The sequence below is a fragment of the Durio zibethinus genome, chromosome 19 (genome assembly GCF_047325235.1).
Source record: "Durio zibethinus cultivar Kanyao isolate XHJ-2024 chromosome 19, ASM4732523v1, whole genome shotgun sequence".
Taxonomy (NCBI): Eukaryota; Viridiplantae; Streptophyta; class Magnoliopsida; order Malvales; family Malvaceae; genus Durio; species Durio zibethinus.
This window is the reverse complement of record NC_143180.1, coordinates 7,320,603-7,464,781: the sequence shown is the minus strand read 5'-3', so window position 1 is coordinate 7,464,781 and position 144,179 is coordinate 7,320,603. Positions and strand designations below refer to the sequence as shown.

The 144,179-nt window shown below is 30.3% G+C and overlaps 11 protein-coding genes and 3 pseudogenes across 29 annotated transcripts in view; 9 read left to right on the top strand and 5 right to left on the bottom strand.

The window, feature by feature from the left end:
• Window positions 1-3,436, bottom strand: part of FU (kinase family with ARM repeat domain-containing protein) — a 19,117-nt gene extending 15,681 nt beyond the window's left edge. The window contains exons 1-13 of one of the 2 annotated variants that reach the window (XM_022909758.2): window positions 3,315-3,436; window positions 2,835-2,969; window positions 2,669-2,743; window positions 2,474-2,566; window positions 2,309-2,383; window positions 2,111-2,203; window positions 1,805-1,868; window positions 1,596-1,680; window positions 1,386-1,458; window positions 1,171-1,239; window positions 991-1,071; window positions 706-787; window positions 459-611 (exon numbers count right to left, since the gene is read on the bottom strand). In XM_022909758.2, the coding sequence (XP_022765493.2) occupies window positions 459-611; window positions 706-787; window positions 991-1,071; window positions 1,171-1,239; window positions 1,386-1,458; window positions 1,596-1,680; window positions 1,805-1,868; window positions 2,111-2,203; window positions 2,309-2,383; window positions 2,474-2,566; window positions 2,669-2,743; window positions 2,835-2,924 (1,033 nt within the window). In that variant the 5' untranslated portion in view covers window positions 2,925-2,969; window positions 3,315-3,436. Of the gene's footprint in view, window positions 1-458; window positions 612-705; window positions 788-990; window positions 1,072-1,170; window positions 1,240-1,385; window positions 1,459-1,595; window positions 1,681-1,804; window positions 1,869-2,110; window positions 2,204-2,308; window positions 2,384-2,473; window positions 2,567-2,668; window positions 2,744-2,834; window positions 2,970-3,113 lie in introns of both variants that reach the window. The other variant, XM_022909759.2, reaches the window with a different exon arrangement.
• A 4,289-nt stretch (window positions 3,437-7,725) lies between these two features.
• Window positions 7,726-14,976, top strand: LOC111310365 (acyl-CoA-binding domain-containing protein 4-like). Of its 5 annotated transcripts, none has more exons than XM_089748523.1 (14): window positions 7,726-8,145; window positions 10,547-10,668; window positions 10,908-10,985; window positions 11,063-11,182; window positions 11,304-11,370; window positions 11,509-11,570; window positions 11,783-11,922; window positions 12,006-12,132; window positions 12,823-12,937; window positions 13,014-13,102; window positions 13,612-13,695; window positions 13,814-14,134; window positions 14,220-14,279; window positions 14,381-14,976. In XM_089748523.1, the coding sequence occupies exons 2-14, from the start codon at window positions 10,552-10,554 to the stop codon at window positions 14,546-14,548; spliced, it is 1,548 nt and encodes a 515-aa protein (XP_089604649.1). In that variant the 5' UTR covers window positions 7,726-8,145; window positions 10,547-10,551; the 3' UTR covers window positions 14,549-14,976. The 5 variants fall into 5 exon arrangements, with proteins under 5 accessions (XP_089604649.1, XP_089604648.1, XP_089604650.1 ...); XM_089748522.1 differs by having other exon boundaries at window positions 7,786-8,145; window positions 10,562-10,668; XM_089748524.1 differs by having other exon boundaries at window positions 7,787-8,018.
• An 8,287-nt stretch (window positions 14,977-23,263) lies between these two features.
• LOC111309875 (beta-phenylalanine coenzyme A ligase-like) lies at window positions 23,264-25,910 on the bottom strand. The gene is made up of 4 exons (XM_022908871.2): window positions 24,422-25,910; window positions 24,148-24,215; window positions 23,963-24,065; window positions 23,264-23,608 (listed from the first exon to the last, which is right to left on the bottom strand). Exons 1-4 carry the CDS (start codon window positions 25,829-25,831, stop codon window positions 23,483-23,485), a joined length of 1,707 nt encoding a protein of 568 aa, XP_022764606.2. The 5' UTR covers window positions 25,832-25,910; the 3' UTR covers window positions 23,264-23,482.
• Window positions 25,911-38,449: 12,539 nt separating this feature from the next.
• Window positions 38,450-43,355, top strand: LOC111310364 (lactate/malate dehydrogenase family protein). 2 transcript variants are annotated; one of them, XM_022909753.2, is made up of 14 exons: window positions 38,450-38,845; window positions 38,964-39,057; window positions 39,619-39,705; window positions 40,394-40,478; window positions 40,789-40,970; window positions 41,075-41,145; window positions 41,286-41,376; window positions 41,489-41,563; window positions 41,646-41,747; window positions 41,862-41,984; window positions 42,395-42,463; window positions 42,570-42,638; window positions 42,768-42,821; window positions 42,914-43,355. In XM_022909753.2, exons 1-14 carry the CDS (start codon window positions 38,676-38,678, stop codon window positions 42,965-42,967), a joined length of 1,326 nt encoding a protein of 441 aa, XP_022765488.2. In that variant the 5' UTR covers window positions 38,450-38,675; the 3' UTR covers window positions 42,968-43,355. The 2 variants fall into 2 exon arrangements, 1 of the variants encoding a protein (XP_022765488.2); XR_016330364.1 differs by lacking the exons at window positions 42,768-42,821; window positions 42,914-43,355 and adding an exon at window positions 42,060-42,208.
• Window positions 43,356-45,527: 2,172 nt separating this feature from the next.
• LOC111310363 (NAC domain-containing protein 78-like) lies at window positions 45,528-49,723 on the bottom strand. 3 transcript variants are annotated; one of them, XM_089748521.1, is made up of 7 exons: window positions 49,394-49,596; window positions 48,679-48,756; window positions 48,316-48,593; window positions 48,034-48,228; window positions 46,599-47,210; window positions 46,399-46,513; window positions 45,528-46,295 (listed from the first exon to the last, which is right to left on the bottom strand). In XM_089748521.1, exons 3-7 carry the CDS (start codon window positions 48,430-48,432, stop codon window positions 45,886-45,888), a joined length of 1,449 nt encoding a protein of 482 aa, XP_089604647.1. In that variant the 5' UTR covers window positions 48,433-48,593; window positions 48,679-48,756; window positions 49,394-49,596; the 3' UTR covers window positions 45,528-45,885. The 3 variants fall into 3 exon arrangements, with proteins under 3 accessions (XP_089604647.1, XP_022765487.2, XP_022765486.2); XM_022909752.2 differs by lacking the exon at window positions 48,679-48,756 and having other exon boundaries at window positions 48,316-48,609; window positions 49,394-49,723; XM_022909751.2 differs by lacking the exon at window positions 48,679-48,756 and having other exon boundaries at window positions 49,394-49,723.
• A 5,392-nt stretch (window positions 49,724-55,115) lies between these two features.
• Window positions 55,116-59,237, bottom strand: LOC111310362 (NAC domain-containing protein 78-like). Of its 2 annotated transcripts, XM_022909749.2 has the most exons (6): window positions 58,907-59,237; window positions 57,871-58,148; window positions 57,590-57,784; window positions 56,178-56,789; window positions 55,978-56,092; window positions 55,116-55,874 (listed from the first exon to the last, which is right to left on the bottom strand). In XM_022909749.2, exons 1-6 carry the CDS (start codon window positions 59,067-59,069, stop codon window positions 55,465-55,467), a joined length of 1,773 nt encoding a protein of 590 aa, XP_022765484.2. In that variant the 5' UTR covers window positions 59,070-59,237; the 3' UTR covers window positions 55,116-55,464. The 2 variants fall into 2 exon arrangements, with proteins under 2 accessions (XP_022765484.2, XP_022765485.2); XM_022909750.2 differs by lacking the exon at window positions 57,590-57,784.
• A 9,130-nt stretch (window positions 59,238-68,367) lies between these two features.
• On the bottom strand, window positions 68,368-73,109 carry LOC111310360 (eukaryotic translation initiation factor 6-2). 2 transcript variants are annotated; one of them, XM_022909748.2, is made up of 8 exons: window positions 72,973-73,109; window positions 71,668-71,726; window positions 71,419-71,515; window positions 71,260-71,345; window positions 71,124-71,168; window positions 69,568-69,698; window positions 68,922-69,032; window positions 68,368-68,832 (listed from the first exon to the last, which is right to left on the bottom strand). In XM_022909748.2, exons 2-8 carry the CDS (start codon window positions 71,675-71,677, stop codon window positions 68,575-68,577), a joined length of 738 nt encoding a protein of 245 aa, XP_022765483.2. In that variant the 5' UTR covers window positions 71,678-71,726; window positions 72,973-73,109; the 3' UTR covers window positions 68,368-68,574. The 2 variants fall into 2 exon arrangements, with proteins under 2 accessions (XP_022765483.2, XP_089604646.1); XM_089748520.1 differs by lacking the exon at window positions 72,973-73,109 and adding an exon at window positions 72,824-72,886.
• Window positions 73,110-73,732: 623 nt separating this feature from the next.
• Window positions 73,733-76,100, top strand: LOC111310357 (bZIP transcription factor 60-like). The gene is made up of 3 exons (XM_022909742.2): window positions 73,733-74,284; window positions 74,435-74,658; window positions 75,686-76,100. Exons 1-3 carry the CDS (start codon window positions 73,935-73,937, stop codon window positions 75,925-75,927), a joined length of 816 nt encoding a protein of 271 aa, XP_022765477.2. The 5' UTR covers window positions 73,733-73,934; the 3' UTR covers window positions 75,928-76,100.
• A 5,431-nt stretch (window positions 76,101-81,531) lies between these two features.
• Window positions 81,532-90,970, top strand: LOC111310361 (uncharacterized). Of its 5 annotated transcripts, XM_089748518.1 has the most exons (8): window positions 81,532-81,648; window positions 86,712-87,099; window positions 87,521-87,566; window positions 87,639-87,719; window positions 89,032-89,336; window positions 89,479-89,600; window positions 89,679-89,738; window positions 90,641-90,970. In XM_089748518.1, exons 1-4 carry the CDS (start codon window positions 81,646-81,648, stop codon window positions 87,655-87,657), a joined length of 456 nt encoding a protein of 151 aa, XP_089604644.1. In that variant the 5' UTR covers window positions 81,532-81,645; the 3' UTR covers window positions 87,658-87,719; window positions 89,032-89,336; window positions 89,479-89,600; window positions 89,679-89,738; window positions 90,641-90,970. The 5 variants fall into 5 exon arrangements, with proteins under 5 accessions (XP_089604644.1, XP_089604643.1, XP_089604641.1 ...); XM_089748517.1 differs by lacking the exon at window positions 87,639-87,719 and having other exon boundaries at window positions 89,701-89,738; window positions 90,782-90,970; XM_089748515.1 differs by lacking the exon at window positions 87,639-87,719 and having other exon boundaries at window positions 89,701-89,738.
• A 2,574-nt stretch (window positions 90,971-93,544) lies between these two features.
• LOC111310359 (ras-related protein RABC2a-like) lies at window positions 93,545-99,148 on the top strand. 4 transcript variants are annotated; one of them, XM_022909747.2, is made up of 6 exons: window positions 93,557-93,909; window positions 94,744-94,812; window positions 96,915-96,980; window positions 97,969-98,090; window positions 98,292-98,420; window positions 98,631-99,148. In XM_022909747.2, the coding sequence occupies exons 1-6, from the start codon at window positions 93,759-93,761 to the stop codon at window positions 98,643-98,645; spliced, it is 552 nt and encodes a 183-aa protein (XP_022765482.1). In that variant the 5' UTR covers window positions 93,557-93,758; the 3' UTR covers window positions 98,646-99,148. The 4 variants fall into 4 exon arrangements, with proteins under 4 accessions (XP_089604639.1, XP_022765482.1, XP_022765481.2 ...); XM_022909745.2 differs by having other exon boundaries at window positions 93,579-93,909; window positions 98,638-99,148; XM_089748513.1 differs by lacking the exon at window positions 98,292-98,420 and having other exon boundaries at window positions 93,545-93,909; window positions 98,638-99,148.
• A 4,880-nt stretch (window positions 99,149-104,028) lies between these two features.
• LOC149513410 (ABC transporter C family member 9 pseudogene) lies at window positions 104,029-106,018 on the top strand (annotated as a pseudogene).
• Window positions 106,019-108,139: 2,121 nt separating this feature from the next.
• Window positions 108,140-111,893, top strand: LOC111309553 (putative ABC transporter C family member 15; annotated as a pseudogene).
• A 960-nt stretch (window positions 111,894-112,853) lies between these two features.
• LOC111294939 (uncharacterized) lies at window positions 112,854-113,369 on the top strand. Its single transcript, XM_022888241.2, has one exon. It carries the CDS (start codon window positions 112,854-112,856, stop codon window positions 113,367-113,369), a length of 516 nt encoding a protein of 171 aa, XP_022743976.2.
• Window positions 113,370-113,912: 543 nt separating this feature from the next.
• Window positions 113,913-117,362, top strand: LOC111309873 (monocopper oxidase-like protein SKU5; annotated as a pseudogene). Its single transcript, XR_016330516.1, has 5 exons — window positions 113,913-115,365; window positions 115,491-116,225; window positions 116,318-116,485; window positions 116,580-116,658; window positions 117,061-117,362. The product of XR_016330516.1 is annotated as a monocopper oxidase-like protein SKU5 (transcript).
• Window positions 117,363-144,179: the final 26,817 nt, after the last annotated feature.

The window sequence follows — 144,179 nt, the reverse complement described above, 5'->3', positions numbered from 1 at the left end:
TAGTTAGCTGTATTTAAGCTTATGGTGTTTGTATGATTCAACAAACAAGCTTTTCTATATACTCTCAAGTTTTCCGCAATTGGTTTTTACTATTTCAGCTATATTATATTAAATTAGTGTTTTCCTTATCATCCAAGTGTTAGGGAATTAGGGTTATATTTGTGTTTTCCACCTATATCAGGTTTAGGTTTTAGGAATAGGTACCTATGTTTTTAGTTTCTAGGTGGTTTTGGATAATCAATTCTTGAGATTGTGAAATATTGACCTTGAGATTATTTTCTCTATTGATCCTCTCTGATCTTTTTCTCCCCAACCCACCCAATTTTTCTGATTCTTGCGAACTTCTTTTACTATCCCTTATTTTGATTCTGATTTTTAATATTGTTCTCTTTCCCTCTCTTGTTCTACAACACTAATGCACAAATAGGAACTGAAAACAACATCTTAACATTGTCTACCTGTCTGTTTAACATCATTGGGATTTGAAAATCCAGGAAACTCCTCATTAAGTACTGAATTTCCCTGGACAGTATTAGGATTATGTTGTTGAGCATCACTCTGAAGGCTTGGAGCATTACAAGTCTCTGAAGCAGCAGGAGAATTGCCTTTACCTATGACATAGTAGTTCATGATGGTCAAAAAACAGTAAAAGCTATATAGTTAATAAAAGCAGTGAACGCAATGCTCTCAAAAGGGACAATATACCATTTGGTGTTTGGATATTGTTTCCCTCACCCCTCAATGAAAAATCAGATTGCCTGGCTGTAGTGATTGTAGCACGCACCTCCTTGAATGTTTCACTAAAATTAGACTTCCATATTCTATTTATTTAGAAAAGAAAAAAGGGACAAGCTTCTCTTCTATGGAAGATAAGGTCACAATTGTCTTGCAAGGAGTATAAAGTTTAGCTGCTTTAGAGTAAACAAAAGTTTCTAATTGCTTTTCTGTTTAATGGAAGTATAATACTTTTGCAGACATCAGGTACATTACCCTGGCCTCCACTTCATCGAAGGTTTCTTTAACAAATGGATGTTCAAGGAGTTCCGGCCATGTCAACCGATTTTGAGGTACCTGTTTCAAATGATATTAGAAACGAAATCAAGATTTTGACTTGAATGCAAAGTTCAAGCTAATTAACATATAAATTTTGGATTTAGCTAACAGAAAAACCTTATTAAGCAATCCCTTCAGAAAGCTTTTGAAACTTGCACTCATTTCATCGGGGTATTTGACTGGATCCTGAAATGTTGCTTTTAAATTAGTGTTCCCTTGGCACACCATAATTTAATGTTGTATTTTAACAAAAAAATATTTTCAGTAATTGTGCCTTAATAATGGGCAGAATGATAATTTTTTTTTTTTGAAAGAAGATTCCTAATGTGTACCTTTACTATGTGCCGGATGAGTGCATATACTGAATTTGTATAAAAGGGAGGCTGTCCAACAAATAATTCATACCTGCGGGATTTATGGCTAGTGTTCAATTCAATGTGAAGAACAGAACAAGGAAATGATGGCACATCTAATTCTTCTAGCAAAAAACAAATTAAACAAAGAGTTTCCTCACTATAAAATTAGGGAAAATGTGTGCATACAATATAACTCCAAGAGACCAGAGGTCTACGGTGTGGGTGTAGGGCTGTTCTCTCACGAGCTCTGGGGCCATGTACAAAGGCGTGCCTGAAAAACATTTGTAAAGCATTATTGAGCGAGCATAAATGAAGGAAAACCAACCGGATACTCTCTAAAGTGGTTGCATAAGAGAAAAGTTAAAAAGCCATATAGATACTAATATTAGGCAAACCTTTTATGGATCGTAAAACAACAGTATTTGTGGACATTGCACGTGCAAACCCAAAATCACAAAGCTGCAATAAGTGAAAGACTGCACAAGTTACAAACAAAAGATGTTCTTTGAAGAAAAATTAGAATAAAGTAAAGAGGCCATACCATAGAGTGGGACATGAATATGAAAGGTGCACAATTAGCATAATGATAAAAAGAAAATACTACCAACTCCTTACTCAATAATCAGAACATGACAACTCTAAACAGGCACAATGTTAAACTCAATATATAAAACCACATGCATATCATCTAACTGACCAACCTTAACAACAGAGCCAGCACCAATGAGAATGTTTTGTGGCTTCATGTCACGGTGGATGATCCGATTGGAATGTAAGTAATGCAATGCTCTCACCTACCCAATAACATCAGATAAAGGGGATTCCTTGTTAAACTAGTGAGATTGAAGGCAGATATCAAACAATTCACTTCAACAGCAACATTTGTAATATGAAAGTACCAATTGCTTAGCAATTGCTTGAACTTGTTCCTCAGGAAGGCACTTATCATCCTCTAGAATCTGAAACAGATCACCCTACATAGCAAGAAATTCCATCAACTTCTCATATTTTCAAATTAATCAGTTGTGCTGTGCGCATTATATATATAGAAAGGTGGTCATTACTTGCGCGAATTCAGTGACAACACAGAATTCTTGTTGGCTTTCGAATGAATCAACCATTTCAATGATATTTTCATGCTTCAACTTTCGCAGAATCTGCAATAAGTAAGAATTTAAATCTCAAATCACAAAAATATATATAAAGATTAAACAGCATAGTCATTGACAAATCTTACAAGAAAATCCATTAGATAATACCTCGATTTCCTGTCTTAAATTATGGATGTCCTTCTCAGTCTTCCCATGCTTCATTATAAACTTCATTGCTACAGTCTGATATTGTAAAACATAATAAAATTACAAAAATTAACTCAAAAAAATTAAATTTTATATTAAAAAAAGAAATGGAAAATGGAGTAATTACCTGGCCAGTGTATTTTCGCCTTCCTTTGTATACTTTACCAAAAGAACCTTCACCTACTAGCTCTATTACATGGTACTCCTCTATTCCCATCCTTTTAATTCCGCAGTTTTTACTTATACGCTTCCTCTTTTCAAGCTAAGCAACAAAAATATATATATATATATAAATAAAGTAAGTAATTTGAATCTAAAATCACTTTATATTATAATTAATTTCAATATTTCAAGATGAACAGATAACATAAACCCTAAATCTACTAAAGATTTCAAAATTGAGCACCGTTTTGGAGATGAGAAAGTGAAGGAAATTTCAAAATGGCTAATTGCTCAAGGTTTTTGAATTTTTTTCATTTGACTTCCGTTTTTCCTGCTCTTAGTCGGCAATCAAAAGTAGCATCGGGGAGGGAAAAGAAGAGTAAAATTAAAAAATCAAATGAAATAGAAGAAAAATAAATTCGAAGAATAGAGAAGGAGAAAGTACTCGTGAGTTTGAATCGCGTGAACAAAGCAAATCTAGAGAAAGTTTCTTGAGAGAGAAATAACTTTTTTTTAAAACAGAAAAATTTTGAAAAAGAAAATGTGAAAGTGAGAGAAAAGAAACTCCCGCTCATAATATTTGAAGTATATAAGAAAATAAATATTTATTTACTGTTTTACGAGGGTCAGTTTATTTGTAGGACGTGATCCGGCCTACTCGGCTATCGTTTATGTGGGTCAAGTCCGGTTCGAGCCCAATCTTCCTTTCAAAGCCCAACTATACCTGTTTATTACTGTATTTATTTATTATTAAAATACTAAAATAATATTTATTAATATTTCAATATTTTTAAATAAAATTTTACCAACGAGTGACTTTAGGCACTTTACACTTTTTAATATTAGTTAATATACTATTTATAGTAATAATTTTATATTAAGTATAATAATTAATAATTGTATTCATGATTTTTAATGTGTTAGGTGATAAAATTAATAATTTATATAATATATAATAAAAAAATTGCTTTGAGAACATTGTTACAAATTTCTTTAAAATATATATTTAAAATTAAAAATATATAACTTACTAATACAATAATCAAATTGAATCAAAACATTATCTAAAGCATGTAGTTCAATGGACTTTTTTTACTGTTAAAAGATTAAAATATAAATATGTAATTATATTTTTTATTTAACAGTTTAGATAACTCCAATAAGCGATATTAAATTTATCTGAAAGATTGAACTTAGCTATCACATTTGGTATGTATGAAAAAAATTATGATTTATATGTGTTTATAACTTTATGTCATCAAAAGGTAAAAATATAAATTTGTAGTTATATTTTTATTTTAATAGTTTGAATAGCTCCAATACATGCTATTAACCTTATTCGAATTGTTAAACTTGATTGCCACTTTTGATATACATGAATAAGTTGTGATTTATGTGTGTTTAATATGTATTTTTATATAGATAATGGAATGATAAAAAAATTGGACATATGAAACTTTTTCAAATAATCCATATGAAAAAATATGAATTTTACATGAATATTGAAGTTCAAGAAAATTGTGGTAATTTCTTGAAATTGTTTTATACAAACAATAAATTTACTATTGTAAATATATTATAAATTAATTATTAAATTTAATAATTTTATTTGATTAATTTATAAGATAAAACCCAAAAAAAAAATCACTGAGATTGAAGTAACATTCTTGTTTAGTCAACATTCAAGATTTGAAAGATCGAATATTTATAGAATTCGCAAGAAAAAAAAAGACATTAATGGTTCCAAGGTCTCAGTTTAGGTCTAACACGATCTAATTATTATAAACGTAACTCTCAAACATTATATTTTCAATAAATCAATCTTTACGAGACATATATATATTAAGAAAGGGTTGGCAAACTATGCATTTATGTGTCAAGCAAATGGAAACAGAAAGATAAGTAGAGCGTGCTAGACTAGAAGAAGAGTGTGCTAGAATTTACAAAGAGTATGCTAAAATGGATTAGAAGCATATAAAATATCAGCATTTGCATGAACAATTCGATACTTTTATAAATTTTGTGTAACAACAAATTTCAAAAACCAATATAGGTAATCAACCAACTCAGGTATTCAATTTAGTAATTATTTATATTTTTTAATATCATAAATAGATTATTATTATATGTAAAAATTTATTTACTTTATTCACTAGATTTTTTAGCACATTAGTGATCATGGTGAAAAAATTCTTTTATCAAATTGCAGTGCTCCAACTGTCGACAGCCATAAATTTCATGCTTTTTAAATTTTTACTTAATTTATGTAATTGGAAAACAATTTGAATTTTATTGTAATAAACTTTTTAATGTAGTGAAACAAATTATATGTTTAAATATATAAAAAATTGTAATATTTAATTTATAAATTTAAAAATTTATAATAAGTTTTATTTTTAATATTTTTTGTTATAATTATAGTATAAATATTGAAAAGAAATAAAAATTTTAATATAATAACTTCCTGAATTTATAAGTGTTTATAGTAAAAAAAATGTTGTTAAATGTAAGATTTCAAAAACACCGTTAAAGAACAAAAATAATCACTAAATTTAAAGATATTTATCACAAAAACGTCATTAAATTTGAAAGGATTTATCACAAAATTACTATTAATTTATAGGCGTTTGTCGCAAAAACATCACTAAATTTTATTACACAAGTATAATCGATATTTTTAATAGTATTTTTGTCAAAGTGTCATTAAATGTTTAGCGGCGTTTGTTAAAGGAGCAAATAAACATCGCTAAAAACCTATTTTTCTATAGTGAAAATATATGGATTTCAAGTTGCATAGAGTGGCACGTAATGTACAAATTAGAAATGGCCATGGTTGGCCATTTGCCTTTGATAAATCTTGACTAAGGTTTGTCTTGGCCTAAAATTTTTTAAATATATATAAAAACATTAATATTTAAAATATATTTTATAATTAAAATTAAATAAAATTTATTTTTTATTAATTTAACAATTAGGGTTTCAAAAATTATGTCCAAAGTCAGACTTAAATTTTATCAAACCTACCAAGCAAAGTGGATAGCTTGGTCAATGGACATGTTTAGTACAAAATAATGTCATATTGAATTAAACTTAGATGATTTGCCTATAAATCCCAAGTTATGAAAAAATTTTAAATTATCAGCTAAATGATAAAAACAAGATTCAAATAGCTTATTTACAAAAATATGTATATCAAACTCGTAAAAATAAATTTTCTCGAATTAGAAAATTTGGGAAAATATTACTTACATATAAAAGACATACACCATTTTGCAAGTAAATTTAAATTCAAAATCTCAAAAAATAAAAATATTTTCAATATTAAAATTATTATAAGAATACTGTAAGAAGACTAAATCCACATTTTATCTAAGGCTCCGTTTAGTGGCTTAAAATCAGCTTCCGGAAGTAAAATATTTTCCATGAAACACGTTTTTCAGAAAACATAATATTCTCGATTGTTTGGAGACTAAAGGAAAATATTTTTCTATGTTTGAATGATAATAATCGAAAATATTTTCTACCAACATTCATAAGTGTCTTTCATCAAAGTTTTCTATAATTTTAACAAAAACAGATTCATCAATATTTATAATATACATACAAATGTGGGTAGAGCTTGGTTGAAGGATTTTCATCAAATTCATCTAGCTTCAAATGTTTTTCTAAGTTTTGGAGGCATAAAAAGTTTGGGTTCCCTTTACAACTTGAAAAAGAAGTGTGAAAAGAAAAAAAAATTGCTTAAATCATTACATATAGTGGTTGATGATGGAAAATGATGATGAAGATAGAAGGAAATGAAAGAGATGAAGGAGGATTGAAGATGGCGGAAGATTGAAGAACAATTGGCGAACGATTGAAGAACAAAAAGAAAGATGGAGAATAATGGTACGTCTGTGAGTTTTATGATGGTTGTGAACAAAATAGAATAGAAGGAAGGCAAAAGAATTAGGGGAGAAAGGATAAAGATTTAGAGCTTACAGTGGGTTTTTTTTAGGGAGATGGAAACAAGAATAAGTTTTTTCTTCAAGGAAATTGTCTTTCGCTAGAAGACAATTTCGCGTTTTCCCCCTTGGTTTTGCCATTAACCCGAAATTGTTTTTAGTTGATCAAGTTATTTTGTTCCTTTCAAATATAAGAAAATGTGGAAAATAGTTTTCGAAAACCACTTTCATGGCTTTCAAACGAAGGACTATGTCACTGTTATCAATATCTAATTACTAATAAACAAATTGACAAAAATTCAGAATTTAATTTAACTAATTTATATAATTATTTTTAAGAAATCATATATAAAAAATTTAAAAATTTAAATCATAATACTTATATCTTTTTTAATCTCAAATTATAATATATTTTATTAAATAAGATAAATTATAAAAGAATATCATGTGTTTTAGGACGAATTAAAAATGTCCACTAAGAATTAAAATTTGTTATTTAATTATCTTATAATTTTATTTATTATTTTTTTGTTCAAAACTGTTTTTTTTTTCTTTTCTTCAACCTTCCACTCATTTTTCTCTCTCGAAAATCTTAAAAATGGGTAAAATTTATTATGCAAAAAACTAACACAACTATGTTTGAATTGCAATAAAACCCATAACCATGCTCCTCATCATACTTCGAAACACCCTCTGTTATTTTCGTTAAGCAAAATTTTGGTCCACACATAGAGTAAAGTACATCTGAATGTATCTTCGTGCACCCAGCTTTTCCAATGTCATGCACAAGATTTGGCAATTAAATTAACCATAGATATGAAAAGTGAAAACTATGAAAAGGATTAGAAGGATGGAGAAATTACTAATTATATAAAAACTTATAAAATAAATAATTTTATTTTTGTGAATACCAATCTCACCCTTAACTAATCTTAACCTAACACCCCCAATTATGCCTTTCTCACAATTATCATCTCATCTTTCGGCTCACTTTTCTCAATTCCATCAATATTTTCACATGATACGGCAGCCAGCCAACCGCCAGTCCACCACCTCTTCTCTTTTAGTCTGACATCTCTTCTCTTTTCTTTTCTTTTCCATCAATGCTGTGCACCTTTTCCTCTCTAACCCAAGCCAACGATCTTTGTCGTGGGGCTTACTTCCCATTGATTTTGAGTGCTATCAAGTGGGTGTGGGTTGATTAGGTACTTTATTGTTGGGTGATGTGTTGATTTTGATATATGCAAGCTGAATGAGTTGAAATTCATTCCAATATCATCCTTTCCATCCAAGGTTCTTGTTTGTTATTTGAGTAAAAGTTAATAAATTATTGTAAGTATGACTATAAACTTTTGATAATATACCTATTTTTGTAATTTTGTTGAAGTTTCATATGTGATTTTTAACACATTGATATATATTAAATATTAAATAATTTAGTGTCACTTTTTAGATTTGCATTTTCTATTTGCCTCAAATCGCAAAATATTTTTACCTAATATTGATATTGATAAAATATGGGTGATACTTAAAAAAATCTAAAAACAGACACACGGATAGCATCGCTAGTGTCAGAGTGTATATGGTAATTGGTTAGAAACAGCCTGAGAGGCTTTTGAGGGACGACTTTGCGCTTTGCGGTTTCTTTTGTCTGCACTAAAGTACACGTACACACCACCAAAAAAAAAAAGGATTCACCAAAGACTGAGAGATTTGGATCTCAACGGCTGGTGTTGTATTCTTCGTCCAATCGGAAAATCGATACCCTCTGATCTTACCTAGCATTGCCCTGCTTCTCCGATCCCCGTTTCTTTAAACAAATTCTCAGATCTTGTTCTCCAAAATCAATGGCTCTGAATTCTTTTCCCCATAATTTTGCATAATTCAGGTTTAATCCTTTTACTTTAGATTTTAATTCTAATTTGTATCTTAAAGTTTTAGATCTCCGTTGGAATGTTGAATTTGTAGTGTTCTGTTTGGTTGCTGAGAAAAATGGGAGTAAACGAAAGGAAATTGAATTCGTTGTTTCAAGAAAATGGAAGTGTGTTGACCTCAAACAACATTTATCTGGTTAATTTAAGTGGAGAGTTACGAATTACTGTTATTTCTTGATCTCCTGCATTTTCTTTGCAACTAAACAGGGGATATATAACATTGAATCATCAGATAGTAGCTAATTATAAAGGAGTATGTGATTTGCTTTGAATTTAGAGCTAGCTATTGTTTTTGCATTTTATTAGTGTTTGCTTACAACAATTTTATGATTTTTTTTGTCTTTGAAAACTTTAGGTTGGTTGAGTTTGAATAGTATGGCAAAATTTGCAAGGTGATCGATAGAATCGTAGAGTAATTTGTAGTTGAATTGAAGAATTCAGAAGAAATGTTTCGATCAAGTTCCTTTTGAACAAACATAATAATCATATTATAGTATTTTCTGTATTAGATTGGTGTTTGGAAGTGGATTATCGTAGCTAGAATTCTGCCTAAAGCCCAAAACATTATTATCAAGTTAAGATTGACAAGTTTATTAGCCTGCTAAAATGTTTTTCGTATGTTAATAAGTAGATATTGTTAGATATATTTATAAGCCGCCTATGAAATTGGTATCTTTATGGTAGTTAGGGCTGTAAATGAACCAAACATGAACGAACGAACACATGTATGTGGTTTATTCGTTTATTTTTAGAGGTGTTTGTGTTTGGTTCGTGTTCTTTAAGAAAATTGCTCTGTTCGTTCATGTTCGTTCATTTAAATAATAGGTTGTTCGCATTCGGTTCATATTCGTTCAATTAAGTTAAACAAGCTTGTTCATGAATATTAAACAAACATGTTCACGAACATATATAAACAAATATATTCATGAACAATAAACAAATCATAACCAAACAAATTTAAACAAACCTTAAATGAACATAAACGAACCCAAACAAACATAAACGAACCTTAAAATAGGATTAAGGTGAAGGATAAAAATGTAATTTTATTAGTATTATTATAAACGAATAGCAAACGAATAACAAACGAACAATAAATGAATGAGTTTTAAACGAACTTTAAATGAGCTTGTTCACGAACATAAATGAAACAAACTAACCTCTGTTCGTGTTCAGTTCGTTTAATAAACGAACATAAAAATGTTGTTCAAGATTGTTTGTTATTAATAAACAAACATAAGCGAACAGAAACCAAACATGTTCACGAACAATTTGTCGAAAGCTTTGTTTGTTTACACCCTTAATGTTAATGGAAAATTGTTTTTAATATCTTTTAGTTTGGTTTATTGGGTCTCTTTTGAGTGACTTGCCCTTAATTTAGCCGGTATACTCTGGTCATATTCATGGCACATGCTTCCTCTAGCCTTTCCACGAAGCCATTCATTTATTGTTCAATTACGGATGATACCACTATCATTTGTAATAAGTTTTACCATATTCAATTTTTTTTTGGATCAAATGATGATGTGTATGATTTTTAAAAACTCTGCTAAGTCTTAAGATTGAGGTCTTGTTTGGAAGCGATTTTTCTAAAAATTGCTCTAGAAATTTGTTTCCTCTCCATTTTTCCACTGACACCAGAATTTATATACAGGATTATAAAATTCTACCATGTTCCACAATCCATTTTCCACTTCACTCCCTTTTTCTAGAAACTTATGAGTTATGAGTTTAGTTTCCCTTTGATTAAGCGATCATTTACATTTTGCCATTGAAGAACTTGACTGACATACAAACAGCTGTTATGCAAGCAGAAGAGATTAAAAAAGACATGGATATCAGTAGTTGGCCTTCAGATTTGGCTTATGAGCAGTGGGTAGCACTCCCAGTTTCTGGTGCACGGCCCTCTGCTCGGTACAAGGTATTTTGCTTTAAATTGTAAAGCATGAACAAGATCATATTGGTTGCGTCGTTTTATATCTTCTCTCTCTTTTGGGCTGTTGGATCATGTTTGTTAACCATTAATAAGGTTGCTATACTATTTATTTTCTTTCAAGCTCTTACCTTTAACTTTTTCTGCTTTCCTTTACCTATTTCTTTTTTTTCTATTATTCTATAGCTAGATGCTTATGATGATATTTTTTGGCTTTTTCACTGTAGCATGCTGCAGCAGTGGTTGATGAGAAGTTATATATCACTGGAGGCAGTCGTAATGGTCGATACCTGTCTGACATTCAGGTTTTAGTACAAGACCTCAGTTTATGCACATTGAAATACTTTCTTGTTTGTAATGTGCTCTTTGGTTACTTTTGCAGGTATTTGATCTTAGAAGTTTGACATGGTCTAGTCTGAAACTGAAGATTGAACCTAATGCTGATAAATCAGAGGACACTAGCTTATGGGAAGTTCTTCCAGGCACTTCAGATCACAGTGTGGTATGACTTCAGATACACCATCCCAATAGACATATTCTTTTTTGCCTAATTGAACTCCATACATTTATGAAGCAACTTAATAGAACTTTGATTAAGTATTTAATATTGTATATATTTTCAGATTAAGTGGGAAAATAAACTTCTTCTTCTTGGTGGACATTCGAAGAAATCTTCTGAAGCCATGATTGGTTTGTATTTCTGAGGGTCATTTTGGTATAATTACAGCTGTAGAAGTTAGCAAATCTAGTGTTCTATTTAATGGTTGGTGGCATATGAAATTTTGTACATTGTTTGGAATCTAATGATGGTTAATGGACTTCTTGTAGTACATTTCATGAATCTAGAGACACGTGTTTGTGGAGTCTTGGAGACCTCAGGAAAAATTCCGGTAACTCACTTTATTACTCCTTTTTTTTTAAGAAAAAAGAAAAAAAATAAATTTGCCATTTCCTCTATGCTTTGCCTATTTGTTTTATTGTGTCCTCCTTTGAATTTTTATTTTCAGTTGTTATATTTTCTTTAAGAGGGGTATAATTCATTCTTTCCTATTGTGGCAGTCTTCACTCATGGGAATTTGGTTTGTTGTGCTATATGTTCCAGGTAGCACGTGGGGGTCATTCTGTGACACTGGTAGGTTCTAAATTGCTAGTGTTTGGTGGAGAAGACAGGAGCAGGAAATTGCTGAATGATGTACATGTTCTCGATCTAGAGACAATGACTTGGAGTATGGTGGAGGCAATGTAAGCATCTTTTCTGCTTGTTATTGTTAGTTATTCTTCACAATTGTAGAAGTAGTCTGCATCACTTTCTTGTAATTTGATAGGCAGACACCCCCAGCTCCAAGATTTGATCACTCAGCTACAGTGCATGCTGAGCGCTACCTTTTGATTTTTGGTGGCTGCTCTCATTCAATATTCTTCAATGATCTTCATTTATTGGACTTGCAGACTGTAAGTGTTGGAATTAATTTTTTGATTATGGGTTTTATTTTCTATTTTATTTTTGGTATGAGTTGAATGCCATTAATAGTCAACTTTTTCTTTCTTGAGTAAGTGCTCACATTTTTCCATGATGAATAATGTGTACAATGCTTATCAAACACGTTTGTAACTACCATGTCCTCCTGAGATCATCTGAGTGCCATTTTGGCATAGCTGAAAAGTTTAAATGTGTGCTCATGTGTGCCTGTTGAAGTGGGAGAAATATATTCTGCAAGGCACAAAGAACTCTTCCAATATATCCCCAACCTTCTACCAGACTACATAAATTGCACAACAGATGCTGATACATTTTCATACAAGTACCATTACCTTTATCTTGACCTTAATGATAGTATCTTTGTTTTGTCTCAAAAGAAAAAGGTCTGGATCCTATTCTGGAGATCTTCTTACCATTATATTTGATTCAATATATTTAAGCAATTCTGCTGAGTATAGTATCTTCCTTGGCAATTAGTACCAGTTCTATGATTTGATTAGTCTTTCCATCTTAGAGAAATATGAACTGCAGCATGTGAAGCAAACTTCTTAATGATAATAAGCTATAGATATTGTTATTCTGGTATCATAATTAACTTATGGTTCTGCTTAAGTACTCTGAATGGTTTGATTGACTGAAGTTGAACCTGGATTGCCATGCAGATGGAGTGGTCCCAACCACAAATTCAGGGTGATTTGGTGAGTCCTAGGGCAGGTCATGCTGGTATTTCCATTGATGAAATGTGGTATATTGTTGGTGGTGGAGATAACAGCAAAGGTACGTTTGATGTAATCTTTCATGTAATCTTATTTATGTTGGAATCTCATGTGCTAATTCACTTTTATCTTTACAGGTTGCCTGGAGACTCTTGCCTTAAATATGTCTAAGTTAGTTTGGTCTACCTTGACAACTTTGAAGGAAAGGCATCCACTTGCTAGTGAGGTTACTACTCTGTGCCTTTGAACTGAATATTTGTGATTTCTAGCTGAATTTTTACTTAGACAAATATTTGGAATGTGGCTGTAGATTGAGTTTTTTCCTTTAAAATAACTTTGGTGATAGCCCATATGCTGTCTGAAAGCTGAGGAAAGTTGAATCTCCATTTCTAAATGTGGTATTTCCACTGTTGGGTATTCAACGCTCCCAAACAGTAAATTTTGTAGTTTTTATCTTGTCTAGTTCATTTTGTTTTTAATTCCTGTTTCGTGATCCCATTAACAGGCTTATTTTTCAAGAATCTTTATCAGACTAAAATATCATCTAACTATAGTTTTCACGATTGTTGTCGAAGAAGTATATGTGTGCTAGTTATCTAACATTTTTATGTCGTATGCTTCAATTTCTTATATAAACAATTTAACTTTGGGTATGAATGAATTTCTTTGGGGAACCTTTTAGACTTTTGAGTTTTGCGCATATGTGATCTAATCTAATTGTCAATTAAAATGCAGGGACTAAGTGTTTGCTCTGCAATAATTGATGGAGAGAAGCATTTGGTTGCCTTTGGTGGATACAATGGCAAATACAATAACGAGGTATATTGCTTAAAAACAGTTTATTTAAAATCATTTTTATGTAGAATCAATGCTGAATCTATGCTAATATGCATCATTTTACTTTTTCCCTGATATTTTTGTGGCTGTCTGTTAATAGGTTTTTGTTATGAAACTCAAACCAAGAAAATCATCTCGTCCCAAGATTTTCCAGTCACCAGCTGCAGCTGCAGCAGCAGCTTCTGTTACTGCTGCATATGCCTTGGCAAAGTCTGAAAAGTTGGATTTCCCACAAATAATAGATCTGAATTTTAATGGAGTTGAAAACAATGTTCCTAAAAAGGATATAAATGTTGAAATTGATGCAATTAAAGAAGAGAAAAAGACCTTGGAGTTATCAATTGAGGAAGTCAGGGCAGAAAACTCAGGGCTGCGGGAGAAGATTGATGAATTAAATAGTAATCATACTGAATTATCCAAGGTATGCTCTTGAAGTGACTCATAAAAGTGATCGTCACCAATCAGTTTAAAGTTTTTGTTATATTTAATTTGCTGCTGTCTGGCAGGAACTTCAATCTGTCCAAGGTCAGCTGATATCGGAGAGATCAAGATGCTTTAAACTCGAGGTTTTCCAACTTTCATATCTTTTCACTTCATTCTACCCTTTTTAACTTATTCCTTTTTTATCTTTACTGACTCAAGATCTAACACGAGTTGATTTGTCTAGGCTCAAATTGCAGAACTACAGAAGATGCTGGAATCGTTACAGTCCATAGAAAAAGAAGTGGAAATACTTAGGAGACAAAAGTCAGCACTGGAACAGGAGATGGAGCTCTCAGCTGCCCAGAGGCAAGGTTCTGGTGGTGTTTGGCAGTGGATAGCTGGAGGCACATAGAAGTTGCATATCAATTGAAACGAAAGATCATGCCACTATTGGTTTCTCTAGTATCTCTGAAGCAACGGACTAGATATGATCCAACCCAGCAAATATCGTAGCAATCTACTTGAATAATGTTTAGATTGTGTATGCAGCTTAGATGCGTTAGATACCTAGGTTACGGTTCTTAATAAGTGTTCGTGGGCTTTCAGGTTTCGCCATTGCAAAATTTTCTTGATGAGATAGATTCTGAACTGGTTACAAGAATATAGTCTTTAAGAAATTGTTATATTTCTAGCTAGGTTGAGTGGGCAATTTATTTATTTATTGATTCAATGCTAGCTGTTCTGTCTCCTTTAAACTGTGCAAGTTTTGTACTCTTGATTTTATTTGTTTTTTGCCTGAACCATTTATCCAATTATGTTGAATCTTGAGATTTTCCTGTATGTGAAGTACATGTTCTTGTAATTTCTATGGTCCCGATGTAATTTGCCGAGAAGCAATTCTATAATGCATAATTTCTGAGCATTTATAGCATGTATTGCTATTCTGTAAGAAAAATGATAGTTTAAAATAAATAAACAAAATTTTTTTTAATTTCTTAAAAAATAATATCATTTGGTTCATTAACAGCATATAAATTTTATATATTATTTATTAAATATAATTTTTATTAAATAAATTTATATTTGATGTATTTTTAATGTATAAATTTCATATATTATTAATTAATTAGATGATATTATTTAATTAATGATTAAATAGAAGTTTTTATAAGCCTTTAAAATAAATAAACAATTTTTTATTAAAAAATTTAATTAATAAAATAATATTATTTTATTTATTCATAATTTATAAAATTTATATATTAATAATATATCAACTATAAATTTTAATTAAATAAATTTATATTTGATGTATTATTAATTTATAAATTTTATATAATATCACATCTCGATTGATTCACAGAATAAAAAAACAGGAGAGAATGTAATGGTTATTCAAAAAAAAAAATGTAATAGTTGTTCTGTGGAAATAAAAGAAAGTAAAAAAAATGTAATAGTTGTTCTGTGGAAATAAAAAAAAGTAGTAATAGCCGTTATGATGTTCGTTTCATTGGAATGGAATATAATAGGAATTAGTATTAATATATTTGGTTAGATAAAAAATTGTAGCTAAAATAAGTTCAAAAAACTATTTGATCCTTTTATTAAATTAATTATAAAAAATATTTTTTATGACTTCCTTCCTACCAAAAAAAATTATTGTCTTGTAATAACATTTTCTTATTTTATTATGTTTTATTTGGGTAAATAACATCAATAATCAGTCAAATATATGAATCTTTTTAAAATGGTCACCAAATTATTAAACGTTTTGATTTAGTCACTATCTTTCGAGTAAGTGCTTTTTTTTTTTGTTACCCTGCCATTAATATCTAATGGAATGCTCACCGGATATACCACACCAACTGTTAGCTATCACATTAGCTAACCATGGTCCATGTATAAAAAAGTCATTTTGTTTTTCCACTTTTTTCTTTTTCCTTCTCACTCCTCCCCATTCTCACTGTCTTTTCTTTAGTTTTTCTCTCTAAAACCCAACAATAATCATTGGAGCAATTTGGAAAAAACAGTCCCCAAGTGAAGCAAATTCAATCTTCAATCATACAGCAAAGAGCCTCAACACAAACGAAGCTACAATCAATTGAAACTAAATAAACCATTCAAATACACAATTTCTATCAATAATAGACAGAAAAAGGCAAGCATCAACAACAAATTTTGGGCATAAACTATCAATTGACCCAAAAAATCTAAGCACAATCATATACAGAAACGAGACCTAATTACACAATAGAGCCATAATAAACAACAATCCAGACACAATTTTTAGCAATCCAACGCCATTCACAACAAAATTCACAAAAAAATTTAGCATCCAATATACATAAAAAAGGGAATCTAAGGGTTTTTTTTTATTAGTTTTTCTTGAGAATTTTTGGTATCTGTGGTTTTGGGCTTTTTAAGTAACAGAAAATAATGGAGTTGTGAGAGGGATTTTGTAATCTTAGCTTAATTGTTTGAGATTTCTTGTTAAGGTTTCTAGATCGAAAAAAGAAAGTAGAAGAAGGAAGGGAATTTGGGCATTCCGCAAGGTGATGGTGGCTTTGGCAATAGGGAATCTTTTGCTTTTGATCTAGATCTAAGATATTTTGAGAGGATTTTAAAAAATCTAAGCTTACTGAAGTCTCGGAGAGGTGCAGAGGAATTGAAAAAGAAACTTTATGGGTTTTCTAACTGCAGGTTAACGGCGATGATCAATGATGGAAGGTGACGCTAGCAATGGGTAGTCACCAGATTCTGGAAAAAATGTTGGTTGCCGATTAAAAGATTAGAGAGAGAGAAGAGAAAGAAGTAAGGTTTTTAGAGTGAGAAACAAAAATAGAAATTGAAGGTAATGAAAATTTTGGTTTTTATTGTTTATATAAAATAATGAGTTTTAGCAAAAAAAAAAAAAAAGAAGAAAAATAGGAAAGAAGGAAATGAAAAAAGGATAAGGAGAAAAGAATCGGATTGGTTAACGTGGCACCTAACTACTACGTTGCAATGTCATGTCAGCAGCCCTTAATTATTAACGTTAAGCGATAAAAAAATATTTATTTAAATTTAAGTAATTAAATTAAAAAAATTAATATTTAAGTGATTATTTTAAAAAGACCTTTAAAATTGTGTAACTATTTATGTATTCTAATTTTTTTTTTTTTTCATTCTAGGCTTCCAAACATGATTGGATAAAATATGTTTGCCATCAGTAGGAAATCGTCGTCCAAATGTCATCTAGGTCGGTTTTGACCATGCCAGCGACTTGGGTTAGTGGTCAGAGCACCGCTATTGATCGTCAGGATCTGGCTGTTGATGTGTTTATTCAGCATTGCGAGATCTGGCGAGAAATTATTCGCCGATGATAGGTGGTTGCTTCAGACAAGATTTGTATCTATGGGCGCCAACTTAGCGCATTGATGTCCAGCTGTAGCTTTTGGGAGGTCATACTAGTGCTCCATAGATCAAAATCCAACCTCTTCATGTCTGAATCTATATATTTCGTTTAAAGAAAGTTCATCGAGAACTTGTCTGAAAGTTTGCCGGAGTGATGTGGTTAGGTACTTGCTATCAAATGGCTCAAGGTTAAGTTGTGATCTCATTAACTGTTAAACTGTGTTTGGAAAAAAAAATATTTTGGCTATTCCTTATGTCTACAGAGTAGTCATTCTTAGACGGAGTCCCGGGTAGAAGCTAGTCAGGCCTTTCGAGGAAAATGATTTGGATAGCTTTTCGATGGAATTGATAATAGGTGAAGCAAATGACCGAAATAGCCTTTCTTCATGGAATAGATCAGTAAAGGAGTGACTTTCTATACCAACCAAAGACGCGGTCAATGAATCAAAATATGTCATTTTATCAATGATTAAATATAAATTTTTATGAGTCTTTAAAATTAAAATAAAAAGAATTTTATTTATTTATTTTTCATGAGATGATATTATTTAATTTATTAATAATATATAAAATTTATATATTAATAATATATTAAATATAAATTTATTTAGTGAATCAAATATAAACTTTAATTAAATAAATTTATATTTAATATACTGTCAGTTATACATTGTCAATGATTAGATGATATAACTTCATCAATAATTAAATATAAATTTTTATAAGCTCTTAAAAAATAAATAAAATTAAAAAAAAAATTTATTAATAAGATGATATTATCTGATTCAATGACAGTGTATGAAATCTTTCATTGATAGTGCAATAAATATTAACAAGTTTATATTTGATGTACTATCAGTGTATAAATTTCATATACTATCAATGAATTATATAATGTCACTTCATCAATGATTAAACATATATTTTATAAACCATTAAAATAAATAAAGAAAAACTTTTCATTTTTATTAATAAGGTGACATCATCTTATTTCTATGATAGTATATAAAAACAATATATTGAGAATGCATCAAATATAAATTTTAATTAAATGAGTTTATATTGGATGCACAATCAGTGTATAGATTTTATATACTATTAATGAATTAGATGATATCACTTTATCAATTATTAAACATAAATTTTTACAAGTTCTTAAAACAAAAAAACATATGCATAGATAACATAATTGTGTAAAGGAAAAAGAGTAAAAAAAGTCTTTGAATAAAAATTAAATAATCATTTAAGTTCTTAACTTTTTATTACAATCAATTAAATTCTAAATTTTTTATTTTAGATCAATTAAACCTTTAAACATCTATTTTCACTCAATTGAATCCTTAAACATTTTATTTTCACTTCAATTGAGCTCTCGATTAGACAAAAATAAGTGTTGGTGATTATTTAATTTTTGTCTAATAAAAATTCAATTTATGAAAATAGATATTTAAAAGCTTAATTGATTATAATAAAATAATAAATAACTAAATAATTATTAAATTTTTATTCGAGAATTTTTTTTAACCTTATAACTTTGTTCCATTTATTCTTTTCCAAATACATAGATATCATAATTCTTTAAAATAGTGTTTGGCATGTGGTTGTTAGCTTTTTAAGTGAAATGGTAATCCAAGATGGAGTGAATTGGATCTGTCCAAATTCTTTTCTAAAATTATATTTCAATATAATTGAATGAAAATTAAAATCAATATTAAAATATGATACAAATAATAATAAATTGATAAACTAGAAGCAAATATAAATTATAATAAAAATAAAGAGATAGAGATAAAGAAATCAAACACAAATATTTATATACGTTCGGTCCTTCTCCTTAAAGTACCTATATCATTTCTTTTGGTTGTCCACATAAAAGCTTCAATCCACTAATCTTGAATTGAAAATATAACCTTATCTTTTTTCTTCCTAAGGCTTAAAATAAAACCCTCTACCCATACATAATCAAGAGGATACTTCACCTTTTACTTACAAGATAATCCAAATGATTTTTGCAAACTAAAATACTTTTCAAGGTTGAGTGTTTGTCTAATGAAGTACAAAAAAAATGATGAATGAAACATAACAATATTTTGGATACAAGAAATACAAAGAGTATTGAATTTAAGCTCTCAAACTCTTAATTTTTTTGAAAGAATAAAAATGTAACTTATTTGATCTTACTCTCTTGATTCATCAATCTTCTTGGTGTGTTGGAATGCCCAATATATAGAAAATTGAGGAACTAGCCATTTGGGGATGGTTTGGAGTTGAAAATAGCCATTGAAACTTAAAAAACTAGCTGTTAGAATGTTTATGGACGTAGGGAATCGATCCCCTCTGGGAAGGGATCGATTGGTTCATATATTTCACTTCATTTTATTACAACTGAGGGGATCGATTGGTTTTGGTAGGAGATCGACCCGGTGCATTAAGGGATTGATTGGTTCTTGTTGGGTTTTGGATTTTGGATGAATAGTATCGTTGCTTGTCTCATATTTTGCACTTTATTCATTACTTTGATCATATCTTGAGTTATATAACTCCAAATAAAAAATCGTTTGAAGATTTAGAAACTAGACTTAAAAGATTTTATATCCATATAAAATTCATCATATAATTCATTGTATGAGAATTATAGTGAATTTTTAAAATCTCTTGTGCAGTTTTTAGAGAATTACAAAGTGTCTAGTAAAAATTCAAAATCTTTTCTTAAAAAAATTAGATTTTAATTTTGTTTAATTCATTAGAAAGTAGACTAAAAAAGCTTTCCAACCATATAAAATTTACATATTAAAACTTTGTGAATTAATACAAAAAAAAAGACAAATTCAATGTTGGAAAATTTTATGTTTATAAAACAACTTTCTTAAGTAAAGCTATTTCTCAAAACCAACATTATCAAAATTGTATTCAGTCTAAAATGAATAAGTTCACTTTAAAATCAACAATTGGACTTTCATTTAAAATCAAACAAATAATGTTTAAAGACACTTTTGATTTGAGAAATAAGAACACATAAAGAAAGGTTTGTTTAAACTTTGAAAATCATATTATTTATTTAGTACCAAAATAATAAAACTTAAGAATTTTATTAAACAAATCTTTTTTAAAATCTTAATCAAGCTTATTTAGCTTAATATTTGTTATTTCAAAATAAAAATCAATTCAAGACTAATATGGGTGATCCATTTAAAAATCATAGTGATCTACATTCAATAATCACATCATCTTTTTTGGTAGTAATTTAAAAATCCTACGTGACAATGATCTTTAATCACTAAGGTGATAAGATCATTACCTTAGGGAGTGATATGATTTTCAACTTAAAGGATGAGAAAGTTTTATCACCATGAAAAAGTAATTTTCAATATTATGTTTTGATTAATTTACTATCACGAAAAATATAGTTAACACCCCAAGAAGCTAGCCATTAAAAATAAAAAAAAAAATTGATTTTTTAATCACTTATTCTAAAAAGGTTTTATGTTATAAATTTATATTGATTATAAAAATATAATGAATTTATTTAATAATTTTTTAGAAATTATTTTTATCAAAATTATTTATATTTTTTAGTTTTTTTATAAAATAACATTTAACTATTTTATAAATTATCGATTCAATAAGTATTAAATATTTAACTTTTTTACAAGGTTATTTTTTATATTTTGTATTATATGATTTATTTATTTTTATATAATACCAAACAAAGTGATTTGAAAGTACTAGTGATTTATAATATTGTATCAAACATGACAATCTAAGATCATGGTGATTAATTCACCATGGTGATTTTATTATTATGGTAATTAGATCATTGCGATAATTTTAAAAATGATACCAAATATTACCTAAAAGTGAAATAATGGATTTATCCTTTCAAAATGTAAGAGGTACCTTTATAACAAATTATATCGGTTAAAATTTAATTGTCAGCTTCAGCTTCAATTGTTGAAGAATCTAGCTTAAACAAGCTAAAACTAAAATGAATGGATGCTTTGATCAAGTCATTTCGACATAGAATATAACTATTATTATTCATTAGATAAAAAATAAAAAATTTTTTTAAAGGAATTTAATGATCTTATAATTGAAATAATGGTAAGATGGTCAATTTTTATATCGAGTCCTTAAATTGTGGGTTTGTTATGATTTAAGATAATCCTCAGTGTCATGGGCCGAGAGTCAAACTCTAGGCTTACGTGGCTCTAGGACATGGGAATTGACTCTTTCGCGTCATAAATCAAGCTAACATAAGAAACTATGTACAGACACTCGAGACTATGGGGCTTGGCCGCCTAGAACGTTGCAAAATGAAAGGCATAGCAAGTGCTTGAAGATAGGCTAACAAGAATAACAAAAAGTTTAAGGCAAGAGTAAGGTTGGCAACCTAATTTGTCCCCGATGGGTTCCGACCTGACTTGACCCCCTAGAGTCTTTTTTTTTTTTTTTGAAAATCAGGTTTTAGGTCGAGTCAGGTTGGGTTCAAGTTTTAGGCAAACCCAACCCGATATTTATATAAATTTAATTTTTTAATTAATTATTTAATTTTTTTATTTATATATATATTTATATAATTATATATTTAAATATTTATATTTAAAAAAATATTTTATTAATTTCAGATAGGATATGGGTTATACAATGTCGGGTTAGGTTGAGATCGGGTATGAAAAAAATAAAAAAAATTTTGGGTCAGGACGAGCAAAACCCGCCCTGACCCAACCCATTGTCAACTCTGGACAAGAGTCAAGGTTTTATTACTCAATGGTTCTGGTGTGTACATTAAGGGTGGGGGACTCTCTATTTACAACTGAGTCCATCATACAATTAGTGCTTGAGATACATTTCTAAACTCTAGAGATTATACTTATTTAAATCTCTTGATTTTAGGAGATAAGTTATAATCCCTGATTATAAGGGATTTGGTCTTTTAGCACAATTTTTGACTTGCTGGAATTATGTTGAACATTGGGCCTTATAAAAGCTCCCAAATCTAATTCTCCCAAGACTGTGTTCAGGGTTGCCTGCACCTAAGTTTGACTGCATGCTTGGACCTTAACCATCACTACTCTTATCTAGGTTCGACTGTGTGCCTGCACATCGCTCACCAGTGCCCACCTTTAGGCCTAGTTCAATCCTATTGAACTTGAACACCTTACTTGAGCTTCTGGAATCTTGATTATTGCCCACACCACTATTCTAGCTAATTCCTCATGACTTGGATCTCCAATGTGCCTTAGGGTGGTCTCTTTAGCTGTTAGATTCTGTCTTGCTAAAATTGGAATTGTCACTTGACTCAAAGAGAACCCCTGAACCTTAACCAACTTACGAATCGTGACATTCGAGCATTGCTTGATTTGACCAAAAAATTGGACAATTTCAAAATTTTTTATCACTTACTTAATTTGATAAAAAATTTGACAATTTCAAAAATTTTTACCACTTTGGGTTGATCATTGTGATCAAAATTTTAGAAGATCTCTTGATCCAAATGCATTATTATGAAAGTGCATAATTCCATAATTTTGCTTATAATAATTTTTAACTTGGCCAAGCCGATGACTTAAAATGACTAGTACTAGATAAAAAAAAAAAAAAAAGAAAGAAAGCGAAAAGAAGCTTCTCTAACTTGGCAACTTTTGGTGTTTCTATTTCAACTTATTTTAAGATGTTTATCTCCACTAAAACAAGTTAGTTTTATCTAAATAGTAACATATAAATAATAAAGATAAAATCCTAAATAATTTTCTTACATAAACATAACTTAATAACAAGTAATCCTAAATACATAGATAACATAATTGTTTAAAAATGGAACAATCCATTTATTCTTCCCTCCCATAACACATTGCATCTCTCTTAAAAAAAAAAAAGAAAAAGCTACTACCATTTCATCATAATTTTGTGTAGCTTTTGTAAACTAGTACAATATATGGCTCAACTATAAAAGCTACAACTTTGAGAGAATGTGCTGTTGCCTTTGTAAAATCAGCTTCTTCCTCAAGATTTTGCCAGCTGCTGACTTTGGGATGACATTTATAAATTCCACTATTCTCACTTTCTTGTAAGGAGCCACCTGAAAATTTTTATACACATCAAACAAGTTTTCCTAAAGGTTGCAATCTACTTTACTTTTTATTTAGTATATAATAATTTTAAGTCACTAAATAAAGGGTAAACTTTCCATCCGATCCATTTTCAAGAAACTTTCACTATAAAATTATGAAATCTCAAACTCTAATCACTAAAATCCAAATTTAAATTAATTAATTCATATAATTATCTTTAAAAAATAGGATTTTAACCGTGTAGTGCCATTAGGACACGTCCAACTTTGGATTAGAATACGAGGCTTTCCCAATGAAAGCTTAACTTCTAACCGATGTAAGCTATATGAGTAAAGAAGATGAGAGAGTTCAAAGAGACCTACCTGGGCAGCTACAAATTGAATGACTTCTTCCTCAGTGAGTTCAGAACCAGCTGCACTTACAACATATGCCATTGGTATCTGCCCTGATTCTTCATCTTCAACCCTGCAAAATTAAAACAGTGTCAAATACACATGCAAATACACACATAAACACATCCATATAATAATTCGCTCATGGCACGCACGGTATAACTGCTGCATCCAGGATATTGGGATGGCCCAAAAGCACTGCCTCCAATTCTGCTGGAGCCACCTGCAACAATTAATCAAATGTAAATTTGTTCTTCAAAATGCAATTAGATTTAATTAAAACTAGATTTTTTTTTTTTTTTACAAAAAAGGTTGCAGCTGTTAGGCACTAGGATTCGAATCTCAATTGGAAGCCACCTTTTAAGGGTGAATGTAGAAATCCATTGAGTTAAATTTTGGGTTAAAACCAGTACTTATTTCTAAAATTACCTGATACCCGTTATGCTTGATTAGCTCCTTTATTCTGTCAACAATATAAAGAAAACCATCCTCGTCAAAGTAACCAAGATCCCCAGTTTTAAGCCACCCATCTTTATCCATTGTTGCGGCCGTTGCTTCCTCATTTCTCAAGTACCCTTTCATAATTGTAGGACTTTTTAACCACAGCTCCCCTTCCTTGCAAGGTGGCAAAGCCAAACCTGTTTCAATATCTATCACCTTGGCAAAAAAATTTGGCACCAGCATCCCACATGATCCTGGATGAGCTCTAGCATCCTCGTCGGACACGAAAACTGAGGTGGCACCACAGCTTTCGGTTAGTCCGTAGCCTTGCCCGATCTCTATCCATGGAAACTGTCCCCTGAATGCATCAATCAATTCCTTGCTTAAGGGTGCAGCCCCTGAACCGATCCTTCTCAGGGTTGACAGGCTACTATTACCTTTGCAATACTTTACCAGGGCTAGTATCACTGGGGGCACAGCAGGAAGGTTGTTGACTTTATAAGCCTGAATTGCATTCACCATTGCCTGTAATTCAAATCTCTGCATTAACACAGTCGTGACACCAGAACAAAATAGTCCCAGCCCGAAAAATCCTAGCCCATATATGTGAAAAATTGGTATGAACGCCAAAAATATATCATTTTGGGATGATGTTCTTTCTGCATACCATGTCACAAGTCTAACCGTTGTTATGAAATTTGAATGTGTTAACATCACACCCTTGCTTTTTCCGGTGGTACCCGAAGAGTACAGTATAGCTGCAGTATCTGACTGTTTAACCTTGATTTCTGGTAATTCACGTGGATCGCATCGTTCAATTAATGCTTCTATCGATAAAGAATCATCATTTGATTGACGACGAGATGTGACAATTGTAAACACCCCAGTTTGTACGAGTTTATGTAACTCCTCAGGAGATGAGATTGCGAACTTGGCACCCGAGTCAAGTACTTGTTTAGCTATTTCCGAAGGGGTATTAATTGGATTGGCAGGTGAGAGTATTGCACCAATTGAAAATATTGCAAGACATATTGTTGGGTACAAGAGTGAGTTTGGGGACAAAACGAACACAACGTCGCCTTTGCGGACTCCGAGGTGGTAAAGGCCACAGGCGAGGGATCGAATTGATCGATGGAGTTGAGCATATGTGAGTTGCTGGTTCGTAGCTGAATCAATGAGCGCAATTCTTGATTCAGCAACATGAGGATGAGGAAACTGTGATAACACAAATGAGGCAATGCCAAGGTCAAGATCGGTGGGGACTTCGAGTTGGTCACTAAGTTGAAAGACTGAACCATAGATTCCGGTACGCGAATCAAAGCCACTCCGGTTGATCAGCAGCTGAGAATCACCGGATTCTTCCTTGACAGGGGCGGTCCAAGACTTTTCAACTGGCATTTTTTTTATGAATTTGCTAAGCTATAGCAAATGGCCTAGACTAAACTTTGTGTGCTGTATAGGATATATTGTATGCTGATGATTTCGTTTCTACTCTCCAATTTATTGGCGTCGATAAGCACAAGATTAATGATGTAGCTTCGTTATTTCCAATGGGGCATACAGCATCTTCTCCTGCCTCTCAATTAAAAAGAAAAAGTATATTCGACTTCTCCTCAGTATCATTTGGATGATACTATTAAATGTATAATGAATAAAAAATTAAGACAAAAATAAAAAAATCTCAATTCTAAAACATGATTGGTCAGCATACGCATTTTCTCCTTTGTCCTTTGACTCATCTTTCTAAATTTTTTTATACATTGAAAGTTCAGTATGAGAATAATGGGATAGGGAAAGAAGGTTTAAAATTTGATTCTCAGACTTATTAAATGTTAATTTTTAAAAGTAGTTGTATTAATTAATTGAAGTAAGCTTAAGTATTGTCCTCTCTTTCTTTATGTTTCCTTCTTTGTGATCTAAATCCTAAACGAAATAGGCTTAACAATAAAATAAATCATCAAATTATGATAAAATTCTCACTTAAGCCGTTACTCTTTTATGATTGTCAACCAAGTCCTCAATCTGTTATTCGGTGTCAAATGATCTAATTTGGATGGAAAATTATGACTTGACTATGGGCATGACTTATTCTAAGGTATGTGAGTTAATTGGACCGTTAACACGTTTGCATTTTCCATCCAAATTGAATTCTTATTTGACATTAAATAATATATTGAGGGCTAAAGTAATCTAAATTAAAAAAAAAAAAACTTAAATAAGAATTCAATCATAATTCGAAGGCTTTTTTCATTACACCTAATAAATAATTTGAATGATCGGTGATTTACATATATGTAATTGTTCATGTTTTAAGCAAGTTTTAAGTTTAAAATTTAATATTTATAATATTTTTTTATATTTTCAGATTCTAGTTTTTTTAGTACTAAAAAAAATTATGTATCTTTACTTGATTCATTTTGAACATTATAATTCATATATATTTATTATCTAAACCTAAGTACTTTACAACCGACCACTTGAAAAAAAAAATTTATTGAAGATTAATCACTAATGATGGATGATTATGGATGAAATTAGTGTGTTACATATAGTTGCCGGCTATGAGAAGGTGACAAAGTGATAAGAGTCCAAAAATTAGAGGAATTTGTCTTTGGATGCCCTATTAAAATCCTAAACATAAGACATTGGCAGCCCCTTTCCAATAAATACTTTAACCCTATTTTATTACTCCTACGGTGAAACTCTTCGTATTGATACGTACCGCTGCCGCGTTTTAAGGAATAGGTCAACCTCTTAGGTGAAATAAATATCAACAAAATAATATGATGCTAAAAAAAAAAAATTAATATGATTTAAAATTTTAATAAAAATAAAAAATATATTTTATATTTAAAATATTAACATAAATTATAATATAATAATTTTTACACTAATATTAAATTTGCTTCCTCTGAAAGTGCATTCTTTAGTCATGGGCTTGTTCGTGGGCCATGTTACCAGTTTAAATTTTGCAGCCCAATTTGCTTTAAATTGGGTAAAGTTTGGCTATGATTTTTATTTTTCTCAAAAATTATTAATATTAAATTTCATATTTACTTCATTTGGTTTATTACAAACAAATTTCATTTACTTCACCTTATTCTTTTTGTTCGATTTGGGGAATTATAATTAAAAAAAAAAAAACTCATTCCATTCTACTTTTGGTTTATCATTGTTCCTCATTCCATAATAAAAAAAAAAACTTTATTTTTATACAATAATTTCAAATTAGAATTGGACAATAAATAATTTTTTATCTAGGAGACAATTTGTGGTTAGAATTAAAGAAAAGGGAAAAGTATGAACTACAAAACAAAAATGGTACTAAAGGCGACGGAACCTTTGGTGACAATGGCTTGGAAATGTGAAAATTTCTTGCCTAATGTGGGGCTTTTGACAACAAAATGCAAGAAACTTTCAAAGCGCATTTGTACTGGCTACTAGTTAAATTGACACCAAAAATAATAAAGAAATAGAGACAACCCTTGGTGTTTTGCTTTTGTCATATAATTTCTGGTACCTGTAAATCATCACCAAAAATCAAAAGGTATGTTTTTTACCCACAGAATTCTTATCTTGCACTTGATTTTTTTTTCTTTGTCACAGATTGGAGAACTCAACATCATAAATCATAGAAGAAAAATGAATCTTTCCAAATCTCAAATTGATGTCACACATTTTTTATTTTGGCTGTTGGAGTATTTTAAGTTGGGAACTTTGTTTCCAACATCTTGATTTATTTGATTTTCTAAAATTATTTTTATATAAATTGCAATTTAATTAGGTATGATAATAAGACCGGTAGATGAAAGGATATTACTTCATTTATTTATTTTGTAAATCTTACATATTTATCAATTTATATGTAATATATAGCTATCATAATTTTCAATGAAATAAAATATCTAAAACAAATTTTAATAAACCAAACTTAAAATAAATTTTCAAAGATATATGAAATAAAACAATAAGCCCAATAGTAAGTTTCAACTTCTCAAATTCAATATAAATATTTAAATTTAATCAATTAAAATTTTTTAAATTTATAATAAAAGTAGAAACGTAAACAAATAGAGATGAATTATTTATAAATATGTTCAGTTTCTATTTATTTATTAAACAAACTGAATACAAATATATATTTGTTTGATTCATTTATATTCATAAATAAATTTATTTAAAATTCGTTCGTTTATTATTCATTTAATGTTTGTTTATAATAATACTAATAAAATTATATTTTTATCTTTTACTCTAATCATATTTTAAAATTCATTTATATTTGTTTGGATTCATTTATATTCGTTTAATATTTTTTTATTTAAATTTATTTGATTATTATTTATTCATTGTTTATGAATATACTCGTTTATATATGTTCGTGAACGTATTTGTTTAATATTTAAGATGAATTTATTTAACTTAATCAAACTAAATACGAATTAAACTTAAATATCATACTATTAATGAATCGAACTCGAACAAACAAAGGAGATTTCTTTCTGAATAAAAACTTAGCTAAATAACTTAAAAAATAAACAAACAAACCACAAACATATATTCTTTTATTAATATTCAATTTATTTATAACCCCAAATAAAAGAAGTATATAAAAGATAAATAATATTCTTTTCATCCCATGAGTTATGTCTGGTTAGATTTTTTTACATTAAAGTTTTATCAATTTTGATCATTAATATTTTAAGTATATTATTAAATTAATTTTGTAAAATCTTATATTGAAAAACTTTCTCATTCAAGGCTTTTAGAAATCATTTTCTCATTGAAGTATTTAAAATAAAAGGAAGGCAATATTAAAAAAGTTTGCCCCTTAAAAATCAAATTAAGACATTATTTATGTAACAAAGGGTGCAGTATAAACGGGCGAGTAGGAGCAACCACATGCTACAATTGTCCAATTCCGCTTATTAAATTAAAAAAAAATGTCTACCACGTTTATATATATATATATATATATTTATAGATACATAAGTTTATAATAATATTATAAATATGATTAAATTAAATAATATAATCTTATCTTGTGTTTGATAAGTGCAAAGATTAAAATAAAATAATTTATTTATTAATCAAAATTATTTTTTTAAAAAAATTATACAATTTAAATTATTGATGAAATTTTTAAGTGTATATATTAAAAATAATCTCTCAATTTTAAGAGAATTGAATAATCATAAACTAAGAGTATGATTAATTCTCTTTATAATCCTATCATTTTCTTTAGATACAAACAAAAAATAATATAAGATGATTATCATTCTATTCTATCATCATCTTATTTATCGAATATAAATATAATGTTTATTTATTTAGTATATATGATTTTGATTTATATATAAAAAAATAATTGTTTCTTACTTTTAAATCATACTCATTTGACTTAAAATTTGAACTTCAAATTTTGAAGTAAAATTTCAAAAGCTAGCTAACAACTTATATAATATTTAAAGACATTTATAATCTAAATATTTTGAAAGTAAGGTATAGTAAAAATTACCAAGTACCTTAAGATAAAATAAAAGGTTTAGAAGGGTATTTTTATTTGTCTCAGGAAATTATTATCAAAGTACATAAAAAGGTTTTGAATGGTGTTTTCCTCTATCTCAAAATTATAGAAAGCCAAAAAATTTTAACTATAAAAAATATAAAAATTATTATAAATACAATAAAAATAAAAATGGCAAGAAATATAAAACCAATGAGCAAATTATGATAAAATTACAAATATTATTAAACAAAAATACAAAATCAAGTAACAAAAACATATATCATAAAAATTTTAAAATTATAAAATTTTAAAGTCAATAAATGTTAACCAACAAATCACACCATAAACACAAAATTATTTTAGCTTATCATGGTTTAATAAATTAACTTTATAATAATGAATGATAGTAAAATTTAAAAATAAATTTTCTTTATTTAATTCTACTTTTTTATATTTTGTAGTTTTTGATTAAATAGGTTATAACTTTGAAAAATAAAAAATTATAATTCTCCATGCATAACACAAATAGTCAACAATTAAAGCGTAATCAATTAAATTTAAATTTAAATATTTCCTTTTTTACTCTTAACTAGTGTGATGCTTGTGCTTTATTACGGGTATTTTGTTTTTAGTCTAATTAAAATTTTGAAATATATAAAATTTTTATTTAATTGAAAAAAATTGTATAATAGAAACTTATTTGAAGCATAAGGGAAAATGAAAAAAATATAAAATTAAGGAAGTATTCATATCCAAATATAAACATTTATGTTGATAAGAATCTTACTGCGCTACAGGCTACGCTGGACATCAAGAGCATCCAAAACTTGCCCATCACAGTATCAGCAAGAGATAACATGCAAATTGGCAGCGTGGCCATCAGACCTCGTCAAAGATTAACAACGGCAGCAGCAAGCCTGAAATTAAGCTTCCATACATCAGTGAGGTATGGCATCATCAGTTTGTCCTGGCACCCGTTTAGCAATCAAAGACCACTTGTTTCCAAGAAGCTTATGAAGTCTAACTATAAGGTCTTCTTCTTCTTCAGAGAAATCACCTTTCTTCACGTTGGGGCTCAGGTAATTCATCCACCTTAGCTTTCAACTCTTTTCATTTTTTTTCAAACTTGTACGAGGAAGAAAAAAGATTAACCATTCACTTCTGTCGAAAAAGGATGATTAATGTGCTGCTTGATCCGTCCCACTCTTTAACAACTTGAGCTGAGGTTCAATCGTCGAAAGCTCGCAATTCATGCATGCCTGGTTGCAGTGCAAATAATAAAGTGAAACCACAATCTTAGTCTTACTAAGAATCAGGCACATCAAGTGATACTCAGAACATATTTTCTACTTGCGATTATAGTATATTATGCATGCATGAAACTGATATGTCATATCTCATAAAGCTGGCCTTCCATAATCTGGAAAATTTTCCACTGAAAAGAAAACATCACCTTCAACTTTGTATGCATACCCATTATCAACAATCCGTTCAAGATAGCACATTGTAGATTAAAAAAAAAAAAAATTCGGCCACAGAAGAATTTAAACAAATGAATTTTAAGTTAAAATAAGCAGAAATGCCAATCTTGAAATTATGAAGCCTTAGGCCCTTGGTTAAATAGGAAGGTTCTAATTTATAGCCTAAATAAATATCTCATTAAGGCTGCAATAAAATCCCAAAATGCTGCGAGCCGGTGGCCATATAAATTTAACATTAAAAAATGCAACATCGACATTCCAAAATATAACATACATTGGGTTTTTTTTTTTGTTTTTCTTCTCTTCCTTAGCAAACTTTATTCTCTTTTAATGATTAACATATAACTTACATAAAAGGCACAAAATGATAAACAAAAATTATGAATGATGTTTGATGAAGTACTATCCTAAATGAGTTTATACAAAGAATTTTAGAACGGATGTATTATTTCAATATTTACATCATTTGATGCACTTCTGAACATTTCAAGAACATCCATCACACGGCAATAAGCAAGTACAAAGTGCAGCATCCTACCAACGCCACTACTAAATTATTACAGATAGCAACTTTTGCAAGCGATACCAATATAGCATGCCAATGAACAAAAAAAAACAGTGCAATCTTGAGTTCAGAAACTACTTGCTTGATCATGTGAATGATCTGAGGCATGTGATTTGAGACATGAGGAATGGAAGGCGGCAGACAATAAAAATGTACCATATCTTGATTGAACTCCTCACAGTAACGTATGCTCAAACTGATCGGATCCTCCCCCAATTCATTTGCTCTAGCAATTATCTACAGAATTTGAAAAAGTACAAGCTTAATGTCACGTACTTAAGGAAGAGTCTTGAATCTCACATCGAACATAATAAAATGGTCACTGGGGTATAAAAGGGTTCACATCATCTCTTTCTTGTGAGACACCTTTTGTAGGACAAAACCGTGAGGCCAAGGAGGCCAGAGCGAATAATACCTCACAAGGGTGTGAACCGTAGCGGAAGGCTGATCTGGGACGCCGGAAGGATGAATACCCGAGTCCCGGAGCCGCGCAGGTTCGGAACTTAAGTCTAGACCCGTGACAAGTGGTATCAGAGCCAGCCTTAACCCGTTTGATCCACACCAAGCACCTCGAGGGAAGTAGGCAGGGTGACCAGCATCCGTGATGAGGGCGTCACAAGGTTGGGTGCTGGAGAATGTCACGGACCTAAAGAGGAGTCCTGAATCCCACATCGAATATAATAGGAGGGTCACTGGGGTATAAAAGGGTTCACACCATCCGTCCTAAATCCCACATCGAATATAATAGGAGGGTCACTGGGGTATAAAAGTGTTCATACCATCTCTTCCTTGTGAGACACCTTTTGTAAGACAAAATCGTGAGGCCAAAGGGACCAGAGCGGACAATACCTCATAAGGGTGTGAACTGTGACGGAAGGCTGATCTGAGACGCCGAAAGAATGAATGCCCAGATTCCGGAGCCGCACGGGTTCAGAACTTAAGTCTTGACCCGTGACACTTAGCTATCCTGTCATATCAATTAAAACAAAACAGTAGGCATCCAAATCTTAAGGGCTCTATATAATACCTACAACAACAAATTTAGAATTTAGGCAATCAAGTTCAGAAGGAAAACAAAAAATAACTTAAAAGACATGCTTTTGCAAGCGGCAGCAATTTCAAGTTGCAAAATGTGGCGAATTTTGTCATGTACATTAGCAAAGAGAACAAAATTCCCAACTCATTGGTTTCTTAAAAATATCTAATGAAGAAATGAAATACCCTCTGAAATATTGAGAAGCTGTTTTGTTATCACTTTAATTGCTTATTTTTGGTTTCCGAAGAAAAAGGCGAAACATTTGGATGCAAAAGCAAACAATAGCTTAATCTTTTTGGAGTAAAATACACATGACTTTGCTTTTATATAGAATAATTATGCCAGAATTATATTACATTCTAGGCATTCATTCATTTTTTCAGTCAATTATAATTCATAACTTTGATTTCTATCATTTACTCTTTTTTTTTTCTTTCAAGAACGTTTTAAGAAGTTATTAGAAAAAACAAAAACAAATCAATGGCCCTCTAAATAAAGAAGGTTTAGGTATGCGAATGTAATATTGATATATAAATCAGAGTATTTAATCTAAAATCTTCCCTACCTTCCAATTTAAAACTAAACTAGCTTTGGTATTAGGTATAATTTGAAGGATAATTTTGGAAGATAAGCTAAGATTAAAGCTATCATGAAATACCAGCAGCAAGAACTGAAAAGAGGAAAAAAGTTACCTACTTTATAAGAAGGAAAGACTACCTACTTTCTAAGAATGAAAGACAAGAATAAGGTCGGCAATCCAACCCGTTTCCAACGGTTTTCGACTCTACTCGACCTCATGAAGTCGATTTTTTTTTTGAAATTCGAGTTTCGAATCAGGTTAAGAAATAATCGGGGTCTGGTCGGGTTCGGATTCGAGTTTTAGACAAATCCAACCCGACCCGACCCAATATTATATAAAAAAATATTTTTAATTAATTATTTAATTATATATTTATATAATGATATTTTAAATATTTATATTTAAAAAATAATATTTTATTAATTTTGGGTCGGGTCGGGTACTATTTATATAGTATCAGATCGGGTTCAAGTTCAGTTATGAAAAGACAAAAAAATTTGAGTAGGATCGGGTTCAAGTTTAATAATGCATGAAGTCGGATTGGGTTCGGGTCGAACAAAATCTGTCCCGAACCTGACCTGATGCCAACCCTAGACAAGAAGGCATTGCTTCCGTGGCATGCTTATCTAGAATGGAAGATTGAACAGCTAATACATTGATACCAAAAAAAGATTCATTGATCATTAGTGGTTAAAACTTAATTAAGGTAACATAGTGGTCATGTGATGATTGAAGTCATACATGTGTTCCACAATGATTTCAAAATTTTAAAGCAAGACCTCATTTAATATTTTGACCTTTTCAATGAATAAATTTGATATTTACATCTCAATATAAAAGATTAACTAATGTAAATAGAATTTACCAGTTTGGTGTTCTTCCATTATGAATGGAACCGCAAGGTCACAATATTACTAATAGCATACTTTCAGTTTCATGTCTTACAAATTTTTTTATATATATAATCATGAACTGTCCTTCAAATCATTAAATAAGGTAGTTTACTTTTACAATTCTCAAGGGAATAAAGGGGTGTGGAATAAAATATGACTCAAAATAGATTCTTAATATCCAATATCCATTCTCACCAAAAAAAAAAAAAAAAAAGAAAGCCAGGTTACACAAATTTCTCAACTGAACATACATACTTTTGGGATTCTAAATTCCAGTAAAGAATGGTTACATAACAAATCATAGAATAACATGCTAAAAACTCAGAGAAACTTTCATAGAATGGAATTTCAAATCATACATAAAGGTTTGAAAATTTCATAAAACATGAATTTTTCTCAAAAAAAAAAAAACACATGTAATTACCTCTTGAATTCATCATAGAATTTCTTCTCTTTTTGTAGCTTCCTCTTTCCTTTCATAAAGGCCAACTTCTACCAAAATCTGTTAACAATTTTCAAAAAATAAATAAATCAACAATACAAAAAAAAAAAAACAAAATATAATATTTCCAAATATATACCTTTTTCAAATCACGATCTGCCATCCATTTTGACTTGTTACACTCTAGGATTCAAATAGCGGTCGCTATTTCAGGGTAATATCACCATCTATCACTGCTATTGAAGAAAAAATGGAGAAGAATTTGAATCTTATTGATAGAGGCATATCACGGCCACAAATTGGAGTGTAACATTGAATAGTGACAATTGCAGTCCGCTATTTCCCGTTACTTCATTTTTCATTCAAAAATTCAAGAAGTTTTTTTTTTTTTTTATTTGACTCTTGTTAAAAACTTAAAATAAAAACAACAGGCCATAGAATAAACATCAATTCACAAATTAAAAAAAAAAAAAAAAACTCACAAAACTTAAACTTCCAAAGATATCAATTTTTTCAAATTCAATTTCAATCAAGATTAAGCACATGTTGTTTAAGATAAGCAATTAATTCAGCATTCAAATTATCTTTTTTTTTTTAATTTCAAAATTTGCTATAATTTTGTGTGTTTGGGATTGGACTAGGCTATGATGCGCTGTTAGGGAGTTGCTAGGACTTAGAATGAGAGACAATAGATGAGAGTGAGACTTGAGGTTTAAGGAGACGAGTAGATAGCACACACCATAAAAAAAAAGAGTTGAGAGATGGGGATGAAGATGAAGGTCTGGAGAAAATTTATTGAATGCAAGGTAAGGAGATGAGAAGTTGTGTGGATCTTTGCAATTTAGTCAAGAGGCAAAGGAAGTAGACTTAACGCTATTGTTGTTGAAGATTATTCTTAGCAAAGAGGCTGCTAAATTTGATTTACTATAAGCCCATAAAAAGTAATTCTCTTGGCCCGTAAATAGTAATACTTTTGCTTAATTTATGATGTTTAATTACTTGTTAGTTGATTTATGCATAATATAATTTGGAATAATTTGATGATTGTGGTAATTAAATAATTAAATATATCATTTGTTATGATTATTTATTTTTCACATGTTTATTTATCTCTTGTTATTTTTTAATTATTGTATAAGTAATTTTTTAAATATGAATATTTTACTATAAATATTTTTTCTTAAATAAAAAAAATACATGACATGATATAAATTACTTTAAAAATCATAAAATAAGAGTTTTATGATTAATAATTAAAATTATTACATTTTATAACAAGTTGAGCAAAATTAAAAAAAATTTATGATCGTGATAATTGCAATAACCGTGAATATTTTCGTTATAACCACAATAATGATAAACACGACGCGATAAAAAACGTGGCCTATTATGATAATTTAAATCCTTAATTATACTATCATGCGTAACTAGCACGACTACATACGACAACGAACCACTCAATCCCTTACAACTAACCATCTCTCTCTATATTGTATATATCTATTCACCACCGAAAGAAAAACCTTAATTTTTTAATGGAAAAAAATAAGAGCAATTTCGATTGAAAATTGAATAGTTCAATAACAAAATTTCTAACGTTAGAAGAATATCCACAAAAAAAAAAAAACTTTGATAGAGCAAATCAAATAACGGCCAAAAAAACCTTAAAAATATAAAAAAAACGAAGGCAAAAGTGAAAAATGGGAAAAGTTTCAAAATAAGAAAATAAAAAACCAAAAAAAAAAAAAGAGAAGTTAAAGAAGGATGAGGAGGAGGTGATTAAGATTTTAGGAAGATCTAGAGGCGATAGTGGTGGAAAGATTGGTTCATTGACAGCCTTTTTTGCTTTACCTCCTCTTCAATCGCTCCCTATCCTTTTCTCTATTCTTCCCTGCTCCTTTCTCTTTGTTTTCTTTTCTTTTTTTTTCTATTGCTTGCCTGAAAAAATGTAGAACCATCCCTGTTTGATCTATCCAAATTTCATACAAACCGTAAAAAAACCAACGTTTTCCCAAATGTAACCCCCCATCAACTTAATTTACATGGCTGAGGTGTCCGTCCATAAACAATTGGGGACTGCTATTATATATTGATAGAGATATATTGTTATAGATATTATCATGATATTAATTAATAAAAAATATTTAATTACTTTTCAAAATGATCATTAAATATATTAAAAAATCAATGAAAAATAGTAACAACATAAAGAAATTATTTATTCTCTTTCAAAATAAAAAAAAAATTCTGACCTCAGTTATAGTCAAGTAATCTAATAGTAAAATATTCGAATTCTTGCATCTTTTAATTATAAAATAAATTTTAAAAAATACACATTTATTAAGCATTTAAAAAAAATAAATATCACAAATGGATAAAAAAATTTGTTAAGATTAACTGGAAAAAATTTATATTTTTAACAATTATAATTTCCGCCATGTAGAACGAGCATTTTTTTTTAATATATAAAAGTATTATGATTTAATAAAGTCAAAGCACGATTTAATTCAGATAATTCATCACTTCTTTTAAAAAATACATTATAAAATTTATATTTAATCTCTAATACTTATAATTTTTTTTCCTTAGGCTTTAGCATGTTTATATAAATATATATATATTTATTATATAAGTTAAAGCATGACATTCTTTAGTAGAGTAATTAGCCTTTTCTCACCTTTGGGCTTAATTTGACTAACTAGCCTTTTGTGTCCTTAAGGGCTAGCACATTGGTTGTTGCTCGAAAACATGCCAAGTCTTACCCAATCTTTTACATTTCAAGGGCCTGAATTTTTAAAAGCATGCAAAAATGAATATTTAATCTCAAATAAATCCATCTTAATAATAAAACATAGTTAAATTACCAAAGCGATTAAATTAATATGGCTTTGGTTATCCCAAAATTTGATCGTACATTTACATCTTTTAATTTGGAATGTATTGATTTAACACTTAAGAGTCATTAACGACTATCCATTTTAAAAATGTCCATCTTGAAAAAATTAAATTATAAATTACTTGCAAAGTCAAAAGATCATCCGAAATTTGATCATTGCACTATTACTCACTAATACTAATGTCTATGAACCCAAATCCATTGTATATCTTTGGTTACAATAAAATATTATGTAATTTTGAATTTGATACAATTATATAATATAAAAATAATATAATTTAAAATTTTAATAAAAATTTTATATTTTTTAATAAAATAAAAAAAATTTATTCATATTTAACGTATGAACAAAAATTATAATATAATAATTTTTATATTTTACACATATTTAATATAAATCATACACAATATAAATATATAAATTAATCAAACATTATTATATAAACAAAATATTTTTCATACCACGACCCTAGTATCTTACTGTTCAAAGTCCAGCCCACCGAAATCAAAATCCACTCCTCAAAGAACTTTCAAGAGAAAAAAAAAAAAACCGAAACCAAAATTCAATCATCAAAAATAGAACTTAAAAGAAGGAAAGAAATCACAGGACTTTTGATTTCTGGATGACATTTGGTGACAAGTGTCATTTGCATGGCCTTATACTTGTATTCAAATCATCTACTCGTGTCCCTTCGTTACCCACTCACTTCCTGTATTTTCGATTTTTCCTCTCTAAAACCCTCTGCTTTTTACTGCCAAAGAAGGAACTTATTCTTTCTCTTTTCCTTTGGTTTCTGCTTAGTTTCTTTCGAATTATACTAAACAAAGACTCTGCTACAAATGGCGTTGGCAGAGTTATCAGCTTCCTATACCAAAACGACAACCCCTTTTCACTCTTCACAGCCTTCTCTTTCATCAACATCTCCCCGTTTCTCCGATCATTTTCGCCGTTCGTTTCGATCCATACCCAGATCCCGGAATGCTAAAATCTCATGCTCTGTTGCATCAGAGTAAGCCTTTTTTTTTTTCTAAAAATTAAATTTTTTTTCTAAAAATTAAAGTTGAACTTTTTATGTTTTTTTTTTTACTTTATAATTTAATGGGTGTTTCTTGTTTTTTGTTTCTTAGTCAAGTTCAAACCCCGATCCCCGTACAAGCTGAGAATCCCAAAGGGAAGACTGAGTGTTATGGTGTATTTTGCCTCACTTATGATCTCCAAGCTGTATGTTTCTTGTTTCTCTGTTTTCTTTTTAAATTTATTTAATAAGTAATGTCTTTTGAAAGCAATCTCAGTTCTTTCACTAGTCAAATTAAGTTAATTCATTAGTTTAAGTGAAATGGTTGTAGTATTATGTTGTTTTTTTGGTGTGCATTTATTTTAGGTATTTTTTGGTTTTGTAAGAAAAAGTGCAAATGAGAAAAACCAAAAAAAAAAAAAAGGAGAAATAAATTTAAAAATATATTGCACAATTTTCTTTTAAAGAGAAGAATTCTTTACATGTTGAATTGTAATCATTTATTTTTTTTTAATTGATTATGAACTATGATTTTGCTTTATAGCAACATTTTGGTTAAGCAAATGAAAATAAAAAATCACCCTCAATAATGTTGGAACTGGATTCTTATAACCGGTTGTAATGAAAGAGATTAGTGGTTGAACCATTTCACTCAGGTTACTTAACTTTTTTTCCTTTTAAAGCCCTCAATTTGCTCACCTGATTTTTTTTTCTTGCCTGCAATTTGGTCAACTTTCATTGTGTTATATTGTTTTAATTGTTAACAGGAAGAGGAGACAAAATCATGGAAGAAATTAATAAATATATCTGTTTCTGGAGCTGCTGGGATGATCTCTAACCATCTTCTTTTCAAAGTAAGTAACTTCGGAAGAAGTTAAAATTCCATTTTTATGTCCATTGAAGCTCCTATTTATATGTTTGTATCATTTCCTCTGGGAATTCACCATCATCTATAGTTGCAGTTTAACCAGTTATGCTAAATGCCCTTCTATTACACTGACTATACTACTAAATAAATGTTGTTACCAAGGAAAGATTGTGTGCATCGGTAAAATTGAGTATCATGTGATGAAAAGGTAAACTTACTAAATGCGGCCTAGGTTCAATCCAACTGAATGTTTGGATTGGAATGTCCTTTAGAATATAGCAAATGCAGATAATGGAATCTTAATAGCAAATGATATTATAATTACCATTTTTTAGCATTAATCAATAGTAGTTATAATGATAGTCTCCTATTCCTTAGAATTTCCAGCCTTAATTTCATTGCTTCCCTTTTTCATTTAAATGCTGTAGAAATAAAGGAGATATACCTCACCATGTCCAAAAGATGCTCCAATAATAAATATTGAGGTTGATGCTTGACAGCATCTTGCTTAAAAGGTCTCTTTTACAGTGAAACTATCCTTTCTTTAAAGCTGAAAACTAAAACACCGCACTCATGTCCCGGGCATATTTTCATGGGAGAAACTAGCAGTTCATAATAATTCATGCGATTTCTATTTATCATGACTTAATTGCTAAGTTGTTTTGCTCTTCCAGCTTGCATCTGGTGAGGTGTTTGGACCAAATCAGCCTATTGCTCTGAAACTATTGGGATCTGAAAGGTCAATACAGGCTCTTGAAGGTATGGCTCTTGACATATTCTTATAACAGATATTCAGCAAAGTAGATGTCATTTCAAAAGGAAGAGAACTGATTTTTTTGGAGAAAAATGGGTACAGTTTGAATGACCAGCATGTGTATCGAGGGCAATAAGCTCTAAGTGCATCCAAGCTATTGTTGGAACATTTATTGTGAAAACTCAAAATGTGAAGTAACTTTTAATTCGGAGAAAATGGTCCTCCTGCAACTCTTTTGATGCAAGGAAGATAAATAAAGGCTCTTTTTCTGTAAATGCTGCAACCCTTTTCAAATTGATGTCCTAATGCATGCAGGAGTGGCAATGGAACTTGAAGATTCCTTGTTTCCTCTATTGAGGGAGGTTAGTATTGGAATAAATCCGTACGAGGTGTTCCAAGATGCTGAATGGGCTCTTCTAATTGGAGCAAAGCCACGAGGGCCTGGAATGGAACGAGCTGGCTTGTTAGACATCAATGGGCAGATATTCGCTGAGCAGGTGCTTTCATATTTGGGTTCCTCTTTTTTATTTATTCTTTTTTTTTTTAGTTATGACGTGTTAAAATCAAGCAGCCATCATCACCTTGCTTCTAAATATTTTAGGGAAAAGCTCTTAATGCTGTTGCATCTCATAATGTCAAGGTGATAGTAGTGGGCAACCCCTGCAACACTAAGTAAGGATCTTCTCGATTATAGCTGCTGGTGCTTTCATTGTCAAAATGATATATCTCTTTGTTGTTCACTTTGCTTGATTCCTTAGTAGTTTAGGCTCCGTTAATGCCTCTATATTATTATTTTATTCTTTCTGATGCAGTGCCTTAATTTGTATGAAAAATGCTCCAAATATACCTGCAAAGAATTTTCATGCTCTGACTAGGTTGGATGAAAATAGAGCAAAATGCCAGGTACATGTATTACTTGAGTAATACCAGTTCCAAAGTAATAGATTGTTATTAGTTTTCACCTGCAAATATAAAAATAAAATACAGTTTGACATTAAAGCAATGGTTTCTGCAGCTTGCTCTAAAAGCAGGTGTCTTCTATGATCAAGTGTCAAATATGACAATATGGGGAAATCACTCGACAACTCAGGTAATAAACACTGTTTTAGAAAATGCATAGATTAGGTTCTGAAGACTGTGTCATAAGGTATTCTGTATGCGATTTCAACTAGGTTCCAGACTTCCTAAATGCTAGAATCAAAGGCTTACCTGTCAAAGAGGTCATCAAGGATCACAAATGGTTAGAAGAGGAGTTCACCGAAAAGGTCCAAAAGGTAAGATATGTAGACCCATTATTTGTAAATCTCTGAAATAGCATACTGAATAAACTTTCATGAACTACTTGGGCCTTAAAGTTTTATTACATAACATGTAAATTTGATTTGCAGAGAGGTGGAGTTTTAATTCAGAAATGGGGAAGATCTTCAGCTGCATCTACTGCTGTGTCAATAGTTGATGCCATCAAGTCTTTAATAACTCCCACACCTGAGGGTGATTGGTTTTCTTCTGGAGTAAGTTCATGCCCATATAAATCATATGATTGCATGCATATTTTGCCTTTATTAATTCCATCTTTACCTTCACAGGGAAAGAATTTTTATGGCCAACCTTCCATAAAGATAGAAAATCCTTTGGAAGTAATTGAACATTTGAGACCCATTACCTTTAATCCTTTGCTATTTTAAGTCTAATCGCTATCATGAGGGAGAAAATTTTGCATATGCATCCAAGTGCAGTAAGAAAATTTTGATCCAAGCCATTATTCTCTAAATCTGAGCTTCTCTACACTATTTGCCTTGTTGAAGAAGTGTAATATGGCAAGAAAAAATAACTGTCAGTTATTAAACTTTTGACCATGAATCTCATTGATTTTAGCTGTTCCAATTGATTGCCATTCTCACTTTTTAGAATGCAAATGCAGGTTTATACCAATGGAAATCCATATGGTATAGCAGAGGATATCGTTTTCAGCATACCATGCAGATCAAAAGTATGAATTCAAAGATTTTTTCTGTATCTTTTCTTGAAATCCTTTTGTTCACTCTTTTCAGATTTAAGGCAACTTTTAAAGTATCGTTTTGAATTACATTCTGTAGGGAGATGGTGATTATGAACTTGTCAAAGAAGTGATCTTTGATGACTATCTGCTCAAGCGAATTAGAAAGGTACATTAAGAATTTTGTAGACCTAAAAGTGAAAATGGAAATTTTGGCTTTCACATTACAAAACAAGGACACTACTTCTCTGCACTCCCACACTCATTTTAATACATTTTTACACCAACTAATTTGCAGACAGAAGCAGAGTTGCTGGCTGAGAAGAGATGTGTGGCTCACCTCACAGGGGAGGTAAATTTCAAATAACAAGGGTCAACATGGTTCACTCCATTGCTGAATGGAGCATATGTCAATGATTTAATTCTGTTTGCTTCTTTTTCCAGGGTGTTGCTTTCTGTGATCTAACTGAGGATACAATGCTTCCTGGAGAAATGTAAATCAGGTAAGAGTTTTTTCTTCCATTTTTTTGTCCATTTACCACAAATCAGCTGTTGGACAAAAAGAAAGAAGAAAATGAAAATCACATGTATACTAAATTGTTTATTGTATGAGTAGCATTCTAGCTAGTAAACCAGTAATAACAAAAAAAAACACCAATGTTTAACCATTTGTTAGATGGGGATTAAAAAATAAAACCTGGTCTCCAGCGTGTACCTTTGATCTTGTGTCGTCGATTGCCAGTAAGAAGGCTCCTTTTGCCTTATTTCATCATGGTCATTACACCAGATAGTCTGAATCATCCTGTTTCTTACTCCAACATGGTATCATGTACTTTGACAAGCATGACATTATTTCTTGAATGTTTGTTTATCAGATTTTTCAGCACAGGCAAACCAGTGTCTTAAATTAATGTTCAATTGTAAGGTTTTATAGTCCAATGCTGAAAACATGCTTCTTTGAGCTGCAATTCCAGAAATGGAAAGCATTTTATCATTCAAAGCATGACACTATTGCACGTCCACAGGCAACTATCAAGCTATTAATTCTCATTGTAATTGAGCTAAACTATGTTTAAAGCTGTGGTACTTTCCACCAAAATGGATTTCACTCATTTAGGGAGTTTTGGAAAACGTTTCCATTTCTAAATTCCTAAATCTGCAAAATTGGAAAACAAAGGATTCAATGAATTGTTAAAAAAAGGTGGCAAACTACTCCCAATAATTCTCCAAAATTATAGAAAACTGGGAAACAAGAGTCTTATTTCATCGATCAATTGTAATACGAGAATGATTTTGCTGACCAGCGCTTTTGAGGCACTTGTTAAGGTTTAAAAGCACTTGTTAAGATTAGTTAAGTTACTAATTATAGTAACATTTTATGGTAAATTCGGCAGCTAATGGTTAATTTCATGAATTTGCAACGCATTGAAATTTGCGATTTACTCGGGCAAAATTTACATTAAATTATTTACGTGAATTTTGTAAATTTTTTTAAAATGATTTAATAAAAATTTTAATTAAACATTTGAATGGATAAATTGATAGGATAAAATGTGACAATTAATAATATATAAAAAAATTATTAAAAAATTATTTATAATTTTAATTTGATCAATATTTATTTAATAAAAAAATTTAATTAATATTTTTATTAAAAATATCTATTTAATAAATATATCAAAATTTATTTATTTTTTTCAAAATTTTCACGCATGATTTTGATTAAAATTTTCAATCTATCGATTTTTATTTTTATTTTTTAATTTTTTTCTTTTAATAAAAAACTTAACTTCAGCTAAATTTTATCCGCAAACTCATAATGCGAGAATAAAGTTGAGATAAAAAATATTTTTTAAATTATCATTATGTAAGATTTGATAATTTTAAATACGATATAATAATACAACATGAAAATGATACAAAAGAAATATGTATGCGTTTAGTGTAATCTGTATTTTTTGTTTTAATTGTGTTAAGATGATTAAGACATGATATTATTCATGTTATATTCGTGTCAAATAATAATAATATACTTAAGATAAGATATTGTTTATAGTATAAAAAAATTTTGAAAATTTATTTTAATTTATTTAAAAAATAAATTAATAAATTATTTATTTTATTATTTGGGTATTTAAATAGATTATAAAAATTTAATTTTTTAATTTTTTTGTTTAAATACTAATTTAAATGATATTTTTTGTTTAAATAAATAAATTAATCGTATTTAATTATGTTATTCGTATATAATCATATTAATTGTATCATATTATTTAAATATAAATTAATTTTAAATATTTTAATCATGTCATGTTGCGCGTGTAAATAAATATTTTATATTCATATTTAAATTATTTATGTCATTTAAATATTTGTATCAAAATTATTTATACCATGAAATTGTGTTACTCGATAAATGATACGATTTCGCGAACGCAAAATCTAATTGGGGATTAACTGTTATCTCGAGAAGCATTTATCGAGGTTTTGAGCCGTTCTTTAATACAAGGGTATAAACTTTTGAAAAGCCTCATCAATCTTTTTTTAGAAACTTTGGAAAAAAAAAATAGATACAAAAATTTTTGACTGGTCATCAATAAATTCTATTTCAGTCTTCCTATATACTTAATTATGAACAGTATTTCCAAAAATGTTTGCTTACACATTCAAGACTCAAGACTCCTGTCTTTTGGCAAGAAATGTGTTCTCACCTACTCCTATCTTTTTGGAGCATCATCCAATTGAAATTGGCGAAGAAAATAAACATGTTGATAAATTTTTAACCTCAAAATTCGTGGACATGTGATTATTTATTTCAAATCAATAATATATAAAAAATATAAAAATTATTATGTTATAATTTGTATGAAAATGTTAATCACAGAAATATATTTATTATTTTTATAAAATTCATAAGGTTATTATTATTGTTTTGTTATATTTTCAAATCGTTTCAATAAAGTTGTAAACAAATTCTCAGCTTAAGAAATGGCACGAGGAATTGAAAGAAGACATCAATTTTGGTGAGATTCACAACAACAAAACTGGCACATCAGAATAGAAAAAAGTACTACCGATTTAAATTTAGTTGAACATAACAAATTCGAAAATAGAATTCCAAAAGGTCCACCAATTGTTTTACAAAGGGTATCTAAGACAAGAAGCAACCAAGAAATTGCTGCACGATAGCTTACAGACCAAGAGTTTTGTCCCTGTATGATGTAGACTATGATGAAATAATAAAGGTATAGGTTATCATTTTGGCAATCATCATAAAACAAGAAAATAAATGATGAACCACCACCACCGTTAGCCTGCCATCCTAGTCAACCTATAAGGGTAACTAAAACATTATCCAACATTTTGTGATCAATTGATTTGTTGGCTGAATCATAGCCAACCCTACTGAGTATCTGTTACCTTGTATAGATACAGGTCCCAAACTTCAGACTCACAGAAATAATCAGGACCAAAAATAACATCATGACGAACCACCCTCTTGAAACAACAGACCCTGTCTTGCCAGAGAGTAGGCTAGCCATTGGCAGAAAGCTGGAAGAGTTAATATCACCTTGTGGTAAGCTAAATGAAAGAACAAGGTTGACATTCCCATTTTTGCTGTATGACCAGTCCAACCGATTGCCAGATGAAGTCATGTTTGGTATTCTTATCATGCCAGCCATTACATGAACAGAACTGGAAGCATGTGTCGCAGAATTTAGCTTGAGTGCTGCATCTTTCGAAGGGAACTCAGAGGCAAATGCAGGAGGAGCAGGAAAGCTACCCAACATGTGACTGGCCTTTTTAATAAATGGATACTTGGTACCTATACCATAGAGAGTGAACCAAAAGTGAGCCCAAATGAATACAAATGTTGGATTACAACTTGCAAAAAAGCATAAAGAGCTAAATTATTCCCAACATCTTACCAGGTTCAAATTTTGTGGCCTCCAGCTCTTGCTTTGAAGAGGAGGCATCAATGTTGCCATATTCTTCCATACGTTCACTTGCATTACACATTTGTTCAGTTCCTTCATTTGAATGCTGTTATCATGTAATAAGTTAATTAGAAGCTGCAAAAACTTTTGCATGTATTAAGACATAATGAAGACAAGAAAGAATTATGCACCGTTTGGGCAAGAGGTTCTTGGCCAGAAACAGGGTTATCACTCCCCGCCATTTGATCAAAATCAAAAGCCGGAGGCAGCTCAACAGCATCATCAAATTTAAGATACTCATCAGGGTCAAAAAGTTCAGATTCTGTGTAAATGGGGTTTGAAGGATCATTAGCTTCCAGGAAAGGTTCATAATTGGTTGGAAGATAATCATTAACATCCTGGTATGGCTCTTCAGGCAAATAGTTGTTGTCGGCAGGATTGATGTTTTCATTTGCTTCAAGCAAGTATTCATCCTTAACTGGTTTTGCATTTGCAGCTATCTCATTTGGCTCAGGTAAATTAGAGACCATATGCTCATGATGCACCTTTGAATCACTTTCAGTGGCATGCATGGCAGTAGGCTTCAAATAATCTTCACTGAAATCCCTTGCATGTTCAGCATGGTTGCTTGATTCCCCATAATAGAAGTTGGAAGGGAGAATTGCATTCTCGGACATATTGTCAGGTGGCTTTTGATTGTCTTGACTGAACTCCCTTGAATATTCAACATGGTAGCTTGATTCCCCATGATAGAAGTTCAATGGACGGATAGCATTTTCAGAAAGATTGCCAACATCAGGATTCTGGCAAGAAGCAACAATTGTCAAAATTTTGATCATTCAAATTCATACAAATCAAGGCTGACAAGGCATAGCAGAATTACTGAGTAAAGGGAAAATAATACTTTTAATTAGAAAAGGGACAAAATAATTACCCAGAGAACGGCTTACAACCAACATATGCCTACTAGTAATAAATAATAAAGAGAAGGATACATCTAACAATGAAGCCAATTCATCAATAGCATGAGTGTCTGACCTTGCAATACTACACGCTATCATTGTATGCACTAAATCCATAACAAATTAGAAAGACATGGCTCACAGATTTCATAAGCATGCCAAGCCTGATGAGTGAATTTGGTTGGAGGGATTTACCCACAGCAACAATATGACTTCAAGCACAAGCATCACTTAATGGCAAATTGATCACAAAGAAAGCCTAGAAAAATTAAACACACCCTTAGGCAGTCTATACACACAAATACAACATACGTGCCTCATTCCACCATAAACTAAGCAGCTCTTTTCTTGAAAATCATCTCATTCAACAGAAGATCAGAAAATTTTGAAGACATGCCAAGAGCCCAAGAGAACAAGTGGAGTGAGCATGACTAGAAACAAGGTGGCTTCCCTAGGAATACTTACCAGCTTATCCTATATCATTTAAATTCACTAGTTACTAGCTACTACCATTCTCAATTTAAGTTGCAAGGTGTCATACAATAAAATCATTAACACACACACACACACACATATATATATATATATATATATATATATATAACATCATAAATATAGCAAATGTCAAGTTGCCAACCACAAAACAAGCCGAAAAACATCATACCTGGTTAATATCATTCACTTCAACAAAAGCACCATCATTGGCAACCTCTTCGTACACTGCCACAGCATGTTGGCCAGGCACAAAAACTGCCTCATCAGCCTCCCACTCTTCTTCAATAAAGGCTGCCCCATACTGTTCCCCGTTCTTTGGCCCAGACCCACTTTTTTGAAACACCCTACACAATACAAAAGCATCCTTCCAGCCCCAAGAACCCAATGTTAATTCCCAAACAAACATCAAAGTTGAAACACCAAAACACTACAACAAAGATTGTAATCTTACCTGTTGAATTTCAGCTTTCTCCAATGCCTCATCAGTAAGGCGATACTCGTGCATTACCCAGTTAGTCCTTTCACCACGTGGGGCACGGCCTTTGTGATAAACAAGGGTTTTCTTCATGCCAACAACTCTTTCACTATGGGAGATTGGACGGTCCTTGCCAGTTGTCTTCCAGTAGCCTTTCTCAGTTGCCCTATTGGTCCTCCACCCGTTCCCATATTTCTTGTCCAGTGCACTGAAGAAGTACCACTCCAAGTCCCTGCTCTTCAGCTTTGACTTATCTATTAAGCAGAAAATCTTCATTCACAACAAAAAAGAACTTACCCTAAAATCTACTTACATACAAAAATACAAGCTTAAACTTACAGTGGGTATCTTCAAAATGAAACTTAAGCGGGAAGTAAGAAACCCCAATTCAGGAATTATATATTCAAACGAGAACACCTAAAATAGGCTTACAGTGGATATCTTCAAACGTTTAAAACGGAAAATTGAAAATTTAACATAAATTAGAAATTTAAATATACAATTGACCAAGTAACAACATCCCGATTCCAAAAATTTGAAAAAAAAAAAAAAAAAAAACTAAAAGAAACTTAAGCTCCAAGTGGGTATCTTCAAAAGTGAAAATTAAGCGTAAAGTTAGAAAACCCAATTCAAGAATTACAAAAAAAAAAAAAAAAAAAAAAAAAAACCCTGAAATAGGCTTAAATTGGCCATCTTCAAAAGTTTTAAAAGGAAACTTGAAATTTTAACCCAAATTTGATATATATATATATATATATATATATATATATATATATATATATGATTGACCAAGCAACAACATTCCAATTTAAAAAATTTGATATGAAAAGCGAAGCTTAAACTCAACTGGGTATCTTCAAGAATCAAACTTGAAAGCACAAAATTGAAATTTACCCTAAAACCCGTGAATCTAGCATATAGCCAACGAAAAAAGAAAACCCAATTCGAAAACTTGAAATATAGGACAAAATTGAAAAATTAACCCAAAATTCAAGAATCAAACAAACAATTGATCAAGCCAAACAAAACAAAATTTAACTTGAAAAAAACTTACCAGGGAGATCCCAAGGCTCCCATCTGTAAATATCGATAACAGAGATTGCATCAAAGCAAGGCTTGTTCAAGATTTTGCGTTTCAGATAGTAACGAACGAGTTCTTCATCCGTCGGGTGGAACCGAAACCCAGGAGCAAGCGAGGTTGCCGAGTCACTGCTCATCGAATCACCAACAAAATGTAGAATTAAAAATCAGGGATTTAAAGAACTGAAGATTTTACTTTGGAGTCATAAATATTAGGGCTAGCGTCAATTTTTTTTTCCTTTTTCGGTGTTAGTCGGCGTTACGAGAAAGGAACTAAACTATGGCCATTGCCAGAAACAAGGTTGACTAGTTTCGCAGGTGGAGTTCTTATTTATAATGGAAAAAAGTTAGGGGCCATAGATGATAATGGATGTCATGATGGAGTAACACGTGGACGTGTGTTATGAGTAGGTAGCACGAGAAGATACTTAATTGTGTGTGCAATGGTTAAAGATTCTATTTTAGGTAATTATATGCGTCAAAATTTTGAAGGAAAATTGTAAATGCCCTATATATCATTTTATACATTTTACTATTAAATATATCTTAAATTCATATTGATTATGAGTAGATAATACATAAATATATTTAATTGTAAGTAAAACAGTAAAAGATTTACGTAATTGCATTTTTCAAAATTTTTTAAAAAAATTCTAAATACATTCCATATATTATTTTATACATCTCATTATTAAATATATTTCAAATTCATGCTAGCTATAGGTAAATAACACATGGAGACACTTAATTGTAAGTGAAATGGTGAGTGTTTTATTTTATGTAATTGCATAAGTTAAAGTTTCGAAAAGGAATTGCAAACACCCCACTATTAAAAACATCTCAAATTTATGTTGATTATGGGTAGATAGCACTTGGAGACATTTAATTAAGAGTAAAACGATGGAATGTTCTATTTTACGTAATTGCTTACGTTAAAATTTCGTAAGAAAATTATAAATGCACCTCATATATTACTTTATACACCTTCACTATTAAATACATTTCAAATTCATGTTGACTATAGATAAATAACACGTAGAGACATTTAATTACGAGTAAAACGATGAAATATTCTATTTTATGTAATTATATATGTCAAAATTTTGAAGAAAAATTCTAAATACACCTCATATTTTACTTTGTATGTCTTACTATTAAATAATCTAAAATTCATGTCAACAATAGGTATATAGCATGTGAAGATACTTAATTGCTAAGTATTCCATTTTTATGTAATTGCGTATGTTAAAGTTTCGAAGAAAAATACATATCAAACTTATGTCAACTATGGGTAGATAGCACGTGAAAATACTTAATTGTTAGTGAAATGGTGAAAGGTTATATTTTATGTAATTGCATCCATCAAAATTTTAAAGGAAAATTCTAAATACACCCCATATATTACTTAATTGCGAGTGAAACGTTGGAAGGTTCTATTTTACGTAATTACATTGATCAAAATTTCAAAGAGAAATTCTAAATAACCCCATATATTACTTTATACGCCCCACTATTAAATACATCTCAAATTCATGTTGATTATGGGTAGATAACATGTGGAAACACTTAATTACGAGTGAAATGATGGAAGGTTCTATTTTATGTAATTACATCCATCAAAGTTTCGAAGGAAAATTTTAAATACACCTTATATATTACTTTATACATCCCATTATAAATACATCTCAAATTCATGTCGATTATGGGTTGATAGCACGTGAAGATACTTAACAGTAGAAGGTTTTATTTTATGTAATTGCATACATCAAAGTTTCAAAGAGAAATTTTAAATACACTCCATCTATTAGTTTATACACCCCACTATTAAATACATCTCAAGTTCGTGTGACTATGAGTATATAGAACATGAAGACAGTTAATTACGAGTGAAACCGTAAAAAGTTTTATTTTATGTAATTACATTCGTCAAAGTTTCAAATGAAAATTTTAAATGCATCTCATATATTACTTTATACACTCTACTATTAAATACATCTCAATTTCAAAATTAAAATATTTATTTCTATTAAATACACCTTATCGTTCATTAATCCATTTTCCCTTCATACCCTTAAACCATTCTTCATTCTCCCTTCTCTCTTCACTTTCAATCCAAAATTAACTCTAAATTCATCAAATTAACCCCAAAATCACTTTTTTTTTTATTCTTTCATTGATTACAGGTAAGATTTCAAGTTTATCTTGATTGATTTGATTTAAATGTATGTAAAGATAGGTTAAGGTTTATGATTTTAATTTTGTAGAATTTGAGCTTCTTAGAAAATGAATTTCAAGAAATTTTTAAGGTTCTCAAAAATGAATTTTCAAGAAGGAAGGAATCAAGAAAAGAAAAAAAGAAATACTTGAATCCTATTTGATTTCATCCAAATTTATTAGTGTTTTCTCTGATCCAACTGAGGATACGATGCTTCCTAGGAAAATGTAAATCAGGTAGAGCCTATTCTTCCAATTTTTTTGTCCATTTACCACAAATCAGCCGTTGGACAAAAAGAAAGACGAAAATGAAAATCACATTTATACTACATTATTTATTGTATGAGTAGCATTCCAGGCAGTAAACCCACAATTATAAAGAAAACACCAATGTTTACCCATTTGGTAGAGAGGGATTCAAAAAATAAAGTCTAGTCTCCAGCATGTAACTTTGATCTTGTGTTGTCGATTGCCAGTAAGCTGACTCTTTTTTGCCTTGAATCATCATGGCCATTACACCAGATAGTCAAAATCATCCTGGTTCTTACTGCAACATGGTATCATGTACTTTGACAAGTATGACATTATTTCTTGAATGTTTTTTTATCAGAATTTTCAGCACAGGTAAACCAATATCTTAAATTAATGTTCAATTGTAAGGTTTTATACTCCAAAACTGAAAACATGTTTCTTTGAGCTGCAATTCCAGAAATGGAAAGCTTTTTATCATTCAAAGCATGACACTAATGCACGTCCACAGGCAACTATCAAGCTATTAATTCTCATTGTAATTGAACTAAACCATATTTAAAGCTCAGACACTTTCCACCAATATGGATTTCGCTAATTTAGGGAGTTTTAGAAAACGTTTCCATTTCTAAATTCCTAAATCTGCAAAATTGGAAAACAAAGGATTCAATGCATTGTTAAAAAAAAGGTGGCAAACCACTTTCAATAATTCTCCAAAATTATAGAAAACTGGAAAACAAGACTCTTTATTTCATCGAGGATGATTTTGCTAATTAGTGGTTTTAAGGCACTTGCTAAGGTTTAAAAGCACTTATTAAGATTAGTTAAGTTACTATTTATAGTAATATTTTATAGTAAATGCAACACTTAATGGTTAATTTCATGTAGGGAAATTCTATTTATACCTTATTTATTACCTATACACCCTATTTATAAATACACCCCAAATTCAAAATTCAATTTTTTATTTCCACTAAATACATTTCACCCCTCACTTTCTACTTTTCATTCCTACCCTTTTTTTTTCTCTTTATTTTTTGAAATTAAACTTCTCAAAAATAGATATTCACGAAGTTTTGAGGATTTTCGAAAATGAATATCTGATAAACTTTAAAGATTCTCAAATATTCAGTTTTAAAAAGCCTCAAAATTTTTTAAATATCCATTTTTGAGAAGCCTTGAATATTTTTGGATATCTATTTTCGAAAAGATTCAAAATTTCTCATATTACCATTTTCGAGAAGCTCGATTTTATTTTTAGTCACTGAAAATTTTAATCATGCACTTATAAATTCATTTACTTGATTATGTATGTGAATAAAATTGAAATCAATATTTTCAAGCATACATGGCACAAACTTGTTCTTTCTCCTAAAATTCTAAAAAACCAAGAACACTATTATTTGGTTTTCTGATTTTTGGGTTTTACATGAGCAAAACGATACTTTTGGTTTTCTGGTCTCAAGACAAAAATACTTTTATACACATGCATGCTTGAGAACTAACATTTTTATTCAATTCGTATATATGATCAAGTAAGAATGGCATATCGATGACTCCTGTGTGCAAGCATGTTAGTCCAAGCTTCAATAATTTATAGAACATTAACCATGACAATGTCATCAATAAACTAATAAATCCAACAATAAGGATTTCTAATGTTTTAACTGTCAAGATACAGGTGATTTAAATATTAGAAGTTTCTATTATCAGAATTAAGTAATATATCAAAAAAATCATTAAAAATGTTTGAAGATTCTAGCACATCAGATTTATTTATTTTAGTATTATTTATTTTAAAAGTAAATATATTTATTTTATTTAAATTAAAATCAAAGGTTATAAAGAGTTTATAATTAAATATATATTTAAATAAAAATTTATGTATTTTCGAAAATGAATTTTTAAAAATACAATATAATTCTTAAAAATTTATTTTAAAAAACACAATATAATTCTCAGAAATAAATTTCCTAAAATTATATTGTGTTATTGGAAATAAATTTTCGAGAACACATTATAACTTTAGGAAATACATTTTTGAGATTTATGAATGTGATTTTTGTGTGTTTAAGTTATTATTAATCATATTTTTGTCATTTACTATAGATTAAAATCGATAATTGTTATGTGGATATTTTTGAAAAAAATTTTTGATGATGTATAAAGAAAATTTTATTGCGTACTTAAAAGCCCTCTTTCATGAATTTCCAACGCATTGAAACTTGTAATTTACTCAACAAATTCATGGACAAAACTTATATAAAGTTATTTAGATGAAATTTGTAAAATTTTTTTATAAATGATTTAACACAAATTTAAATTAAAAATTCAAACAGATAGATTAATAAAATTAAATGTGAAAATCAATAATATATAAAAAAGTTATTAATAATATTATTTATAATTTAAATTTGATTAATACTAAAAATTTCATTAATATTTTTATTAAAAATATTTATTTAATAAGTATATCAACATTTAGTAAATTGTTTTTGAAATTTTTACAAGTTTGATTTATTTGATGAGATTTTTTTAATTTATCAATTTTGATCTTTTATTTTAATTTTTATTTATTTGTTTTTAATAAAAAAAACTTTATGAACTTTACGAATAAAACTTAATGTAAATCTTGTCCGCAAACCTATAATACGAGAATGAAGATGGAAAAAAAAAAAAATTTTTTAAATTACCATTAGGTGAAAAACCGAAACTTGGGGTTGGGGGCTACTCGAGAAGCATTTATCGAGGTTTTGAGCCTAAGTTCTTTAATATAAGGCTATAAACTTTTGGAAAGCCTCGTAAATCTTTTCTTAGAAACTTTGAAAAATAAAAAGATTAAAAATATTTTGACTCTGGTCATCAATGGATTATTCCAGTCTTCCAATATACTTAATTATGAACAGTATTTCCAAAATGCTGCTCACACATTCACGGCTTAGGTTATTGTCTTTTCGCAAGAATGTGTTCTCACCTGCTGCTTAACTGCTATCATTTTGGACCATTATCCAACAAAAATTGGCCAAGAAAATAAAGCTATTGATAAATTTTAAACCTCGTAATAATTTTTATGAATATGTTAAACATAAAAAAATATTTTTTATTTTTGTAAAACTCGTAGTTTCAATAAAATTTGTAATCAAATTCTTAGTTGGAGTTAAGAAATGGCAAGAGGAATTGAAAGAAGACATCAATTTTGTTGAGATTCATGATGACTAAACCGGAACATCACATTAGAAAAATGTAAAACGGCTTTAAATTTACTTAAACATAACAAATTCGAAAATAGAATTCCAGAAAGTCCAACTGTTTAAAAAAGGTATCTGAGACAAGATGCAACCAAGTAATTGCTGCATGACAGCTTACAGACCCAGAGTTTTGTCCTTGTATGATGTAGACTACAATGAAATAATAAAGGTGTTGGTTATTATTTTGGCAATCATCATAAAACAAGAAAATAAATTAACCACCAACATTAGCCTGCCATCCTATTCAACCTACAAGGGTAACTAAAACATTACCCAACATTTTGTGATCAATCGATTTGTTGGGTGAATCATAGCCAACCCTACTGAGTATCTGTTACCTTGTATAGATACAGGTCCCAAACTTCAGACTCACAGAAATAATCAGGACGAAAAATAACATCATGACGAACCACCCTCTTGAAACAACAGACCCTGTCTTGCCAGAGAGTAGCCTAACCATTGGCAGAAAGCTGGAAGAGTTAATATCACCTTGTGGCAAGCTAAATGAAAGAACAAGGTTGACATTCCCATTTTTGCTGTATGACCAGTCCAACCGATTGCCAGATGAAGTCATGTTTGGTATTCTTATCATGCCAGCCGTTACATGAACAGAACTGGAAGCATGTGTTAAAGAATTTAGCTTGAGAGCTGCATCTTTTGAAGGGAACTCAGAGGCAAATGCAGGAGGAGCAGGAAAGCTACCCAACATCTGACTGGCCTTTTTAATAAATGGATAATTGGTACCTATACCATAGAGAATGAACCAAAAGTGAGCCCAAATGAATACAAATGTTGAAATACAACTTGCAAAAAAGCTCAAAGAGCTAAATTATTTCCAGCATCTTACCAGGTTCAAATTTTGTGGCCTCCAGCTCTTGCTTTGAAGAGGAGGCATCACCGTTGCCATGCTCTTCCTTACGTTCACTTGCATTAGACACTTGTTCAGTTCCTTCATTTGAATGCTGTTATCATGTAATAAGTTAATTAGAAGCTGCAAAAGCTTTTGCATGTATTAAGACATAATGAAGACAGGAAAGAATTATGCACCGTTTGGGCAAGAGGTTCTTGGCCAGAAACAGGTATATTACTCCCTGCCATTTGATCAAAATCAAAAGCCGGAGGCAGCTCAACAGCATCATCAAATTTAAGATACTCATCAGGGTCAAAAAGTTCAGATTCTGTGTAAATGGGGTTTGAAAGATCATTAGCTTCCAGGAAAGGTTCATAATTGGTTGGAAGATAATCATTAACATCCGGGTATGGCTCTTTGGGCAAATAGTTGTTGTCTGCAGGATTGATGTTTTCAATTGGTTCAAGCAAATAATCATCCTTCACTGGTTTTGCATTTGCAGCTATCTCATTTGGATCAGGTAAATTAGAGACCATATGGTCATGATGCACCTTTGAATCACTTTCAGTGGCAAGCATGGCAGTAGGCTTCAAATAATCTTCACTGAACTCCCTTGAATGATCAGCATGGTTGCTTGATTCCCCATAATAGAAGTTGGAAGGGAGAATTGCATTCTCGGACATGTTGTCAGGTGGCTTTTGATTGTCTTGACTGAACTCCCTTGAATATTCAACATGGTTGCTTGATTCCCCATGATAGAAGTTCAATGGACGGATAGCATTTTCAGCAGGATTGCCAACATCAGGATTCTGGCAAGAAGCAACAATTGTCAAAATTTTGATCATTCAAATTCATACAAATCAAGGCTGACAAGGCATGGCAGAATTACTGAGTAAAGGGAAAATAATACTTTTGATTAGAACAAGGGACAAAATAATTACCAAGAGAATGGCTTACAACCAACATATGCCTACTAGTAATAAATAATAAAGAGAAGGATACATCTAACAATGAAGCCAATTCATCAATAGCATGAGTGTCTGACCTTGCACTGCTACATGCTATCATTGTATTCACTAAATCCATAACAAATTAGAAAGACATGGCTCACAGATTTCATATGCATGCGAAGCCTGATGAGTGAATTTGGTTGGAGGGATTTACCCACAGCAACGATATGACTTCAAGCACAAGCATCACTTAATGGCAAATTGATCACAAAGAAAGCCTAGAAAAAGTAAACAGTCTTAGGCACTCTACACACAGAAATACAGCATATGTGCCCCATTCCACCATAAACTAAGCAGCATTTTTCTTGAAAATCATCTTATTCAACAGAAGAGCAGAAAATTTTGAAAACGTGCCAAGGTCCCAAGAGAGCAAGTGGAGTGAGCATGTTTCTTTTTAACTAAAAACAAGGTGCATGGAGTTAAATAGCTTGCCTAGGAATACTTACCAGCTTATCCTATCATTTAAAATACTAGTTACTAGCTACTACCATTCTCAGTTTAAGTTGCAAGCTATTATACAATAAAATCACTAATGTATATAACATAAATATAGCAAATGTCAAGTTGCCAACCATAAAACTAGCCCAAAAACATCACACCTGGTCAATATCATTCACTTCAACAAAAGCACCATCATTAGCAACCTCTCCATACACTGCCACAGCATGTTGGCCAGGCACAAAAACTGCCTCATCAGCCTCCCACTCTTCTTCAATAAAAGGAGCCCCATACTGTTCCCCGTTCTTTGGCCCAGACCCACTCTTTTGAAACACCCTACACAATACAAAAGCATCCTTCCAGCCCCGAGAACCCAATGTTAATTCCCAAATAAACATCGAAGTTCAAACACCAAACACTACAACAAAGATTGTAATCTTACTTGTTGAATCTCAGCTTTCTCCAATGCCTCATCAGTAAGGCGATACTCGTGCATTACCCAATTAGTCCTTTCACCACGTGGGGCACGGCCTTTGTGATAAACAAGGGTTTTCTTCATGCCAACAACTCTTTCACTATGGCGGATTGGACGGTCCTTGCCAGTTGTCTTCCAGTAACCTCTTTCAGTTGCCCTATTGGTCCTCCACCCGTTCCCATATTTCTTGTCCAGTGCACTGAAGAAGTACCACTCCAAGTCCCTGCTCTTCAGCTTTGACTTATCTATTAAAAAGAAAATCTTCATTCACAACTAAAAAGAACTCACCCTAAAATCTAGTTACATAGAAAAATACAAGATTAAACTTACAGTGGATATCTACAAAATGAAACTTAAGTGGGAAGTAAGAAACCCCAATTCAGGAATTATATATTATAAAACGAGAACACCTAAAATAGGCTCAAAGTGGATATCTTCAAACGTTTTAAAACGGATAATTGAAAATTTAACCCAAAATTAGAAATTTAAATACACAATTGACTAAGTAACAACATCCCGTTTCTAAAAATTTGAAATAAAAAACCCTAAAAGAAACTTAAGCTCAAAATGGGCATCTTCAAAAGTGAAAATTAAGCGGACTAGTTAGAAAACCCAATTCAAGAATTATATATATAAAAAAAAAAACCCTTAAATAGGCTTAAATTGGCTATCTTCAAAAGTTTTAAATGGAAATTTGAAAATTTAACCCAAATTAGGAATATAAATATATATGATTGACCAAGCAACAACATTCCAATTTTAAAAAAAATTGATATGAAAAACGAAGCTTAAACTCAACTGGAAATCTTCAAGAATCAAACTTTAAAGCACAAATTTGAAATTTACCCTAAAACAAGTGAATCTAACATATACTAACGAAAAAAGAAAACCCAATTCGTAAACTTGAAATATAGGACAAAATTGAAAAATTAAACCAAAATTCAAGAATCAAACAAACAATTGATCAAGCCAAACAAAACAAAATTTAAATTGAAAAACTTACCAGGGAGATCCCAAGGCTCGGATCTGTAAATATCGATAACAGAGATTGCGTCAAAGAAAGGCTTGTTCAAGATTTTGCGTTTCAGATAGTAACGAACGAGTTCTTCATCCGTCGGGTGGAACCGGAACCCAGGAGCTAGCGAGGTTGCCGAGTCACTGCTCATCGAGTCACCAACAAAAAGTAGAATTAAAAATCAGGGATTTGAAGAACTGAAGATTTTATTTTGGAGTCATAAAAATTAGGGTTCGCGTTAATTTTTTTTTTCCTTTCTTGGGGTTAGCCGGCGTTGGAAGAAAGGAAGTGAACAACAGCCATTGTCAGAAAAACTGTTGGCAAGTTTCGAAGGTGGAGTTCTAATTTATAGTGGACAAGAGATGGGCCTAGATGATAATGTTACCGGACTGGGATATAATGTATCTCACTGAGGGAGTAACACGTGGATGTCTAGACTATTGATGATACCACGAGGAAACACTCAATTGAGAGTGAAATAATAAAAAATTTTATTTTACGTAATTACATACATCAAAATTAAAAAAAAAATTAAATACATTTTATATATTATTATACATTCCATTATTAAATATAAATTTATGCTAATTAGGAACAGATAGCACATCGAAACATTTAATTATGAGTAAAATAATAAAAAATTTTATTTTACGTAATTACAAACGTCAAAATTTTAAAGAAAAATTTTAAATATATATAATGTATTACTTTATACACTTCACTATTAAATACATCTCAAATTCATGTTGAACATGGCTCGATAGCATGTAGAGATACTTAATTACGAGTGAAACAGTAAAAAGTTTTATTTTACATAATTATACACCTCAAAGTTTTGAAAGAAAATTATAAATACACCTCATATATTATTTTATACACCTTATTATTAAATACATCTCAAATTCATATCTATTATGAGTAGATGGCACGTGGAGACACTTAATTATGAGTGAAATAGTGGAAGGTTTTATATTACGTAATTGCATACGTTAAAGTTTCGAAAGAGAATTCTAAATACATCTAATACATTAGTTTATACACCCACTATTAAATATATCTTAAATTCATGACACTTAATTGTGAGTGAAACTATGAAAGATTTTATTTTATGTAATTGCATATGTCAAAGTTTCAAAAAGAAATTCTAAATACACATAATATATTACTTTATACACCCCACTATCAAATATATCTCAAATTCATGCTGATTATGGGTAGATAACATATTGAGATACTTAATTGTGTGAATGGTAGAAGGTTTTATATTACGTAATTACATACGTTAAAGTTTTAAAGAAAAATTCTAAATACACCTAATATATTGTTTAATACACCTCACTATTATATACATCTCAAATTCATACCAACTATGGGTGAATAATACGTTGAGACATTTAATTGCTAGTGAAACAGTGGAAGGTTTTATGTTACATAATTGCATACGTCAAAGTTTCAAAGAGAAATTTTAAATACACCTTGTATATTACTTTATACACCCTACTATTAAATATATCTCAAATTCATATCGATTATGAGTAGATGGCACGTGGAGACACTTAATTATGAGTGAAACAGTGGAAGGTTCTATATTACGTAATTGCATACGTTAAAGTTTTGAAGGAGAATTCTAAATACACCTAATATATTACTTTATACACTCACTATTAAATATATCTTAAATTCATGACATTTAATTGTGAGTGAAACTGTGAAAGATTTTATTTTACGTAATTGCATATGTCAAAGTTTCAAAAAAAATTTCTAAATACACATAATATATTACTTTATACACCTCACTATCAAATATATCTCAAATTCATGCTGATTATGGGTAGATAACACATTGAGATACTTAATTGTGTGAAATGGTAGAAGGTTTCTATATTACGTAATTGCATACGTCAAAGTTTCAAAGAAAAATTCTAAATACACCTAATATATTACTTAATACATCTCACTATTATATACATCTCAAATTCATACCAACTATGGGTGAATAACACGTTGAGACATTTAATTGCCAGTGAAACAATGGAAGGTTTTATGTTACATAATTGCATACGTCAAAGTTTCAAAGAGAAATTTTAAATACACCTTATATATTACTTTATATACCCTACTATTAAATACATCTCAAATTCAAATCGATTATGAGTAGATGGCATGTGGAGACACTTAATTACGAGTGAAAAGTGGAAGGAATACATCTCAAATTCATATCGATTATGAGTAGATGGCACGTGGAGACATTTAATTACAAGTGAAATAGTGGAAGGTTCTATGTTACGTAATTGCATACGTTAAAGTTTTGAAAGAGAATTCTAAATACACCTAATACATTACTTTATACACCCATTATTAAATATATCTTAAATTCATGACTTAATTGTGAGTGAAACTGTGAAAGATTTTATTTTATGTAATTGCGTATGTCAAAGTTTCAAAAAGAAATTTTAAATACACATAAATATTACTTTATACACCCCACTATCAAATATATCTCAAATTCATGCTGACTATGGGTAGATAACATATTGAGATACTTAATTGTGTGAAATGGTAGAAGGTTTTATATTACGTAATTGCATACGTTAAAGTTTCAAAGAAAAATTCTAAATACACCTAATATATTGCTTAATACACCTCACTATTATATACATCTCAAATTCATACTAACTATGGGTGAATAATACGTTGAGACATTTAATTGCTAGTGAAACAGTGGAAGGTTTTATGTTACATAATTGCATACGTCAAAGTTTCAAAGAGAAAATTTAAATACACCTTGTATATTACTTTATACACCCTACTATTAAATATATCTCAAATTCATATCGATTATGAGTAGATGGCACGTGGAGACACTTAATTATGCGTGAAACAGTGGAAGGTTCTATATTACGTAATTGCATACGTTAAAGTTTTGAAGGAGAATTCTAAATACACCTAATATATTACTTTATACACCCACTATTAAATATATCTTAAATTCATGACATTTAATTGTGAGTGAAACTGTGAAAGATTTTATTTTACGTAATTGCATATGTCAAAGTTTCAAAAAGAAATTCTAAATACACATAATATATTACTTTATACACCTCACTATCAAATATATCTCAAATTCATGCTAACTATGGGTAGATAACACATTGAGATACTTAATTGTGTGAAATGGTATAAGGTTCTATATTACGTAATTGCATACGTCAAAGTTTCAAAAAAAAATTCTAAATACACTTAATATATTACTTAATACACCTCACTATTATATACATCTCAAATTCATACCAACTATGGGTGAACAACACGTTAAGACATTTAATTGCCAGTGAAACAGTGGAAGGTTTTATGTTACATAATTGCATACGTCAAAGTTTCAAAGAGAAATTTTAAATACACCTTATATATTACTTTATACACCCTACTATTAAATACATCTCAAATTCAAATCGATTATGAGTAGATGGCACGTGAAGACACTTAATTACGAGTGAAACAGTGGAAGGAATACACCTCAAATTCATATCGATTATGAGTAGATGGCACGTGGAGACATTTAATTACAAGTGAAATAGTGGAAGGTTCTATATTACATAATTGCATACGTTAAAGTTTTGAAAGAGAATTCTAAATACACTTAATACATTACTTTATACACCCACTATTAAATATATCTTAAATTCATGACACTTAATTGTGAGTGAAACTGTGAAAGATTTTATTTTATGTAATTGCATATGTCAAAGTTTCAAAAAGAAATTTTAAATACACATAATATATTACTTTATACACCCCACTATCAAATATATCTCAAATTCATGCTGACTATGGGTAGATAACATATTGAGATACTTAATTGTGGGAAATGGTAGAAGGTTCTATATCACGTAATTGCATACGTCAAAGTTTCAAAGAAAAATTCTAAATACACCTAATATATTGCTGAATACACCTCACTATTATATACATCTCAAATTCATACCAACTATGGGTGAATAATATGTTGAGACATTTAATTGCCAGTGAAATAGTGGAAGGTTTTATGTTACATAATTGCATACGTCAAAGTTTCAAAGAGAAATTTTAAATACACCTTGTATATTACTTTATAAACCCTACTATTAAATATATCTCAAATTCATATCGATTATGAGTAGATGGCACGTGGAGACACTTAATTACGAGTGAAACAGTGGAAGGTTCTATATTACGTAATTGCATACGTTAAAGTTTTGAAAGAGAATTCTAAATACACCTAATATATTACTTTATACACCCACTATTAAATATATCTTAAATTCATGACACTTAATTGTGAGTGAAACTGTGAAAGATTTTATTTTACGTAATTGCATATGTTAAAGTTTCAAAAAGAAATTCTAAATACACATAATATATTACTTTATACACCCTACTATCAAATATATCTCAAATTCATCCTAACTATGGGTAGATAACACATTGAGATACTTAATTGTGTGAAATGGTAGAAGGTTCTATATTACGTAATTGCATACGTCAAAGTTTCAAAGAAAAATTCTAAATACACCTAATATATTGCTTAATACACCTCACTATTATATACATCTCAAATTCATACCAACTATGGGTGAATAATATGTTGAGACATTTAATTGCCAGTGAAATAGTGGAAGGTTTTATGTTACATAATTGCATACGTCAAAGTTTCAAAGAGAAATTTTAAATACACCTTGTATATTACTTTATAAACCCTACTATTAAATATATCTCAAATTCATATCGATTATGAGTTGATGGCACGTGGAGACACTTAATTACGAGTGAAACAGTGGAAGGTTCTATATTACGTAATTGCATACGTTAAAGTTTTGAAAGAGAATTCTAAATACACCTAATATATTACTTTATACACCCACTATTAAATATATCTTAAATTCATGACACTTAATTGTGAGTGAAACTGTGAAAGATTTTATTTTACGTAATTGCATATGTTAAAGTTTCAAAAAGAAATTCTAAATACACATAATATATTACTTTATACACCCCACTATCAAATATATCTCAAATTCATCCTAACTATGGGTAGATAACACATTGAGATACTTAATTGTGTGAAATGGTATAAGGTTCTATATTACGTAATTGCATACGTCAAAGTTTCAAAGAAAAATTTTAAATACACCTAATATATTACTTAATACACCTCACTATTATATACATCTCAAATTCATACCAACTATGGGTGAATAACACATTAAGACATTTAATTGTCAGTGAAACAATGGAAGGTTTTATGTTACATAATTGCATACGTCAAAGTTTCAAAGAGAAATTTTAAATACACCTTATATATTACTTTGTACACCCTACTATTAAATACATCTCAAATTCATATCGATTATGAGTAGATGGCATGTGGAGACACTTAATTACGAGTGAAACAGTGGAAGGTTCTATATTACGTAATTGCATATGTTAAAGTTTCGAAGGAGAATTCTAAATACACCTAATACATTACTTTAAACACCCACTATTAAATATATTTTAAATTCATGACTCTTAATTGTGAGTAAAACTGTGAAAGATTTTATTTTACGTAATTGTATATGTCAAAGTTTCAAAAAGAAATTCTAAATACACATAATATATTACTTTATACACCCCATTATCAAATATATCTCAAATTCATGCTGACTATGGGTAGATAACATATTGAGATACTTAATTGTGTGAAATGGTAGAAGGTTCTATATTACGTAATTGCATACGTCAAAGTTTCAAAGAAAAATTCTAAATACACCTAATATATTGCTTAATACACCTCATTATTATATACATCTCAAATTCATACCAACTATGGGTGAATAATACGTTGAGACATTTAATTGTCAGTGAAACAGTGGAAGGTTTTATGTTACATAATTGCATACGTCAAAGTTTCAAAGAGAAATTTTAAATACACCTTGTATATTAATTTATAACCCTACTATTAAATATATCTCAAATTCATATCGATTATGAGTAGATGGCACGTGAAGACACTTAATTACGAGTGAAACAGTGGAATGTTCTATATTACGTAATTGCATACGTTAAAGTTTTGAAGGAGAATTCTAAATACACCTAATATATTACTTTATACACCCACTATTAAATATATCTTAAATTCATGACACTTAATTGTGAGTGAAATTGTGAAAGATTTTATTTTATGTAATTACATATGTCAAAGTTTCAAAAAGAAATTCTAAATACACATAATATATTACTTTATACACCTCACTATCAAATATATCTCAAATTCATGCTGACTATGGGTAGATAACACATTGAGATACTTAATTGTGTGAAATGGTATAAGGTTCTATATTACGTAATTGCATACGTCAAAGTTTCAAAGAAAAATTATAAATACACCTAATATATTACTTAATACACCTCACTATTATATATATCTCAAATTCATACCAACTATGGGTGAATAACACGTTGAGACATTTAATTGCCAGTGAAACAGTGGAAGGTTTTATGTTACATAATTGCATACGTCAAAGTTTCAAAGAGAAATTTTAAATACACCTTATATATTACTTTATACACCCTACTATTAAATACATCTCAAATTCATATCAATTATGAGTAGATGGCACGTGGAGACACTTAATTACGAGTGAAATAATGGAAGGTTCTATATTACGTAATTGCATACGTTAAAGTTTCAGAGGAGAATTCTAAATACACCTACTACATTACTTTATACACCCACTATTAAATATATCTTAAATTCATGACACTTAATTGTGAGTGAAACTGTGAAAGATTTTATTTTACGTAATTGCATATGTCAAAGTTTCAAAAAAAAAAATTTAAATACACATAATATATTATTTTATACACCTCACTATCAAATATATCTCAAATTCATGCTGACTATGGGTAGATAACACATTGAGATACTTAATTGTGTGAAATGGTAGAAGGTTTCTATATTACGTAATTGCATACGTCAAAGTTTCAAAGAAAAATTCTAAATACACCTAATATATTACTTAATACACCTAATATATTACTTAATACACCTCACTATTATATACATCTCAAATTCATACCAACTATGGGTGAATAACACGTTGAGACATTTAATTGCCAGTGAAACAGTGGAAGGTTTTATGTTACATAATTGCATACGTCAAAGTTTCAAAGAGAAATTTTAAATACACCTTATATATTACTTTATACACCATATTATTAAATACATCTCAAATTCATAATGACTATGGATATGTAGCGCGTAGAGACACTTAATTGTAAGTGAAACAATAGAATATTCTATTTTATGTAATTACATACGTCAAAGTTTCAAAGAAGAATCTAAATACACTTCATATATTACTTTATATACCTTATTATTAAACACATCTCAAATTCTTGTCGACTATGGGTAGATAGCATATAGAGACACTTAATTGCAAGTGAAACGGTGGAAGGTTTTATTTTACGTAATTGCATATGTCAAAATTTCGAAGGGGAATTCTAAATACACCTTACTATTCAATATATCTCAAATTCATGCTGTCTATGGGTAGATTGCACGTGAAGACACTTAACTATAAGTGAAATGGTGGAAAGTTCCATTTTATGTAATTGTATGCACCAAAGTTTTAAAGGAGTGAAATAATGGAAGGTTCTATTTTATGTAATTGCATACGCCAAAATTTTTAAAGGGAATTTTAAATACACATCATATATCATTTTATGCACTCCACTATTAAATATATCTCAAAGTCATGTCGAATATTGATAGATAGCACGTGGAGACACTAAATTGCTAGTGAAATGGTGAAATGTTCTATTTTATGTAATTATATACGTCAAAGTTTTGAAAAAGAATTTTAAATACACTCCATATATTACTTTATACACTTCATTATTAAATACATCTCAAATTCATGTCGATTATGGGTTGATAATATGTTGAGACACTTAATTGCGAGTGAAATGATGGAAAATTGTATTTTATGTAATTGCATACGTTAGAGTTTCAAAGGGAAATTCTAAATACACCTTATATATTACTTTATACACCTTACTATTAAATACATTTCAAATTCATGTTGACTATGGGTAGATAGTACATGGAGACACTTAATTGTGAGTGAAATGGTGAAAAATTCTATTTTACGTAATTGCGTACGTCAAAGTTTTGAAAAAGAATTCTAAATATATCCCATATATTACTTTATACGCCCTATTATTAAATACATCTCAAATTCATGTCAACTATGGATAGATAGAACATGAAGACATTTAATTAAAAGTGAAACAATAGAAGATTTTATTTTATGTAATTGCAGACATCAAAGTTTCAAAAGATAATTCTAAGTACAACTTATATATTATTTTATACACCATACTATTAAATACATCTAAAATTCATGTCGATTATTGATAGATATCATGTGGAGACAATTAATTACGAGTGAAACAGTGAGTTTTTATTTTACGTAATTGCTTTTGTCAAAAGTTTTGAAAAGAAATTCTAAATATACCCTATATATTACTTTATATTACAATATTTATTTAATAAATTAACTGAATATTAAGAGAAGTCTATTTCGTTCATTTTTTTTTTTTGTGAACAAATTTGTTTAATGTTTGTGAACAAATTTAATAAATATTTATTTACATTTTGTTTTTATTCCTTTTAAGATGATTACTTTATAATTAAATATTTTTTAACAAAATTTTAATCATAATTTAATATTAATACATTAAAAAAATACACTCAACGTATATTAAAAATCTTTTGTAATATTATTTATAATTTTTAATTGCCTAAAATCAACAATAAACAAGTTATAGAGGAGAATTTTTATTTATAATCTTTTTATTTTACATAGCTTGAAAAATTAATGTAGGGAAGAAAACTGTTTATAAATAGGCATTTTTCCTTCTCTTTTCGAGAGTGTAAATAATTGGTTTGTAAGATCAATTTCTTACTTATTGGTTTACGTTTGTCAATGTTCATTTAAATGTTCGTAAATATAGTCATTTAATATTTACAATAAATTTGTTTAACTTAAACAAATTTATTTCAAATTAAACTTGATTATTTTAATATCTAAATAAATTGAGCTCAAATATAACATAAAATTTTTTTATTAAATTTAAATGATCATAAAAGTAAATGAACGAACCACGAATAAAACAATGTTTATTTTTTTGAAATAAAAGGGAAAATTTTTATCAAAATGAAAATTCAAATAAACTTATTTTTAAAAAATTATTCCATCCAATGATACATAAGATTTCAAACGAGATTAATAAAATGACAAACAACTTTTAATATATATTAATTAAATAAATAAGATATATTTCAATCTTTTAATCCTATAAAATTAAAATTTTTTCTAAAAACCAATTCCACCAACTACACAGAATCTACTAACATCTGAACTGCATAACTAGAATTATAAATTATTGTATTATTCAAAGATATAACACACGTTTACAGGGGAGGAATAATTTTCACATGTTCTTTGCTTTCATCAAACATCCAAAGTTTCACACTGATTTAAAATTTACACTTTTCATTATTATAATTAATTTTAAACATAACATAAAACTTGAATATAGACCAAGGATGAGCAGAACCCAACAACGAGAAATTAAACATAACTATCGATCAATGACTTCCTCATCTCATCTACAATGGCACTAGGTTGTGCTTCTCTCAGCTTGAAGACACTCTCGATGACAGAAAGTTCTGTTGCTGTGGTGTCTGACCCGCAAAAGGCAGTCCAGTCATTTACGGTCATTCCAGCAGCTATTACATCGCTCCCACGGTTGATAGTGCCAGCCACCAATGGAACTTGAAGAAGTGTTGATAGCTCATCCAAGTCTTCAATTGATGTATGAGGATGGACCTGCACCAGTCAAGAGACAACATTAGAAAAAAAAAAAAAAAGGGAATGAGAGGTTATCATCGTTGCTAGAAGAAGAGATTCTATCTTACCAAGCCACCTCTATTAGAAAAGGCACAGTAGCTTCCTACAAGAATATTCCCAGCAATTGTCTGTCTGAAAACTTCTACGCCTAGAACATCAGCAATTATCTCCTCAGTTTCCTGATCAAAGTTGCAGATAAACGATATAATAAGCATATTGTAAAATCTTAAGGTAAAGAAGAAGATTTCCACATTCATGCTCAAGTCAACCACATATGACATGGAAAGATAACTTCAAATAAACAGCACATTTTCCTCAGAAGGTAAAACTAGGCACTGACTACTTATGGAAAAACCAACAAGGATGTGCGTACACCCTGATAAACTCTTCATAATCTCTGGAAGAATCAGGGAGAAAAGTTTTAAAAAGTAACTAAGGCTAAAGAAACCATGTTCTGATTTTTTTTTTCCTGACATTCTGCTTATTAAACATTGAAAAGAAAAATAAATGTTGAGGATATTGAGGAATACACATACAACCTCAGATTAAAGGATAATTCAAAACTTAAGTTATCATTTCAAACCAAGATTCTCAGCCAAGTAAAGGTCTGTGACTGCTAAGCACTCAACACTGCACTTAGATATTAGCATATATATATATATATATATATATATATATCTTAATAAACTATTCCAGTGAAATATAGAATTTTACCCTGTCTAGATCAGTATGTGTCAAAGCAACATGGTCATTGCATGCTATACAGTTCCCCAAAGCAGATAGTTTCTCCTCAATGCGCTGAACAACGACTTGATCTGGTAGACTATTTCGCAAGTGTTGAAGTTCTTGAACAAGAAAGAATAACAAAAAATCCATCATTAATGTCACAAACTAAGGTTAAACCTTTAAACTAGTGAACTAGAATTCTAGATCAAATACACTATTAGCCTACAAAGACAAAAAAATGTGATTAAAATCCTCTAGGGCTTACATGCAAAAGGAATGTGATTGAAAGCCTCTAGGGCTTACATGCAAAACTGAACCAACTTGCACTTGAAAAATCAAATTAGAGGCAGAATATACATAAACCAAGGGATTTCAGTTTAAGGTTAGGAGTGTGATTGAAAGCCTCTAGGGCTTACATGCAAAACTGAACCAACTTGCACTTGAAAAAAATCAAATTAGAGGCAGTACATACATAAACCAAGGGATTTCGTGTAAATTGCAACAAATCTAAAGCCACTTAGGGCAGAGATCGCAATTTACACTTGAGCATTAAAAAGCAACTAAAATGATAATTATAAACATCAAAAACTCAAGTGCCCTACATCTTAACATACCAGAAATGTGGCAAAGTTCTAGACTTTTAGTCAACGCTCCCCCGGAGCACTGAAATCTGCATATGATTAATTTTAATATTGGGTCTTTCCATCCCCTAACTTAGTAAGCCCAACCATCAAACTGTCTCCAAGAACACAATCAACTAATTAGTGCAATCCTTAGGATGCACAATTATAGAGAATTCAAATCCAGTTTCCTGATATGTTTAAATTACTTGAATCAAACCTCATCTTAGCCAACTAAACCCATATCATCATAAGTTTCTTTACCTTTATCTTAACCATTCTCTTGTTTTATTTTATGTTCTAGTAGGATACAACTGTCATTTGACAGGCATGCAGGATACATTTCCTACCCTAACGTATGACCCACCACCACCTTCTGTCCCTACAGGTTCCATCATACCAAGCATGCTTTGTGCAGGTTAGTGATGGGTTTGACTAATGGACAACGCCTTCCTCCCTCAAGAGGATTTTGTGGAGAGGTAGGTAGCCCCATTCATTCTACTTGTATTAGATTAACCCCTGCCCTCTCTTAAACTTCTTGTTATACAAGTATCAGAAATATAAGATAAGGGATCTGGTCATAAACAGCAACAAAGACTATAAAAAAAATACAAAACTAGCTATACATCATTTAACATGTTATAATCTCAAACTAAAATTGAACACTAGAACATCTCGTTTTCTTCCTAAAGGCTTATTATATTACTGTTGCTACTACAAGAAATTTTTAACAATGTCATTTGTATATTCTTAGAACAAGCTAAGGATGAAAATTTCTAGATAAAGGGTTTAAGTAAAACAAGGAAGCTTCAGGTAGAAGCAGAGAGTAAGAAACCAAATATTGCCAATCTTTAGACCTGGTTGAAAACTAAAAAAGAATCAACTTTAACATTCTTCCTACTTTAAGGTAACTCATAAAATTACCTTGATCTGTGGTGGTGTGGGGAACAAGAAGCCCCTTCTTATTTCCTGTCAGAGAGAAGCAAGTTCACATTAAACAAAGTCAAAGGCATCTACCAACATACCTCAGATAAGATCAATAAATCTTAAAAGTTCTCACCAGCACACAGCCGTCCTATTATTCTAGTGCCAGCAATAGAGGTCTTAATGACAGGAATGACATCTGCTAACTCTGACTCAAAAGCACTGCAAAGTGCCAATACAACCTTAATACATTAACAAAAACAGGGAAAAGAAGAAACTCTGAAAACATGCTTACCTGTAGAAGTTTTCTGACCCTCCAATTGCAACCAAGCAGTAAGCATTAGTCAGCTTGGAAAAGACTCCAACATCACATGAATTTTCAAACTGAAGCCCTGCATAAATCACCATATGAGACTCGTGATTATAGATATATTTACTCCAAAATGATGGGAAATCACCAAAAAAATATGACTGGTAAATTTTAAAACAATACCATTGTAGAGATTAAATATATATACATACTGAAGGCTGCAATGAAACTTACTAGTTGCCATTATAAAGCGGAAACAATGGATCAAAGGTGAAAACAGAGAGAAAGCAGCTCTGCAGTAAAAAAGATACATTAAACTCGCTTTAACCCATGACAAAAAAAATCCAGAAAACCAAAGAAACATACAATTCTGAAATAAAAAAGTTATACTAATAATATGTGCACACATATTAATATATTCCAAAAATAAACTCTTTCACAAAACCTGTAGTCAAGTTTCTATAGCAATGTATATGTAATAGTTCAAGCAGCAACCCTTTCATCAATTTTTCCCATAAAAAGGAGCTATCGGAAAACATTTAAAACCAATTACACAGAAGGCTCCAAGAAAACTTCCCCCGTTATAAGGCACAATGTTTTACACTTTCCCCTATGATCTAATAGAGATTCTACTCGATGTTGCTGTTCATCCCAAATTATCTCAGAACATTTCTCAAGCATTTATGTAACTTGATTAGACAAAAAAAAAATCACATTAGTAAGCCACACCAAGGACCTATACAGTAACGTAACTCCTAAATTTCCACTGAACTTTAACCAAAACAAAAGGTCAACAGAAACCAACAGAAAAGTCCCCACGAAAAGGGTCAAAACATTGTTATAGCTACCAAATTGTAAAAACATTTAAAACTTTTTTTGAAAACCTCACTATCCATCTTCCGCAAGATTCCCATCACTATAACACAAAAAAAATCCAAAAAATTTTCCTTCATGATACCTGAACAATTTTTCAACAAAAATCTAAACTTCGAACTTTGGCAAACTCATATCCACTATATATATCAAAGGGGAATTCGAAACCTGCTCAAAACAATACATGATTCTACCATTGAGCTAAATGCTTAGGTGCAACTATATCCAATAATTCAACTCCTTACAAACATTTTATTTCATGCCACTTAATCCAAACCCCTAAAAATCAATTCCAAAGTGACCCTTAATCACCCCTAAATTTTAAAATGCCAATACATACAAAAAGAACTAAATTTTTATTAGGGACAAGATCTGTAAGTATGCATATGATTTCCTTAAAAGAAACACATATATAATTTAACAGCCTAAACTAATCCAGGTTGACCAGTTAAAGAATTTTGTTATTCCAAGCCAAAAAAAACCAAAAAGTAGATGAAAATTGGTCTTAAAATCTTACATTTGGAACTGAAGCAAAGAAACCCAGATAGAAAAACAAAACGAAAGTCTTAAAAAATTAAAAAAGGTAAATTTTTAAATACAAAGAAACACAATGAAGCAAAGAAAAGTTTTGAAAATTTGCTAAAACCTAAATAAATAAATTCTTACATAAACAAATGTTCTGTGCTTCCTTAGGGTTGAGACGCCGGCGTTAAAGGCGAAGAGAGGAAAAAAAGTGAGGTGTTTTAATGTCGGCTGGCTTAATAATAGGTTAACACGCCCTTTACCAAACGACGTCATTTTTCATAATCGAGTACTTTGAAAATGAATAATGAAAATAATGCACCGTTTAAAACTGGGCTCGATAAGAAGTTTCCCTGGGCTGGCGACACTTTTAATAGCAGAGCCTTGGTCTGGCCTGTCATTACATTTTATTTTATAATGTAAAATTTTTTATATTAATATTTTAAAATTCATATTAAATAAATTAATAATGCTTTGTATCGAAATAATTCTTTGAATTTTAATTTGTATTTAATTAAATTTTTAATCTTTAATTTATATTTAAATAAATTTTTAATTTTTAATTAATATATTAATTAAATTTTCATTTAAATTAATATTTTATTTGAAATAAAAATTAAAAAGAAAATTTATTTGAATATAATAAAAAATAAAAACTCATTTTAAAAAATTAAAATAATTGAGAGGATTGTAATATTTTATCCATTTATTTATTAGACTCCGTTTGATAAATAGTTCAAAAAACAAAAAACAAAAAACAAATAATAAAAGAACAAAAAATAAAACGTTCTTAATAAAAAATCCTACCGATCCATTCTCCCAATTTTCAAACCAAAACGCGTCTCTAACGGGCCGGGCCAAGTCAGAACGTAAGTTACCCCGATTCTTCCATCTATTAATCAATAGAAAGAGTAAAGCGAATAGGTCAGACGTAACTTCGTCTCGAAGGAAACATAATTAATTTAAGTAGGCGTTTGTTTTCTCTTTTGATTGATTCAATTTGGAGGCACTGCCCCTAAGAAATTTTTCATGGTTTCTCTTTTCTTTTTCTTCCTCTGTAAATACTAATAAATTTCAGCTTCCTTTCCTAATTTTTTTGGGTAATTATGGAGGAAATCAATTGGGATAGCCTGTTCCTTGAGCTTGACTCTCCCGATTTTCGAAATATCTTAGAAGACGAACCAGAACCGCCTCAACCTTCGTCCACCGCATCTCCCGGTGAAGAACCGGTGGTGAATTCGTGGGTCGATGAGATCGAGAAGGCTTTGATGGAGGACGATCAATTTGATGACAGGGTCGAGATTCAACCAGTCTCTGATGATTTTTTGGCAGATATACTGGTTGATTCACCTCCTAGTAACAGCGATGAGACCATCGATGATGCTGCTTTCCACAAACAAGACCGGACCCGCATCACCATTGATAATGATGATCCCATTGCTAAGAAACAGAGAAGGTATAAATGGAAATTCCCAATTTATCATCTTTTACTGTGATTGAATTGGAAAACTGAATTGTATTTTATCTCAGATTTCTCTGCTGCATGTCTAGTTTGAAGATAATAAATTGGGTTTTAGTTTAATTGGTTGATCTGATATTTTTGTAGGCAGTTGAGAAATAGAGATGCAGCTGTGAGATCAAGGGAGAGGAAGAAGATGTATGTTAAGGATCTGGAGATGAAGAGTAGGTATTTAGAAGGGGAATGTAGAAGACTGAGCCGCATGCTTCAATGCTTCATTTCAGAGAATCAAGCTCTTCGTCTTACTTTGAGTAAGGGTTGTGCATTTGATGCATCCTCGGCCAAGCAGGAGTCTGCTGTGCTCTTGTTGGGTATGACATGATTCACTAAACCATCTCTCTTGTTTCCATTGTCTTCTATTTATATTACAGTTTACAATAGGTAGAATGTATAGTCTTGTCTTCACAAATAGATGTTGGTATATGGCCTCTCCATGTATGTTTTATGACTTTTGGTTCTTCTAGTTGAGCTCATAATGGGGTTGGGTAAATGTTCAACCTTGCTCTTGTTAGTTGAAACTTGATTAGGGGTTTTCTTTTCTTTTTTTTTTTAATGTAGATGTATTTCAATATACATAATGTCTGCATTACAAATCTAAGAGCTGAAACTATAAAAGTAGTCTTTCTTTACTCAAATAGAGATCAAAAAATGAAAGAATTTGTCATTTTTTGTTGTAAAGGTAAGTAGAGTCTTATTCTAATTATTTTGCATCTATAAATATCCAAGATTTGATTTTCCATACCCCATAGATAGTTTGAACTCTATAGGAGCAATACTCAATTTTCGCTCCAATGGTTTGTAGAGGAATCCTACCTTCACGTGTGATTTCTTTTCTGTCTATATGCCCTGCAATTTGTATTTGAATTCCTTTTGATTTTCTTTTCTCTCAAGTGTGGTGTTTTTTGACTTTTAGTTCTTCTAGTGTGAACTCATAATGGGGTTGGAAAATGATCAACGTTGCCCTTGTTAGCTGAAGCTTGATTTTGGGTTTTTCCTTTTTTTAGTGTAGATTTATTTCATTATACTTAATTAATTTCCCATTACCAGTCAACAAACTGAAACTAAATGAAAGGGAGTGCTAGCATAGTAAATGAGAAATGTACAGTTTTTAACTTGAAAGATAATTTTCCTACTTGCATAAACCTATTAGCGGAGAAGTATATATTTCAAGAGGAAGTCTGTTTTGTGTCTTTAATATGCTCCTTATCCTAAAGATAAAGTCTTAATGATCTTCACCGGCCTTGGAGAAGCTTCATGCTTTTTGTATTCTCGTTGCTTCTTATGATGGTTTAAATCTTTTACACCTGTTGAGTAGTTTTTATCTCTGTTGTTTTGCAGAATCCCTGCTGTTGGGTTCCCTGCTTTGGTTCCTGGGCATCATGTGCCTCTTCACCCTGCCAACGCTGCCCACGTCTCTTCTGGAGGCAGTTCCACTGGCGAACAAGGAAAAAAGAGGTCCGGAAAGAAGAGGGGCAGGGAGTAGGCTAGTGGGACAGTCCTTTGTGAAGAGTAGAAGATGCAAGGCATCAAGGACAAAGATGAAGGAATTTCATGTTTCTAGAATTTTAGTTCCACTTTAAGTTACGGGGATGGTGAACAGGTTTAACTGCTGGTATGTTAGGCTTCTATTTACTTATTTTGTAAACCTATATTTTCAAATAGGCACTCTCGGTCTTTGTTTTTGCCTTCAAAACTTTTCTTTTGTGCATTTAGTTTGCATAATAAGAACAATAGAAATATTAGTTTATTAGTTTCTGCAGTTTCTCACTTCTTTTACTGTAGAAGTCCAGTCCAATGCTTGTGGTGTCAATTTTGAACAAGGATCGGCGTAAGAGTGCAAGAAAATTGGAAGTTGAAGATTATATGCTGCACAGGGATAATAAGTCTAAATTAAATAGACGGATAAACTTTTAGAAATTACACCTTTAATACACATGTCTCCGACCTTTTTTAAAAAAAAATAATTACTGTAACACATTTCTAAGTGATCTACAGAAGATAATAAAGAGTTTTTATTGGAGTATTTTTTAATCTTTAATATTTGGTATTATTTTCAAAATTATCGGGTAATTTAATCATTGAGTTATTTTATTATTAAGATAATTTTATCAATCGCGTTTTGAAATTATTTTATTTAATTAATAATAATTAATTTTTAAAATTTAAATATCATTATATTTAATATTATTAAAAATATATTTTTTTTATTTAGAAGTTTTAAAATAACGGTTCATATTATAATAGTTATATAAGTTAATGATTTTCAATATTATTTAAAGATAATAATTTGTAAAATATTAATAATTTTTTATTTATATCATAATAAAATATAATTAAATTATTAAATTTATAATTATTTATTGATAGGTAAATTAACTTTTATAATATAAATTATATAAAATATTTTAAATTAAAAAATATAACTAATATAATAAAATCATATAAAAAATATTCTACATAAAATATTTATAAAAAGATAAAATAAAGTTCACAAGTTATTTTTGAACTTGTTGCAATAAATATTAGTTTAAAAATATCAAATTGTATAATATAAAATAATTATAATTTTAAGAGGAAGTAAATTTATAATTCACATATTAAATGAGTATTATTAACTGTTGTTAATTTTACATATCATTTTACTTAGATAAGAAAAACTTTCCACTCTTTTGGATGTAAACTAAATCACTTTTTTAAAAAATAATTTGATTATAGTTGATGATAATAGATCATTGTCATATAAAATCATTATAGTTATCAAATATAATAGTTTAATCATTATATATAAATTATTATTTTTTTTTATGATGACCACTTTATACCATACAACATCTTAATGTTCTTGTGTTTAATTTATGTGATATTATTTATCATCATGCAATGGACATTTGTTATTCATGATGAGATAATAAAACTTATTTAATTTACAAGTTTATAAATTATGAATTTATGAGATGATGACACTTATTTAAATCACAAAACTTTTAAAAGGTTTAAAAGACATTTGCATTAAAAAAAAAAAACTAAATCACAGTTTATTACGTTTCAAACATCATAAAATAATAGCTAAATGCTCAAATTGTGATTAAATATTTGAGTGGTTATTTAATTCATGACTAAATGTTTTAATTTGTATAAAATATATAACAACGTAAGATTTTTTTCAACGAAAACTAGGATGTACATGTTATACATAGTAATAACGTGTAAAAATAAAATATATAACAACGTAAGATTTTTTTCAACGAAAACTAGGATGTAAATGTTATACATGGTAATAACGTGTAAAAATAATAAAAATCAATTTATTAGACAAATTTCATGTTGATTAGGATTTTTTTGAGTATTTTATAAAAACAAATGAAGTGAAAAGTTATTTTTAAAAAATTGAGTTTTATCCAAATTAAAAAAGCAAAAAACCCCCAAACTTAAAGCAGATCATCGTTAATCTTAATCATCCATACAAGTTATTTCAATTACTGATTAAAAAAGCAAAAAAAAACCTCAAACTCAAAACATATCATCGTTAATCCTAATCACCTATACAAGTTATTTCAATTACTGATTCAAATTCAATCATTAATTTGTGTGAGGTTAGTTTTTTTGCCAATTGATTATGTTCAAACAATCATTTGGTTCAAGGTTTAAGAGTTGATTCTATTTAGGGTTCAATGTTTGAGCTCTCTAAATTTGAAAGGTTAATTGTTGTTTTTTTTTTTTTGTTAAATTTTGTGTGAGGTGAATAATATTTATATATTTTTGTTGTTTTTCATAGTTAGGTATATTCGTTTAGAGTTTTCTGCTCTTATTCTCTGTTGCTCAAATTTGTAATTAGATATCTTTTTCTGTTTCCCTTACAAAGACTTATATCCTAAAAAAACCCATAGTGGTAAGTGATTGATTGTAATTATTTAATTGTTTATATAGGCTTTTGTTTCTTTGACCTTACATTAATTTTAAATATTTAGAGCTTTTGTGCATAATGAAAGATGGAAGAACTTTATCCTATCTGAAACTTATCTAAACTCTGAATATCTAGATGTAGTTGTTATGTTGAACATGTTTTTTAAAAAAGAGATTATATGTTGATCCCATGTCAATAATAATTAGGCATGTCATTATCTTTTGTTGAAAAACAAAATGATTCTTACTTATCACTTAAGCCTCCACTAGTGTGGGTAGATTGAATCTCCTTTATAATGGTGGTCTTCACCAAGCAGTAAGGCTATCTTGTTATATATAAGAAAAGAAAAGCTATGATGTTAGTGATTCTCATTCACTCTTAATTAGTATAGAAATAAAGTAACAAGAGAGAAGTCCTTATATCCATTCTATAACACAAAATTTTATAACATGCACTTATAGTACTAATAAGAATAATAATATAACAAAGTAGATAAGAAATTTTTTTATACATATTTTTATTGGTGAATATTCCCAACACCATTAGTTGCCCATATAAAGGCAAAAGCTCTATGTATGGATTTGCTATAAGTACGAGTGATTAGGGGAGTAATTAGAGGCACATGCACTCGCAAACTAATTGCAATTTTCATTATCAGAGACATGATAAAAACCACTTAGGTTTTGCTTTAGCGAATGCAATCAACCACGCATTTTACTTTGCTTGCCTTACTTAAAAATATGCATTATCCATGTTAAACTAATCCAACAAATAGCACTACTAGTTAGAAACAATCTGAATATTACATATTGATTGAATGTTTACTTTTAATTTTTTTATTATTTATTCACTATGTCATTGTCTATTTTATATAAAATGAATAGATTTTTTATTTACTATTGAAATGATTCTTGTTCAAATTTAATTTATATTGTAATAAAATTTAATTTTTTTGCTTTTGCAGTATAAGTTTTGATTATTGTATTCTATGATTTCACTATGCTAGAATGAGTAATGGTCATAATTTTATATATATATATAAATAAGATAGTAGAGGGCTTGGTAGTTGATCCTCATAAGACATTTTACTATGAGTTATTAGACATTTATAATGAGGCTAAGTATATGAATATTAGTTAGATATTGTTTTGAAACATGAAAAAACACTAGCTAATGTGTTAATGATAGTAAATGATGATAGAAGCACTTTTGATACGAATAGGTATATGGTAAATCTTGGTGTAGTTTATGTGTATATAGTATATGGTATAGATGAAGTTGTTTTAGCTCTTGAGTTGTTAATAGGACCTAAAGTAAAAGATGTAGCTGAGGTAGTAGGAAATAAATGGATAGGAATTGAAGTTGTAGTTAAGAAAATAATAATAGGGAATGAAAATATAGTTGAGGAAGTAAGGGTAGGTAATGTAGATATATTTGAGGCAGTGAAGATAAAAAATGAAGATATGGTTAGGGCGATAAGTGTGCTATAAAACAATGTTTGCTTATGAAAGAAAGTTGTAATCATTTCAAGTGAAGACTTACAATAACACTCATGATTGTAATAAAGTTTTCAAAAACCTAAGTATAAGTTAAGCTATTTTGATTGAGTTGTATAAAAATAAATTTATGAAAAATCATTTTATTAAGAATGCAAAAGTGTAGGAGTTAGTTAAGAAAGCATTTGATACGAAGATAAATATTAGCATAATAAGAAGGGCTAAAAAAGAGATGGTTGATAAAGTGATTAGCAATTATATGGATGAGTTTGAACTTTTATGGGATTATGCTTATGTGATCAGAGAAATTAATAAAGGCAACTTAGTGAAGATGCAAGTTCATAGGTCATTGCTAACTTCTCCACTTATATTTAAAAGGTATTTTATCTATTTCGAGGCATTTAAAAAATGTTTAAAGAGTGATTATAGGCCTTTTTTTAGACTAAATGGTTATTGGCTTAAAAGCTTGACAAAGTGTGTTGCTATGTGTTGTTTATAGAGGTAAAAATAATCAAATGGTTCCAGTGACTTAGGTGTTGGTGGAAGTGGAATGTACAGTTTCATGAAAATGATTTTTTAATTTGTTGAATTAGACATCATGTCTTTAGGAAATGAAATAGGCTAGACAATCATGACAAATTAATAAAAGTAAATATTTAAATGCTGATTTAAATTAAATAATGTTCTCAATGCTTAAACTAATCACTTGTAAGACCTTGATGACAATTGCAGAGTTATTTCCAAATGTTGAGCATAGATTTTGTGCTAGGCATATATATATGTTAATTAAGCTAAAAGAGGACAAAAGGGTGATGAGATGAAATGGATTTTTTAGACAATTGCTATCTCTTCAACAATAAGACAATTAGAAGAAAATATGAGGAAATTGTAAAAAAAATAAGATTGTAATTGTAGACATAATAAAAGCCCTACCTCAGTAATGGTGTAAAGCATTCTTCAACATATACTTTAGATGTGAATTGGTTGATAATAACTTATATGAAGCATTTAATGGGACATTGCTAGATGCAAAGAAAAAAATTAGTGATTTCTTTATTTGAAGACATCATATGATCTTTGATGGTAAGAATTAAGAATAAGAAAAAAATGTTCTAAGTGAAAAGGTATGATTGGTTCTAACATTGTAAAAGTCATAGAAAAAAATACATCTATAGCATCATAATATGTAGTTGTATTTAATGGAGATGGTGGATATAAATAGATTTGGATCTAGATAGGTTCATTGTCTAGTTTGATGAGAAAACATATAGTTGTAGAATGTACAACTTTTTAATATCCCATGTACATATGTCATATGTGTAATTAGAGATCTAGGTGAAAATGTTAAAGATTTTGTATCTAGTTGATATTATAAAGAAATGTATGTAGACTTATAATAATGTTTTACAATCTATGCTTGGTAAAAAAGATTGGGCTAAACCAAGGATAGAAGAAAAAGTTGAGACAAACCAAGGATAGAAGAAAAAATTCTACCTCAAAGTTTACAAAAATGCCAAGCATGCCTAAAACCAGTAGACTAAAGGATCATGATTTATGATAAACCTAAGAAAAATAAGCTCAACAATTCAATAAATTTGTCAAAGAACGGTATGATAATGACAAATAAATTATGTCATCAACTAGGTCAAAATAAAAATGGCTGTCTTGTGGGAGGCAAACAAATAACTTCATTCTATTTTGTTTTTATTTATTATTATAAATATTGTACTATTATAAAATTTGACTATTAAATGTACAAAACCTAACCCATCAATGTAACTTTATTTTTCTTTCCATGACAACATAATTATCATGTGCTTAGATCTGAAACCAGAACATAGAACAAGGTGTATCAAGTATTGTGGATCCTATTCAAGCTGCACAAGGTTCAAACAACCATGGTATTACTTCTGCTGCTACTTATGGTGCTTATGTATTAACTTCTACTTTTGCGTCCAAATTTGGTTGCTTATTTGCATTTGCTTTAGCTAATATTTTTGGTTTTGCATATTCAATTATAATGTAACTAAATCTTCATAAACCTTAAATCTAGTTTCAAATCCAGTTTCAAATCTAGTTTCAATTCCAATTTCAAATCCAGTTAATATTGTTGCTATTGTTGCCATTTAAATGCAAAATTAAAGTCTGAAAAGCTAACAAAATCTAGTGAAAAATGTTTAATAAATAAGGATAGGAGACTTTATGAGATGACTAGTGAAAAAATAAATCCCTTGTTAAAGTTCAAGTTTTTTACAACAAACACTAGGAAGAGAGCAATTTCAACAAACAGTATTAAAAGTCACAATGACAAGAACATTGTAAGAGCTGCAACCAAAAGTAAGACAAAAGGCATGCAAGGTTATGGATTATATATAAACTTAAAAACAAGAAGACAAATTTTAAATGTAAGTTATTTTGGATCAAACATATATATTTATGATTTTGTTTCATAAAATATTACCATTTTAACTTGATAAATGTAATTCAACAGCCTAAATTGAAAAGTAAAAAAGTGATAACAGTTGGGACAAGTAAAGGTAAGATGAAGGTTGTTAAAAATATAACTATTACTTAAGAAAGTCAAATTTTTGTTTCTAAAAGAAATAAGGGGAAACTAAAAATTTGACCAGTTGTAGCTTCTGTTGAAATAAAAGCTTTGGTTAATTTTTTTTTTGTTAATATTGTAAGAACAATTTCTATTCAGCCTTCTAGTAGTTGAATGTTTTCTTGACTGAATGTTGTATAAAAAGGATGTTCTATTGATTGAATATTAATTATTATCATTTGCTTTATTATAAAACATAACATGTTATGTACTCATTTTCATTAACAGATTGCTTCTATGATTATATTGCCTTAGATTAATTTACTCATAACATATTGCATGTTGAATATATTGCATTCAACCACATTTTCATTATCAAATTCCAAAGAAACATAATTCATAACTAATAACATTTATTCAATTGGCATTTATATAATAAGTGTTTAGAGTTTTAATCAACATTTACATCTCAAATATCATTCACAATTCACTATCAAGCATACAAGTTAAGTTTCTAGATTTTATTTTGGCATTGAAAAAAAAATTACACAAAACATAAGTATAAAAAAGAATGAGATAACCTAAATTATTTTCCAATTGACATTTCTACCATATTCACCACTAGTAATTTTACCGCTTTCTTTCAATTTCAATATTAAAATATTAACTTCTCTTTTTAGTTGCATATGCTCTACAATACCATTAGCTGCACTAACATTTTTCTTCAACTTTAAAACTTCATATTTCAAACTTTAAACATGACTATATAAATATTTTTCTCTCTTTTTCAGCTCCAGAATAATCTCTTTTGCTTTTTTAAAAATTTTAGAATCATGCCATAAATAAAATCCACAAATAGTGCCCTACAATCACAAAAAAAAAAAAAAAATGAATTTAGTGAAAAAATATAAATTTTATTACAAGTTTATTTTGTTCATAAATTTACTAGATAATGTAGGTATCCATAAACCTTTTACTAAGATTGCTATTCATCCATAAAGTTCACCTAGCTACTTTTATATTACAGTAACAGAAAATAAGTTTTCTTTCATAGTCCATTTTATAGGGTAATTGGTTGAAATTAACTTATACAAGTTTATATCATAAGATCTTTCTTTAAAAACTTTACAATTTTAATATTTTGAAAAATAAATTTAGAGAAAATTAGAGCATGAGAAAAATCTAAAATTTATACTAATATTAAATTTACGCTACTAAATGAACTGATATTTAAAGAAGATATTGTGTTTGGATGCTATTTGAGCAAAACTTTTTTCTCTTTTTATGGTGAAAATTGAGAAAAAGACTGGTAGCTCATAAATCCTAAGCTCAAGCTATCTGATATTACAAATAAAAAAGATAAAGAAGAAGAGAGTTCAAATAAAATGAGCTTATAAAATCAGACATGAGCTTTTCCACCTACCATTAGATGTGGGCAACTTAATTTCATGTCATATTCTGCATCATATTTGTCTGTAACGGCTGTTACACGTGACTAATTTAACGGTGTGTTACATGCATATCTTAGTTTTTATTGAAAAAAAAAATTTACATTATTACAAGTCGATAATGTTTAATCCTTATTTGTACAAATTAAAATATTTAGTTTTAAATTGAGCAACCACCTAAATGTTTAATTTTAACTTAAACATTTAACATAAAATAATATGTGTCAATCTTTCAATTTCATTAGTGAAATCTAAAATTTTCATTAGTATGAATGGGATGAGTTTCTGTTATTAATTAATATCTATATAATATAATCAAAATTTTATAAGTAAATATTTATACTATATTTACACCTATTCCATGAAAATTCTAGATTCTTTATTGGTCAAGATAGTTGATCATTCAAGTTATGCCTTAAAATTTTTCAAGTGTTATCTATAATAAAATTTGATAAGTAATCGTATTCTTTTACATGCAAACTTAAATTATTATCATTTATTCTATATGTTTGTTTCTAAGTATTATGCTTGTAAATATCAACTTTAGCATTAATGTGTTAAACTTAATATGCTTGGTCAAAACTTGTTTTTCAAATAATTACTAATCAACTCTTGAGTAATTTAAATGAATTAATATAATTGTTAAGGTTTGAGTTTGATGCAACTATTAAGGGTAAGATTTTGAAACTACAATGAGAATGATGACACTTCCTTTCAAGTTAAAAATTTTTCATTATAAGTAAATACTTAAAAAAACTTTACCTTATAACAATATGATTTTGTTGAAGATCAATTCATACCTTATGTACATGAAATTTTTTATTTTCTTGGATATCAAAGAACAAATGATAATAAAAAAGCTAAATACTTAATTTGGGATTAAACATTTGAGTGGTTGCTCAATTCAGAACTAAACGTTTTAATTTATGTAAATGAAGATTAAATGTTGTTGATTTTTAACAATGTAAGATTTTTTCAACAAAAATCCTACTGTGAAAGATATGTGCTGTTATCATGCATGAAAGAATAAAGTGGAACTAAATTGGCTTTTTCATGGTGATTAAGTCAAAGAATGGCATATGAGACAGACGTCTTCTTACTCTTTCTCTCTTTAAAAAAGTAATTAGTTCTTTCTTTCTCTCTTTAAAAATCATTTTTAGCCCATCTTCAAAGCTTAAATTCTTGTTACAATCTTACTATTGTAGTAAGTTTGGATGCTAATGAAGTTGGTTACTAGAGCTTCTAAAACAGAACTTGAATAGCTGGGATTTATACCTTAATTAGTGTTTATGATGGTGAGGTTAACATATAACAAAAAGGGCTTACAAGAATCTCTCAAACAACCACTTTTTCTAAGCTATGAAAGATTAGGACATGAAAACAGTTTATTTTCTACCTTAAATGTCAAAGAAGCCAAGTAAGCTAAAGGGTCCTCACACCAACTACTATTATTCTCATTCGTGAAATCTTTGCTTGGGAGATTATTACTTACTATATTGGTAATGGTATTGCGATAGAAGTACAACCCCTCACCATTGCATAAGATCCGAGTCGTCAGTCATTTTTAGCGACCTAAAATCAATCTAGAAATTTTCAAACATTAAAGTATTGATTCCACATTTCTTAAACGAATTGGGTAGAAAAAAACATGGGCAGAGTAGGGAGAAAAGACATCATTGACTTTTTTTTGGTGTGAAAAAAATAATAAAGAGAAATAAATAGCATAAAATTTAGACAGAATAAGAAGAGAAAGAAAATCGTAGCGCAAATTTTGTAGACTTGTAGACTTCAATTCATAAAGAAAAAAAGAAATGAAATGAAATTAGCTTAGAAAAAAAAGAAGACAAAAGCCTTTCCATCTGTCATTCAAGAATTAGAAGCTTAATTCCATGTCATTTTTATTTGTAGCAGTTTTAAACTTAACGGCGCATATCTTTTATAGCAAATTTTCTATTGAAAAAAACTCATATTATTACAAATCGATAACGTTTAATTCTTATTTGTATAAATTATAAATTTTTAGTTTTAAATTGAGTAATTACCCAAACTTTTAATCCGAATTTAAGCATTTAGCCTAATAAATTTTTTTTTAAGGTTTGATTTGGGTTATCTTGACTTGAAGTTCCAATTTTTCATCGAACATAATTATTTTTATGCCTCTTAGGCAACCTCTAATTGTGAGGATTGTCGATATTTGGAATAAAGATTTTTTTTCAAAAAAATAATAAAAAAAGATATAAATAGCTATTTATGCAAAATGTTTGATTGTTAACCAAGTTAAAATCTTTAATGAAATGGTTAGTAGTGTTGTACTTATTAATAGCCTAAGGATCTATTTCAATAGACAATGTAGCCTAAGGATCTACTTGGATAAATAATGAAACTAATTTTGATGAAGATTGAAAATAAAAATATTAGTGAGATTAATTATTATAACAATAAAATTAAAATTAGTAGTAAAATATATGTTTGGATACAAATGAAACAATGTTGCTAAAGTGAATTATAATAAGAAAAGAAAATGATTATTATGGACAACAAATTAAAATTTGTGTATAATAAAAAATTTAAATTACTTGTCATTTATGAAGTTAATAAATAGTTAAAAATTACTAAAATTATTTTATGTTACATGATAGTTTTATTAAAAATTTGATAATAATATATTTATACAAATTAAAACTTAACACAATTATTTCTTGTATTTATTTAATAAAATATACTAAACTTATAAATTATAAAATAAACTAATTTAAATATCATTACAAAATAAAAATAAAAAAATTTAAGGAATATATAAAAGCTGTCTCAATTCGCTTTAATGGGACAGCGGGGCAATGTAAATCAAATCAGTGGGGGGTCATTTTTGTCTTTTAACTTCTCCAAAAGCCTCTTAGTTCTTTGAAAAGAGATTTCTTTTTCCTATTCCCTTCTTCGTATCCCTCTCACTACCAAGTAAAGCTAATGTCAGATTCGAAAACGACGTCGAAACTTCTCAGACGAAGGCTCCGGCCAAGGACCCCAAAAAGAAGGACGAGAAAGAGGAGGATCAGGTGAGTTGTCATTTAATTTTTTCTTTGTTCATCCAGATGCTTTTGAACTTGCATGCACCAAACCTTGGAAAGTACAAACCACAAGAAGCTCTTCGAACAAATTCGAAGCAACCAAGGTTTGTTTCCAAGACGCCAATGATGAGGAAGTTGCCACCGATAGCTCGAAACTCGACGATTCAATTGTCGCCGTTGATAAAGCTATCGAAGATGTCTCCATGGGAGAATCTGAAGTCTCTTTTGTTGATTGCGACGGCGATGATGATAAAGCCTGTGCTGATTGTTACTTTGATTCGTACTCTCATTTCGGTATATTTTCTTCTTCCTCATTTTCTTTAAGATTTAGTTTTTTAATCCCCTGACTTCCCACTTTCTAATTTACTGGACACATCATTAATGTATTTAAAAAAAAAAAACTAAAAGGGTAATTGAGGAATATAAGATTTAACTTGCCAGATTGGTTAAGAAGTGATTAAAAAACTGAATATATCTTATTTTCAACTTTTTAATCTTTCAACAGAAACAGTCGATGATGAAAAGAATAATTTCTCTCCAGTAAAGTTGATGAGTGGGATTTTATAGTTAGCTATATTGTATGTTTTATTGATTGTCTGCTTTTATTTGATTACAATGTAACAAAATAGCGATTCGGGATGAAAAAAAGATAGCAGATTCTGTCTGATGCTTATGAAAGACTAATTGGGGATCTTACATTTTTTGTTGGAATCAGGGCTGAGCTTATTAAGAAGGCCAAATGTATGCACTTTCCTGAGGAGGTAATACAATATTCCTGCAATTGAACTACTTATATGCAAATGCTACAGATGGTATTCAATCTGGTTCCCTAGAAAATCTGCAAATGGATGACTCAATTGTTGTTGGCTATGGACTACCTACACTCAAACCGTGTTCTTCATAGGGATATGAAGGTACTGCTTTTATCTTCATCCCTATTGTGAAGAAAAACTCATAAATGATGGTGTTAGGCTCTAACTTCTATTTGATCTCAGTGTTCCAACATATTCAAAAAAAGTTTATTGTCTTACACACTGGTAGCAAGTTCAAAAATGAAAGTTGTGGATATGTTGATTGCATATTATATTAAAAGTTATGGGAATTTGGTGGGTTGTTATAATTCATCGTAAATTTTGAATATGTTCCAACATGTATGGTAATGCTTACATACAAACAGTGAATATATTGATTACATATCATATTAAAAGTTGTGGGAATTTGGTGGGAATCCTTTTAGCGTGCAGGTTGGCTATTTGCTAAAGCAGAAAAAAAAAGCAATAGGTTATAATCCATTTTTTTTATCTAACTAATGTTGATTTTATTTACTGGTCTCTTTCTGATTTATGTTGTAAATTGACTCTAAATATAATCACTTGAGAATTTCATGCGGCCTTGCGACAGTAAAAGGTTTTTGACAATTTTTTCAGTTCATGCACTAACTGCTCATAGAATGTGGGGTTTCCCTTCTACTATTTAAATGGAGAGTTGATTGTATGGTCTTCTAAATTGGATTCAACTGTTTGCTTGGGCTTAGCATTCAATCTCTTTCATACATTCTAAAAGCAGTTTGGATAAATTAGTTTTGCTGTTAAAAAAAGTTATTAGTTTTTTATGCATGGGATGCATGCAAGCAGATGGTAAAGAATAGGGTGAGTAGCATGTTATGGTATAGTTTATAATGATGTATTCTATATGGGCTTATGGAATATTACTGTGACATATAGGATGAATATTTCTAATAAAGAATAATGGGCTTGACATGAATGATTCTTTTGTTTCAGTTATTGTCTTGAATTGAGATCTTTTAAGTCACTGCTGAGTTTGAAATGAGTCATTTCCTCATGTTTTATAATTGGTTTATTACACCAGTAGCACCTAAGTTTAGGAACAAATATTCTTTTAAATCTTTGCTTGATCAAATATATTTGAGGTATGAGGTCTGGTAGATTAATGATTATTGCCATCAAACTGTAATTAATAAAAATCCGATTGAACTCATGCTAAACTTTGTTACAGTCATTTGGTGACAAATAGAATCAATATTGAATTTAGGCAATGACTAAACCCATGAGGTTGAACTAAATGGTTTTTGCTTGCATAAAAATATAAGATGGTATAGCATTCACGGGGAAACAAAAAAAAAAAAAGAAGTCAAAGTTATTTCTCTTCCCATGCTCTTGACCATTATTTTTCTGTAACTTTGAATTTATGTCCCTATTCTAGCAGTAAAAGATTTCAAAAGGGTTGAAAAGAGTGAAAAAAAGAGGGAGAGAGAATTGAATGGGCTGAAAATGGACAGAGAAGTAGAGAAAGGGTTACCAAAATAGAAAATGGCAGCAGAAAGGCGGCATTTAGTGAGTGATGAAAAGAGAGTGAAAATGAAGGTCCCTACACATTCCACTGTGAAGTCTGCAGTTAAGAACTACGACCAACCGAAAACTACTACACCTCTATTGCTCCAGCCCCTGCATCTGACACACAGATTTCCAGCAAGAATGTTACAGAAAATGGGAATAATCAAATTATAAAAGGTATCTACTTTTTTGTTATTCCTGCAAAATTTTCAAATACTAAGCATTTAGTTTATTCTTGTCTGCCTTTTATGATTATTTATTTTTGTATCTACTTGCTTGTGCATATGATTTACTTGCAAATTCTTTTGATTGTGGACAGCTGAGGGTCCCTCTATATGCGTCATAGGTCTGCCCTTCAATGCTACACCTAGTATGCTGGAGAATGAGTTTAAGAAGTTTGCACCTATTAAGAGTGGTGGTATTCAAGTTCGAAGTCAGAAGGTAGATGTTGACTCATTTTTCAATGTGTTAAATTGTGACTGTATATTTAATTAATATTTTCTTTGTATTTAACTACAGGGGTTCTGTTTTGGTTTTGTAGAATTTGAAATGGCAAGTTCTGTGCAAACTGCTATAGAGGTATTTATCAGTTTTTTTTTTTTTTTCCATGCTGACTTTTTTGTTATTTTCTATAGTAATGCATTTAGTTTCATACTTAGAGGTCTGTTATGACAGCAAGGTTGCAACAAATTTTGGAATTCAAAACTTGCTTTTGCCCAAGCATGCATGTTTTGCTTCAGTGCATGGCTGGACTTCTAATTTAATCTCGAGAAATTTTCTCAATTGACATTAAGACCGTGCCTAGATTTTAAGTGAATGTTCTGTTATTTTGCTAGAAAATGGAGTTGTAGGATTACTAGAAATAAGGAAATGTTAATTTTATAATGTTCATAGATGAGTTCGCCGGGTGTTGGCATGTGGGTCTAAAGGTGATTTAGTTACTGTTTTCTGTTATACTAAGATTTTCTACTTTTCTATATGTCATATGTGGTTCTGAAAGCTTTAGCGGTTACAGGGTTGGTAATTGACAAATAAACAGTTGAAAGATGAAATTTTAAGTAACTTTTTGTTTAGTTTTGATAGGAGTTTTGGTCAAAAAGCTAGATGTTATAATTTTGATCAAGCTTAGCTATGAAACTGAAAATATTATTGTTAAGAATTAAATCTTCAAGAATTTAAAGCTATAGCTAGAAAATTGGGAAAACAAAAGTTATGTGACTTGAAGTCTGTTGTTGTAATGCTGTTCTACTTTGAAAATAAAATAGTTTATAATCAGTAGAATTACGAAATGGACCTGAAGATCCTTTCATTGAGATATTTGACATGAAAGAAAAATGAATGGAAAGTTTTTCATGAACTTTTTATAATGAGATGCTTACAGATGTTTGAGACATCATTATTTAAGATTGCGAATTATTCCCAACCATAATTTTGGTACTTCTTTTGCTCAATTTCTAATGGGCATTATTTTTTGATGGCAGAGCTGAATACAATATAGACGGTGATATGTTGGATAGAGAGTTGATGTTAAAAGGAAAATGATATTAAAGAAATAATATAGAGGTATAGTTTTAAGATAATGAATATTATGTTTAAACAATATTTACTTTATTATTATGCAGTCTGCAGCATTGCGCGGTTCTGCAAACTAGTGAGAAGAAAATTAGGGATATTATGATCAAAAGGTCCAGTGTAGTGGCTCACTGGTTCTTTTTCCTTGAATTTAAAATTATTGGCTTTGTATTTGGACATTGCATTGATTGTTAACCAAATGACCTCAAACGGTGCAATTGCACCAAAAAGTTGTTAAACCGCATTGTATCCAAGTAGTGTTTAAATCTAAATGAAACCTAAGCGTTTTCCTACAACTTGGCTTTGTTTGAAAAATGAGTAATGAAGCCATTTCCTAACTACATATGATCTTTTAATTGAGATTTTCTGTGTGATAAATATGAAAATTTGTATATTTATAGTGTAAAATACAAATAATTTATATATTAATATCGTATTTTATATAAAAATTATGTATTTTATTTGTGTTAACACAAAAAACACAATTTTTTTGGTTAAACTCATACATGATTTTTGTTAAAATTTTAACATGTATTATTAACATTTTCTTATTGTATTTTAAATTATAAGGTCCATTGTGGGATAATGCCAGTGGTTTTACTATTTTAATTTTTTTCCGTAAATAATGTCTAAATGTAAATTGTTACAATTAAAGCATTAATATTTCAATTTTTTCTATTTATTTTTTAAAAATATCTATTTATTCAAAGTTTTACAAAGTATTTTGTATTTTTAATTAATAATATTTTAAATAAAATAAAACCAAAATTTAAAATTTTGATCAATAAAAATAAAAATAATATAATATTAATGAAATACAGAGAGAGAGAGAGAGAGAGAGAGAGAGCTTAAATTAAAAACAAAAAAAAAAACCCTTGTGAAATAGAGGCCTAACAAATCTTGCTTTGAATGCACAACTAAAGCTCCATCTAAAGAGAGAGAGAGAGAGAGAGAGAGAGAGAAATGGTATCGCAATCATTCTTGCTTTATCTAAAGCTCGCCTATTTTGTAACATCGCCACGTTTAGAATGACAGGATGAATGCACTATATTAATGCTCATATTATTGAAAATAGAAGGTTAAGAAAGAAAATATGCTTATTACACATTTCGTAGAAGCTGAAAACTTCTCAAGCTTTCTGAAAACTTCCAAAGCTTTCTGAAAACTTCCATATATTACTATATACCAGAAAGGGGCTGAGGAAGAGCATACCAGAAAGGGTTGGAAGAGTTGGCCAGTGATGCTTAACCGAAGAAGGTGGTTGTGGTATCGGAGGTTGCCGCTTAGCTCCGAACAACAGGCTGGTTGGCGGTGGTCCACTGGAGAAGATGGATTCGAATGGGTCTCAAGTTTGAGCTTTCGAATGGGTTTCAGTTCAAAATTTGTGCTCAAAATTCGAAAGAAAAAAAGAAGAAACGTAAAGTTTAAGCTAGAACAGGAAAATTAAACAGGAAAAAAAGAAAAAAAAAAAACTAAACTGGGCTCTGATGATAAGCTTTGGGAGAGAAAAGAACAGAAGTGTTATGGGGGTCGAAATTTTAGTCTTAATTTGGGGGCACAAACGCCACTAAATACTATTAAACAGTATATTTTAATATGTTATGCCACTAAATTTAGAAGAACTTTTGTTTCTAAATTGCTGCAAATGCTGAAAATTTTATACTATAAATGCTGTTATAAGAAGATTTTGTAGCGTTTATTACACAAACGTAATGAGCTTGTAAAAAGGAAAATTGGCGGCGTTCACTAACAGCTAAATAACTAACACCTTGCCGTTTAGACTTTAAACGAGTTTTGAGAAAATTATATTTTCATTTAAATAAAATTTGAGGACATTTTAGCAGCGTTTTTTCTACTTAAACACCGTAAAATTGTAATGATTAGCAGTGTTTTATTTTATAAATGTTGTTATACTCAAATTTAGTAGTGTTTGTTAAATAAACGTTGTTATGATTGTGAAAACACGAAAGCTAATAATGTTTATTAATGAAACGTTATTAAAAAATTGTCACAAAAATTTATTTATTTGTAATATATCTAAATAAATTTTTAATTTAAATGATAGATTGATTTATGTTAAATATTTATTTAGGTACAAATTAAAGGTTACAAATTTATTTAAATATAAATTAAAATTTAAAAATTTATTTGGATGTAAATTAAAATTTAAAAATTTATTTAAGTATAATAAAGATATAAATATTTATTTAAATAAAATGATAAAGTTCATAAGCTTTTTTATTATTTTTACCTTAATTTAATTGTTATCCTTAATCTAAAAATATGACAAATTGTAAAAATTTTAAAATCAACCCGACTCAAATTTTTAATTTAAATTAATAATTTAATTAATTCAACTAAACTTTTTAATTTAAAATTTAAAAATCAGTTCATCCTATTATTTTTTTTTAACTTTTTAATTTATTTTGAGCCTTTTTATTCTTATACGAATATGACAAAAAGCAATATTAGGTGCATAAATTTTTTAAATTCATAATTTTTTAATTTTAACTTTAATATCATTTCAACTAAATTCTTTATTTTTAAATAATCATTAAGTTTTTTAAATCTTTAAAACATTCATAACGGATTTTTGTCAAATTTTCGATGTAACTTAGATAGCCGCATGCCCGTCATGTTCATGCAAAGTGACAAGGAGGTAACCTCCATGGAATGAAACTTGAGAATTGATAAGAGTTCCCGTAAAAGCAGCATAGTTAAGTGACGTGAAGACAAACTACTTAATGCCAAAAATCCGGCTAGGCATTTTTTTTTTTAATTTTTGATATTTTGCTGTACAATCTTTCTTCGGGCAACTGTTAATAAACACTACCCGCCAACCCCACCATTGTCTATGTCTACTACCACCTGAGGAAATTTCCTTATTTTGTTCCTCTTTTTGATCTTTCTTGGTTTTTTTTTTTTCTAGTTTCTTTTTGTTGATGAACAGAGAAGAATACAAAAAGAACCCATCTTTAAACGAGAAAGATTAAAAAAAAAGATTTTCTTTTTTTTGTACTTTAAAAAATGTTGGGTTTTTCTTCTTCGAAGGGAGGAGGGAATAACAAGTATGATTATTCATTTAAAATACTTTTGATTGGTGATTCTGGTGTTGGCAAAAGTAGTTTACTTGTTACTTTCATCTCCAACTTTGTTCATGATCTTTCTCCTACCATTGGTAACTACTCTACTCTTTTATTTCAACTCTTTTTTGCTATGTTTTTGTTCTTGCTTTTTGGTTTTGGCTTTGGGATTCACACCCAGAATTTACTTTGAGTTTTCTTTTATTTGATATTCATATATATATATATATATTCTTTTTGTATCTTTAAACCCTTTTAAAAAAGAAATGAAATGAATGAAAGTGGTTGTTTTTATGTATTGGGTTGGCAAGAGATTCAAGAGAAGGAATTAGAATCAATGCTTTTTTTTCCTTTGAATGTATTTAGGAAGTTTGATATAAGGGTAAAAGGAATGAAAGAAGGGATGGGAGTTGAGAGGTAAACCAAAAAAGAATAAACTTAGGTGAAATTGTTTTGTTCAGAGTGTAATTTTGTTTCATTCAAGTTAAAATGGATATCTTCTCAGTGCTTATAAGAAGCTTAGCCTTATAATTTTCGGGAAATTGACTCCGTGCTTTAGGTTGTTTTAGTTCAATTAGCATAATGAAACAGTGGACGTATGAACAGTACAGGCAATTGCAACTGGGTAGATAACTGTAAAAACTAGGCATGAAAATTATTTTAGTTTTCCTTGAAACAATTTTGCACTATGGTCTTGAGCCCTTTCCTGGTCATTATAGGATCCACCTGTTATGGCAAAGGTTTGCACTCGTAATGACTCGCTTAGAACTTGTTATTAAACAGAATAAGATTTGAAGATAACACATAAATTAAGCTTTTTTGTATGATTTTTATTAAGCTTTCAAAATTAGTTGTACCGCAGTGTATGTGTTCTAAACTTTTATGTATGATGTTTATTAAGCGTTGTTTGTTGTTTTGAATATCTCCAGGGGTGGATTTCAAAATCAAGATGGTCACAATTGGTGGGAAAAGATTGAAACTTACAATTTGGGACACAGGTAATTGATGGCTATTGCCAACAATTTGCAACTAATTTTTGCTTAGACCTATACACTGCATGGATCTTGATAGTATTTCATTGTCTGAATACCTTTTGCATCTTGTTAGTTAATAGTTACACACCTGTTTTTGCATGGTACTGATTAGTTTTGCTGCACTCCTTTGGAGTCTTCATTGAGAAAAAGGGTCAGAATGGTTTTCATCCTTGTTAGAAACAACCGGGAATTTGAAGGATGTTTGATAATATTTTGATTATCTCAAGGATGTGTCACTTTGATCTTTGAATCAAAATGATTATGAGAAGAGGAATTAGCAATATATGTAAGTTCTCAGAAGTTTAGTAATAAATGATTCGAAGAGCTTCTGGAAGCAGAAAAATTCACTTTGGAATCTGATATGCTACTTGATGTTTAGAATCTGATTTTAGTTGAATGCCTGATGGGCCAATATACAACTTCGGGGAATTGCTAGTAAAAGGGTTTTAGATATTTCCCGGTAATTGTGCAATTATTATCAAGGCTAAACTTCTGTTGTTATATACTGCTGAATCATGTAGTAGGAATATAACGACTGCATCTGAGGCGTGATGTGCAAGTGTTGCATGCGCTGATGGGTCCTAGGGAGCAAAGAAGCTTATCTATTAAGTTGCAAGAAAAAGGACATCTAGGACGATTTAAGAAAAAAGTTGAACGGATAGGATTAATATACTGATGATCAGAAAAAAAAAAATAGATACTACAGCAAATGTTGAAAGGAACTCTGAGATATTGAAGCAAGGATGAAATAATTGTTAAGCCTATAATTCTGATGCCACTGCTGCTCTAGGGTATTGGACTGATCTTGTGTCCAGGGGAGTGAAGGTAGCATTGATGAGTGCTTATGTGAGGCAATGGTATGCTTTGTGTTGGATGTGCTGCTACATTGTTGGAACAGAAGGAAGCAGGTTTTAAGGTTACAGAAAAAGTAAATGTTGGCCAAACAGTTACTGGAAAGGGTGCCCTTCATAAGATGCAGCGCAAAAGATGGATTTATATAACTAGAAACATATAGCTGGAAGTCTCAGTAGCATATTATACAGCTGGGTACCTTCTAATAATGGGTTCTCTTATATTTCTCATTGGAGCTGTAAATGCTAATATTTATGAACTGAGATCCTGCTTGCATGGTGTTAGTGAAAGAATATTACAAGAATTATTTCTGAAAGGGTTGCAGATGGGTTAGTGAGAAGCCTCAACCAAGACCTGTCGTGTATCATATTTATAGGAAGTATACCTGCTTATATATTGATATAAATGCATCATTTTCATTAATAATAAAGTGAAAGAAATTTTTAATTCAAAATGATGTCAATGCTAGAATGGAACCAGCTGTTTGACATATATTCAAACTGTTGCAGCAAAGAGCAACTAAGGTTTGTTTACTGATGTACTAATATCACAGGCACTGTTAATTTTCTTGTGTGGTATTATATCACTTTTTTTGGGTGGGACAGCTCATTGTTGTTGATCTATTATAACAATTATGTGGACTTGTGTATAATACGAATGCTTGGGTACTCAATAAAAAAGGATACAATTGCAAGAAGCTTCATTCTCATATCTCCAGCATTTTAGGGACAAATGAACTTTTTTCTTAAACATTTTTCTCTGTCTGGTGACATCAAAGGCATGATTAAATGTTCTGTTCTTTTGCATACAAGTATGTATGTGCGTGTGCAAAGGTGTGCATGTAAGTTTATGTTGTTTATGATCTTTTTTTTTACCCTAGTACACCTTGGATATAAACTTAAATCTCCAACATCATGGTTTCCATAATATTGATTTTTTCATTTAGATGATTTAAATGTGGAATATTCATCAATAAAGAGTCCAATGACTGCAGATCTACACTATGAGTTAATAATAGCAGAAACTTAGCCTCTAAACTCGGATATGCCCCTTGTACTTTAGAAGGAAAGTGTCTATCCAATATCATTTCTGATGTTCAGTATGAGTTTATTTCTTTCTACAGGCTAATCTTAACTTTCATTATTGTGGAACTAGAGCCGGGAATTTATTATGCACCTAGTTCTCATGTTGAGAATATCTTTTACTTATTGCAGCTGGTCAGGAGAGATTTGGAACATTAACTAGCTCTTACTATAGGGGTGCCCATGGGATTATCCTTGGTATGTCCTTGCAAATATGAAACATTTAATCCAGAATATTTGTAGGTAATTATAGTTTGCTGAATTTGGATTTTCCTTTGTAGCTTGTAATTTGATATGGTAATTGTTTTTTTTTTTTTCTAACAAGTAATGGACATCAATAATCAAGCTGATGCTTGATGGCATATGTGAATGGATGACACTTCACATCATCTATTCTTAGTCTTATGTGCATGTTCTTCCCCTCATAGTTCCGTTATCCAAGATCCTTGAAGCCTTGTATATGTAGTATTTTACCATTAACCTCATGCATGCTGGTGCTTTTATCATGCAACTGTTTGGTTAACCAAGTGTCACTTTGCTTATTGGATTTCTCATCTATTTAAGCTTTGAACTCAGATATCATATTTGATTAATAAATATTAGTCTAAAAAGAAAATTTTGTTTTTCATTGTGGAATAGTCATTCTTGTTCCACGGAGTTAGAAAATACTGACCCCACTTTACCATACAAAATGTGTGGAATATCTAAATACTTCTTAACTAGTCTGATGAAATATTTCTATTTTCATTATATTTTTTCTTATAAAATTTCAAAGAGGTTTGTGGAAGATTTAAACATCTGTTTAGTACATTTAGAAGTAGATGAAGAATTAAGTTAATAGCCTTATTATTATTTTCTGTAAAAATCTTCTCTTTTTTTAAGATAATTGTGCTTTCTTATCTTTTATTCAAAATACAACCAATATTATCTATTGAGGATAAAGTCTATGTCATAGTCTAGAAAGCAGCCTAAACAACATGTTGTGGCATTCTGGGTTCATTTCCTCTTTTTTGGCTGCATATATTCTGAGTATTTCTAAGTACTTTAATCATCATATGATCAAAATAGTTCAATACTTTCTTGTTTAAGAAGTATTGTTAATAGTTGTGGAGACTATTATGATGTTATTTCTGCTTATGTAGCTAAATTATGGGGACTTGAATCCTAATTTCTTTGTTGTTTAAAGTCTATGATGTGACACGGCGAGAAACCTTCACCAACCTGTCCGAAATTTGGGCAAAGGAAGTCGAGCTCTACTCCACCAATCATGAATGCATCAAATTTCTGGTTGGAAATAAAGTTGACAGGGTAAGTGCTCCAAAATTATTATTGTTTCTTTTCTGCCAGAGTACATGTAACTGAATATATACTTCAACACCCCTGATGAATATGCTTAATCAATCATCTGAATCTTTAAAATAGATGCATACAACTTCACTTTGTAAACTTAATTTTGTGTGCTTTGAAAGGTATCTGATTTCTTATGAATGAGCAATGTGCCATTTTCAGGACAGTGAAAGGGCTGTTACTAGAGAAGAGGGTATGGCTCTTGCACAGGAACATAAATGTTCTTTTCTTGAATGCAGCTCTAAAACTAGAGAAAATGTGCATCAATGCTTTAAAGATCTCATTTTAAAGGTAAACTTGTAAGAAATGCAGGGATTTCTCAACTATTTAACTCTCATAACAATATTCTAATGTTTTATTAGGTGCTATTATTCTGCAGTTATCTCTTATTATTTGATTAGAAACTGTTCGATATGATGATCTTTGCTGAGCATAATTTCTGGTCCATGTTGGAAACTTTATTTCTTTCTGCTTTCGACCTATGCTAACGCATTCTATCAGTTTACAGATTCTTGAGGTACCTGCTTTATTGGAGAAAGGATCTGAAGCAGTCAAGAAACAGATATTGCAACAGAAACAAGTACGCGAAGCACCCCAAAGCAAATTTTGCTGCTTTCAATGAAAAATCCATGACACTTGAGGTATGGCAATGCATAATAATACTAGACTACATAAAGAAGTTCCACAACAGTTGTTGAAAGTGGCAAAAGGATGGTCAGATCTTCCTGGATGCACTTTGGCAATCGACCGGACAGCCGGTTATATGATCTAGCTACTAGATAGTAATTAGTTCTGTTGGAGACATTGTCGTTGCTTCCTCTGTAATTTTCGAAAATTTCTTTTCCCAGGTGTTTTTATTCTTATGCTTGTTCATTTTTGTTGTGCTTAGGATACACTCATCATTGTGTGGTTTTCAGGAGTTTATTGGGGGATGGTTAGAGAATTAGAGATGTGAGAGGAATGCATGGATTGTGGATTGAAAAATTATAGTCCTTAATCCAAAATTTACATTAAAATAATCCATAAAATGGCTATGAATCAATAATAAATCAAAACAACATATATTAACATTCATGTTTTTAAGTCCATCCTAAGAATTGACACAAAAAAGAAAGTCCATTTTAAGGGACAACTAACGGAGATAGTTCCTTTTTTTTTTTTTAATTTATTTTTTTCCTTTAATAAGAATGTGTTGAAACTATTTTCAATCATATTAGATCAATGGAGTGTCAATTTTGTACTTTAAGTTAACAAAGTTTTGAAGTGTGGTTTTGGTAATCTTCATCCAAGCCAGTTAACCGGTTGAGATTGGATCAAAAGACGTCTAGTTGAAACTGTAAAATAGCAAAAGTAACGGATTGGAAATGCAGAGAATTGTCAAGAACAATTGAATGATAATTAAACTTCAAGATCAAAAGTAAAAAGAAAGCTTACTGAATTAAAGCTCTTCATCTTTTTTAACTTATGCAAATTTGATTGAAAATGAAATAAATTTTGATTGCTGGAATGCTCGAAAGTTTATAAATTAGCAAATTTGATAACTAAAAGTTGATGGTCAAATTATACATCAGATATACATATCTCAATAGTTGTTAGAATTTTTTTTCTTTCCTTCCCTTCATTCATTCGCTCAATCCATACATAGTATTAGTTAAACGGGGGAATAAGTCTCTTCACCTCAATGTTTTTAAATTGGATCCCTATATTTTATTTAATTATTGAATTTAATCAAATTATTAATAATTTAAACTTTTTCTATTAAAATTGATGACATGTTATTTTAACTTTTTTGACGTGATATTTTTGTTTATGTGACTGTTAACTTTGCTGACTTGTAAAATTTACGTAGTTAAAGATGATGGCGTGACAAATTTTTTAACACGTTATCATTTTTCTACGCCAATTTTTTTTAAATTATACTGTTCTTATCTATAGTTAGGTTAAATGGTGGAGTTAGTTCTTTTACTTTAATATGCTTTTAAACTTGATTTCTATACATTAATTAATTATCGAATTTAAAATTTGACCTAAATTAATAAATAAAAAACATAAATTCTTATTTCAACCGTGACATATTTTTCATATTTAGATAATTTTTTTGGATATTTGAATTATTAATTGAACTTAATTTGATAAATTATGTTAATCTCAAATTAAATTATAAACCTAACATAATTATATCTTTTATTTATTTATTTATTTTTGTTAATTTCTATTTTTAATATTTTGAAATATAAAAAATAGATAATAATAAAATTTTTTAAAATGATAGAAATGTAAAAGTTAGATTAAAAAGCTCATAATTAATAAACCAAGATATACAATCAACAATAAAAGCAATTGTAAACATTCTATATTTTTTGAAAATTTTTTCAATATTAAATGAGTTTTGATTTTTATCTCGATATTGGATTCTAAAATCGTTTTTGGATAAATTGTGTTTAATTATGAAATTAGATTTTAAGCCTAAACTTAAAGGTGTAAAAGTATTTTATTTATTATTTATTGTTTAGTTAGTGAAAGTAAAAAAGTTAAAGTGTAAAAAAAAAACAAAAAAATGAAAATTGAAAAAATAAGGAAAATATGAAAATTGTTTTGGAAAGATTGACTTGGAAAAATTTTAAGAATTCGATAGTAATCAATTTTTGGGTATTGATGATTTTTAAGATAAATTTTTTCTATAAATGTTGAATTTTTTAATCACTAGTTTTTAGAAATCTCATTGAAATATGAGTTCATTGAATAAAATTTGTAAAAAAAAGTAAAAGGAAAACAAGGATGAAAGAGGAGATAAAAGAAAAATAACAAAAATAAAATTTTTTTGTTTTGTTTTTATAACAAGTTGAAACGGTATCATTTAAGAAGATAGGTCTGATACAACTTACATGTTAACTCATATATTGATTTTGTTTATGACTCAACTTATTTGTATTGAAAAGTTTTTTTTTTTTTTTTTTAGTTTTATTTTATTTATTTTAGGTCAAATCTTATATTTGATTAAAATATGAGTTCATTGAATAAAACTTGTAAAGAAAAGTAAAAGGAAAACAAGGATGAGAGAGGAGAAAAAAAAATTAAAAAAATAATTTTTTTGTTTTTGTTTTTATAACAAGTTGAAATGGTATCATTTTAAAAAATAGGTCTAATGCAACTCGCGTGTTAACCGATGTATTGACTTTGTTTATGACTCAACCTATTTGCATTGAAAATTTTTTTATCTTTTATTTTGTTTTATTTTATTTATTTTAGATCAAATATTAAATTCAATAATTAATTAATGTACAAAGATCAAATTTAAATACATATTAAGGTAGAATGATTAATTCTACCATTTAACCAAAATATAAAAATAAGTTATATAATTTGAGAAAAACTGGCGTGGAAAAATGATGATGTATGAAAAAATTTTGTTACATCGTCATCTTTGACTATATGGATTTTATACGTTTGTAAAGTCAAACGTCGCGTAAACAAAAATGCTACGTTAGAAAAGTTAAAATATTATATCATTAATTTAGATAAAAAAAGTTTAAATCATTATTAATTTGATTAAATTTGATAATTAAATAAAGTATAAAGATCTAATTCAAACACATGAAAATAAAATGATTAATTCTACCATTTAATTAAAGTACATATATCTGTTACATAATTTAACCAATTATTACTTTACACTATATTTTACTTTAAAATTTATTTATTTATATTAATTATTAAAAAATAAAAACTTCACTTGAAATAGTTAAAGATATTGACATATTATATAGTGCTACATGCACATGCAGAAAGAAATAATATATTGAAGGTGAAATAATTCAGAAACTTAATTGGTACACTGCAGGACAATTTGGGCAGACTAATTTGAGTCAAAATAAACTGATATAAACTTAGAAGCCACCTAACGTTGTTGGGAAGTTGGTTCGGTGATTTGATTTGAAAGCCAGAGTGACTTATAAAGAGAAGGGTGAGGCACGTTTGGACGTTTGGACGTTTAAGTTAATAAAAAGCAAGAGATGAGAAGCGTATAAAGAAAAAAAAAAGTAAAAATAGAAAGTGCAAATAATAAGAAAGTAAAAGATTCCGAATAAATTTAGATATAAAATAATTATTTTTATTTTATAAAAATTTAAAAAATTAATAAAAATATATAATTCAATTTTATTTGAATATTTTTAGTTTTTTTATTTTTCAATCTAAAATTTAATCTGAATCTAACAATAATATTTAGTATTTAAATAAATTTAATCGAATAAAAAAACGATTAAAACAAAACCAAATATTATAAATTTAAATTAATTTTTAATTTTTTTTGATTTTTTAAAACTTAATCAATTGGCTTATCCGACATTAATTAACTATTAGCATAGTTGAGGTGTTCGCCCACATTATGATCAACGTTCTAAAATGTCAACTGAACCTTCAAAGTATGATTAAGATTGACAAGCAAGTGATTTCCGAGGGATTCTCAAGTCTCCATGAAAATAATTAAGTCTAGAATTGAGTAATTCCAATCTTATCCCAGCAATATGTGGTGGGGGGGCGTGGTTGGATTTTAAAGTTGAGATGCTCTCTCTGCGCCTTTAAAACTTCTTTGTTAGAGAATACCCCATCTCCATCATCGAGTTTCCTAGATGCTTCTCTTACTTGCTTTCTACGGTATAAAATCACTAGAAAACAGCAGCACCAGCTCACCGAACCAGCCAAAGAACCATTATCAACAAACTATAACGTCATATCCCACCTTCATTACAGGAAAAAAACACACATTTATAATTAAAATTTCCTGTTGTTGACTTTGCAGGTTTATTCTTGTGCTCCACGAATATTTAATTTAATCATCTGCTGTTTCCACTATAAGTGCCGCTCTCAGACTAAAGAATTCATTTCTCATAAACAAAGCTGAAGGGACGCTAACCATGGTTTTGCAAGACGTGTTCACATCATTGACTGCAACAAGTACGTCTGTTTAATCTCAGTTTTCCTTCAACTCTCCTTCTCCTTAGATAATTGCAGGGAGATGCAGCACAAGACATGCATGCATGCACATGCATTCTAATGGAAGATCAAAACTTTGTCTTGATTTGCATCTATTAATCATTGGCCTTACTCAAACTTAGTTGTCCGTAGTTATGATGGTTGAATCGAACCAAGCACATGAACTAGGCCCGATACTGCACCATGGTGTTCGTGCTTTTATTATTGTTATTATTATTTTTATTTTTATTGAAATTGGAACAAAGAGTTCAACACTCTCTTACATTGCTGTACACGGCTGTTCCTTGACGTTCGTTACCTCAGTTCCTAAATTTCTTTAATTTCTTCGTAGGATTACTGATATACCTAAAGGATAATAGCCCTGTCTTGTTGGACTTGGTTCGCTTCATATTTTTTGCAAAAGCATACTTTTGTTTTGCCTTCTTGATTCCAAAAAAAAAAAAAAATAAAAAAAAATCAGGCTCTATTTTCTATTAATGCGTGACAGACTTGAAGTTTCGTCAATTCCTAGTGACATGGATGCAGCTAAAATCACCTTGTTTCTGGGAAGCGGTCAACATAATTATGCAACCTGGCTTCCTTGGAGTCACATTGCTCCATTTTGTTCAAAAAAATGTTTGCAAACACAGAAGGAAGGTTGCAGATCAAGTGGCGAAAAATTACCCCATTGGTGCAAAACTCAGCCTTTCTTACAGAGCTAGTGTGGTTTGCTCCATTTTATTGCTAAGCATTCATTTCCTAAAGCTACTGATCTGCTAAATAGTATGACTGACAGTCATTGCAACTCACCATTTCAAGCTTACTCATCAGAGATCATGGCAGTGATGTCATGGGCAGTAACATTGATTGTAGTATGCAAGATTCCCAAAGAAAGGCACATTAGATTTCCTTGGATTCTAAGAACATGGCATTGATTGTAGTATGCAAGATTCCCAAAGAAAGGCACATTAGATTTCCTTGGATTCTAAGAACATGGTGGGTTTGCAGTTTCTTGTTGTCCATAATCTGCATAGTTCTTAATACCTACATAAAAACTGCAGAACATGGCAATCTAAGATGCTAGATTATGCAAACTTCATTGGTCTCCTTGCGTCATTTCTCTTACTGGTTATATCGATAGAAGGGAAGACAAGTTTAGTCTTGATTGACTAAAATAACATTGCTGAGCCACCTCTCAGTAGAAAAATTGATAAACGTTGAAAACAAAGAAGGAAATCTCCACATGGAACAGCAACTGTTCAACTCATTACCTTTTGTTGGCTCAATCCATTGTTCTCTTTGGGGCCCAAGGAACCCCTAGAGCAGGATGACATCCCAGATGTTGTTGTTAAGGACTCTGCTGAATTTGCCTCCTTTGCCTTTGATCAGATTCTAAAACAAATTAGGGAGAAAGAGGGTTCGACAAACCCATCTATAGACAAAGCAATATTTCTGTTCATCAGGAAAAAAGCAGCAATTAACGCATTGTGTGCAGTGATAAATGCAGGAGCATCATATGTTGGTCCATATCTGATTGATGACTTTGTGAACTTCCTAGCTGAGAAGAAAACAAGGAAATTAGAGAGTGGATACCTTCTTGCACTGGCCTTTCTAAGTGCCAAGATGGTTGAGACAATAGCAGAAAGGCAATGGATCTTTGGGCCACGTCAGTTAGGCCTTCGGCTCAGAGCTGCTCTAATATCTCATATATACAAGAAGGGGCTAGTTTTGTCCAGTCTGTCTCGGCAAAGCCACACTAGTGGAGAGCTCATCAACTATATGAGCGTAGATATCCAAAGAATCACAGACTTCATCTGGTACTTAAATATTATATGGATGTTGCCTATACAAATTTCCTTAGCAATCTACATTTTGCGCACAAGTCTAGGTTTGGGGTCTTTAGCTACATTGGCTTCAACTCTAATAGTCATGGCTTGCAACTTGCCGATAAAAAGAATCCAGAGAAAGTTTCAATCTAAGATCATGGATACGAAAGATAAGAGGGTGAAAGCCAATTCAGAAGTTCATAGAAACATGAAGACTATAAAACTTCAAGCATGGGACCGTCAGTTCCTCCACAAGCTAGAGAGCTTGAGGAAGGTAGACCACAAATGGCTATGGGAATCACAAAGATTGCAAGCAATTTCAACTTCCATTTTCCGAGGATCACCAACGCTTATCTCTGTGGTGACTTTTGGGGCTTGTATGCTAATGGGGATTCAACTCACAGCTGGCAGAGTCTTGTCTGCACTAGCTACTTTCAGAATGTTGCAAGATCCTATATTCAGTTTACCTGATCTGCTCTCAGTCATAGCACAGAGTAAAGTTTCAGGAGATAGAGTTGCTTTCTACCTCCAGGAAGAGGAAATAGAGCAGGATGCCATTAAGTATGTTCCCAAAGAACAAACAGAATTTGAAGTAGAAATTGACAATGGAAAATTCAGCTGGGACCCTGATCCAAGCAATCCCACCCTTGACGGGGTGCAACTAAAAGTGAAGAGGGGTATGAAGGTGGCAATATGTGGAAATGTAGGGTCAGGCAAGTCTAGCTTGCTTTCATGCATTCTTGGAGAAATACAGAAGTTGTCTGGTACCATAAAGATTAGTGGTTCAAAGGCTTATGTTCCTCAGTTGCTATGGATATTGTCAGGGAATATCAGGGAGAACATTTATTTGGCAATCGTTATGATAAGAACAAATATGACAGAACAATTAAAGCATGTGCTTTGACAAAGGATTTTGAGCTATTTTCTTGTGGTGATTTAACTTAGATTGGAGAAGGAGGGATTAATATGAGTGGCGGACAAAAGCAAAGGATACAAATTGCCCTTGCAGTCTACCAGGATGCTGATATATATCTACACCCTTTTAGTGCCATGGATGCTTATACAGGCACAGCTCTTTCAGGTAAATAATGCACACTTACTTGTGTTAGGTCCAACAGCCCTAATCTGATCAAACTAACGAAAATGAAATCAAATAATCAATCAATCACACAAGAAATAATAATTTAACATGATTCGATCCAATCGACTTGAGAAACAAGATCCACTAGTTGTATAGAAATACAAACAAACATCAAATCAATCTCACTCAACAATTAATACCCATAGATCCTCTCAATCTCTTCTAGTCCTACGGAATATTCTCAACCAAAACAAACACAAACTCATGTGCACCATTTCAATACAAATAAACACATACCCAGATGTACCCATATATCATACCTATATGGATTCTCTCAGTCTCCTCTAGTCTACTCACAAACAAATATACACACTCATAAAACGTAAATTTTTAGTAGTTTGGGTGTCTACCCAAAAAATCTTACAACTTCTTACATCTTTTTCTCATAACAAACTTTATAGAGACTTCACCTATTTATAACCATATAAACTTGCTTATTAAGAATCCCTTTCCTCTTAGAATTCTTTATCTACAAGTCTTCTTGTCCATTAAGCAATATTTGATAAATCTTAAACAGATCTCTTATGAAATTTGAGTCATTATTTCTAATAATATCTACCTTGACTCAAATTCTATCAAATCATTTGTCTTTATGTTAGATATGCTTGGCTCTACTTGTAATGAAAGTCTGACAATCATATTCTCTTATGTATCTTCAAGCTTCATGCAAATTGATTTTCAAAACACGAGCTCGAACTTCGTCATTGAGTCGAGCTCCTTTAGACTTGTCTCTTCTCATGTCTCGAACCTTCAGTTCTGATACCACTTGTTAGGCCAAAATGTCTTAATCTGATTACACTAGCGAAAGTAAAATCAAATAATCAGTCAATTACACAAGAACAACAATTTAATGTGATTTGGTTTGACCGACCTACTTTGGCGGATGAGAAACAAGATCCAATAGTTGTAGAGAATTACAAACATACATCAAATTTATGTGAACCCTCTCAGTCTCCTTTAGTCTACTTACAAACAAATATACATACTCATAAGACGTAAATCTTCAATAATCTTATGAGGTATCTGCCCATAAAATCTTATAACTCTCTTGCATCTTTTTCTCGTACCAAACTCTATACAAACTTTTTCTATTTATAACTATACAAAAGAAGCCTTGGAAAAGAAGTTTACTGGTCCTATTGACCACTGTGAAAGGTGGAGTCCTGATTCCAATAATACTCTTGGCACAGTCATCATTCCAAGTATTACAGATAGCAAGCAACTATTGGATGGCATGGGCTTCTCCTCCTACAAATGAAACAGATACTACGCTGGGGATGAACTTTATATTACTTGTTTATTCACTACTTACTGTTGAAAGTTTACTCTGTGTCTTGGTGCGAGCCATGCTAGTGGCAGTAACAGGACTCTGGACGGCACAAAAGCTCTTCATTAACATGCTGCACAGTGTACTCCATGCTCCAGTGGCATTTTTTGATTCAACCCTAGCTGGAAGAATCTTAAATTGGGCGAGTTGCACATTGAGCTAAAACAATTTTCTCTGATTTCATTTAAAGATAATAGGGGCAGCTAAATGTTTGTAAATTAGTACTTGCACTTGCACTTGTACTAAAGGTTAAACTCGAACTTCTATGGTATTGGAGCTCAATAGCCACAGATCATTTATATATGATTTCATAACAAAGACTCATGGTCTTAAGTCGTTTTATTTCCAGGCATCTACTGATCAAAGTGTTCTAGACTTGGAAATGGCAATCAAATTAGGACGGTGTGCTTCCTCAATAATAAAGATTCTTGGGACCATCGCGGTGACGTCAAACATAGCATGGCAAGTGTTTGTCATCTTCATTCCAGTAACCGCAATCTGCATATGGTACCAAGTAAGTGACAGTCCAGATTTCTCACTAATCTATCTAGAGACGATTACATAGGTATACCGCGTAGAGAGAACTCCAAGTTAGAGTTAGTGTTCCCTTTAAATATTGAAAAGACAGTTTCTGTATATATACTTGTAATATTTTACATAAATCCAAATTAATTTCAGAGAAATCAGAAAATGGTAAAGCAAATGACAATTGACAAGTTTGCATGCAAAGAATCAACTCTTGCTAACTGCCATGAAAAGAATAGCTTTACCAATTCATTTTTATGCATAATTGTTCCAGCAATATTACATGCAAACAGCAGAACTGGCCCGCTTAGCAGGTATACAAAGACCTCCTATCCTCCACCACTTTGCCGAATCACTAGCTGGCACAGCAACAATCCGCGCATTTGATCATGAAAACCGTTTCATTGATGCAAACCTTGGCCTCATTGACAACCATTCGAGGCCCTGGTTTCATAACATCTCAGCATTGGAATGGCTTTCATTCAGACTAAATCTACTGTCCATTTTTGTATTTGCCTTCTCATTGGTTGTGCTGGTGATGCTCCCTGAAGGAATGATTAATCCAAGTGAGTATGATGTATTCTATTACCTGTTTTCTTTCTTAGAAAATTGATGTTAGTACATAGAATAGATACCCACGCATATTAATGTAGATCTATTTCCCAAATATGTTGTTTGCGGGCTCCTTCATACTTAAGTATTAACAAGAATTGCATCTTCTATGAAAAAAACCAAGAGGTAGAAGAAAAATTTATCAAGGACCACTAATCCAAAAATAATTTTTTTCGACAGGCATTGCAGGACTGGCAGTTACATATGGAATAAATTTGAATGTATTGCAACCTTAAGGAATACAAAACATATGCAAACCCGCACTTAACTTGCTAGATATTATTTGTTTTGATATGAAAATTTTACGATTTTATCTCGATGTGAGATTAGAGTGTTACAAACTCTCCTGTTAAAGCTTGACGTCCACCAAATTATACCAAATGTTAAGCAAGCCTAACACAAAACATACACAGATCACATAATTACACTAGACGTTAGGATTTTAAAGATGACTATCATAGTATAGCACTTAGTTCTTGTCTGATTGATGACCGCTTTGATACCATTTGTAGAGACTCACATCCAATCTAGGAAGTATTATTTGCTTTGACTGGAAGGTCTCACAGTAACTATTTTAATATTATTTGTGAAGACTCGCACTCAATCTGAGAGGTATTATTCGTTTTGACCAAAAAGTCTAACGGTTTTGTCCCACAAAATGTCTCATAAATTTAGGTTTAAGCCTTTATATATATATCATAGTAGATCTTCAAATTAACGTTACAAACTCTCTCTTTAAAACTTGACATTCTCATCAACACAAGGCATACACAAATCACATATCACCATGTAGCACTTAGCTCCCGTAAGAGTCTAGTTTGATACCATTTATGAAGACCCACACTCAATCTAGGAGGTATTATTTGCTTTGATCAAAAGGTCTTACGGTGACTGCTCTGCTATCATTTGTGAAGATCCACACCTAATTTGAGAGATGTTGTCCGCTTTGACTAAAAGTCTCATAGTTTTGTCTCAGAAAATGCACCTTACAGATTTAGGTTTAAGTGTCTACATATATATATATATATATCATAGTAGATCCTCAAAGTAGCGTTATAAACTCTCTCGTAAAACTTGACATCCTCATCAACGTAAGGCACACACAAATCACATATCACCTTATAGAACTTAGCACATGCAAGAGTCTAGTTTGATACCATTTGCGGAGACTCGTATCCAATTTAAAATATATTATTTGCTTTGATTGAAAGGTCTCATTGTGATCGCTTTAATATCATTTGTGAAGATTTGCGTCCAACCTGAAAGGTATTATCCGCTTTAACCAAAATGTCTCACAATTTTTTCTCATAAAACGTGCCTAACAGATTTAGGTTTAAGCCTCTACATATATATTATAGTAGATCCTCAAAGTATTTCGATGTAAGATTGGAGCGTTACAAACTCTCTTGTTAAAACTTGATATCCTCATCAACATAAGGCACACACAAATCACATATCACCATGTAACACTTAGCTTCTGCAGGAGTCTAGCACTTAGATTTCGTTTGATTGGTGACCACATTTGATATTATTTGTAAAGACTCACACTTAACCTCTGAAGTATTATTTACTTTGATTTAAAAGTCTTACAGTTTTATTTCACAAAAAGTATCTTATAAATTTGAGATTAAATCTCAACTTATATATTAAACAGATTTTTAGAATATCTACGGGATTGAGGTGTTGTTTACAATGCAGAAAACAAGATGAGAACAATGGAATGAATTCTTCAGAACTCAAAACTTGGCGAGCGAATCAGCACTCGAGATGGAAGAGTGCAGGCCACCTAACAGCTGGCCAGAAGTAGGAACAATTTGCTTTAGAAAATTGCAGGTATGACCAACATGACGTTAAACATAATAAATTTGCCTAAAAAATGTTAACTGGTTCAATCAAATTTTCAACCATGCTGTTCTAAGCTTTTTGATAATGAACTTACATTTACTGGCAATGCCACTGCAAGTTCCTTCTGCTCACCATCCAAAATCTATTGTAAAGTTCAAGATGCATAAACTCAATTTGTTTGTCTTGCAGATCCCGTATGCTGAGCATCTTCCATGTATCCTAAAAAATATTAGCTGCACATTTCCTGGAATAACGAAAATTGGTGTTGTGGGAAGGACAGGAAGTAGGAAAACAACACTTATACAGGCCATTTTCAGGATTGTTGAGCCCAGAGAAGGGAGCATCATAATTGTCATGACTTAAGATCAAGACTTAGCATCATTCCGCAGGACCCACAATGTTTTAGGGAACTGTTCGAGGGAACCTTGACCCTCTCATGCAATATTCGGACAATGAATTATGGAAGGTAATTAATCTTCACAGAACATATCCTTAAAGTGAATCGTGGAACTAAATATTTCTCACCCAGAACGCAACTTCAATTGAGAGGAAAACGATAGAAAATACACATTAGAATGACATTCTTCCAAAATTTTCACAAGATGTTAGAAAAGTGGCACATAGCTACTAGTCTTAGCTACTATATATCCTCGGTTGTGGTTTCTTTGCAATACAAAACTCCTTAGTTGATATCATAATCATGGACTTAACCATACCCCAATGTTTCAGGTTCTCAATAAATGCCAACTCGATGAACAGGTGCGTGCAAAGGAAGAAAAGTTGGATGCAACAGGTCAGGTTCATAAACTTGGGCAATAATACATAGACTGAATGTATTTTGCTGCCAATGAAAGCTACTAATAATTAGAATGTCTTGAGCAGTGATTGAAAATGGGGAAAACTGGAGCTTGGGACAAAGGCAGTTATTCTGTCTTGGAAGGGCATTGCTAAAGAAAAGCTGCATTCTTGTGCTGGATGAAGCAACAGCACCGGTTGATTCTGCAACTGATAAGAGTGATACAGAAGATCATTAGTCAAGAGTTCAAAGATCGAACAGTCGTGACAATAGCTCAGAATCCACACTGTTATAGACAGCGATCTTGTCTTAGTTCTAAGTGATGGTAAGCATAGATGAAAAAAACATTTGTGTGCTTACAAAGACAAGATATAAACACTGTACAATTGTTAGAAAACAAATTGAATAATTTTTTTTTGTTAACAGGAAGAGTTGCTGAGTTTGACCAGCCTGCAAAGCTACTAGAAAGAAAGGATTCATTCTTCTCTAAGCTTATAAGGGAAAACTCCATGAGATCGAAGACCGTTAACAGCTTAGCAAATCTACATGATTAGATCCTGCTTTTGGGAATCATGATAAAACATTTGAAACAGAATGACGCAATGGAGATGATATCTATAGTAGCAACACCAGGAAGTAGATAATCCTATAAAGATATTTGAATGATCATTCGGAAGAATAAAGGACACTCCCCTGATTAAAGTAGTATCTAACTATCTCAAGGTGCCATAGGTACTGATTTAATCAAACAGTACTTGTATTGCAATGTTTGGAGTTAAAATTTGTAATAATATGCACTTAGATCAAAATCCTGTGATTATTCTCATACAACTAATTTTGGAGGATCATTGCCTGAAAATCTTATTATTTCAGGCATTGCTTTTCCTCTAAAAATGGAGATCATTAAGAAAGCAGAATGCATAACTTGAATCAATTTTTATTAAAATGAAACCTTTGAAACTTTAATTAAAACATAAGTGTTTTTTCTGTATCATCTAAGATTTATTTTATCGAAAGCGGAGCGTAGGTCAGTTGGTTCATGTAGTCACCTCTAAAAGGTGGCATCTAGCAGATCTGAAGTTCCAATCTAAGCACTTGCAATCCCTTCCCTTATTAGCAGGCTTCAACATCCTATGTAGCAAAGAAGATTTATTTTATTTTCTATTATTGACAATCACAAAAGCTTTGGTGTAGTAATTGGAGCAACTGGTTTATTGTGTGAAAATCAAGGCTTAGAATCAAGCAAAAATATTTACCACTACCACTTTTTTTTTTTCATGTCAATAGACTGCCTTTGCAACATCCAAATCAGTTCTTCTGTTAGTGTGTTAGTGGTTGAAGCATGTTAGTGTGTTAGTGGTTGAAGCAACTAAGTATGGCATTTCTGCTGGAACTTTCTGACAGCAGATTAGTCTAGGTAAAATGATGGGTCTGTGCATGGTGACCCATGCTGTTAGGCCAACTACTTTTGTATTTTTGAAGCCTATAAATTAATGAAATGAAGCTCATGATCAAATGAGCCAATTTACTTCAAGTAACAGATTAGTTTCTCTTGTTTTCTGCTCTAAATCCTTCAATTGGTATCAGAGCATTCCTTAAGTTCTTAGAGGATCTGTGAGTCCCAAAAATTGAGTGAAAAGCCATCAAACACTTTCCAGCCAGCCTTTGTCAACCTTAAATGGCCTCAAGCAATTGCTCCTTACTTCCACCTCCTATTTTTTTTGGTGAAAACTATCAGATATGGGCTGTCAAAATGAAGACTTATTTGAGTGCTTTTGATTTGTGGGAAGTAGTGGAAAATGAGAAGGAACCACCACAACTTCCTGCAAATCCAACAGTAACTCAAATGAAAAATTATAGTGAAGAAAAGGCAAAGAGGTACAAGGCTAAAAGCTGTATTGAGTCTTCAGTTTCTGATGACATATTCATTAGAATCATGACTTGTGAAACTGCAAAACAAGCTTGGGATGTGCTCAAGGAAGAGTTTCAAGGCAGTGACAAGACAAGACAAATGCAAGTGTTGAATCTTAGAAGAGAGTTTGAAGTTTTAAAGATGAAGGAGTCTGAAAATTTAAAGGAGTACAATGACAGACTCATGAAGATAGTAAATAAGATTAGATTACTTGGTGAGGAGCTGTCAGACACAAGAATTGTAGAGAAGGTTCTTGTTAGCTTACCAGAGAGGTTTGAGTAAAAAATCTCATCCCTTGAAGACTCTAAGGACCTGACCAAGACAACTCCAGCAGAATTGTTCAATGCTCTACAAGCTCAAGAGCAAAGAAGGGCTATCAGACAAGAGGATTCAACAGAAGATGCTTTTACAGCCAAGGAGAAAGGCAAGATGCAAACAGAAAGCAAAGGCAGAAAACAAGGAGATCAAAGAAACCAAGGTTCTAGAAACAGTGAAAAGAAAGGAAAATTTCCACCATGCTCTCACTGCAAAAAGACTACTCACTTGGAGAAATATTGCTGGTACAGACCTAACATACAATGTAGGTACTGTAAGCAGCTTGGTCACATGGAGAAGATATGTAAAAACAAAAAACAGCAGCAGCCAGATCAACAAGCCAGAGTTGCTGACAATCAACAAGCCAGAGTTGCTGACAATCAACAACATGTGAGTCAACACATCGGTAAATTCATTTCCGGTAGAGTGGCCTGTGAGATTGTTAATGATCTTATCTTCTGTTAAATAATCATTAAAAGCTTGGTTTAACAGTGATTTTAATGTTTTTGTTAATTGTTTGAATTAATGCTGATATTTGTTCTTAATAGGTCATTACCATCAATGGGATGTTTCCAGGACCCCTCATCAAAGCCACAAGTAATGACAATATTCATGTCAGATGTGTTTAACAATCTGGATGAGCCACTAGTATTTACATGGTAAGATTTAAAAATCTCTCTCCTTTTCACAGTATTATTGAGACATATACGAAACTTGTAATCAAGATTTTGTTTTCAGTCAGACCGGGAGAGAAACATAGTGAAAAACTAAGTATGTCGATGTTGCTGGTGGTGCAGGAATGGGATACAGCAAAGACTAAATTCATGGCAGGATGGAGTGTCAGGAACAAACTGTCGAATCCAACCTGGTAAGAACTGGATTTCTGTGTTTCGCGTGAAAGGCCAGATTGGGACTTTCATCTAGCTCCCCTCCATAAGCTTCCTGAAAGCTGGAGGGGATTTGGTCTGATTCGAGTTAATAATCGTGAAGTGATCAATGTACCCTTCCCCAAACCTGAGGCTGAATTTGATCTTCTCATTGGTGATTGGTATCAGAAAAGTTACAAGGTAATTTTCAAGGCCTTTTCATTACAAGGTAATTTACAAGGCCCTTTCATTGGGCCTATTAATCAAGGATTCCTTCTGTGTATTCTTTGCTTCAGTTCCAGGTGGATAAAATCAGAAACTGATTTCTCCAGTCCTAATTAACCATTAACCATTGAGAATTTATACATAGAAGATTTCCCTGCATCATAAGAAGAATTTCAGGCTAAATAGTTTCCTTCTTCTTTCTGATATATAAAGGCAATAGGAAGTCAGGTCCCAGCTCAGAATCAGTTCTACAGCCTGTGATTCCCTCCTGATAAAATCCCGATGAATAGCAAGGGTTCTTATTTGGAAGATGATTCAAAGGGCTATGAATTCTTTAAGGTCACAAAAGATACAAAATGAAAATGACGTTTTCTATTTTCTATAGGATAGTTAAAAGGTAAAACCAAAGGAGAAGCCTTCTCAGTTAGATGCTGATCCTTGGTTACAAGAAAAAGTACCAATTTTCTTCTTTATTTCTTAGTCCTTGCTGATGGGGTATGCAGAAAAGACATATAGATTTAGGATATCAAATGTTGGAACGGTCTGGAGTTTCAACTTAAGGATTCAAAATCATCTGCTGGTATTGGTGGAAAGCGGAAACAGACAGATCATATCTGAATCAGATGACACTGGATTCTCTTGATTTACATATTTCCCATTCTTATTCTGTACTTGTCACAGCTGATCAAGAAGAAAAGATTATTACATTGTGGAAGCTCCTATAATGATCAATGCAACTGAGTCTTCAGCAGTCTTCTGGGTGTTGGATTGCTGCACTATGACAACTCCACCATTCCTGCTAGAGGACTTCTTCCACCGTGGCCTGATCCATTTGATATCCAATTATCCATTGATCAAGCTAAATCCATTAGGTAAATGCTTTTCAAAGGAAAAAAGAATGCTCAAAGATGTCAGTCCTGTTAGACCTTGGGCACTGAAATTTGATGTAAATATTCGATCTTCTATTACTCACATCCTTCTTATATTCTGTGTTAAGGTGGAAGTAGTTGAGCACTGGTGCTGCTAGGCCTAACCCACAAGGAACCTTCAAGGTTTCAAATGTGACATTGTCACAAGCCTTCATTCTCCAGGGATCAGCTGCTGAGATCAATGGAACAACTCATTACACAGTCAACAATGTACCGTACCTTACACCGGATACTCCACTAAAACTTGCTCATGCCTATGCCAATGGTGGCACCGATGTTTTTGAACTTGATAAATTCCCCACAAATTCTTCAGACCTTGAATCTTTCAATGGAGTTTTTGCAGCTACCGGGATCCAAAAAGGGTGGATAGAGATTGTGCTGAAGAATTACTTAGAAGTTATAGATACTTGGCATTTGGATAGATTTAGATTCTTTGTAGTTGGGTATGCAAAGAGAAAAGATTATAGTTGCTAGGCTGGTTGAGTTGGTAAAGTTGAAATACTTCATCTTTAGGTTCAAATCCAGCTGCTAGCAATTTTCCTCGGTAAAGTCGATGTAAGTCCTCTGTAGGCTTACAGCCTGTCCTAGCCCTGAAAGGCTGGAATGGGAAAGTCTCCGCTCACCCTAAACCTTTTTTTTCCCCCAAAAAAGGACTATAGTTAAAATTCATACCCCAAATCTGAATACAAACGAAATCATTCATCATCATTTTAACCTCTTTCAAGTTTGGTGATGAAGAATAGATCCCTAACTCTCTCTCTTCTTACAATATTTACAATCCTGTTGTGCGTTCCACGATTCAGGTGACTAGTTTCTCACTATGTGATTTATTTTTCTGCTTAGCAGCTCGAGCTTATGTTTTTTCACATTCACGCACTCAAATCTAATTGGTCAGGTGTATTCTGGATGATGGACTGCAGTTTTGCATACCCAGACAACCCTGGAATGTGGAACTTGAGATCACAAAACTTAAAAAATTAGTACTTGGGTCAAGAGCACTAATAAAGAGTGTGTGATCCTCCTGCCAAGGAACGGAAGCCCCCTGAAAACGTCCTCCTTTGAGGTTAGTGGCATGCAACTCTAGTTATTTATTGACTTTGTTTTTCTTCTGATTGAAGTTTATGTAACAGTTAAATATGTGCTTCCATTTGTTACAGAAATCTTTGGCTCTCCACCTTCAATTACTGTTCCAGAGGCCCCAACAAATAGTGGTGCATCATCCAAATAAATAACATGGTGAGTGAAAATTTTAACTAGTAATAATTCATTTCAATGCATTACTATGTTTTTTTTTTTTTTTTTTTTGTATAAATGAGATTGTAATTATTAGAATTTGAATCCCAAACCTACTCCATGTCAACTTTAAGGATAGCTGCATTAACCAATTTAGTTAAGCTTGTAACATACTCTTGTAAGATTATTATTCCATTAAGAGGGGATTGGCAGAGTATTCCACTCTTTTGAAATACTCTTAGGGAATAAACTGGCTTTAGACAATAGAGAAAGCTGTGTGCAATGAAAAATGGAAACACCAGTGCAAAATTTCATCTATGTGTGATTTTATGGCTTATGGGACATGCTAATTTCACAATCCAAATGTCTATATAATGCCTATGACCACTTGTTTCATGTTCATAGGTTCCACATTATTGTGATCTATATTGTTACAATTGTTTGCATCATAAGGCAAACAATTCAATCATGGAAGAGAAATCAGAAACTGCACAATACTGTTGATGGAGGCGCCGTAGACATTCTATATTAGGTTCTTATGGATTGTGGAAAGTAAATTCTTTGGTTTCTATTTTTTCTATAGCTTTTTGTATTATTGGAATATTAATATTAGAAATTTGTCTTCTGAGATTGCCCTCTCTCTGTTTTCTCTCCGTTTCTTCCTTTTTCTTTCCTTCTGCCTTTTCCCTGTTCTTCCCCTGCTTTGTATCTATTTCAATCCTTTTTATGCATCAATTTGTGATATCAGAAGTTTCTATTGTGAGAAAACTTGGAGAGTCCTCAAATGATATAACTTCAAAGATGAAAAGCTTAGGAAAATCACAACAATTTCATAAATATATATGAACTTTCTAAACTCTTAACGTTACATAAAAGACACGGCTTGTTTTGTTCACTACTGCAAAAACCAAAAGAGGCCCATGCAAGCAAATGTTATGAATGAAGTTTGCAGCAATAGAAATTTATATTATGAATATCTATGTTTTAATGCTTAATTTATATTAAAAAAATGATATTGTGGTTGCCACGCAAAATTTTCATAATTTTGTCCAAAAAAGTTATTTAAATTTAAATTTTAATTTAATTGATTCATGTAATCACGTGATATTTTTCTAAGTCCTTAACTACTTATATCCCTTTCTGACTTCTTCTGTTTTTTTAAAAAAAAGAATTGCATCTATGCCTATAATTTCTCTATTTTACAGACAAAATATATGATCTTCCGTTTCTTCTCCCATATTAATCACTGTACAACTCCAACAAAATAATATTATGGTGATAAAAAAGTTTTAATCAATTTGTTAGATTTTATTTGAAATCATCATACTCATTAGTTTATTTCTCTTTTTCTTTTTTTATTTATGTTTGCATGTATGACATAATTATTATGATTTCAATTGCCGCTAACTCTTTAAATTGATCAAAAACCTTAAATGCAAATTTGAAATCATAAAAAATTTAAATTAAATTATTATAATTTTAATACAAACTTATTAGTTCAGTTGGTTAGAACGTCGTGCTAGTAAGGCAAAAATTGCACTTGCATGGGTTATAATTATTTTTTTTTTAATTTTCTCTTGCAAAAATCCACTCGGGAAAGGAATGCTGTTGTTTTCTTTCATTTTAGAGTTAGAGCTCCTGTGAGAGGTTTACGCAAAATTGGTTGCACGCAAGTCTTATTCATATTTAATGTTGAAATTCAAAATTTTTTTTTATTTTTTTATTTTCAATGTGTTGTATCATTTATTTTTTGGAATATAAAACATGAAAAACTTTTTAGTGACCAAACATAATTTAAATTTTAACAAAAATTTCAAAATTAATATTTTCTGTTAATAGTTATGTTTTATTCTATCTCTTGTTAATTAATTAAGAGTTACGAAATAACAATTCTAAATAAAAATGTGAGTATAAGTAATCTGGTAAATTCGTTAATTACTCAACTTTGATTTGTGTACCATTGAATTGAGTCAGGTTTCAGTGTTCTACATTTAACTAAAATAGTAATTGCCACCATGAAATTCCAGTCTATCATAAATATTTAATATTTTATTATTTTTATTATTTTTTATTATCTTAGTTTAAATAATTTTATTAATTGAGTTGGTATGAATTGATTAACTTTAAACTTATTTTTAGGTCAAGTTTTGCGTCTTAGTTTTCGTTCGATGATTTGTGTCTTAGTTTTCGTTCGATGAACCAAACCTGAATGCATATATAAATGCAATAATTAACATGCATGAACAAGTGATTGCTAGAGAATAGAACAGGCCGTCCTATCATTCATATTCCGCCAATGTAAATGATACATAAACTCACCTAAACTTTCATGACATGCACCTTTCCTTTTCTAATCTTTTTCCCCTTTTTTTTTTGTTGATAAACGTTATCCGTTTGCTTTCCTTAGGAATTTGTTTTCAAACTTGTAATAATGAGAGGCCAGGCTTTTCATGTGATAGTGGCCTGAATTAGTGGAAAATGTGTTTGTGGTATTAATGCTATAGCTACATGAATGATGTGTTTGCCTCGAGACAGGAGTGGAGGGCAAGAAATAAGAGGATGTAGGGGCTTTTGATTAATTTTGCTAGGATTAGAATTCATAGATATAACATTGGCTTGCCACTCATTTGACAATTTTTTTTTATTTAATTTTTCAACTCTAAGTTGAAATTTTTGTTTTTGTTTCTTTTTATTTAAGTATTTCAAAATTTGAACTTTGAAATTAAGAGTTTAATATTATATTAATAGACCTTGTAATTACTAAGTTGAAAATCTTGTTAAACTAAGGTAAACATGCCTTTTTTGTTTGTCACAACTGGAAAGTTACAGATATACTTGGTAATTGACTTCATTGGTTTCATTTTTTAGACTAATGTATTAGTTGTATGTATAGTTGTTTTGTATAGTATATTTTATAGAAGGGTTTTCTTTGGTTACTTGTATAAATAAAATTTAATTTTTATTTATTTTCAGAAAGAAGAACAAAATTTTAATACATTATAGTATATAATTAGACATATTTTAAGAGGAAAATATGAACATGCATTGTTTAACATTATTATTTTCATAAATACTTCAATTTTTTTTTCTGTTTATATCTAATTAAGTTAATGATTTCTTTTCTAATAAAATGCATACAAAATAATATCTAAATTCTAAAATTATGAAAATTAGGTCCAAAAAGCCAATTGGTAATAAAAAAAGTATGATATCTAAGTTGAAATAAAAAAGTACCATTTGTTCAATAGTCAATAACATAGCTGAGCAATATATTTATACTTAATATAATAAAGGGATGAAAAATTGTTAAGTATCTAATTTACTACCAATTAGTTATAAGTGAAGGTGTTTAACTTGAATACAAGACTATAAGAAATTGAATATTTATTAGATATGAGATAACCCACTTTAACAGGCTCTTATCACGTGTAGGTAAAGATGAAAAAAGTCTACTACATTATAGATTAGGAAAGAGCACTGAAAGAAAATCTTAGCTCTGATACCATATTAAATATCTAATTTACTACCAATTGGCTATAAGTTAAGGAACCTAACTTGAATATAAGACTATAAAAAATTGGATATTTATTAAATGTGGGATGACCCACTTTAACAAAAATGACCCGAAAAGAATTTACCCTAGTTAGCTGAATCAATTAATTTATTAAATCTAATTTTAAAGATTATATTCGAATATCAACAATAGCTAATAATTAAATAAACAAATGATCTCTTTTGTGTTTATTCACTATAAGAAAACAATTAATCAACAACGAAAAATTAGCAATAAAAAATTTTCATTGTAAAAAGTTTTTTTTATTGACAGAATAATGATGAATTTAAAAGTTAGGGCATTAGTCTTCAACGGAATTAACATTGGAAATTTGTTATTAAAGACCATATATTAATGACAGAATCTTAATTTGGTCATTAAATCTATTAGTGAGTGTTGGCACCAAGTATTTGTGCTATACGCCAAATTTAGCAACAAATTAAAAAAATGAATTTCGTTGTTAAATCTCCTAGTAAGTATTTAGTGACGAAAATATTATGTTGGTAATGTCTTTAGTTTTCTTTTTCTTGTTTTGAAATTGTGAATTGTTTATTTTTAAAATTAAATTAATTAAATTAAAATTTTTTATTTTATAAAAATACATTAGTGATGAAATTTAGGATGGATTTTTTTTTCATCGCTAATTGTTCCAATTATTATTAGGAATAGAATTCCATTGCTAAAAGTCAATTAATTTAAATCCCCACCCAACTTTCTCCTTCTTTTCCCTTATATCTTTTTCTTTTCTTTTCCTCTTCTCCTCTCTTGACCCCTCAACCTCCACCTGTAATAGTGCCTCCCTACGTATGGCTACATCTTTCGACTACCGAATGCCTCCCTATAATTTCCTTGATAGGATTTTTTCCAAAATCCGTCAAAACAACTCCAAACTGACTGCAAATCAACCCCTCCCACACCCATTTTCTCCCTTGTTTTTCAGCATAACAATGGCTAGTTAGCCTAAGTCCTTACCTTTAAATTGAACCCCTAAATTGTCCTTATCTCACAGCCTAAAAATTCTTGAGGTACATCTCTTATTAGCTTTGTTTTTTGGAATGTTTTTCAATAATTTTTTCCTTTTTCTTTATAACATTTCATTTTAAAGTTGTTTTTAGGTTTTATTAATATGTTATTAGGTTATGAATTGTTACAATTATTTGTAAATGTGAAATTGTTATGTTAACAATTTGTTAGTTTACGGTTATGTTAGTAAAATGTGAAATTGTTGACGAGATTATGAAATTTTTGTACAATTACTAGAATCTGCATGGAATTATTATGAAAATTGTGATGTATATTTGGAATTTGTGGAATTTGTGTGGAACTATTATAGAAATTGTGATACATATTTAGAATTTATGAAATTTTGTAAAATTTTTGTGGAATTGTCAGATTAATTTTTAATTTATTAAATTAAAGTTAACTTTGTGCAATTTATGTGAAATTTTAATAATCATTGTGAAATTTATGGAGTTAATATAAAAATACGTCTAGATCATTAATTAGGTTCTTTATTGATATGAATTTCTAATAAATCTAATTTGTTTTGAACAATTTGAAATCATTAATGATCTTGTTAAATCAATCAGGCTTGTAAAATGGATAGAGATAGATTTTGGATGTATCATCGGTTAAATGTAAATAGGTTTACTATCAATGAGTTTTTTGTCAGGAGTTAAAGAGTTTATAAATTTTGTATTTTCTTAAATGATGTATGTTAGTGGAGATACAATTAAGTGTCCTTGCATCATATATCAAATTAATGATTTTATCAAGTCGATAATGTGTGTAAACACCTTTATTATAAAGGTTTTAGTATTAATTACATGAAGTGGTAGGCATAAGGAGAAGTGCAAGAAGGTCAATCATCAAGAAGTAAAGAATGATTGCAAAATTTGGTCTCGACTTAGTAAAAATACATTTATGTAAGAACAAATACGTGTTTTATAAAGAGAATATTGATTTATATTATTCGATATGTGATCATTCTCAATATAAGTCGAGCAAGACAGATAGAGGTAGGGAAAAGAAAATTTCTTATAAAGTTTTGTGTTACTTGCCACTCATACTAAGGCTTCAAAGGCTTTATATATAACAATAACTGCAGAGTCTATGACACAACACGTGCATAATTGAAGTCTTTATGGAGTGCTCATTCACTCAGTTGACAATGAGGCTTAGCAGCATTCTAATCATTCATATAAATCTTTTGCAGCTAAACTTTAAAATGTGAGATTGGGTTTCTATGCCGGTGATTTTTGTTCATTTGGCTTGGACGTAAAACCTTATTATTATTAACCAATTATGCTCACTGGATACAATTTAGCTTCATACATGTGCATGAAACAAGCATATTTATTCTTTAGTATGATCATCTTGGGAAAAAATAGTCATTCACAGAACATAAATGTTTTCTTATGTCTTTTAATTGATGAGCTACAAATATTGTAGAATAATGGTGTTGAAAGTTGTAATTCTCATACGAAACAACATTTTTTTTATTAAGGGTAGCACTATTATGGATAATTAATGACTTTCTTGCATATGACATGTTATTGGATGGAGTAACAATGGAGTATTATCATGTCTTTATTGCATTGAACATATAAAGGTATTCAAATTGAATTGTGGAAAAAAGCCTTGATTTTTATTAATTCATCAGCAGCTTTTACCTCTTAAGCATACTTTTAGGAAAGAAAGAGATAAATTTTCCTAAAAAGTTAAGCACGATCATCAAATTCAAAGATTGTTAGGTGAAGAAGTTTTAAGAAAAATTGATTGTATAAAAAAAATACATTGGTCACAAAATGCTTTGAATAAAAGCTGAAAGGTTACACTGTAACTCATTGTTGGGAAAAAAAAGAGTATATTTTAGGAGTTACCTTATTGGCACACCAATCTTATTCATCATAATTTGGACGTCATGCATATTTAGAAAAAAATATGTTTGATAATTTGTTTAATTTAGTGATGGATATCAAAGATAAAACAAAAAAAAAAAACATCAATGCTAGATTGGAGATGGCATTCCTCTATAGATGAAGGAAATTCGAATTGGTAGAAAGCAATGGTAGGATATTCAAGCCCAAAGCATTATATACTTTAAGCAAGGAGGATCAAAAGCTAGTGTGTGTTTGGGAGAAATAGTTGAAACTTTCTAACGGGTTTGTGTCAAATATAGCTTGGTGTTCTAACGTTTAGGAGGACAAGTCTGATGGGATAAAAAGCCATGATTATCATATTTTTATGCAGCGGTTACTTCCTATTACCTTTCGTGACTCACTGCCTAACTCAATTTGGGATGCAATAAATAAGTTATCCCATTTTTTTTAGAGATATTTGCTCAATTGAATTACATATACCTTAGATGGAATTATTGCAAAGAAATATTGTTAAAATAATTTAAAAATTAGAGAAGATCTTCTTCACAGGTTTCTTTGATTTAATGAAGCATCTTCTGATTCACTTACCATACGAGGCATAGTAGTAGGTGGACCTATCTATTATAAATTGATGTATCTATTTAGGAGGTAGTACATTTCATGAATAACATTTTTCTAATATACGTTGAATAAAAGCAAATATAGTTAATCAATTTTATTTCAATAACGATGATTAGGTTTTTGCATCATCTCAAAAAGAAAGTTAAAAATCTAGCATGTGTTGACAAGTCAATTTGTGAGACTATATTATGGAGGAAATTGATCATTTTGCGCCTTATATTTTGAACCTAATGTGCAAATAATATTCAATCAGGTGCCACATAATGATGATGGGAAAAAATGTATCTTATGAGACGTCTTTTAATTTTCATTCATCTCGAGTGGCTTTTTGATCCATCAAAGAATAATGCTTGATATCTAGATGAAGTTGAGTATGATGCAATAAAAATATATATCTTAATAAACTACGATGTGATACTCTTATTTATTGAGTAAATATATATTAACCTTAAACCATGATGATACTGATTATTATTATACAATATTACTAGTCATACTCATATACTATAATGATATGATATTTGATGAGGTTGTAAAAAAGGATGCATCGTTAATGAATTATGAGGAATTGGAGAAAGTTTGTGAAGTAAGATTTAAGAAATCGTTTAAACAATTTGTAAATTGATAGTTCAAATCAAGGTTGCTAATATCATACTGCACAACATTTTGGTTTCTTAAAAAAAATGGTGTATGCCAGTACTAGTTATTTCAACATATTATTTAGGATTTTTGGTTTTAATACAAATATATTTATAAATATATATAAATTTTTACATAATAATATTACTAATAATATGCAAAATAAATATATAGCATCTTAAAAAACCATATAAATAAGTTTAAAAATATAACAATAACAAATACTATCATCAATTTATCATGATATTTTAAAACACTTAATCTAATCATATGATAGTTACATAAGCAATTTTCTTTTTCATGTAAAAAATATATTAAGATAAAAATAAAGAGATAAAAAAAATTTTAATTTTAACTTTAGGATTCTTAAATTTTAAAAAGGGAGCATAATTGCTTTTTTAAAAGAGATTGAAATACTTATAAATTTTGGTTTGGAAAAATAAAATGCAAAAAAAAAAAAAAACAAATTGTAAAAATAGGAAACCCTAACTTTCAAGGATTATTTTATTCATTAGTTTTATTTTTATTGGGTTAAAAATAGTCAAAAAATAAAAGACAAGTTGAAAATTACAAAATATATTTTATATCCACGTGTTAGCGAAACAAATTATTCAACTGAAATTCATCGAAACTAATTGAAACAAATGAAAATAATTGGTATTACCAAGTACCAAGTTTGATATGCAAAACTACTCTTAATTGTACTATATTTTGGTATAATTGGAGCACACTAGTTGATACGTCTGGTATTGAAACGAAATTAACAACAATTATTCAGATTAAGATTATACTAATTGTGACACTATATTTCTATACAAGAATTTTTATTTATTACTTACATTTTTTTAGGTATAAGAACCTGCTAATGAAATTGATCCTCCTATCATTAACCTTTTTCATGAATCAAGACATGTAGCAAGTGTTACTAATGATATTTTGTCAAGTGTCATACATTGGGCTATGGGCAAACTTGAAAAACATTGAATAGTGTTGTAGGCATGAAAGAGAGTTGTTAAAATTATTTTGAATGCGACTTTTTTGGTATCTTGGTAGACACTATTTGGTTAAAATATTTTAGGATTGGCAATAGGCTTTTATTTTTTAAATGTCATTAGTTTGATATAGAAAAAAGGTTCGTGCAAATCCCCATTATGGTTTTGTTGAAGTTAACTACAAGTCAATACTTATCAATAAGAAACAATTTGTTTTAGCTATGCAAGTGTTATAACATATAGATCCGAAAATCTATAGCTAGACTTAACAAAGTAGATGGAGTTGCCACTAATCTTTTTTAATTGAGTGTGATTGGCCACCTAAGGAATCTATCTTCTTAAAGAGATCCTAAACTTGACTAAAAGTCCCTAACAAAATAGGTTTAGGTCTACAAACTAGAACAAGATTTGAGAGTTCGGTTACATGTGGGGAAGGTTACAACACCCCCACATGTACATTTGAAGAATGGTACCATATTATTTTAAATTTATCTTAAAGTCTTGATTCTAATGTTTTCAAATTTTTATGTTAAATATTGAAAATAATTCATAGGAATCTTCTATTAATCTGGTAGAATTTCAAAAAATATATCATCACCTCAAGAGTATTCAAAGATCTCATTTGTTTCCTTGAAGAGACTTTGTCATCGAAAAAATGTTTAATTATTTTTTTGTTAAAAATATATCTAATTACTCTACTATTTGGGTCAAATTAAAAATATTCTCTTTTTGAATTTCTAAATTTTTCATCATTTGGCCTTATTTAGAAATTTTTTTAAATTTTTTTATCTCTAAATTTTTTGCCATTTGGGTTAATTTAAAAATATTTTCTTTTTTTTGAAAATTTTAAAATTTTTACCATTTAGGCCTATTTAGAAATTCTTTTTTTTTTTGAAAGAAAATAATATAACAATTATTTTTATTGAAATTTCATTTAAATTATTATACCATTTGGGATAAATTTAAAGAAAATTTCTCATTAAGAGATTTTTTAAAAATTTACCATTTAAAATTTTTAAGAATCTCATCCTTAGATAATTATCAAATACTTTCAACCCAAATTTTTATTTGGAAAATAATACAATTACTTTTATTGAAATTTTATCTAAATTATTCTACGATTTGGGATAAATTTAGAGAAAATTTCTCACCTAAAGATTTCTTATAAATTTACCATTTGAAATTTCTAAGAATCTTATCATTGGGTAATTTGTATTTAATTTGAAAATTTTTATCAATATTTTTTATTTATTTTTATTTTTGTTTTTTTTGTTTGAAAATAAATATTAATGATTTTTATTGAAATTGTATCTAAATTATTCCACAATTTGGGATAAATTTAGAGAAAAATTTTCACTTAGAAATTTTATAGAAGTTTACCATTTGAAATTTCTATAAATTTCATCATTGGATAATTAATATTTATTCCTAATATTTATTTTTTTATTTATTTTTATATTTTTTTATTAAATTTAGTCATGCAAAAATACTAAATAAATAAACAAAATACTAAAAAAAAGTATAAAAAATACCAAAAAACAATACGACTTGGCTGGAGTGGCTCGAAACAGGTTGGCTACAAACACAAGAGGAGGCTGGAACGACGCGGCTTAAGACACAGCTTGTGACTTGGCTCGACTGGAGTCAAAAGTTGGAGACGGGTCGAAAACGGGTTAACGCTTCGAGTCGGGTCGCCCGAATGGAAAACATGCTGATCTTGGGTCTTTTTAAACTCCAAAATGGCATTATTTTGGTGACGCTATAAAAGGCCAAATTTCTTCTTTTTCCTTAGATTCCTCCTTCCCCACACTCTCTCTTCCCTTTCTTTCTCTCCCTATCTTTCTTTAGAACCGGATGAATTTCGATTGAATCTTCGTTAGATTCTAAAAGATGTTACCAAAATTAGGCATCATTTTGGTAATGCTATAAAAGGCCAAATTCCTTCTTTTTTCTTAGATTCTTCCTTCCCCACACTCTCTCTTCCTTTTCTTTCTCTCTCCCTCTATCTCTATCTAAAATCGAATGAATTTCGATTGAATCTTCGTCGGATTCTAAAAAATGTTATCGAAATTAGTGTTGGTTCATTGAAAAGTCACCAAAAAATTCGATCGACGTTAGAATCTGAGCCAAATTTTAGAAAAACTGTCAAAAAATTCAACCGATGTCGAAAAACTCACCAAAAAATTTGATCGGTGTAAAAAATTTCACTGAAACTTGGAAATTTTCCAAAAAATTTCCAGAAATGTTTTTTTTCAAAAAACTTCAAAATTTTTTTTTTCCTTTTTCTCTATCTATTGTGTTTTTTTGATTTGCTTTTACGTGTGATCCCCCTGATTCTTGTATTTGATTATTGGGTGATCTGCCTCTCTAATATTTTATGTTTTTGTGTTCCATTTCTGTGATCAGCATGAGTATTTTATAGAATAAATTGGAGAGTCCTTAATTAACTATAAGTCCATTGTTGATAAGAATTCACAAAATCATTAGGTTTATCCCACAAAAATTAAAACCAACCATGATTCTATTATGCCCTCATTCATGGCAAGATTCTCCCATTTTTTTTAGCACGAAAAAATAGATAAAACCTAAAAATTAATAAATTAATAAATAAACAATAATAAAAAAATAGTTGGACTAGACAAATTGGACCCATTGGAACCAAACCCGATAGGCTTAGGTCTAAACCCTATTAAACCGGGCCTAATGGGTTTGGGTGTGGATCAATTAGAGTGTCTACAGCTATCCCTCTTTATGCATTTCATATATAATAGGAATTATGCAAAGGCGTAGACACCCTGCATATGATCATTCTCACACATTCATCTTTTTTAATTTTTTTTTGAAAAGATAAACAATGCTTCTCTAAACAGAGGCTCAATGACTTTGAGAAAAATAAATGCTTCTCTAAACAGAGGTACCACAATTTTGAAAAATAAATTGCTCCTTTAAACAGAGGCACTACAACTTTGGAAAGATAAAATGATCTTCTAAGCAGAGGCACCACAACTTTGAAAAAATAAATTGCTCATCTAAACAGAGGCACCATAACTTTGGAAAAATAAATTGCTTTTCTAAATAGAGGCACCATAACTTTGAAAAATTAAATGCTCTTCTAAATAGAGGCACCGTAACTTTTAAAAAATAAAATTCTCCTTAACAATCATGTCCAGAGGAGTCATAGATCATGCCTGATGAAAACTCAAAAATTCATAATTTGAGTTCGAAATTTAAAGGTTCAGATTCGTAAAAACCTTTCAGCTTTGAAGAATTCACTGAAATTTGATTATCAAAGTTTCAAGTTCACAAAAAATTGATTCACAAAATTACAGATATGCAAGAATTTATATTTGCAAGATTTCAAGATTCATATTTACAAATTGCAAGACTTACATCCAACATATAAAGATTCTCATTCGAATTTTAGAGATTCTCATCCAAAAGTTCAAAGTTTCTCATTTGAGTTCAAAGGTTCACTTAAATTTGGGATTCACATCCAAAAAGTTTAAAGCTTTTCATTTGAATTTTGGAGATTCACATCCAAAAGTTTAAAACCTCTCATTCTAGTTCAATGGCTCACATGCAATAAATTTCAAGGTTTCACATCTCAAAGATTCTCATTTGAAAATCAAGACTTTTTTAAAATATTCAAAATTTCTTTTTCAGATGAGCTTCAAACTTTCACCAAAGTAAAAATTTTGTATGTATTGAATGTCATGATCAATGATGCAAATGCTTTCTTAATGATGCAAATGCAACAATCTAGATTCTCACAATGTCATATTCTTAACCATGATTCAAATGTGTACTGCATAATGCAAATGTATATCCAAACCAAAGTTTTAAACATTCTCAAAAAAATAATGTAAATGCAATGCATGTAACATGGATGTCAATGCAAGAAATTCTAATCAAAATGTAGTAATATGATCCTCAAGACTCCACCATCTCATGTTTTCTCCTTGTTTAGCTTTTCAACACTTTGAACAAGTTTCATCAATGGTTCCTTATTGTTTTCATCACTTGATCACCATTCATAGGCTTCTCAGCATTAATAATTTCAAAATAAATTTTGTCTTCCATCATTGGGTCATCACTCATAGGTTTCTCAGTGTTACTCACTTTAGAACAAATTTTGTTCTCAATCACTTGGTTTCTTAGCACCAACCATTTTAGAACAAATTTCATCCACTTAACAACATTATTGTCATTATTCGATCACAACTCATAGGTTATGTTGACCAATTCAATCCCATATTCATCACTTGGTTATATCTCATCTTTTCAAAATTTGCCCTCTATTCATTTTGTTGAGCAATCCATCACTATATTCATCATTTGGCCATCCCATGTGACATCTTTTTAAGTTTTACCATCTTTTCAATTTTTTACCCTCGATCATTCAGGATTTTTTTTTGAAAGGAATTCAAGAATCTTTTATGCATATTGTCATTCATTCATCATCATTTCAAATCATGACAAATATAATACAATCATACATGTCTTCGATTTATTTTGAGATGCAACAATAAAAGAGTACAAGATGAATTGGGATAAAGGTAAACAATGAGGAACGAGTTTGGTGTAAAAACACATGGAAAAAAATCAGTTGGGTGTATGTCATTGGGATGAATAGTATATCCAAATAATGAATATTAATCCAAGATTTTTTTTCAAAAACTCATTCCATTGACTATCAAAATCATTTTAAGCTCATCAAACTTTACTCCAGCCTTGAAGGATATTCAGATATATTTGATCTTTCATATATTTGAATTGCTCATCCCATTTTTAGCTCAGAGATTTGCCTACCCAAATCTTTTTTTTGGATTTTTGATTTGAGTATTTCTTTTCTCTCTTTTCCATTTTTTTCTCTTTTTTTCTTTGTTTTATTTTTAATTTTTAATTTTATTTTATTCATTTTTTCTCATTTTTCATCCATTGTTCATATCTTTCACACATCAATCTCTAAAGCAATGTAGTATGATTCCATTGTTCCACCACAAATATGCCTTAACTCAACATATGATCATTCAATTTGAGCATCACACTTGATCCAAATGAACTTTTCAATATTGTAATGTAGGCCATGGTGAGGGGTCATGAAAAAATGGATAAAATAGGCTTAAAACATGTGTTTAAAGGGTTCACAACCAAATGATTATTTCTCATCATTTGAAACAACTTGGCATTTGGCCTTTTTTCATTTTATTTCACTATTTTTTCCTTTTCATTCATCTCATTTCTCATAAAAAAACTCTCATTACTTTGCCTCAATTCATGTGTGGCATTTTTTTCTCTTTATTTTCTTCGTTTGCTTTTTCTTTTTTTTTTTTTGGCTTTCTATCTTTAAGATTTTTATGATCTTTTGTCTCATTTTTCAAAAATTACCGACCAGTGCGGAGAGTGATCCTTGGGTAGGGTTCTTTAAAAAAGAAAATCATAATAGGCTCAAAGGGGTAGCAATGAATAGTTTTTCAAATGATAAAAGAAAGATAACCATTTTTTTTTCAAATGTGAATGCTTTCCTTGAACATCATCTATTGAGCAAAAACATGCTCATGGACCTTTATAAATGATTACACATATCTATTTCAAATCTATCAGTAGCTTTTTTTTTTTTTACTCAAATAATTTCCTAAAATCAATGTGAATGAGTTCTCAAAATTAAATTCTAAAATTATTGTTGTCCTTGTCTAAACATTCATTATTTAGAATTCAAAAATAGGAATAAAAAGTTATGAAAAGTGACAAAGAATGGAATAATGGTATGAAAGAGAAAATGTAATGAAATGCATTAACTTCCTTTTATTAAAATAATAACAAATAAAATCTTATTGCCTAAAAGAAATCCTAACATTACTTTGAAAGAAATCCTAGAATGATAAATAGTATTCAACTAGTCCTAACATCTTTTTTTTTTCAAAATTATGTCCCTATATAATCAAATGAAAGATCTTGCTTAACATCTGGCCCTCTAATTCATTACAGCTCTCCAGGCTTTTTTGGATCAACGTGTTCTTGATTCTCACTTAAAGCATTGACGTTATGATTTGACAATAGATTGTCACTAACATTAAGTGTTGTTGCTTCTCTTTAGTCAAAGTTTATGATTTCATCCTTTATCAATCATTGCACCTTGTGCTTTAGAGTAGTGCAATTCTTTGTGGAATGGCCAGCAATTCCATAGGGATAGTTATAGTGAGCTATAGAATTATACCACTTAGGAAAGGGTGGCTTGAGTGGCTCTACGTGACTAAAAGTAATCAAATGATTATTGTAGAGCTCTCAGTATAACTTTGTGTAAGTCATGAGGATTAGATCAAATACGAGTTTTTTTTTTGAGTAGTTCGTTACTCTTGTGAACCACTTGATGGGCTAGTAGGGGGAATTTAGGATCTTATAAGAGGTTGGATGTTAAGGCTATATGTGAGAGCTTAAGGGCTGAAAATGGGTTGGTATGTTGATGGGTAGGATGGCTATGGATAAGACTGATATGGGTAGGATGACTATTGTTCACAATAGGATAGTATGGGGCATAACTTTATGCTAGATATGGTTGATAACTTCTGAACTATTTGTCAAAGCTCACAGTTTGAGCTTCAGTCTCTTTCTTCTTTAACACTTTTTTGGCTTCTCTTCTTTTTAACTTGTCATTTTCAATGGCATTCTCAATGATTTCACATGAGATCACCATATCATTAAAATTTTTTATTGTATTTCTTATCATCTTTTCATAATAAAAAGATTTCAGAGTACTAACAAATAACATCGTGGTCTTTTTCTTAGTCAGAGGAGGCTGCACCTAAGAAGCGATATCCCTCCACCTCTTGGCATATTCTTTAAATGACTTAGTCACCTTCTTTTCCATATTCTATAAAGACAAGCGATTAAGGGCTAAATTTATGATATGTCAGTACTGATTAATGAAGGCATGGGTCATATTGCTTTAAGAACGAATACGAATCATGTCCAACTGGATATAACACTTAGTAACAGAGCCCGTGAGGCTGTCTTAGAACACATACATTAATAGCTTTCAATTATTAGCATGGATAATCATTTTTTTATAGTACATGGTAATATAGGTCTTTGGGCATTTTGTACCATCGTACTTATCAAATTTTGACACCTTGAATTTTAGTGGAATAACCATATCTGAGACTAAACAAAGCCCAATAGCATCTACGAAATCATAAAAATCAACCTCTTCCACTGCTCATAATTTTTCTTCAAATAAATTCATCTTTTGTTCAACTTTTGAGGCTTCTAAAATCTCCTTCTCCTTAAGCTTCACTTTCTTTGTTCTTTTAGATCATCCAAATTAGGGACTGGTAGTGGTTCTACTACCTTTTCAATAAAGGCATGATTTATATAACTCTGATACTACCTTGGATTTGAAGCTGATGGCATCCTAAGATATGTGTACCCTATAGGATAAGTGAACTGTTGTGATAGTGGACCTTGTGTTAGTTGGGCTTGATGTGGCCCAAAATCAGAAGGGTATAGTAGGTCATCCACCTCTTGTGATGGATGATCTTGTTGGTTAGTACTTTTCACTATCCCTTTCCCTTTATTCAACTTGTTCAAGGCCTCCAAAATCTTACTTAACTCCCCTTTTAGCTTCTCTTGAGCTTTTTCTATCCTTTCGAGACGATTAAAATTTTTTTGTTCCATTTGTCTGGCTCGAGCTTTTGTATTATATTGGTGAGTAGGGTTCTTGTTTGGTGTAGCTATCCTTGAATCTTGATACCGTAATTATGATCAGAAATGAGATGCTATGCTTTATGCATTATATGTTGATGTTTGAATTAAATGTATATTTTCATGGATGAAATCTACTATGAAAATGATGTAGATGCATGACATGATAATGCAAATGCACAAGGTCAAACAAACAAAATGGTTAATTTTATGGATGAAATGAAAGTGATGCAAATGCACAATGTTATATGTGACAATAAAAATGATGTATGACATGATAATGCAAGCACTAGCTAAAATGATACAAATGCACAAATTAAACAAATTGGTTAGATCACAAATTGTTTCTTCTTATGTCTTACCTTCGGGTTACATTTATCATTGGGTAAGAAAGGTTCTATCCTAAGGCTGGCCCTTTTAAGGGTAAACTATATGCAGGGTTAGGAGATTTCGACCACTAAAGGTTTCCAAATTGTTCTTTACATCATCGTCTATCACAGACTAGTAAGGCAGTCCAATCTTCACCCATTATAGGCTACTAACGAAAATGATTCAATTTAAGTGAGAGTATTTCGCTAGCCATTGTGAAGATTATCATCTCACAAGAGCGTAAATACTTTACTCCATCATAAAAGGGGCGAAACCCGAGTATAGAGCTTATGTAATACAAATACATGTGATAATGTGTGGGAAAGAACATATAGGTTTCATGCCCCAAAAATAAAAGACAAAAAAAAAAGACAAAAATGTTGGTAAACAACTGTCGTAACGATTTTGGGACCGTCAAACATAAATTGAGTTTTTAAAATTGAAAAAAATAAAATGGAGTTGCCACCAATCTTTGTTAGGGTGTGATTGGCCACCAAAAAGTTTATCTTCTTAATAAAACAATAAAAACGAGTTTAAAGTTTATCAAAAAGATAAATTTTGATCTGCAAAAAAACATGTTGGGTTTGGGAGTCGATTACGTATAGGGAAGGATTAGCACCCCCACAATGCCTAAAAATTGGTACCATTTAATTACGTGTTATTTTCGGTGTTGGATAAAAATGGTTTCAATTTGAAATTTAACACTAATTCTTTTCATTTGGAAAAATAAAATTTTGCTAAAAATTTTTATTTAGAAATATTGAGAAAATCTTTAAGTTAATGAATTATCTTAAAATTTTCTAACATCTAGGCAGAATTTAAAATAGCTCTTTTCGCTTAAGATTTTACACAATAATCTTTAAAAAGAAATAACAATCTTTATAGAAAATAATTGTTAGTGACTCTCCAATATCTAGGCAGAGTACCAAGAATTATTTCTTTCAAAATGTTATTTTTATTTTATTTTATAATATCACAATTTTTTTTAAAAGTATTATTCTTTTTTTTATTATAAAATATTTTATTACCAAGTAGTAAGTAAAAATTAAAGACAGAATAATGCAAATAAATACTGATAATAACATGCTAACGTATGCATGCCAATGAATGTTATGTAGGATGAGATACAATTTTAAAGTTGCATTCTTAAGTATAATGAGGTCACCCCGACTCTCCAACATCTAGGCAGAGCTTAGGTGTGACTGTTTATATTTAAGATCTTAATTTACTATTATACTTCTTATTTAATAATCTTATTATTAATGCGAATTAAGAAATCGTGTGAAAAGACTTAACGAAGTAAAATTTTTTAAATACCCCATCATCTAGGCGGCATTTGGGAACAAATTGTTTCAAATGAAATTTTCACATGTGTCCTTAGGATTTTTAGGAAGTTTTGAGTAAGGGCTTGAGTAGAGGTTTTGAAGATTTAATTTTAAGGTTTAGAGGGTTTTAAGGCTTGAATTTTAGGATATGGAAGGTTTAGGGTTTTGATTTTAGAGTTTGGAGATTTTAGGGTTTGGGTTTTGTGGTTTGGGGTTTTGATTTGAGAGTTTGAATTTTAGGGATTTTGGATTTTGGAGTTTGAATTTTAGGGGTTTGGAATTTTAGGGGTTCAGATTTAAGAGATTTTAGATTTTTAGGGGTTTGGATTTTAGGGGTTTTAGAAACCTAGGATTTTGAAAATTAAAAATTAGTGTTTAAGGTTTCATTTTAAAGAAAATATGAACATCTCTAAAAATCTCCAACATCTAGACGGATTTTCGAAGCAAGTTCGATTTTAATGATTTTTAAAAATTAATTTAAAATTTTCTTATATTTTTTTGCATGAAAATTTATTAATAATAATTCCTCAACATCTAGGCGGAATTATTTTTTTAAAAAATATTTTTTTATTCCCTCCAACATCTAGACAGGAAAAATAATAATAATAATAATAATAATAAATATATATATATTTTTGAACATTTTTAACATATATTTTTCATCATTTTTATTTGTTTTCAATTTTATTATTATTAAAACAATGAGAATTTTATTCTAACAAATTTAGAAATTTATCATGCATAAATATAAAAAATATACTTAAAATAACAAAAATAATAATATAAAAAAATTAAAAAAATTTTTAAAATTTTTTTTTTACCTGAATCGGACCGGTCAACGGTCTGGTCAACGCTAATTTGGACTGGTCTGATCGGTTTTCGGTTCGGTCAGCGGTTTGGCGATCCGACAGTTCAGATTGATTTACTGACGGTTCATCGGAACTGGTTCGATTGGCTGAAACGGGTTAACGGGTCGATTTACGCGAATCTCGGATCGGATCCGGATCCACGCGGGGATCCTCATTGGTTAAAACGGTGTCATTTTAGGTCTTTCCCTAAGCAACGTTTTGAGTTTTGGTTTCCTATATATAGCTGAAGATTTTTTTTTTGTTAATTATTTTTTGTTTGAAAAAAAAAAGGGGGAGAGAGGCAGAGAGAGCTCTGGGGGAGAGGTCCGGTTGCCCGTCGTCTGATCGTCAAACCACCGCGCTGGCCACCGTTTGGTCCGCCGTCGTCGGTGGTCGAAAACTTCAAAATTGACTAGGAGATTCCTTTCGACGTGATTTTTCCAGATCTGGTCTCCTCTTCGTCGAAAACGACCCCGATCGACGTAGATCGGGGTTCTAAGTTTTTTGTTCTTCTTCTTTCTTTTTTTTTTTTAAAAAATACTCAAACTAATAACCTTTCTTTTTTTGTTGCAGGTACCTCCTTGGCGTTGGGTTCCTCGCCGATTCGGCGAGGACTGTGGTTTTTGTTTTATTATTTTTTTGTGTGTTTTGGCAATTTATTTTTGTAGCGTTACTCCCCTTCTATCTGCATCTTTTTTGTTTTGGCTAGGAGCTCTATTTATAGAGCTCCAATAGTGCATATTTGGGGGGAAAGGCATGGGGCTCGATAAGGGGTGTAAGCACAAACCCCATGCCTATTTATTTCTTCTGTATTTTCTGGTAGTAAGGTAGGATGAACAGGGTATGGGATGGCTGGTGGGCCTGGTGGCAGTGGTGCCATCCCGTGGCAGTGGTGCCGGGGATGGCACCACTGCCATCTTCGATTTTTTTTTATTTTTTACTATTCTTCTTCTTTTTGTTTTGTATAATTTTTTTTGTATTTTGTATTATTATTTTTAGTTTTTTTGGGACAAAATTGATGTCAACAACAACTAACACAAATCATTAGAATTTTAAACCATTAGATCGAAGAATAAAATAAATTCAAAAATTACAGCATGACTCTTTATGGCTGTCCCCAGTGGCGTTGCTCAACTGTCATAACATATAGATCCGAAAATCTATAGTTAGACTTAAGAAAATAGATAGAGTCACCACAAATCTTTTTTAACTAGGTGTGATTGGCCACCTAAGGAATCTATCCTCTTAAGGAGCTTCTAAGCTTGACTAAGGGTTTCTGAAAGAATAGGTTTAGGTCTACAAACCAGAACAAGGTTTGAGAGTTTGGTTACATATGAAAAAGGTTATAGCACCCCCAGATGCCCATCCGAATGATGATACTATATTATTTTAAATTTATCTTAAAGTCTTGATCTAATTATTTCAAATTTTTATGTTAAATATTGAAAATAATTCATAGGAATCTTCCATCAATCTGGTAGAATTCCTATGAATTTCCTCACCTTAAGAGAATTCAAGGATCCCATTTGTTTCCTTGAAGAGACTCTGTCATCGAAAAAAGGTTTAATTATTTATTTTTTTATTGAATATATATCTAATTATTCTACAATTTAGGTCAAATTAGAAATATTTTCTCTTTTTGAATTTCTAAATTTTCCACCATTTGGGCTTATTTAGAATTTTTTTATTGTTTTATCTCTAAATTTTTCGTCATTTAGGTCAATTTAGAAATATTTTTTTTTCGAAATATCTAAATTTTTCATCATTTGGGCCTATTTAAAATTTTATTTTTGGAAAGAAAGTAATATGACAATTATTTTTATTGAAATTTCATTTAAATTATTCAACAATTTGGGACAAATTTAAAGAAAATTTTTCACCCAGAGATTTCTTAAAAATTTACCATTTAAAATTTCTAAGAATCTCATCCTTAGATAATTATCAAATACTTTCAACCCAAATTTTTGTTTGGAAAAGAATACAATTACTTTTATTAAAATTTCATCTAAATTATTCCACAATTTAGGACAAACTTAGAAAAAAATTTATCATCTAGAGATTTCTTAAAAATTTATCATTTGAAATTTCCAAGAATCTCATCTATGGGTAATTTGTATTTAATTCCAAAATGTTTATCAATATTTTTTATTTATTTTTATTTATTTATTTATTTTGTTTCTTTTTTTTTGAAAATAAATATTAATTATTGTTATTGAAATTTTATCTAAATTATTCCATAATTTGGGATAAATTTAGAGAAAATTTCTCACCTAGGAATTTTATATAAATTTACGATTTGAAATTTCTATAAATTTCATCATTGGATAATTAATATTTGTTCCCAAAATTTATTTTTTATTTATTTTTATATTTTTATTAAATTTAGTCATGCAAAAATACTAAAAAAAACACATAGAAAAATAAATAAACAAAATAAAAAACCCCTAAAAAATACCAAAAAACAATGCGGCTCGGTTGGAGTGGCTCAGAACGGCTCGACTGTAGACACAGGAAAAGGCTGGAACGGTGCGGCTCGGGACACGACTCGCAACTCAGCTCGATTGGAGTCAAAAGTTGGAGATGGGTCAAAAGTAGGTCAGTGCTTCGAGTCGGGTCGCCCGAATGGAAAACGCGCGGATCCTAGGTCTTTTTAAACGCCAAAACGACATTGTTTTAGTGATGCTATAAAATGTCAAATTCTTTTTTTTTCCTCACATTCCTCTTTACTTGCTCTTTTTCTTCCCTTTATTTTCTCTCCATCTCTCTCTAAAATTGAAAGAATTTCGATTGAATCTTCATCGGATTCTAGAAACGTTGTCAAAATCTGGGTTGGTTCATCGAAAAGTCACCAAAAAATCCCATCGATGTTGAAATCTAGGCTAGATTCTGAGAATCCTATCGAAAAATTCAATCGACACTAGAAAACTTGTTGAAAAATTCAACCGGCATTGAAAAATTTTATTGGAATTTACAAATTTTCGAAAAAACTTTTAGAAAATTTTTTTTCTAAAAACTCAAAAATTTTTTTCCTTTTTCTCTGCCTGCTGTGTTTCGGTGATTTGCTTTTGCATGTGATCCCCTTGATTCCTATTTTCGATTGTTGTGTGATCTCTCTAATATTTTATGTTTCTGTGTTCCTTTTTTGTGATCAGCATGGGTGTTTTATAGAATAAATTAAGAGAGTCCCTAATTAACTCTAAGTCCATTACTGATAAGAATTCACAACATCATTAGGTTTATCCCATAGAAATTAAAACCAACTATGATTCTATTCTGCCTTCATTCACGGTAAAATTCTGCTCCCTTTTTTTAACACCAAAAAAATAGATAAAACCCAAAAATAAATAAATTAATTAATTAATTAATAAACAATAATAAAATAAACAGTTGGGCTTGACAAATTGGACCCTCTGGAACCAAACCCGATGAGCTTAGGTCCAGACCCTATTAAACAGGGCCCAATGGGTTTAGGCTCGGACCAATTAGAGTGTTTACAGCAAGTTCAACAAGTGTACTATAATAGCTATTCGTCTAAAAGAAAACTTCATTGATATTGGTGGGTTGTGTTCAGAATAAAGGCTAAGAGTATATTTGACTATAGGGCTTGTGATGGAAATTTAATTGACCTTAACGAATAGGTTTACCAAGAAATGAGAGTGTTTGATACAAGAATTGTTACATGTTTAGAGGAACTTGACGATTTTAGAGTTCTTGTTAATGGTGATTATGAAGAAGTTAATTTTGCTTAACAACATGATAAAGAGAAATATGCATGAAAAGAAAGTGAAGAAGAAAAAGATCAAGATGAGTATACTCATCAAGATTACAAGGGAAAAGATAAAGAAGAAAACAAAAAAAAAAAATTAAGAAAAAGTTGATGGCAATATAGAAAATCAAGATGAGTATGATGATTAAGATGAGGGAGAAGATGAAGAAGTATACAAAGAAAAAAATGAAAAAGAAGTTAAAAGATAAGGAAGGTGAAGCTAAAGAGGATAACGAAAATGATTAATATGAAAACCTTAATTATTTAGTAGCTAATTTCTATGCATTTAATTTTATTACATGTGAATTTTCTTGAGATATAATACGACATGTTATATTTTTATTTTTAGATATTCATGTATTTAGATATGCTTGATATATATTGCTAATTTATGTTATTATTGCATATATATTATCATATGTTAATCACCATGTTGTTGATATATTTTGTTGATTGTATTGTTATTTTTATTTAATCTAATTTCATTATTATTTTTGTTAATTGTTATAGTTATAATATCTAAAGGAAAAGTTTCTAATGAATCAAAAGTTGGATTTGGATCTACATTTGCATGGATGGCACTATTCGAAGATTTTAATTGTCTTGACACTTCACCAATACAGCATCAATTCAGACAACACTAAGTCATCAACCATTTACCTATAGATCCTTCATCAACATACCCTCAAACAGTAACAAAGTACCCATCCTTGGAGTCTCCAACCATCAAGATTCCATTCATAGATCATCTTACACAAAATATCATATCCGTTGAACACTAATTTTTTTAGCCTTGCTGATGGTGTTGAGGCCACTATATGTGAGTCAACCTTGCGAAAATGGAATAGAAGGGCTATCAATGTTTACCCATATCCCTAAATCCAAAGAATAGGGTGTCAATTACTTGTCTACAAAACAAGTTATGTGTTAATAAATTGTTTACTTTATTTGTTTATTGAATTAAATAACACTATTATTAAGATCAAGATGATAATTATTTTATTAATAACTTATATATAGTATATTTTTTTAAGCCCATAATCATCTAAACAATAACAAGATTGATTAAAGATTATCGCAAGATGTGTGGTCGTCATAGAAGAAAGTTCCAAGGGATGTTATATGAGCATGTAGGGAAAAATTCATATATTTTTTACTATATATAATATCAATCTATTTTTATTTTATTTTGATTTAATTGTTAACAATTTTTATTTACTTTTATAAAAAATGCATATGGTCCCTAGAATATACACCATTGGTGTATATATAAATCATGATTTAAAGACATGGTGCAATCAAAAAGTAAAAAAGAAATGACATTTTTTTTGCACTAACAAAATAACTAAATGTAAAGGCTACAATCAATCAAAATATATTAGCTTTAAAGTATGGGATCAACTCATTGAAAAAGAATGGAGCACATAAGCACAATAGTGCCAATCCAATAAAGCAACAAAAAAATCGGCTAATAGGGAAACAAGAAACATCATAAAACACACATAGCATCTTTTTGGATTCATGCACATAAGTTAATATCTCTTAAATTGTTAAAATTTACAATAATTCTATGTTTTTTTTTTATCATTTAGAGTTTTAAACCATAACAATAACTTTTTTTTATTGAATGTAGTCACAAGAGATTAAACGACGACCCACATATAAGGAACTTTTCGATCACACCCATAAATGTTTAAGGGGACACAATGATTTTGTGGACAACAAGTCAAAAGCTATTAGCGTAAGTGAAAATTACTTTATGTATGCTTTATTTTTATATTTTCATTATTACTATGGTTTTTTTTGCTATGTTTTATTTTAAGCAAGGTGAGTGCATTCACTTGTAGGAAAACTATACTTCTTACATGAATTAGAAGTATGGTGATGATGTATCTATTTATCTTGAGTTTGATCGTTAAGCTTGGTGTCAAGTTAGTGGAAGGAAGCAAACCATACGTACCCATGTTTATGGATTTGGAACTAGGCTACATGTAGTGAGTGTATTTGGTAAATGTTCTCCTCATGTGGTAACTCACCTTACTTAGCTTGTGGTCCTAACTTCATTCATAATGCTAGTTCACTCATCGAAGTTGATGATTTAAAAAGAAAGATTCTAGATGTGCAAGACTAAATCCAGGAAATGAGGCAATCATAAGATGAAATGAAGATGGTTTTGCTTAGGCTCAATTAGATTGTCAAAAGTGGTTCCTTTCCTACATCTGGATCTTCTCAACAAGGTGGTGGTGGACAACAAAGACCAAGAGGAAGTGCTTAGTCAGAGATGATCTCTTTCTTTCTTTGTTTCTTGTTGCATTTAATTAATGATGATAATGATGATGACGATGATGATGATGATGATGATTACAAATGCTTAATATTTGTGGTTGTTTATGAACTTTTTGGATGTTTATGGATGTTTTCGAATGTTTATTGAGGTTTAAGAATGCTTAGTGATTTATTTTATAGAATTGAATTGAATGTTAAATTCTACTATTATATAATTGTATTAAGATTTATATAAATGATTTTTATATGATTTGTAATTGAAAAATTGGATTAAAATTGATAATGATCAATCCTTCAATGGAAGGACTGATTTTATATGAACATGGATCAATCTTCATTCAAATCAAAGGGGATTGATATTCCAAATAAATGGCATAATAAATAGGAATTATTGATGGAATTAATAGTTTTAATGACGAAATTTCTTTCTCTATTACTTTTTAACAATGGAAAATAAATAGAAAAATTACAAAATTTTAATTTTTAGTGACAAAATTTTTGTTACTAATATATATCACTGACAAAAGTAAATAAAAAATTACCTTTAGCAACGAAACTTTTGTCAATAATTATTTATAGCGATAGGAAATTAAATAAAAAACCATATTTCAACATAAAAACTACCTTTTAGTGATGCAATTTTCATCACTATTCCCTTTTAGCAGCAAAAATTAAGTAGAATAATTACCTAAAATCCAAATAAAAAATTCCTTTTGCAACAAAACTTTTGTAGCTATTAATTTTCATAGACGAAAAATAAATAAAACTTACAAAAAAAAGTACCTTTACGAATAGAAATTAGGTTGCTATTACCCATTAGCAACAGAAAATAAATAAGAAAAAATACAAAATATTATTTACAGTTATGTAATTTTCATCGATATAATCATTAGTGATGGAATTTTAGATTTATTTATTTTTTGGGAGAAATTAATTACCAACCAAATATATACTTTAGTAGTTATCTACCTATTACTGACGGAATACTTAATACTGATGGAATGTTTTATTGACATTATGTTTTCCGATGAACCATTAGCGATGAAAAATTCTTTGATAATGCTAATTACCGAAGGAAAATTCCATCGCTAATACTTTTCCTCATTGTAGGTGATTTTTTTTCTTACATATGAGATAGTCTAATAGTAAAAATAGGTGAATATAAATTTTAAGTACCAACTTTTTTAAAGAGGATAGTAATTAAATTTTGGGTTTAATATAATTGGTTTATGTAATCACCATAAGAAGGTGACACCCAATAGATATGAAATTTAAATTTTAATATCTATGATTCTTTCTTTTATATTTTGATTTTTTTCTTTAAAAAGTATCAATTAGACCAAATCTTTGCTCTTAAAACAAGAGATCGATATCTTGAATCTCTTGATTACTGTTTGCTCTCTTTTCGCTTCCAACTTTATATCTTCCACCCAAAATTCGTGAGATTCCAACATTATTATTCATCATCATCCATGCAATCCCTCTCATTTTAGGTTTCCAAGAAACATATTTTTTTCCTTATGAAAAATGAATTCCCTCAAACCTCTATACAGTATTGAGCATTGGCACGTGAAATTTATAGGAAAAAAAAATAAACATGCTCACGAGTCATGGCAAACAATAGATGCCCTGATGAAAGGCAAACTTTTAATTTCTGGTTGGAAGGTTGCATCGTCTTTTAACCCAACTGAGTATATCACTGAAGATTGAACAACTATAGATGAAGCCAGGTCACACCTCCTACCAGCTGCTTTCTCCCAAATTAATGCTGGTACTTAACCTAATTCCAAGTGTTTCATGCCAACCTTCACTCTCATCATCTTTTAATAAGAGCCATAAACTATTGACACTCTTTGCTATGCCATGAGTGATTTGGTGGTTAATTTGTAACATGTATAGGCCAAAAGTCCCTTCATCCATTAATATTCATGTGCTAGGCACATAAGGATTACTGATATATCCATAATGCATGAAAAGTTCTTAATTAGCGATTATTGATCGTATATGTAATATCTTGAAATTTTATGATTTTTCGAAAATTTAGCAGCACTAATTATATAGAAAATAATGTTATTCTTTATATATATATATATATATGACAAAAATAGATAACCTATGCATGTGATCTCTCTCTTTTTTTTTTTTTCTCCAATTAATTTGCTGACATATTTTGGTAATTGAGGTTGTCATGAATAATCTCGTTTACTCATTAATTTACTAGACCTTAGGACAGTAGATGAAAAGCTAATTAAATTAATTGAGATCCAAATATATTTAGCCGAATATATTTCTAAATCTCTAAAGAATTTGTTAAAATCAAATATTTCCCTAATTATATTAGAATTAAACATGAATTGACCATATTCTAAAACACCTATAGCTAAATAGCTTAGCACATTATTTTCTAACCTCACAACTTGCATCTTTTACTTAGCAAAAAAGAATTGACTCAACTCCTAAATTAGCTCATCTGCTCAACTTGGCACAGTCAATAGCAGCCTCACAAATTATTGCATCCCTCTCTCTTTCTTGTTTGTGAAAT

Excerpts from the sequence above, each read along its gene's own strand:
- LOC111310359 (XM_022909745.2), top strand. The coding sequence starts at position 93,759 with ATGTTGGGTTTTTCTTCTTCGAAGGGAGGAGGGAATAACAAGTATGAT. Across the intron at positions 93,910-94,743 it reads TGATCTTTCTCCTACCATTG|GGGTGGATTTCAAAATCAAG; the intron begins GTAACTACTCTA and ends GAATATCTCCAG. Across the intron at positions 98,421-98,637 it reads TTAAAGATCTCATTTTAAAG|ATTCTTGAGGTACCTGCTTT; the intron begins GTAAACTTGTAA and ends ATCAGTTTACAG.
- LOC111310363 (XM_022909751.2), bottom strand. The coding sequence starts at position 49,556 with ATGAGCAGTGACTCGGCAACCTCGCTTGCTCCTGGGTTTCGGTTCCAC. Across the intron at positions 48,229-48,315 it reads AGAAAGCTGAAATTCAACAG|GATGCTTTTGTATTGTGTAG; the intron begins GTAAGATTACAA and ends TGGGGCTGGAAG. Across the intron at positions 46,296-46,398 it reads GGCCACAAAATTTGAACCTG|GTACCAAGTATCCATTTATT; the intron begins GTAAGATGTTGG and ends TCTATGGTATAG.
- LOC111310362 (XM_022909749.2), bottom strand. The coding sequence starts at position 59,069 with ATGAGCAGTGACTCGGCAACCTCGCTAGCTCCTGGGTTCCGGTTCCAC. Across the intron at positions 56,790-57,589 it reads AAGTGAATGATATTGACCAG|AATCCTGATGTTGGCAATCC; the intron begins GTGTGATGTTTT and ends GCTTCTTGCCAG. Across the intron at positions 55,875-55,977 it reads GGCCACAAAATTTGAACCTG|GTACCAATTATCCATTTATT; the intron begins GTAAGATGCTGG and ends TCTATGGTATAG.
- LOC111309875 (XM_022908871.2), bottom strand. The coding sequence starts at position 25,831 with ATGCCAGTTGAAAAGTCTTGGACCGCCCCTGTCAAGGAAGAATCCGGT. Across the intron at positions 24,216-24,421 it reads TCAAGCATAACGGGTATCAG|GTGGCTCCAGCAGAATTGGA; the intron begins GTAATTTTAGAA and ends TAATTGTTGCAG. Across the intron at positions 24,066-24,147 it reads CTGGATGCAGCAGTTATACC|GGTTGAAGATGAAGAATCAG; the intron begins GTGCGTGCCATG and ends TTAATTTTGCAG.
- LOC111310364 (XM_022909753.2), top strand. The coding sequence starts at position 38,676 with ATGGCGTTGGCAGAGTTATCAGCTTCCTATACCAAAACGACAACCCCT. Across the intron at positions 40,479-40,788 it reads GTCAATACAGGCTCTTGAAG|GAGTGGCAATGGAACTTGAA; the intron begins GTATGGCTCTTG and ends TAATGCATGCAG. Across the intron at positions 40,971-41,074 it reads GGCAGATATTCGCTGAGCAG|GGAAAAGCTCTTAATGCTGT; the intron begins GTGCTTTCATAT and ends TAAATATTTTAG.
- LOC111294939 (XM_022888241.2), top strand. The coding sequence starts at position 112,854 with ATGGCCTCAAGCAATTGCTCCTTACTTCCACCTCCTATTTTTTTTGGT.
- LOC111310357 (XM_022909742.2), top strand. The coding sequence starts at position 73,935 with ATGGAGGAAATCAATTGGGATAGCCTGTTCCTTGAGCTTGACTCTCCC. Across the intron at positions 74,285-74,434 it reads ATTGCTAAGAAACAGAGAAG|GCAGTTGAGAAATAGAGATG; the intron begins GTATAAATGGAA and ends ATATTTTTGTAG. Across the intron at positions 74,659-75,685 it reads GTCTGCTGTGCTCTTGTTGG|AATCCCTGCTGTTGGGTTCC; the intron begins GTATGACATGAT and ends GTTGTTTTGCAG.
- LOC111310365 (XM_089748523.1), top strand. The coding sequence starts at position 10,552 with ATGCAAGCAGAAGAGATTAAAAAAGACATGGATATCAGTAGTTGGCCT. Across the intron at positions 11,183-11,303 it reads GCACTTCAGATCACAGTGTG|ATTAAGTGGGAAAATAAACT; the intron begins GTATGACTTCAG and ends ATATATTTTCAG. Across the intron at positions 14,280-14,380 it reads CAAGATGCTTTAAACTCGAG|GCTCAAATTGCAGAACTACA; the intron begins GTTTTCCAACTT and ends TGATTTGTCTAG.
- LOC111310361 (XM_089748517.1), top strand. Across the intron at positions 87,100-87,520 it reads TGATTCGTACTCTCATTTCG|GGCTGAGCTTATTAAGAAGG; the intron begins GTATATTTTCTT and ends TGTTGGAATCAG. Across the intron at positions 87,567-89,031 it reads GTATGCACTTTCCTGAGGAG|TAAAAGATTTCAAAAGGGTT; the intron begins GTAATACAATAT and ends CTATTCTAGCAG.
- LOC111310360 (XM_022909748.2), bottom strand. Across the intron at positions 71,346-71,418 it reads GGGTCAGAAAACTTCTACAG|TGCTTTTGAGTCAGAGTTAG; the intron begins GTAAGCATGTTT and ends GGCACTTTGCAG. Across the intron at positions 69,699-71,123 it reads CCACACCACCACAGATCAAG|AACTTCAACACTTGCGAAAT; the intron begins GTAATTTTATGA and ends TTCTTGTTCAAG.